At 50.3% G+C, this 139,097-nt stretch overlaps 8 protein-coding genes across 17 annotated transcripts in view; 4 read left to right on the top strand and 4 right to left on the bottom strand.

Moving 5' to 3' along the window:
* Window positions 1-1,078: 1,078 nt before the first annotated feature.
* SLC6A16 (solute carrier family 6 member 16) lies at window positions 1,079-32,605 on the bottom strand. Its single transcript, XM_003940468.3, has 12 exons — window positions 32,429-32,605; window positions 20,349-20,844; window positions 19,433-19,590; window positions 19,120-19,246; window positions 18,730-18,905; window positions 18,371-18,481; window positions 17,950-18,191; window positions 4,239-4,425; window positions 3,361-3,562; window positions 2,772-2,931; window positions 1,646-1,808; window positions 1,079-1,432 (listed from the first exon to the last, which is right to left on the bottom strand). The coding sequence occupies exons 1-12, from the start codon at window positions 32,603-32,605 to the stop codon at window positions 1,163-1,165; spliced, it is 2,469 nt and encodes an 822-aa protein (XP_003940517.1). The 3' UTR covers window positions 1,079-1,162.
* Window positions 32,606-43,742: 11,137 nt separating this feature from the next.
* Window positions 43,743-49,139, top strand: CD37 (CD37 molecule). 2 transcript variants are annotated; one of them, XM_003940351.3, is made up of 8 exons: window positions 43,747-43,957; window positions 44,063-44,135; window positions 45,589-45,713; window positions 45,825-45,899; window positions 46,689-46,793; window positions 47,446-47,682; window positions 48,036-48,119; window positions 48,964-49,139. In XM_003940351.3, exons 1-8 carry the CDS (start codon window positions 43,889-43,891, stop codon window positions 49,039-49,041), a joined length of 846 nt encoding a protein of 281 aa, XP_003940400.1. In that variant the 5' UTR covers window positions 43,747-43,888; the 3' UTR covers window positions 49,042-49,139. The 2 variants fall into 2 exon arrangements, with proteins under 2 accessions (XP_010349371.1, XP_003940400.1); XM_010351069.2 differs by lacking the exon at window positions 48,964-49,139 and having other exon boundaries at window positions 43,743-43,957; window positions 48,036-48,955.
* A 163-nt stretch (window positions 49,140-49,302) lies between these two features.
* TEAD2 (TEA domain transcription factor 2) lies at window positions 49,303-71,676 on the bottom strand. 8 transcript variants are annotated; one of them, XM_010351062.2, is made up of 13 exons: window positions 71,618-71,676; window positions 69,240-69,477; window positions 68,791-68,855; window positions 66,836-66,898; window positions 65,095-65,106; window positions 64,453-64,569; window positions 64,298-64,356; window positions 60,322-60,386; window positions 57,783-57,925; window positions 56,256-56,429; window positions 52,359-52,487; window positions 51,187-51,339; window positions 49,303-50,159 (listed from the first exon to the last, which is right to left on the bottom strand). In XM_010351062.2, the coding sequence occupies exons 2-13, from the start codon at window positions 69,469-69,471 to the stop codon at window positions 50,046-50,048; spliced, it is 1,326 nt and encodes a 441-aa protein (XP_010349364.1). In that variant the 5' UTR covers window positions 69,472-69,477; window positions 71,618-71,676; the 3' UTR covers window positions 49,303-50,045. The 8 variants fall into 8 exon arrangements, with proteins under 8 accessions (XP_010349364.1, XP_010349366.1, XP_010349359.1 ...); XM_010351057.2 differs by having other exon boundaries at window positions 49,563-50,159; window positions 52,320-52,487; XM_010351059.2 differs by having other exon boundaries at window positions 49,563-50,159; window positions 52,320-52,487; window positions 64,462-64,569.
* DKKL1 (dickkopf like acrosomal protein 1) lies at window positions 70,900-79,898 on the top strand. Of its 2 annotated transcripts, none has more exons than XM_010351054.3 (5): window positions 70,900-71,147; window positions 73,779-73,951; window positions 75,032-75,178; window positions 75,322-75,414; window positions 79,514-79,898. In XM_010351054.3, exons 1-5 carry the CDS (start codon window positions 71,117-71,119, stop codon window positions 79,823-79,825), a joined length of 756 nt encoding a protein of 251 aa, XP_010349356.1. In that variant the 5' UTR covers window positions 70,900-71,116; the 3' UTR covers window positions 79,826-79,898. The 2 variants fall into 2 exon arrangements, with proteins under 2 accessions (XP_010349356.1, XP_010349357.1); XM_010351055.3 differs by lacking the exon at window positions 70,900-71,147 and adding an exon at window positions 73,025-73,180.
* Window positions 79,899-100,495: 20,597 nt separating this feature from the next.
* KASH5 (KASH domain containing 5) lies at window positions 100,496-125,891 on the top strand. Its single transcript, XM_074385678.1, has 20 exons — window positions 100,496-100,594; window positions 102,397-102,469; window positions 102,931-103,071; window positions 103,537-103,723; window positions 104,201-104,265; window positions 105,927-105,993; window positions 106,250-106,411; window positions 107,903-108,020; window positions 108,332-108,382; window positions 115,025-115,102; window positions 115,378-115,434; window positions 115,761-115,820; window positions 116,469-116,533; window positions 116,700-116,787; window positions 117,237-117,359; window positions 121,322-121,380; window positions 123,285-123,330; window positions 125,344-125,408; window positions 125,488-125,595; window positions 125,696-125,891. Exons 1-20 carry the CDS (start codon window positions 100,496-100,498, stop codon window positions 125,832-125,834), a joined length of 1,851 nt encoding a protein of 616 aa, XP_074241779.1. The 3' UTR covers window positions 125,835-125,891.
* A 4,387-nt stretch (window positions 125,892-130,278) lies between these two features.
* On the bottom strand, window positions 130,279-131,275 carry PTH2 (parathyroid hormone 2). The gene is made up of 2 exons (XM_003940360.2): window positions 131,046-131,275; window positions 130,279-130,502 (listed from the first exon to the last, which is right to left on the bottom strand). The coding sequence occupies exons 1-2, from the start codon at window positions 131,171-131,173 to the stop codon at window positions 130,328-130,330; spliced, it is 303 nt and encodes a 100-aa protein (XP_003940409.1). The 5' UTR covers window positions 131,174-131,275; the 3' UTR covers window positions 130,279-130,327.
* Window positions 131,276-133,180: 1,905 nt separating this feature from the next.
* On the top strand, window positions 133,181-136,611 carry GFY (golgi associated olfactory signaling regulator). Its single transcript, XM_003940359.3, has 4 exons — window positions 133,181-133,282; window positions 134,181-135,375; window positions 135,597-135,770; window positions 136,242-136,611. Exons 2-4 carry the CDS (start codon window positions 134,202-134,204, stop codon window positions 136,439-136,441), a joined length of 1,548 nt encoding a protein of 515 aa, XP_003940408.1. The 5' UTR covers window positions 133,181-133,282; window positions 134,181-134,201; the 3' UTR covers window positions 136,442-136,611.
* A 1,483-nt stretch (window positions 136,612-138,094) lies between these two features.
* The window catches only part of SLC17A7 (solute carrier family 17 member 7), a 13,618-nt gene continuing 12,615 nt past the window's right edge, over window positions 138,095-139,097 (bottom strand). The window contains exon 12 of the mRNA XM_003940344.4: window positions 138,095-139,097. This exon is cut by the window's right edge and continues 429 nt beyond it. The gene's annotated coding sequence lies outside the window, so the exon portion shown is untranslated.

The raw sequence follows: 139,097 nt of genomic DNA, 5'->3' as shown, positions 1-139,097 counted from the left end.
TACCCAAGACCATGGGAACCCAGCTCCTACATCAGCATGACCTGGATGTGAGACCTGTAATCAAAGGATATCCTTTTGGAGCTTTAAAATGTGACTGCCCTGCTAGATTTTGGACTTGCATCATCCCTGTAACCCCTTTGTTTTGGCCAATTTCTCCCATTAGAAATGGCTGTATTTATCCAATAACTGTACCTTCATTGTATCTAGGAAGTAACTACCTTGCTTTTGATTTTACAGGCTCATAGGTGGAAAGGACTTGCCTTGTCTCAGATGAGACTTCAGACTTTTGGGTTAATGCTGAAATAAGACTTTGGGGGACTGTTGGGAAGTCAAAACATGTTTGGTTTTGAAATGTGAAGACACGAGATTTGGAGGGGCCAGGGGAAGAATGATATGGTTTGGCTGTGTCCCCATTCAAATCTCAACTTCAATTATATCTCCCAGAATTCCCACATGTTGTGGGAGGGACCCGTGGGAGGTTAACTGAATCATGGGGGCTGGTCTTTTCCATATTCTCATGATAGTAAGTCTCACAAGATCTGATGGGTTTATCAGAGGTTTCCACTTTTGCTTCATTTTTTTCTCTTGCCACTGCCATATAAGAAGTGCCTTTCACCTCCTGCCATAATTGAGGCCTCCTCAGCCATGTGTAACTTTAAGTTAAATTAAACCCCCTTTGTTCCCACTTTCAGGTAGGTCTTTACCAGCAGTGTGAAAACAAACTAATATAGACTGGAAGCCTTGTGACAGGAAGACCGAACATCTGAGACATCTATAGGAAAAAAAAAAAAAAAAAAATCTCCTTACATCCAGTCCTTGAGTTCTAGTAGAATGATTTATTGGACATTACTCCTTCAGCTCCATTCCAGGAGACAGGAACCCCAGAAACAGCAGGACGGTAGGCATCATCAGCATTGCGTATGAGTTGTGCTTGTGTTGTGTGTTGAGGAAGAGGGTGGGAAAACACAATGGTGGTAACCAGGGAAGATGGGACCCAGGAGAGGACTGTGAGGTCAGACCCCATGAACTCCCCAAAGAATGCCCCTCCTTTTGGAAGTAACAGAAGTTCTGGATCCAGGGACATCAACAGTTGCAAGCTGATATTAAGAGTTGCCTATGGGATGTTCTGAGGGATATACGATATGAAGCCAAATGAATGAAGTTAGGAAGTCACACTACAGGTTGACGGGTACTTTGTTTCATCACCTTGTAGAATATCTTCCTTTTGAACGTCTTTACTGGATGTTAGCTCATCACTTAGGGGTAGGGATGTGGAGGCTGTTATAGGCCCGTCTCCGCTCTTGGTCCTGAAGGGAATCCCATGTGTGAGGCAGTATACCAAGTATGCAGGGATAGGGAGGATGACAATGGCAAAAACGGTGACCATCAAGAGCAGTATCCATACTGGGTATGGTTGAAGCACCTCTTTTGACTGTGGAGAGATGGAGAAAAAGGTTCAGAATATCCAAGTCCCAAAGAGAAGAGGAAGAGTTGTGGAGGGGAAGGCTGGTTTGGGAACCAAGGCAGAAGACTAATGAGTCTTCAGGCAGGAAGAGAATGAGATGACTGGGTTCTTTCACCAAGAGTGAGTTGAAAGGTCTGGCCCCCACTCCCAAAGGGGTTCTGGGTCCCAGGGGAAGCTCACAGTTCTCGAGTCCCAGGACACATAGGTGATGGGCTGCTTACAGAGATCAACCGTCACAGTCACAAACAGGATTAGCAGCGCAACTGGACACACACAGAGCCACAGCCAACCATAGATGGGAGAGATGGGGTGGCCCAACAGGGTCATCAGGTCTGCGAGGAACCTGAGGAAGGGCCGCCAGATTGTGGGATGCCCAGTCAGGCCTTACCACCTTGAAGGCAGGGCCGGCCCAACCATGGCATCTTTCAAACATTCTATTGTATCTATAATGTCTTGTTTCATCGCAAGTCTCATCCTCTCTCATCTTCTCCCTAGTCAGTCTGTCTTCTATTCCAACCCAAGAAAATTTTTCAAACACCCCTCTCCTGCTCAAGAATCTTCCATGGGTATCCAATGCCCTCAGGAGAAAGGCCAAATCTCTTTCCTTCATCCCATAAATATAAGAATGTCACTGGGTGTGGTGGCTCACGCCTGTAATCCCAGGCCGAGGTGGGTGGATCACCTGAAATCGGGAGTTGAAGACCACCCTGACCCACATGGACAAATCGTCCATGGTCTGGCCCCCATTACTTTTCTAGCCTCACCTCCTAATTATCTTCTATTCCAGCCACTCTGACTTCCTTGTTTCTCAAAAACGCCAGGCATTATGCTTCCTCTGGCCTTGGTAATTTCTGTTTCCCTGCAGGAAGCACTCTGCCTCAAAATCTTGTCATGACTCCCTCCCTCCTGTCATTCAGGAACCTGCTCACATGTCACCTTACTGGAAAGGCCCTCCCTGAAGTTCTGTCTGGATTGGTGCCCACACATACTCCCACTCTGGGCCATCTGGCCTCACTCTTTGATTTTTCCCACCAATTATATTTATTCTCAACGTTTTTATTCTTTATTTGCTAATTTGGTTATTGTCTCTCTAGACCACTAGAATGTAAGCTTTCTGCAAACAGAAATACTTTTTTTATTCAATGTCCCTATCCCTGATGACTAAAACAGTGCCTGACATATATGCAGCCCCCAAGACATACGTGAAGATGGATGAATGATTAAAAAGATTTCCCAGAAGGCCCTGAAATTAAGGGTCCCTATGTCACACTAGTGGGATTTAGTCCCGTGCTTCTAAGGACATCACCTCCTGGCCCCATAGGCCCAGGATACAGCCATGGTTTCCAGTGTGACGATGACAATGATGGGGAAGACTACCCAGCGCTCAGACAGCAGTCTGATGAAGTAGATCCCTGAAGGTCGAATGAAGAAGTGGCCACACATGAACATGAGCGTCGAGAGTCCCACTGGAGAAAACATCAGATCTGGATCAAGGTTAGAAGTCAGGCTGAGTGACGAGGGCTAAGTAGGGGTCACAGCCAGGCACAGTGGCTGACATCTGTAATCCCAGCATTTTGGGAAGCCAAAGTGGGCAGATCACTTAAGCCCAGGAGTCTGAGACCAGCCTGGGCAACATGGCAAAAGCCCATCTCTACAAAAACTACAGAACTTAGCTGGGCGTGGTGCTGCATGCCTATGGTCCCAACTACTCTGGAGGCTGAGGTGGGAGGATCACTTGAACCCAGGAGGCAGACACTGCAGTAAGCCGAGATCATACCACTGCACTCCAGCCTGGGCTACAGAGACCCTGTCTCAAAAAAATAAAGAACAAAAAAGAGTCCCAGTGGTGTCAAAGGTCAGGGTCATGGTGAGGGGCAGGGCCTCAGTGACAGTACCTATGAGCAGCTTTGTATGTTTCCTGTAGAAAGAGAAGTTGTCCTGGAGTGGAGTAACAAGGCCCTGCACGATCCCCATTGCGCTGCTCAGCCCCATGGCCAGCAACGCCAGGAAGAAGATGAAAGACCAGAAGACAGACAGGGGAAGGAAGGACATGGCTTCAACAAAGGACAGGAATACAAACTTTGGGCCCTCCTTAGCCTGCAAGGAGAGAACAAACAGGCATTGAGGTATCATTGAACCAAACAATAAGAAAAAATACAGACGAGTGGACATTCCATCTTCCCTGGAAAACTCCCGAAAATCCCTGGATCACTGAGAAAATCAGGTCTCCACCAGAAGCCTCTGACACAGAAAATCAATCCAGCTTGCGTTATCCATGGAAGGCCATTCCGCAAGCTATAGTACTTCGTGTTACTAGAGCTGCACATTATCCTGGTACTTCCAGAATTTTCTTCTGGCCCTAATAAAAGGCAAAATTGTTGCCGGGCATGGTGGCTCATGACTGTAATCTTAGCACTTTGGGAGGCTGAGGCAGGTAGATCACTTGAGGTCAGGAGATCGAGATCATCCTGGCCAACATGATGAAACCGCCGGCTCTACTAAAAATACAAAAATTAGCTGGGCGTGGTGGTGCGCGCCTGTAATCCCAACTACTTGGGAGGCTAAGGGAGGAGAATTGCTTGAACCTGGGAGGCGGAGGTTGCAGTGAGCCGAGATCGTGCCACTGCACTCCAGCACTCCAGCCTGGGGACAGAGTGAGACTCCATCTCTTTAAAAAAAAAAAAAAAAAAAAAAAAGCTAAACTTTCTGTTGTCCCAAAAGCTTTCAGGAACTCTCTCGCTACCCTGCCCCTAACCCCCACCTATTTTCTGACCTTAAAAAACTGAGTCTCTATGCTGCACTCAGACACCTCGTGGAGAACCATGCTTCTGATGCTCGGGGGAAGGCCATTGAGCCAGGTGTTGTAGACGGAGGTCGGGTTACCATCCAGGCTGGTAGGGGGGGTGGCGGCAGGAGGCAGTTTCCCCAGGGCTATCAAGTTTGAAAGTGTTTCAGCATTCCTGGGGAGAGGCGGTTGAATCAGATGGAACCATTCGGCCCAGTAGAAGATAGTCTCCTGTTCCCTTATCTTCAAGAGGAAAAAGGCTATCACTGGCTTAGCATTACTGATCTGGGCAAGATAGAGCTGGGATGAAACCTAGAAGGCACACACCTTCAGGGCCATGAATGAGCTTGTGTAATCCTGGAGAACCTATGACCATGGGGGATCCTAGGAGAAGTATTTTCTAGTCTTCTTGGGGACTCTGTGGTCTCCGCTCTAGTGATGAGGTCCCTTATTCACGGTCTACATTCCCTCTCCGCCAAGACTAATGGGTAAAAGTCAACTTTCTAAACTTCCTATTGGCCAGGCGCGGTGGTTCACACCTGTAATCCCAGCACTTTGGGAGGCTGAGGTAGGCAGATCACTTGAGGTCAGGAGATCAAGACCAGCCTGACCAACATGGAGAAACCCCGTCCCTACTAAAAATACATTAGCCAGGCGTGGTGGCACATGCCTGTGATCCCAGGTACTCAGGGGGCTGAGGCAGGAGAATCACTTGAACCGGGGAGGCGGAGGTTGCAGTAAGCCGAGATTGCGCCATTGCACTCCGGCCTGGGCAACAAGAGTGCAACTCCGTCTCAAATAAATACATAAATAATAATAAACTTCCTATTACGGCATGTCCGGGAGCACACAGACTATGACTCACATATTGTTCCCACGGAGTTGTGCTGTGAGAGAGCAACTGATGCTTGGACGTTTTGCTGTGAGCCCTGCTGACCATTTTGGCCTCACAGTCCCCTATGGCCCTCTGTACATTCCATGTTCTGGCCAGATTTAACTACTTACAGCTTCAGGGCCCATAACACCCTCTCCTCTCACACACAAGACCAACTCCACCCCTACCACCATTCTTCACTTGGCAAACTCTTACAAATCCTTAAAAATTCTGCTCATTGCACTTTAGAACTGCCATGGATGGCTTGCCAAGATTCACTGATAAAAGCAAAAGGCAAGCAAGCAGAGTTTGATCACATTTTAGAAAATGAAATACTATATGCTATCCCAGTACTAAGCTAGAGATTTGAACCAATTTTCTCACTGGAAATAATTTAAAAGGGTGGAAGATATTTTTAAATCTTCTAATGAAATAAAAACGTTGACAAGATAATAAAGAATTATCAGGCAAAAATCGAAGTACAGGCAAAGCAGTGGACAAAGGGGCCTTCCAAAGACACTTTGTCCCAAAGATGTATGCCAAATACAATAAACTGGACCTGCAGTTTCCAATTTTATGACTTTTCAGATATAAAAGGAGTCCATGGAGGCCAGATATAAAACACCAGAGCCGGCCAGGTGCGGTGGCTCACACCTGTAATCCCAGCACTTTCGGAGGCCGAGGCGGGCTGATCACCTGAGGTCAGTAGTTTGAGACCAGCCTGGCCAACATGGTGAAACCCCATCTCTACTAAAAACACAAAAATTAGCCAGGCGTGGTGGTGCAACCCTGTAACCCCAGCTACTTAGGAGGCTGAGACAGGGGAATCACTTGAACCCAGGAGGCGGAGGTTGTGGTGAGCCGAGATCGCGCCATTGCACTCCAGCCTGCGCAACAAGAGCAAGAATCTGTCTCAAAAAAAAAAAAAAAGAAAGAAAGAAAAAAATAGACATGTTAACTAATGATCCTGAAAAAAGCCCAGAAACACCTTGTGGTCAACTAATTTTCAACAAACATACCAAGGCAGTTTAATAAAAAGAGAATAGTCTTATTAACAAATAGTGCTAGAATAACTGGATATCTAAATAGAAAAAAAAGTAGGCAGGGCACAGTGGCTCATGCCTATAATCCCAGAACTTTGGGAGGCTGAGGCGGGCATATCATAAGGTCAGGAGATCGAGACCATCCTGGCTAACATGGTAAAATGTCATCTCTACTAAAAATACAAAAAATAGCTGAGTGTGGTGGCACGCATCTATAGTCTCAGCTACTTGGGAGGCGGAGGCAGGAGAATTGTTTGAACCTGGGAGGTGGAGGATGCAGTGAGCCGAGATTGTGCCATTGCACTCCAGCCTGGGCAACAGAGTGAGACTCTGTCAAAAAAAGAGAGAGAGAGAGAGAGAGAATAATAGTTATTCTGATTGGTGGGTTTCGCACCACATCAATCAGAATGGCTATTATTAAAAAGAAAAAATAACAGATGTTGGTGAGGTTGCATAGAAAAGGGAACGCTTATACACTCTTGGTGGGAATGTAAATTAGTTTCACCACTGTGGAAAGCAGTTTGGAGATTTCTCAAAGAACTAAAAACAGAACTACCATTAAACCCAGCAGTACCATTACTGGGTATACATACCCAAAGTAAAATAGATCATTCTACCAAAAAGACACATGCACTCATATGTTCATCACAGCACTATTCACAATAGCAAAGACATGAAGTCAACCTAGATGTCCATCAATAGTAGACTGGATAAAGAAAATGTGATACAAACACACCATGGAATACTATGCTGCCATGAAAAAGAACAAAATCAGGTCTTTTGCAGCAACATGGATGCTGCTGGAGGCTACTATCCTAAGTAAATTAAAACAGGAACAGAAAACCAAATGCCACATATTGTCACTTGTAAGTGGGAGCTAAACACTGAGTGCACATGGACATAAAGATGGCAGCAACAGGCACTGAGGACTACCAGAAGGAGGAAGAAGGGAGAGGAAGAGGATTGAAAAACTATCTATCGGGTACTATGCTCACTACCTGGGTGATGGGATCATTTGTAGCCTGAACTTCAGCAACACACAATTTACCCATGTCACCCTCTGAAACTGCCTGTTACCTCAGCATTTGGGAGGATGAGGCAGGCTGATCACTTGAGGTCAGGAATTTGAGACCAGTTTGAGCAACATGGGGAAACCCCGTCTCTACTAAAAACACAAAATTAGCCAGGCATGGTGGCAGAAGAATCGCTTGAACCAGGGAGGCAGAGGTTGCAGTGAGCCAAGAGCCTGGGTGACAGAGGGAGACTCAGTGTCAGGAGGAAAAAAAAAAAAGAAAGAAAGAAAGAGAAAGCTGAAAGATAGTGGACTATCTTCAATGTGGTAGAAGAAAAAAAAGCATTGTCAAGCTAGTAATCTATATCCAGATACAACAGATTTCAAAACACAGTGAAATATATTTTCAAAAGAAAGGTAAGAACTGGCCACTAGCAGACCATCACTAAAGAATAATTCAAGGATATTTAAGTAAAAGGAAATCCCTGATGGAAGGGCCAGGATACAAGACAGAATAAACAACAAAGAAAGCAATAAATAGGAAGTAGTACATCTAATTGAACATTAACTATATAATAAAACGATAATGGGCCGGACACAGAGGCTCACACCTATAATCCCAGCATTTTGGGAGGCTGAGGTGGGTGAATCGCCTGAGGTCAGGGGTTCGAGACTAGCCTGACCAGGAGAATTGCTTGAATCCAGGAGGCGGAGGTTGCAGTGAGCCAAAATTGCACCATTGCACTCCAGCCTGGGCAACAAGAGCGAAACTCCGTCTCAAAAAAACAAACAAATAAACAATAATGTCTGTGCATTTTAGTAAAAGAATATGAAATAAAAGTATATGAGGTACACGCTTGTAATCCCAGCTACCTGGGAGACTGAGACAGGAGAATCACTTGAACCTAGGAGGCAGAAGTTGCAGTGAGCCAAGATCGCACCACTGCTCTCCAGCCTGGGCAACCAAGCAAGACCCCGTCTCAAAACAAAACAAAAACATGATATAACATTCAAATGTAACTTAGGAATGCATGTAAGTGGATATAAAAAGTTTTGGAGCCCTTATCTTGAACAGTGAAGTATGATTACCTTTAGACATCAATAAATTAAGAAAGCATATTGTGAATTCTAGGGAAATCACTCAAGAACAGAAAACAGAGTAGATAACTTCCAAAGTAGCAGAGGAAAAAAATGGAATGATAACTATGAAGTCAATCCAAAAGAAGGCAAGAAAAGAGAAAAAAAGAAATAGAGACCAGGAGAAACAAATTGCAAAGTTAGAAGACAGGGCCAATTATTTCCTACCATGATGGCGGAGGAAGGGAGCCAACCTTCCTTTCTCCATAAAATGCAACAATTTGGCAACTATATATGAACAAAAATTACTCTGGGCTGGGCACGGTGACTCATGCCTGTAATCCCAGCACTTTTGAGAGGCCGAGGCGTAGGATCACTAGAGCTCAGGAGTTCGAGACCAGCCTGGCCAACATGGGGAAACCCTGTCTCTACTAAAAATACAAAAACTAGCTGGGCTTGGTGGCGCGTGCCTGTAATCCCAGCTACTCGGGAGGCAGAGGCAGGAAAATTGCTTGAACCTGGGAGGCTGCAGTGAGCAGAGATGGTGCCACTGCACTCCAGCCTGGGCAACAGAGCCAGATTCAGTCTTAAAAAAAAAATTACTCTGGAAGAGTTGAGAAGTCAGCTTCAGCAACAGTGGGAGAAAGAACCCTAGAAAAACCTGCACAGAAAGGGTGGAAAGAACAGTTCCATTCTGCCCACATCACCCCATCCCCCGAGCCAGCACTGCTCAGCATAGAGAGGGAATTCCCTGGCTCGCATATCCTTCTTTCAGGGAAAATGAGAGCAGGGCGTACGACCAGCTTCCCCAGCGTTCTGGGACACTGCCCAAGCAGTTTCAGTTTCACTCGACTCACATTTCCGCGGGAACTGGCATCGCCGAAACATACGGAGATGATGGGGAACCAAGAAGTGGAACAGGCTGTCGGCATCAGCCGTGCTGGTGGGAGCCAAAGCGACCCCTAGTGGTCGGCTCAACACAGGACTCCAGGAGACTTCCGTGGTGAGGCCCTCAACAGCACTCATGGCCACTGTGCCGCTCCCCACGGTTTTCACCACCAAGGACCCGCTGGTGTTACCAATGGCTGATGCCAGCAGCATTTTCTGCAGAGGAACCAAGCAGCTTTCACAACGGAAGAAACCCCTACCAGCACTGCAGCAGCAAAGCCCTTTAAGTTTTTTTCCACCTTCACAGTCTCCAGGGGCCTGGCCCTCTAATTTCTCCTTCCTCTATCCCTCGAACTGCCTAAGCTGTTCAATACCATGGTCACCCAGACCCGGACACCCACCCCAGTGGCCATCGCATTCTCTTGGGTGCCTAAGCCAACATCCCTCCTCCATAGAATCGCCCCAGCTGCTGCCTCTACAAGTGCTCTGAGCCAAGGACCCAGCACAGCTACCATACACAGCCAGACCTCCCTCATCCCCAGGTTCTAACTCCAGCACCTCAGCTGGCCCCACAACTGCATGTGACACACGCCTCCAGGTTAGCCCTGCAACTGCCCACATACATGCAGATGGCCTGACCTCTGTGGCCAGGCTGCAGCAGGCCCCTGCAATTAGGCACAAGCTGTCAGCCCCCACTGCCACGTGCATGCCCTTAGTCAACCCCAGCCCCTGCCTATGACTCCACCCCTTGCCACTATCAATGAGCCTGTCACTAGTCTCTGCTGCCATGCTGCCCCGTACAGCCAGCCTCTACGGCAGAGTGTGTGCACACCACTGACCTCAGCCTCCACTGCTGCAAGTCCTGGCCCCTAGCTGCTAGGCAAGAGGCACAGCTGAGGTCCCAGAAAACTCTGGGAAGTTCACAGCCACTGTGGACCTCCCATAGATGTTGCCACCAAAGATCACACAGGTGCCAACAATACAGCCCCCAGCTGCCTGGGCTAACAAGGCTCTGTGTCCCTCCAACCTGGACCCACCACAAGCCCCCCCAAAGGATGGAACTCTGTGCCACTGGACCCACTGCCAGAGGCCACCACTCTTCTCCCTCAACTCCCATGCACATGAAGGTCTTTCCTTGCCGGTCCAGTCCATCGAATCTGGAAGAAGGTCATGCTTCTTTAAATGCTTTTCTCCAGACTACAAAAATCATGAAGAATTGGAGAAACATGAAAACACCAAAGGAAAACAATAAACTTCCATTAGCTGACTCCAAAGAACTGCAGATCCACTCACTGCCTGGCAAAGAAATCACAGTAATAGTTCTCAAGAATCTCATTTTCGAACTGAACAATACAGTAAGAAATTCGAAATTCACTTGATGGGCTAAACAGCAGAATGAAGATGACAAGAGGAAAGAGTCAGTGACCCGGAAGATAAATCAACAGAAAGTATCCAATGTGAACAAGTATTTTTTTTTTTTTTTTTTTTTTTTTTTTTGAGATGGGAGTTTCGCTCTTATTACCCAGGCTGGAGTGCAATGGCGCGATCTCGGCTCACTGCAACCTCCGCTTCCTGGGTTCAGGCAATTCTCCTGCCTCGGCCTCCTGAGTAGCTGGGATTACAGGCACGCGCCACCATGCCCAGCTAATTTTTAGTATTTTTAGTAGAGACGGGGTTTCACCATGTTGACCAGGTTGGTCTCGATCTCTTGACCTTGTGATCCACCCGCCTCGGCCTCCCAAAGTGCTGGGATTACAGGCTTGAGCCACTGCGCCCGGCAAGTATTTTTAAAAGAGTGGAAAAAATGAACAGAGACTCGGAAACTTGGGGGACAATAACAAAAAGCCTATTATCTATGTAATCAGAGTCAAAATAATAATAGAAAAAATGTCACGGAGAAAAAGTTTTTTGGTTTTTTCTGAGACACAGTTTCACTCTTGTTGCCCAGGCTGGAGTGCAGTGGTACCATCTTCACTCACTGCAACCTCCACCTCCCAGGTTCAAGTGATTCTCCTGCCTCAGCCCCCTGAGTAGCTGGAATTACAGGCACCTGCCACAACATTCAGCTAATATTTTTAGTAGAGACGGTGTTTCACCATGTTAGCCAGGCTGATCTCCAACTCCTGACCTCAGGTGATCCATTCACCTCAGCCTCCCAAAGTGCTGGGATTACAGGTGTGAGTCACCACCCCTAATCGGAGAAAAATATTAAACAAATATATTTTTTTAAATTTCCCCTATCTGGCAAAGTCATAACACTTTACATTCAAAAATCTCAGCGAATCCTAAACAGGATAAACCCCAAAAGACCACATCCAAATACATCAAAAAAGTCACTGAAACTTAAAAAAATTCTGCCAGGCACAGTGGCTCATGCCTATAATCTCAGCACTTTGAGAGGCCAAGGTAGGAGTATTGCTTGAGTCCAGGAGTTTGAGACCAGCCTGGACAACATACAAAATACAATCAATCTATCAATCAATGCCTGGCTTCAAGAGTTCCTAGGTTTACAGTGAGTGAGTAAAAATTTTCACCACCTGGCAGGCCCAAGAACCTTAAAACTGCAGGTAAAATTTAAAGTCTGCCTTGGTTTTGACTTCCTTGCCTCAAGAAGTTTTTAAATCTGAGGTTTTGGCCAGGTGCAGTGGCTCACATCTGTAATCTCAGTACTTTGGGAGGTCGAGGTGGCTGAATCACTTGAGGTCTGTAGTTCGAGACCAGCCTGGCCAACACAGTGAAGCCCCGTCTCTACTAAAAATACAAAAATTGGCCACGTGTGGTAGCATGTGCTTGTAATCACAGCTACTTGGGATGCTGAGGTAGGAGAATTGCTTAAACCTGGGAGGCGGAGATTCCAATGAGCTGAGATCGAGCCACTGCACCCCAGCCTGGGTGACAGAGTGAGACTCCATCCCAAAGAAAAAAAAAAATCTGAGGTTCCTATACCATCAATGTAGAGAGAAAAAGGTTAATGTTTCTAAAGAAAAACTGTAACACATCTGTTATTAGATTGTGGCTGTGTGTGTTGTTTTCAAGTTCTTGTTATCTGCCTGCAGACTGGACTAGATCCTGAATTCTCCTAATTTCCTCCAATATTTGGCTACTACTCTCCAACTCAAAACAAAAGTTGCTCTGTTCCTAAAGCCCTGTAAGCTGAAACTAGACAAATTCTCAAAACAAGCCTCGTTCCTGATGTATGGACCACACAAAAAGTTCACCAAACTACTATAACCAGAGACATTCAACCTACAAGTCAGGAGGAGAAGGTGATGTTTCCATGCAGTAGAAAGCTTTCCTAAGACATAAGAACAAGGCTCCATATTATAACGAGGTTTTTATCCCCTTAATGCTGTTTTTTTACTTAGCGGGAAAATGGTATCATTAAAATTTCACAATCAATACCTTCTGCTGGTAACAGAACCTAACTTAAGAAATTTTTTTGTACCCATTGGTTAAATAAGAAAATGTCTTTGTGTTTGCTAATACTACATGATATACCAGGATAAATTCCTCTGGGAAAAGTTGAGACCCATATACACAAAATAAGAAAGGCCACACAGTTACAAAAGGTCTCATCTAATTCCCTTCAGTCATTTGATTTATACAAGTGGTAGTCTTTAAACCTAGGTTTGGGGCACAAAACTATTATCATATTCCTATTAATTTTACTTTGTATTTGCCCTTTTTAAAACTTTGTATCTGGCTGGGTGCAGTGGCTCAGGCCTGTAATCCCAGCACTTTAGGAGGCCAAGGTGGGCAAATCATGAGGTCAAGACATCGAGACCATCCTGACCAACACGGTGAAACCCTGTCTCTACTAAATATACAAAAATTAGCCAGGCATGGTGGCACATGCCTGTACTCCCAGCTTCTCGGGAGGCTGAGGCAGGAGAATCACTTGAACTCGGGAAGCGGAGGTTGCAGTAAGCCAAGATCGCACCACTGCACCCCAGCCTGGCAACAGAGTAAGACTCCATCTTAAAAAACAACAACGAAAAAAAACTTTGTATCTGTCATTTGTTAAATTTTTACAGAAGTACAACTCCTAATAAAATAATGCTGGCCCAGCTCAACACTTTGAGATAACAAAAGATGATGGAAAAGACAAAATTGAACTTAATAATGGAACTCAGAGATTTAACCTAAAAGATACTCCCTTCAAATGTCCCTTGTTGCTCAAATGTGGCTAAAAGAGTTTTGACACTGACTCCAAGTCACCCATCCTTCCCCTCAATGTGACATGAGACCAGCAACTGGGACAGGTTCATCCTGACATTGAGGGATATCAAAACACAAATATGGGGGCCGGGCGCAGTGGCTCATGCCTGTAATCCCAGCACTTTGGGGCCGAGGCATGTGGATCATGAGGTCAAGAGAGCGAGACCATCCTGGTCAACATGGTGAAACCCCTTCTCTACTAAAAATACAAAACATTAGCGGAGCATGGTGGCACGTGCCTGTAATCCCAGCTACTCAGGAGGCTGAGGCAGGAGAATTGTTTGAACCCAGGAGGTGGAGGTTGCGTTGAGCCGAGATCGCGCCATTGCACTCCAGCCTGGGTAACAAGGGCGAAACTCCGTCTCAAAAAAAAGCCGGGCGCGGTGGCTCACGCCTGTAATCCCATCACTTAGGGAGGTCGAGGCGGGTGGATCACGAGGTCAAGAGATCAAGACCATCCTGGTCAACATGGTGAAACCCCGTCTCTACTAAAAATACAAAAATTAGCTGGGCGTGGTGGTGCGTACCTGTAATCCCAGCTACTCAGGAGGCTGAGGCAGAAGAATTGCCTGAACCCAGGAGGCGGAGGTAGCAGTGAGCCAAGATCGTGCCATTGCACTCCCGCCTGGGTAACAAGAGCGAAACTCCGTCTCAAAAACACACACACACACACACACACACACACACACACACACACACACACAAATATGAATGTTTGATCAGTGATGATTTTGGAGAAAGATCTTGATCAAAAGGGGAAATGTGAAAGTCGTGAGAATAAAATGGAGTCACTAATGTTAAGAAAGCCCTAGCAAGGCTGGGCTCAGTGGCTCATGCCTGTAATCCCAGCACATTGGGAGGCCAAAGTGGGTGGATCACCTGAGGTCAAGAGTTCGAGACCAGCGTGACCAACATGGTAAAACCCCATCTCTACTAAAAATACAAAAATTAGCTGGATGTAGTAGTGGGCACCTGTAATCCCAGCTACTCATGAGGCTAAGGCAGGAGAGTTGCTTCAACCCGGGAGACAGAGATTGCAGTGAGCTGTCATTGCACCACTGCACTCCAGCCTGGGCAACAAAGCAAGAATTCATCTCAAAAAAAAAGAAAGCCCTAGCCAAGGAAGGTCATGAAGAGAGGGTTCTCACGCTTATATGCCTGATTTAAAAAAAAAAAAAAAACTGCAAAAACTGTAACAGTGCATAAAGGCCATTGCAACCTTACACACACACACAAATACTCCTGCAGAAACATCTGCCCAACAAATGCCTATCCAACCTTGGACTGTTGTCACCCTTGTTATTATCTCCGTAGCGAAGGAAAACTATTTTAAAACAATGATGTTATCCTCTTCATTTTTTCCTTTAAAAACTTTGTTGGCTGGGCATAGTCGTTCACACTTCAGGAGGCTGAGGTGGGTGGATCAACTCAGGTCGGGAGTCAAGACCAGCCTGACCAACATGGTGAAACCCCATCTCTACTAAAAATACAAACAATTAGCTGGGTGTGGTGGTGGATGCCTGTAATCCCGACTACTTGGGAGGCTGAGGCAGGAGAGTCACTTGAATTTGGGAGGTTCAATGTCCTCCACCAGCTGGGAGAAAAGAACTTTAATATATATAACTGGAAAATGACAACATATCCAGAACATATAAAGAATCCCAAAGAAAAAGACAGATCATCCAATATTTTTTTTAAATGGGCAAAAATGAACTTGACCACACATTTTGCTAAAGAGACAATCCAATGGCCAATAAATATATCAAAAGATACATAACCTTATCAATAACCAGAGAAATACAAATTAAAACCATACAATCCTACCAAATTGGCAAAATTTTTAAACTATGACAAGTATTTGCAAGAGTGAGGTAGTGAGAACTTCCATACATACATTTTATATACATACAATTATAGATTGGCGCAAACACTATGGAAAGTAATCTGGCATCATCTGTGAAGTTATAGATAAACATGGCAGAGTGAAGAAATACAGCCACAACATTTTGCAGCTCCTTCAATTAAGAGGTAAAATATATTTTTTACCTTTGGAATCTGGGATGGACTTTTTTTGTTCTTTCTTTTTTTCTTAATTGAGATGGAGTTGGTTTCACCATGTTGGTCAGGCTGGTCTCGAGCTCCTGACTCCAGGATCCACCCACCTTGGACTCCCAAAGTACTGGGATTATAGGCATGAGCCACCATGTCCACCCTGGGGTGGCTTTTTTTTACTTCCGTCAACCAAGAAATGTAGTGGCAATGGAAGCAGTCCTATACTTCCCTTCAAGACAGTTTGCTGAGTCTGCCTTTGTGCTCTGTGAGCTGCCATGTGAGGAAGACCAAACGAGCCCCACGGAGAGGCCTCATGGAAGTGAACAGCCCTTGCTGGCTTATGTATGCATATCTAAGCAATATAGTAACCACTATCCTGACTTTTATGTCTACAACAGGAGTAAACCCAGCCAACACCACTTAAAGAGGAGCAGTGCCGGCCAGGTGCGGTGGCTCACGCCTGTAATCCCAGCACTTTGAGAGGCCGAGGTGGGTGGATCACCTGAGGTCAGGAGTTCACCTGGCCAACATGGTGAAACCCTGACTCTACTAAAAACACAAAAATTAGCTGGGTGTGTTGGCGGACACCTGTAATCCCAGCTACTCAGGAAGCTGAGGCAGGAGAATTGCCTGAACCTGGGAGGTGGAGGTTGCAGTGATCTGAGATCAGACTACTGCACTCCAGCCCGGGTGACAAGAGTGAAACTCTGTCTCAAAAAAAAGAGCGGTGCCATTCCTGCTGGGCTCAGCCCCCAGCCAACCCTCCAGCTGAATGCAGCCATGTTAGTGAACCCACGCAAGCACTGCAGAACTTTCCAGCCAACCCACAGAATCATAAGATAAATCATTGTTGTTTTAATCCATTTACTTCCAGGGCGATTTGTTACCTAAGAATAGATAACTATGCCTCGACAATCTAACTCATCTATCCCAGAAAAATGTGCACATATGTAGTACACAGGAACATGCGTAAGAATGTTTACAGCAACACTGTTTTAATGGCATAAAACTGGAAAGACTCCAAATGTCATCAATAGTAGAATGGATTTTTTTTAACTGTGGTATAGACATCTACTGAAACATTATACAGCATTTTAAAAGCACAGATTAAAGTTATACACACTATGGATAAATATTACAAACATGTTGAATGACAGAAATAAAGCACAAAAGTAAGCAAAGACAATGTACATGTGAGGAAACAAATAACTAAACTATGTTGCTTTACGGGAGGCTGAGGCAGGAAAATTGCTTGAACCTAGGAGGCAGAGGTTGCAGAGAGCCAAGATCATGCTACTGCACTCCAGCCTGGGTGACAGCGAGACTCCATCCAAAAAAAAAAAAAAAAAACTAACAAACAGAAAAACTGTATTTCTTTATATAATTGGACAAATTAAACTGTATTGCTTAGCTCTGCATACATAGATGATAGAATATAAAGAAAAACAAAGAACTAATCGCTACTCTGACTTTTATGATGATTAATTCTTTTTTTCCTGATATTCTAACATCTATGTATGCATATCTAAGCAATATAGTAACCACTATCCTGACTTTTATGATGGTTACCTCTGGGAGGCAGTAAAGAGATTATGATTAGAAAAAGACACATGGAGAACTCCTAGGGTTATTCTAGTTCTTAATACCGGTGATGTTTACTTCATAGTTCTTTATATTATACCTTGTTTTATACGTTTTTTCTTTTTTTGCTCGAGGTGAGGTCTCACCCAGCTGGTTTCAAACTCCTCGATTCAAGCAATCCTCCCATGAAATGGTTTAAGTCCATCTCATGATCAATGGACTTAAGCCCATTGTTCATGAAAGCACCAAGAAGACACCAGCCACCATGCCTGGCCTTGTTTTATGCATTCTTCTATATGTATTTAATAGCTCATAATAAAAGGGTTTTTTTTTGAAAAACACACAAAAAATACCATTACACTGCCACCAGACTGGGAAAAATTTAAAAGTCCAATCAAGTTTAATCAAGTGTTGTGCAAAAAGTAAAACAAATGAAAGTCTCACACATCCCCAATGGGAGGGTAATACACCGTACCACTTTGAAAAGCAGACAATATATGATAAAACTGAAGGCAAGCATATCCTACTCAGCAATTCCATTCCTAACTATATACTGTCAAGAACTCTTGGACATGTACACAGTATATGCTCAGGCATCTTCTAGAAGAAAATGGTGGTTATTTGTGAGGGTTAAAATTCCTAGGAGAGGCTGGGTGTGGTGGCTCGTGCCTGTAATCCCAGCTCTAAGGGAGGAAGAGGCAAGAGGATAGCTTGAGCCCAGGAGTTCAAGACCTGCCTGACCAATACAGCGAGAGACCCCATTCTCAAAAATTTAAAAAAGAATAAAAAAAATAAAGATTACTGGGAGCAATTCAACTCAGGGTTACCTCCTCTGGAAGGCCCCATCTGACTAGTCCAGACAGAATTAATGGCTCTGTCTCCTGTCCTCACCCATCACTTCTGCTGCCAGTTAGCACAAGGTGGGGGGATGCTCAACTAAGGGGCTGAACTTACCTCTCACAGCAGCGATGTGTGATGACTGTCGCCCAGAAGCCCAGGACACAGAAGTTGAAAGATGTGCTAATCACCAAAGTGAGCAGGTTTATCAAGGACACGAGAAAGGCATCAGTGAGACAGTTGTTGGACTGGGGCATGTAGGAGGCTAAGGCGGCAACGGAGCCGAGGCCTATGCCTGTGTTAAACAAAACGTGACTCCCTGCAACAGACCACACACCCACGTTGTACATGTCCGCTATCTAAAAGAGATAAAAGTATAAGGGGGTTGTAAAAGCAGCAGCAGAGGACAACAACAACAGAAACGTTTCGGGGAGGAGAGAGGGAGATACAGAAAGAAAGAATGGGGAAAGCAAGTTCTAAGAAGAGGTAGCTGTGGTGCTACAAGGCCTGATGGGGGAGTGCAGAAGACTGACTTCACCTTGGCAACCACCAACTGTTGAAGGCCAAATTTTGCCCCTTCCAGCAGTAGACTCCGGATGAAGAGCCCAATGATGATGAAACAGGGGAGCAATACCAAGACATATATGACCTGAATAGAAAGTGAGACATATCAGCAACCGTGTACCAGTAGGGGTCAACTAAGAGTCAGGAGGGATCAAAAGTTCTGAGTCAGAAATGAGTAGGAGTTAGAAGAAAGCGTTCGGCAAGGGTCAGGGATCAGGGGCCAGTGGGAGTAAAAGGCCAGAGGAGTAAGAAATTAGGAAGTGAACAAGTAACAAAGTGAGGTAAGGACTAAAGCATCTGAGAATTTCAAGGAGTCCAACACTGGTGGCTCACCTTCCTGGTGGACTTAAGCCCATTGATCATGAAAGCACCAACAAGACACCAGCAAATAAAGAAGGGCAGGACCAGATTGCTGACTGGTGACCCACCATCCTCAATTCTGTCTGAGGCCTTCAAGGTCTCCTGGTACCAGAAGTACATGGAGGGTGTTGTCCGTTCACATGCAGGATCTGGGGGGACCTGGCTTTGGACATGCCTGCTAGACAAGGTAACCCCTCCTCTTTTTTATCCCCTCCCCCACCTCCCTTTCCTCTTTCCCCCTCCCATTTCTTTTTCCTTCTTCTGTCTTCCTCTTCCTTGTCCCTCCCCACTCCTTTCTCCTCTTCCCAATTCCCTTCTACTTCTCCATCTTTCCCATCTCCTCTTCTTTCACCTCTTCCTCACCAAAGCCACTAGAGTTCGCCATTAAGTGACATTTCTCCCATGGAACAGGATACTGGAAGGACTGGCTCAGGTAGAAGACCATCCAGGAATTCATCACATTCAAGTACAAGCCAACGATGAAGCACACCTGGGGGCCAAGGAGGAAGTGGCTGGGGAGGAAGAGCAGGGACCGGAAAGGGGAGGGAACTTGAGAGAGGATTGGGGAACCAAAGGGATTTGACTCATGGAAGTACTCATGGGACACATTTCAGGAAGAGGGTTGGCATGGGGGTGGGGTGTAAAAGTCAGGCCTGGGCAGCCAAGGGCTCCTCACCATGAAGCTGGAATACCCCACACCACCAATCCAGGGAGCAATGATCTTCCATACACCCATGCTACCCTGATGCATGCTCTGACCAGCTGCCATCTCCAGGAAGAGAAGAGGAACCCCGACTAGGAACAGCATGAAGATGTAGACAGCTACGAAACTGCCTGTGAAGAGGATTCAGGAGGGACTCTGAGAACCATTTGGCCTTTCAGTGCTTGGACTGCTTCAGGAGCCCAGGAAAACATTCTCCATACCAATGACCTCCCCCAGGGTGACAGGGCTCACCCATTTCTTTTTTTTTTTTTTTTTTTTTTTTCGTTTTTTTTCTTTTGAGACAGAGTCTTGCTCTGTCATGCAGGCTAGAGTGCAGCGCGATCTCAGCCCACTGCAACCTCTGCCTCCCTGGTTCATGTGATTCTCCTGCCCCAGCCTCCCAAGTACCTGGGACTACAGGTGCATGCCACCATGCCCAACTTATTTTTTTGTATTTTTAGTAAAGACAAGGTTTCGCCACGTTAGCCAGGATGGTCTCCATCTCCTGACCTCATGATCTGCCCACTTCAGCTTCCCAAAGTGCTGGGATTACAGGCATGAGCCACCACGCCTGGCCAGGCTCACCCATTTCTACATCTCTCACAATCCCCAATGTCCAATTCCCTGGCCCCCAATTCCTGGAAGACCCAGGTACCTAGTTTCCAGCCCATCTTGGACCAAGGCCTCCAGCTCAGCCATCCCCATGTTCAGATACCCCGAACCTCTACCCCTCTTGTAATTCTAGGTGTCCAGGGACCTGGCGCCTATGCTGCTCTGAGTACCAGGTCTTCAGCCTCTACATATCTCAGAGACATTTGCGTTTAAAGCCTGGCTAGGACTCTGTCTGCTAGCCCCTTGTGGACCCAGGTTTCCTGATCCCCAGACTTACAGCCTCCACTGTTAAGCCACAGGTAGGTAAAGTGCCAGAGACAATCTGGCCTCACAGAGAAGCCCACCTGGGCGAGAATGTACTCAGCTTTGCTAGACCAGAATGGACGGGCATAGAGGACCTCACTCTCTTCCTTCTCTGTCATCTGCACCTTCTCATCTGTGGGTTTCTGCTTTAGGACTGAGGAAGGTGCCACCTCTGGTACAGAAATTGGCTTGGGCTGACTGGTCCTGGCGTGACCCTCCATAGCATGGATTTTCCAGGCCTGAGCCTTTGCAATCCGGGTCCATGAAAATTGGGCCTCTGAGGTCCAAGATGGTGCATCCCATGTCACCGGACCCTTGTCTTCCCATATTTGACTTCCTAAGCCACTGTCAGAAATCACTGTGGCAGTCGATGAGGTGTTTGCCAGCGAGGATGTTGAAGGCTGGGCCTCTGTCTTCACAAACAGACTCTCTGGGGCAGCTCCAACTTCTGCAAAGGAGGGTTCATCTTCCTGAAAAGACCTTAAGGACACCAAAAACTGTAGATTTTAGATTTAGAGTCAAGTAATTACCGAGTTCCAAAATAATTCTCAACCTCTCCTTAAAGCAAACTTCATTTCTATCCCAACCACTGACATTCAAAGCACAAAAAAATCTCTTGGTTAAGTTTCACTTCTTAGAAATGATTTTGAGCAGTGGCTCACACCTGTAATCCCAGCACTTTGGGAGGCTGAGGTGGGCAGATCACCTGAGGTCAGGAGTTGGAGACCAGCCTGGCTAAAATGGCAAAACCCCGTCTCTACTAAAAATACAAAAATTAGCTGGGTGTGGTGGTGTAAACCCTCAATCCCAGCTACTCAGGAGGCTGAGGTAGGAGAACTGCTTGAATCCAGGAGGCGGAGGTTGCAGTGAGCTGAGATCAGGCCACCGCCTTCCAGCCTGGGAAGCAGAACAAGACTCCGTCTCAAAAAAAAAAAGAAAAGAAATGTTTTCACGCAAGGGATAGGGAGAGAGACAGACCAACCAAGAGTCAGGAATCCCTGAAAACAAACCAAGAATCAGGAATCCCTGAAAACAAAGGATTTTTTTCTTTTATTGTTTTGATATGGAGTCTCACTCTGTCGCCCAGGCCCCAGTGCAGTGGCGCGATCCCGGCTCACTGCAACTTCTGCCTCAGGGTTCAAGCAATTCTCCTGCCTCAGCCTCCAGAGTAGCTGGACTTACGGGCACACACCACCATGCCCAGCTAATTTTTGTATTTTTAGTAGAGACGGGGTTTCACCATGTTGGCCAGGATGGTCTCAAACTCCTAACCTCAAGTGATCCACCAACATCAGTCTCTCAGAGTGCTGGGATGACATATATGAGCCACTGCACCCAGCCTAAAATCAAAAGACTTCTAAGAACACTGAGGTACTATTTGCAGAGGGCTTCCAAATTAAATAAAAATCTAATTTAATACTAAATCTGCCTTGTAACCTTAGAAAAGTTACTGTACCTTCCTGAGCTTTCTAATCTGTACAACATTCAGATAGCTGGGCATAGTGGCTCACGCCTGTAATCCCAACATTTTGGGAGGCCAAGGTGGCAAATCACCTGAGGCTGGGAGTTAGCCTGACTAACATGGAGAAATCCCATCTCTACTAAAAATACAAAATTAGTCAGACGTGGTGGCACATGCCTGTAATCCCAGCTACTCAGGAAGCTGAGGCAGGAGAATCAGCTGAACCTGGGAGGTAGAGGTTGCAGTGAGCTGAGATTGCACCAACAAGAGCAAACCTCCAATGGGGAAAAAAAAAAAAAGACACTCCGATCTCTGCTCAAATACAGCCTCACCAGAGATGCCTTCCCTGTCCTCTTTTTTGTTTTCTGAAACAGAGTTTCGCTCTTGTTACCCAGGCTGGAGTGCAATGGCACGATCTCGGCTCACCGCAACCTCCGCCTCCTGGGTTCAAGCAATTCTCCTGCCTCAGCCTCCTGAGTAGCTGGGACTACAGGCACGTGCCACCATGCCCAGCTGATTTTTAGTATTTTTAGTAGACGGGGTTTCACCCTGTTGACCAGGATGGTCTTGATCTGTTGACCTCGTGATCCACCCGCCTCGGCCTCCCAAAGTGCTGGGATTACAGGCTTGAGCCACCGCGCTCGGCATTTTTTTTTTTTTAGACAGAGTCTTGCTCTGTAGCCCAAGCTAGAGTGCAGTGGCACAATTTCAGCTCAATGCAACCTCCGCCTCCCAGGTCCTGGTTCAAGCAATTCTCCTGCCTCAGCCTCCTGAGTAGCTGGGATTACAGGAATGTGCCACCATACCCAGCTAAGACGGGCTTTCACCATGCTGGCCAGGCTGGTCTTGAACTCCTGACCTCATGATCCATCCGCCTCAGCCTCCCAAAGTGTTGGGATCACAGGCATGAGCCACTGTACACAGCCAGCCCTGTCCCCCTATCTAAAATAGCGCCTGCCTACCCACTACTCTCTTTACTTTCCTTCATGGTATGTCTGGCCTCCTGATTTTATTATCTATTTATTGTTAATTTATTCATTGTCCAGCTCTGCCTACTGCTCTATCTCCAGCAAAATAATGGTGTTCTACCTCATATCTGGGACTATTCTTCTCCCTGCTCTCCAAATTCCCGCCATTCTGAACGTCTGTTGGCTCTTCAAATAGAAGAGAATAGGCAAGGATTATGCTGAAAAAATAAAAAAGTTCAGTGAAGGAGAGGAAGAGAGAGAGAAAACTGGAGTCTACTTTCAGAGGGGGAAAGAACATGCCTTCCAAAAGCAGAGGGAGTAGGTGGGTGCCAAGGTAGCACTGGTATATTTGGGTCCCCTGGATAATTGCTTGTGAGACACAGCTTCCAGAGAGCTCTGTGTTATTCAAGAAAATGCTTAAAATTCAATGACAGGTTAAAAACATAAAACTAAGATACAAATTTCTACCTTTAGTTCTAGAAATTTAAAAATGCAATGAAAGGCTGAAAGGAAATACATCAATATATAGAAGATGATCAGGCCAGGCGCAGTGGCTCACACCTGTAATCCCAGCTACTCAGGAGCTGAGGAGGGAGGATCGCTTGAACACAGGAGGCAGAGGTTGCAATGAGCCAAGATCACACCATTGCATTCCAGCCTGGGCAAACTTGTCTCAGAAAAAAAAAAAAAAAAAGATGACGATGACTGCAAATACGTTTATATCCTTCTCCCTGCTTTTACATTAAAAATTTTTAAATATTGTATTACTTTTTCTTCAGACACAGGGTCTCACTGTCACCCAGGCTGGAACGCAGTGGCATGATCCATATAGTTCAGTGCAGCCTTGAACTCCTGGGTTCAAAGGATGGATCCTCTCACCTTATCCTCCCACATACCTGGGACTATCGGCATGTGGCACCATACTCAGCTAATTCTCAAGTTTTGGCCAGGCAAGGTGGCTCATGCCTGTAATCCCAGAACTTTGGGAAACCGAGGCAGGCAGATTACGAGGTCAGGAGTTTGAGATCAGCCTGGCTAACATATTGAAACCCCATCTCTACTAAAAAATACAAACAATTATCTGGGCATGGTGGCACATGCCTGTAATCTCAGCTACTCAGGAAACTGAGGTGGGAGAATCGCTTGAACCTGGGAGGCAGATGCTGCAGTGAGCTGAGATTGCACCATTGCACTCTGGCCCAGGCAACAGTGCAAGATATTGCCTAAAAAAAGAAAACCTTTTTCGAGATGGGAGTCTCACTATGTTGCTTAGCTGGCCTCGAACTCCTATGCTCAAGTGATTCTCCTGCCTCAGCCTCCAGAGTAGCTGGCATTATAAGCACAAGCTACCATTCCCTGCTTGCTTGTATTACTTTAATAATCAAGAAAAATATGGCCAGGCACAGTGGCTCATGCCTGTAATCTCAGAACTTTGGGAGGCCAAGGCAGGTGGATCGCTTGAGGTCAGGAGTTTGAGACCAGCCTGGTCAACATGGTGAAACCCCATCTCTACTAAAACTACTAATAAAATAAAATAGCCAGGCATGATGGCAGGCACCTGTAATCCCAGCTACTAGGAAGACTGACCCAGGAGAATCACTTGAACTGGGAGACACAGGCTGCAGTGAGCCAAGATCGTGCCACTATACTCCAGCCTTGATGACACAGTGAAAGTCTGTCTCAAAAAATAATAATTATCAAGAAAAATAGGACAGGCGCAGTGGCTCACGCCTATAATCCCAGCAGTTTGGGAGGCTGAGGCGGGTGGATCATGAGGTCAGGAGTTCAAGATCAGCCTGGCCAAGATGGTGAAACCCTGTCTCTACTAAAAATACAAAAATTAGCCGGGTATAGTGTTGGGCGCCTGTAATCCCAACTACTCGGGAGGCTGAGGCAGATAACTGTTTGAACCCAGGAGGCAGAGATTGTAGTGAGCCAAGGTAGTGCCACTGTACTCCAGCCTGGGTGACAGAACAAGACTCTATCTCATAAAAAAAAGAAAAGAAAGAAAAAGAGAGAGAGAGAAAGGAAGGAAGGAGGGAAGGAGGGAAGGAGGGAGGGGGGAGGGAAGGAGGGAAGGAGGGAGGGGGGAGGGAAGGAAGGAAGGAAGGAAGGAAGGAAGGAAGGAAGATAGATAGATACCTGGGCACGGCGGCTCACGCTTGTAATCCCAGCACTTGGGAAGCAGAGGCAAGCAGATCATGAGGTCAGGAGTTGGAGACCAGCCTGGCCAACATGGTGAAACCCTGTCTCTACTAAATATATAAAAATTAGCTGGCATGGTGATGTACACCTGTAATCCCAGCTCCTCAGGAGGCTGAGGCAGGAGAATTGCTTGAACCAAGGAGGCAGAGGTTGCAGTGAGCTGAGATCATGCCACTGCATTCCAGCCTGGGAGACACAGCAAGACTCTGTCTCAAATATATGTGTGTGTATATTTATATATGTATTGATAAGTAAAAATAAAAAGATCATAATAGACACAGAAATCCAATTGAAGGGCTGGGCGCAGTGGCTCACACCTGTAATCTCAGCACTTTGGGAGGCCAAGCCAGGCCGATCACTTGAAGTCAGGAGTTCAAGACCAGCCCGACCAACATGGAGAAATTCCATCTCTACTGAAAATACAAAATTCGCCAGGCATGGTGGTACATGCCTGTAATCCCAGCTCCTCGGGAGGCTGAGGCAGGAGAATCGCTTGAATCCGGGAGGCAGAGGTTGCAGTGAGCCAAGATCACTCCATCATACTCCAACCTGGGCAACAAGAGTGAAAACTGTCTCAAAAAAATGAAATCTTGAAGGAGTTCTCATGAGCCAAATCTGAACACATCAGAACATCAAAATAAATAATAATAGCAACAGATGAGAACCAACAGACTAAACAAGAATCTATGAATCCGCTGAGATACAACTCAGAAAAAAAAAACCTCTTCCTTATAGTAGAATACAAACTAATAAATGTACAAGGAATGATGAATAAGAATGTCATTGCTTATCACATGAATTCAAATATAATTGTATTCTATTTATTAGAATACAAACTAATAAATGTACAAGGAATGATGAATTAAAATGTCATTGCTAATCAAGTTGTACACATTAAATATGTACAGTTTTTTACATGTCAATCACACCTCAGTAAAGATGTCCTTTTAAAAAATCATTGTTTGGAAACTAGCAGAGTATAACTGTCACGAAAGAATCACCAATGGTTGCTAACACAATACGATGAAAATTTGATGGGAACAGGATAATTGCATAGTATGACTATATCTCCCCATAAGGTATTCCCCCAAAAAGCCAGAAAAATAATATCTTTAGTGTGTTACACACTACCTTAACCAAGTAATAAAACTCAACTGATATCATATAACTCCTGATACAAGGCATTAAGAATACAACATCAGGCCAGGTATGGTGGCTCACGCCTGTAATCCCAGCACTTTGGAGGCCAAGGCGGGCAGATCACCTGAGGTTGGGAGTTCAAGACCACCCTGACCAACATGGTGAAACCCCATCTTAAAAAATAATAAATAAATAAATAAAACTAACACAACATCATTTCTGTGGTATTGCTGCCAAAAATGTGTAACTAGGCCGGGCGCGGTGGTTCACGCCTGTAATCCCAGCACTTTGGGAGGCTGAGGCAGGTGGATCACCTGAGGTCAGGAGTTAGAGACCAGTCTGACCAATATGGTGAAACCCTGTCTCTAAAAAAAAGAAAAATATATAAAAAAATAAAATAAAATAAAATCATTTTTAAAAAATGTATAACAAAACTCCAATCATGAGGGAACATCCGAAAACAAATCTAAATTGAAGTACATTCTGTAAAATATCTGGCCTGTGCTCAGTAAAAATGTCAAAATCGTGAAGACAACAAAAGATGGAAGTGTTGGAAGTCTGAAATTATGTCAAAATTTTTTAAATTTTTTTAAACTTCCAAGCTCCTGTCACTCCTCAATTCACCATCAAAACAAAAGGAAATTTCTTCCAAGAAAGACAGCCACATCAACACTGACCTCCAAACTTACCCACAATCTCCCCTCAACAGAAAAACAAATGATTTTAAAATATGACAGATATGGGGATATCTGCATCATTTCTGAAAAATAGGTTCCATCCTTATGTCAAAAACAGAGAAATTTCTGCTACATAAACAAGAAATAGGACCAAACTGTAATCACTGAAGAGTCAGTTCACATCTTTTTTTCCTGGTGAAGTGGTCCATTGTTTCAGGACATAAGTGAATAATTCCCCGGCAACCTGTGGGAAATAAAACCAATCACTTGCCAAAGACCTTCTGCTCCAGTGAACCAATGGCTTCCAGAAGCTGTCTGCCAGAATATGCAACAACATGTAGGCCACTCAAAAGAGAAATGCAATGAGTTGATGAGTGTCTCCCTGAGACAAACTATGCTTCCATAACATTAAGAGAGAAGCTAGAAACCATGCAGGGGAGAAAAGGCTGAAGAAAGAATTAGGTACAAAAATCCAACTAGTGGGCAGGAGAACAACATTGGAATGGAGGTAATATTAGGAAATTGTATCATCATATTAGATGCCTTGGAATAAGTACAAATAATGGCTGATCAGTAGAGAAATCTACATCCTCTTGAGGCCAGGCACAGTGGCTCATTCCTATTATCCCAAACCTTTGGGAGGCCAAGGTGAGTGGATTACCTGAGGTCAGGAGTTAGAGACCAGCCTGGCCAACATGGTGAAACACCATCTCTACTAAAAATACAAAAATTAGCCATGTGTGGTGGTGGGTACCTGTAATCCCAGCTACACAGGAGGCTGAGACAGGAGAATTGCTTGAATCCAGGAGACAGAAGTTGCAGTGAACAGAGACCATGCCACTGCACTCCAGCCTGGGCAACAGGAATGAAACTCCATCTCAAAAAAACCAAAAAACAAAAAACTTGAGTCATACCATGAGGACCAAAAAAAAGTGAATCATAATACATTTTCATTTTAAACTTTTTGTTAAACTTTTGTAATAGTCAGGAAAAAAAGGTCTATGGAAGACAAAAGAAACTCTACATACAGACAAATTTTTATAAAAGACCTTAAAACAACTACAAGAAAAATACAGAATATCTGCAAAAGAAGAGACAGACAGACGACTTCTTAAAATCAAAAATGGAAGCCACAAGACAGTGGTAGTATATGATCAACATGTTGAAAAAAAAAAAAAAAAAGCACTTCCAATCTAGAATTTCAAACCCTCAAAATAATTATCTTTTTAAATGAGGGTAAAATACATATAGATTACAACAGATGAAAAGAATTTTTGAGACAGGGTCTCATTTTGTCACCCAGGCTGGACTATAGTGGTGCCATCACAGCTCACTGCAGCCTCAACCTCCCAGACTCAACTGAATCTCCCACCTCAACATCCTGAGTATCTGAGACCACAGACACAAACCACCAGGCCCAGCTAGGCTTTTTCATCGTTTTGTTTTCTTTTTTCTTTTTTAGAGATGGGATTTTGCCATGTTGCCCTGGCTGGTCTCAAACTCCTGGGCTCAAGCAATCCACTTCCCTCAGCCTTTAAAGGGCTCAGATTACAGGCTGAGCCACAATGCACAGCCAAGATGAAATTTTTTAAAGACAGGTGCCAACAGATTTTCATTAAAGGAAATTCTGAAATAAGCTTTTCAGTGTTCAGAAAAGTAATCCCAGATAGGAGGTTTAAGAAAAAGGAGGGATAGGCCGGGTGCTGTGGCTCACGCCTATAATCCCAGCACTTTGGGAGGCTGAGGCAGGCAGATCATGAGGTCAAGAGATCAAGACCATCCTGGTCAACAGGGTGAAACCCCATCTAAAAATACAAAAAATTAGCTGGGCATGGTGGTGCATGCCTGTAATCCCAGCTACTCAGGAGGCTGAGGCAGGAGAATTACCTGAACCCAGGAGGCGGAGGTTGCGGTGAGCCGAGATCGAGCCATTGCACTCCAGCCTGGGTAACAAAAGCAAAACTCCATCTCAAAAAAAAAAATACAAAAATTAGCCGGGTATGGTGGTAGGTGCTTGAAATCCCAGCTACTTGGAAGACTGAGGCAGAAGAATCACTTGAACCTGCAAGGCAGAGGTTGCAGTGAGCCACGATCATGCCACTGCACTCCAGCCCAGGCAACAGAGCAAGACTCCATATATTAAAAAAAAAAAAGAGGGAGACAGAAACTCTCTGAGACAAACAAAAGTTGAGGGAATGTATTATCACTATTTCTTGTACCTGCCTTACAAGAAATGCCATAGGGGTGTTTCAAGCTGAAGAAAAAGGTTGCTAAGTTGGCAACATGAAAATATACAGCTTACTGGTAAACATAAATATACAGTCAAACTCAGAACACTCATTAATGTTGTTCAGAGTAATGGTGGTATGAAAACCAATTATATTTCCAGTATAAAGTTTAAAAGACAAAACTATTAAAAACAATTATAACTACAATAATTTCTTAAGAGACAAACTATAAAATATACTAAATATGTCATCAAAAATAAATTGTGTGTCTAGGGAGTAAAAGTATAGGGTTTGTGCAAGTGATCCCAGCACTTTGGGAGGCCGAGGTGGGTGGATCATGAGGTCAAGAGATCGAGACCATCCTGGTCAACATGGTGAAACCCCGTCTCTACTAAAAATACAAAAAAATTAGCTGGGCATGGTGGCACACGCCTGTAGTCCCAGCTACTCGGGAGGTTGAGGCAGGAGAATTGCTTGAACCCAGGAGGAAGAGGTTGCGGTGAGCTGAGATCATGCCATTGCACTCCAGCCTGGGTGACAAGAGTGAAACTCCATCTCAAAAGAAAAAAAAAAAAAAGAAAAACAAAGTTAAGTAGTAATCAGTTTTAAATAACCTGTTATTAGCAGATGTTTTATGTAATCTTCATGGTAACTACAAAGCAAAAAACTCTTAGTAGAAATGATTCAATGCATACCACCAAAGAAAATCAATATAATTTAGTCATATGGACATTATAATAAAGAAAAATATCATCATCTCAAGAGATACAGAAAAAAATTTCATAAAGTACAACATACAATGATTTAAAGAAGAAAACTTTTAGCAAGCTAGGAATAATTTTCCTAATCTGATAAATGGTGTCTATCAAAAAAAGAACATAATAGTGAACATATGCTTAAACATAATCACATACTTAATAGTGAAATGAAGAAAGCTTTCTTTTTGAAATCAAGAGCAATCAATGAAACCAGCTATTAGCACTTCCTTCCCCTTGCATTAAATAGTTTAGACAGTACAGTAAAGCAAGGGCAACAAAAGACAAAGGTTAGATGGTTAGATAAAACAAAATCCACTATTCACAGATGATATAGTTATGTGAGAGATCCAAAATACTACAGGTAAGTTATTTAAATTAATAAGATAATTTACGAAGATTGTTGGATGAAAACAGCAATAAATGAGAAGTAATTATACGTCTATGTTTGCAACACATACTTAGAAAACACAATTTAAATATACCACTTATAAAATAATTTTGTAATGTAGAGTAAAACCCTGGGGAGGTAATGGCACCATTGTTTTAAAATCTTCCCAAATATCCACATGAAAACAAGTAGTTCTACTAGATTGCAAGCCCAAAATCTATGGATAATGTTTACAATATCAAGATAAATCCCAAAATACAAGTCTGGGAACAAACCACCAAGAGCCACAGACTTGTATAGCATTAGCATCTGTGTGGGAGGAAGTAAAGGAACAAAAGAGCATCTGACAGACCAGAGGGGGGAAAATACTCTCAAAATAATCAACAGGTACTCACCAGAAATCATGGAAAGCCTATTAGAGAACAGCACCTTAAACTAGGAGATGTCTTGCCTAATCCAATAGCGGCTGAGTGCATGGAGTCTACAATAGAAACTGAAGGGACCAGGGCAGTCTAGATTCTATGAACTCTTAAGATTAACCAACTAGGGGTCTTTTCCAACCCAAAGGCCACAATGAGGAGAAATTCCTGTGAGTAAAGCCAAATTGAGCAATACAAGGACAAGAATAATGAAGGATAGGCCAGACATGGCGGCTCATGCCTATAATCCTAGTAATTTGGGACACCAAAGCAGGAGGATCACTTGAGGCCAGGAGTTCAAGATAAGCCTTGACAAGGCAGCATAAACCCATATCTACCAAAAAATAAAATTAAATTAAAATTAGTCAGGCATAGTAGCGCATGCCTGTGGTCCCAGCTACTTGGGAGGCTAAGTGGGGAGGATCACTTGAGCCCAGGAGTTCAAGGTTACAGTGAGCTATGATCACACCACTGCACTCCAGCCTGGGCAACAGAGTGGGACCCTGCCCCTAAAAAAAATAAAATAAAATGGGCTGGGTGCATTGGTTCATGGCTGTAATCCCAGCACTTTGGGAACCCAAGGCAGGAGGATCACTTGAGGCCAACATGGTGAAACCCCATCTCTACCAAAAAACACAAAAATTAGCCAGGCATGGTGGCACACACCTGTAGCCCCAGGTACTCAGAAGGCTGAGGTGAGATAATCACTTGAATCCAGGAGACAGAGGTTGCAGTGAGCCAAGATTGCACCACTGCACTCCAGCTTGGGCAACAGAGTAAGATACCATCTCAAAAATAGTAAGAAAATAAAACTAATCAAAAGATATTTAAAGAAAAAACAGAGATGAAGGGCACACAGGATCCAGATAAAAATGAGGAGAAGGCCAGGTGCGGTGGCTCACGCCTGTTAAGTCCCAGCACTTTGGGAGGTCGTAGTGGGCAGATCAGGAGGTTAGGAGTTCGAGAACAGCCTGACCAACATGGTAAAACCCCTTCTCTACTAAAAATTCAAAAATTAGACAGGTGTGGTGGTGTGCACCTGTAATCCCAGCTACTCAGGAGGATGAGGCAGGAGAATCGCTTAAAACCAGGAGGCCAAGGTTGCAGTGAGCCAAGATCGAGCCACTGTACTCCGGCCTGGGCGACAGAGCGAGACTCCGTCTCAAAGAAAACAGTAATAGGCTGGGCACGGTAGTTCACGCCTGTAATCCCAGCACTTTGGGAGGCGGAGTTGGGTGCATCACCTGAGGTCAGGAATTTGAGACCAGCCTGGCCGACATACCGTAACCCCGTCTATACTAAAAATACAAAGCATTAGTCAGGCGCGGTGGCAGGCGCCTGCCGTCCCAGCTACTTGGGAGGCTGAAGCAGGAGAATCACTTGAACCTGGGAGGCAGCGGTTGCAGCTGCTGCACTCCAGCCTGGGTGACAGAATGAGACTCCATATAAATAAAGAACAAAGTCACCTTTCTGAAACACATTCTAGAATCGTTTTCCTTAAAAACAAGCTTTACAGAAACGAGAGAACGGAGTTTTGGCCAACTGGCCACTTCCAACACCCATAAAGCCCCTTGAGCCCCAGGCGGACTCTTCTCTCCATATGGGTGCAACCCTCGTGGTGCCCCCGTGACGTCATCCCAAGCAGCTCCTCTGCTAGGCTCATGCCCTCCGGGGGGTGCTCAGGATCCCCCAGAAAGGCCCACCTCCCTCACATGACCTCCTTCTCTGGAAGTATGACCTCCAAAAAAGGAAAAGAGGGAGCTGGTGTCCGGTTTCTTCCGAAAGCCGAAAACCACTGCCCTAGCGGACCCGTGACGGGGGACCCGGGCTCCCGCCGCCCAGGCACTTCACCGCCCAGGGCCGAATCCTGCCCTCAGACTCGGACGGGATGAGTGAGGAGAGCCGAAGGCAGGGGTCCCTTTGATCCGTCAGCTCCACAGAGCCCAGGGCAACCAGGAGGCTCCCAGCCAGCGACCTGTCACCCATCAGCCGAGCCCGGCGAGCCCGCACCTCGAAAATGGCGCCCCGCCCCACACCCCAGATCTGAGTACGTTTCAGGGCTCCCTGGGCCAAGTGACCCTCACCCTAGCCTCCAGGCTTCCACCTGGTTCTTTAGTCCGGTCAGTTGGATAAAAATGAGGATGAAGAAGCCTCAGCAGAGAAACCAAGCCACCGCCTAAGGCCCCTTCAGGCCTCGACGGACCGCTGCCTGCGCGCGACCTTTCCCGCCGATTCTCTGCGCATGCGGCGCCGCGCCCCTAGCGTTCTCCCTACTGCTGTAGCAAACGCTTTCCGCCACCCCCTCCTTAACGCCCTGCTCTCTCCCCACCCACGCACATGCGCACATCCTCTGACTGACTGCGCACGCGCAGCTCCCTTCCCTAATACACCCCACCCCACCCCACCCTTGACACCCACTACACCCATGCTTCAGGCGAGGCCTCTGGCGCATATGCTTTGCTTCCACTGCCATTTAAGAGGAAGTGGGGATGAGGTGGGAGGCTTGATCTTCTCATTCATTCCTTTTAGCCTTCAAACTTTAAAAAAAAAAAAAAAAAGATGGGGTTTCACCATATTGATCAGGCTGGTCTCGAAATCCTGACCTCAGGTGATCCGCCCACCACAGCCTCCTAAAGTGCTGGGATTACAGGCGTGAGCCACCGCATCCGGCCTAAACTTTTTTTTTTTGCTCTTATTGCCCAGACTGGAGTACAATGGTGCAATCTCGGCTCACTGCAACCTCCGCCTCCCGGGTTGGAGCAATTCTGCCTCAGCCTCCCGAGTAGCTGGGATTACAGGCATACGCCACCACGCCTGGCTAATTTTGTATTTTTAGTAGAGAAGGGGTTTCTCCACGTTGGTCAGGCTGGTCTTGAACTCCCGACCTCAGATGATCCTCCTGCCTTGGCCTCCCAAAGTGTTGGGATTACAGGCTTGAGCCACCTCACCCAGCCTGCCTTCAAACCTTTCACACTAAGATTGCCTGCCAGAAACGAAACCTTAAATGTGTCCAACAAGGCAGACAGGGACATTGCCTTGAGAGAGCGCAGAAGCCTACTAGGTTTTCAAACAAGAATGAAAAACTCAAAAGATTGACATAGGTCATCCATTCTCATGCTTTTTGGTCTCTTAAGAATTATTAAGGACTCCAATAATTTATGTTACATTAATATGGGTTGTATGTTTATGTGAGTTATATCTATCAATATTAAATTTCTAAAATAGTTAATGTTTAAAATTCATTATGTGTCAAAATAATATTTTTATTTAAAATATAATTTCTACACCAAAAGAAATTTTAGGGAGGAGAATGGCATCGTTTTACATTTTTGCAAATATCTTTAATGGCCGGCTTTATATACGACAGCTGGGTTCTCATACCTGCTTCTGCATTAAGTGTGTCAAAATAGATCGTGTCTTGTAGCTTCTGGCAAACATCACAGTATGCAAAAAGGAAAAAAAGGAAATGACAGTGAAAGGCAAATAACATCCTAGTACTATTACGAAAATAATATTCACCTCACGGACCCCCAAAAGTGTTTCAAGAGCCCCCAGAAGTCCCTGGGGCACACTTGAAGAATCATAGGCTTAAACTGTTATGATTGAACAAAGAGATGAAGAGGAAATTGTGGGGGTGCTTTAAGAATTCATCACAATCTTTGGGACTCATTCAATCCTTCAACATGTATTTACTGAGAGTCTATTAAAGGCTAGCAATTAGAAATACTGTAGAGAACAAAATAGACCCATTCCTGCCCTCAGTGTGCTTCCCACAACAGGAAAACAGATACATGATGACTCACAAATAATTACGTGATTATAAATTGTATTAAGGCTGGGCTAGGTGGCTCATGCCTGTAATCCCAGCACTTTTGGAGGCCGAGGCGGGCAACTCACAAGGTCAAGAGATTGAGACTATCCTGGCCAACACGGTGAAACCCAGTCTCTACTAAAAATACAAAAATTCGCTGGGCATGGTGGCCTGCGCCTGTAGTCCCAGCTACTCAGGAGGCGGAGGCAGGAGAATAGCTTGAACCTGGGAGGCAGAAGTTGCAGTAAGTCGAGATAGCACCACTGCACTCCAGCCTGGCTACAGAGCAAGACTCTGTCTCAAAAAAAAAAAAAAAAAAAAAAAGTTAAAATTTATGAACTTTATGAAATGTATAAATTGAAATCGATAAACTATTAAGAATTTTTGTTTATCTCAAAAATAAATAAATAAATAATGTATTTAGTGCTATGACCGGCTGGGCATGGTGGCTCAAGTCTGTAATCCCAGCACTTTGGGAAGCCAAGGTAGGCAGATCACATGAGCCCAGGAGTTCAAGATCAGCAGCCTGGCCAACATGGTGAAACCCCGTCTCTACTAAAAATACAAAAATTGGCCAGGCGTGGTGGCACATGCCTGTAATCCCAGCTACTCGGGTGGCTTAGTTAACAAGAAGCACTTAAAACCGGGAGGCAGAGTTTGCAATGAGCCAAGATCATGCTATTGCACTGCAGGCTGGGTGACAGAGTGAGACCCTGCCTCAGAAATAAATAAATAAAAGTGCCATGACAGAAAAGGCCCGTAGACCTAATTCATTTTATTTATTTATTTTTTTATTTTTTGAATCGGAGTTTCACTCTTGTTACCCAGGCTGGAGTGCGATGGCGTGATCTCGGCTCACCGCAACCTCCGCCTCCTGGGTTCAGGCAATTCTCCTTCCTCAGCCTCCTGAGTAGCTGGGATTACAGGCACGCGCCACCATGCCCAGCTAATTTTTTGTATTTTTAGTAGAGACGGGGTTTCACCATGTTGACCAGGACGGTCTCCATCTGTTGACCTCGTGATCCACCCGCCTCGGCCTCCCAAAGTGCTGGGATTACAGGCATGAGCCACCACGTCCGGACCTATTTATTTATTTTAAGACTGAGTCTCGCTCTCTCACCCAGGCTGGAGTGCAATGGAGCAATCTCAGCTCACAGCCACCTCTGCCTCCCAGGTTCAAGCAATTCTCCCTACCCCAGCCTCCCAAGTAGCTGAGATTGCAGGTGCCTGCCATTACGCCTGGCTAATTTTTATATTTTCAGTAGAGACAGAGTTTTGCTATGTTGGCCAGGCTGGTCTCAAGCTCCTGATCTCAGGTGATCTGCCCGCCACAGCCTCCCAAAGTGCTGGGATTACAGGCATGAGCCACTGTGCCCTGCCCATAGACCTAATTTAGAAGAAAGAGTTCTCTAAGGAAAAAACACTGGAGCTGAGGCTTGAAGGATGATTTACTAGGTGAAAAACGTGTGTGAACATCTCAAGCCCCCAGTCTGCGCAAAGGCCTTGAGGCAGGGCAAACTGTGAGTTCAAGGCACCAGGGAAAGTCTCAGTCAGTCAATAAATATTTATTGAATGATGTGCCCCACACTGTCCTAGAACCCGAGGATAAAATTATGAAAAAGATTTTACATTCCAGTTGCACAAAGAAAGTGAATACCTAAACAGAAAGAATTTCAGAGAGTGAGTGTGCTGACAGGGAGTTCCTAATTTAGACAAGGTAGCCAAGAGGGACTCGTGGGGAAAGTGGTATTTCCACAGAGACCTGAAGGAGACGAGGAAGGGAGCCCTGTGAAGGTGCCAGGGGAAGAACGTGCCAGGCAAAGAAAATGGCAACAGCGAAGGCCTTGAGGCAGATATACACTTCATAGGTTCTGGAAACTGCAAGAAGTCTGATATGAATGGATCACAGTGACTGAGGAAAAGGTAGCAGCAGATCAGAGCAGTGGCAGGGGTCAGACTGTCAGGTCTCCATATGCAAGCCTGGAGCCTGAAAGTTTGAAGTCCTACCTGTCCCAGCTGATGTCTCCCACTCCGTCTCCATTCCGCATTGTCCCTGATTGCCCAGTGGAGCTTCCCTGGACAAGCCCCTCACCCAACCCTGCCATCTTAACTGTTCTTATGATAATGTAAATACCTCTCACCCAACCCTGCCATTGTAACTGAACTTGTGGCCATGTACACTCCTTGCCCCTGTCCCCAACCACTGTAACTGAACTTACTCTGCAACACCCCCATCTCCCAAAAAAACTACCCCAACTTATAAAGCCAATTCCCACCTTACCTCCTTCACCTGTCCTTGCTTGGATTGGCCCACAAGCGAGAAACAAAACGGCCTTGTTGCTCACATAAAACCTGGTTTCGAAGATCTCTTTATTAAATGCATTGAATATTTGGTACTATTGGATGTGAATAACACAGACTATCATTTGGAGGCCCTTATAGGTCATGGTTGGAATTGGTCTTTTTTTTTTTTTCTGGGTGAGATGAAAGCTATTTGTGGGTTCTGAGTCAAGGAGTGACTTGCATTTTAACAGCAGGATCCCCCTGGCTTCTGGGCAGAGAATAGGATGTATGGGTGTATTCCTGTTTTCACATTGCTATAAAGAACTGCCCGAGACTGGGTAATTTACAAAGGAAAGAGGTTTAATTGACTCACAGTTCAGCATGGCTGGGGAGGCCTCCAGAAACTTACAATCATGGCAGAAGGCAAAGGGGAAGAAAGGCACCTTCTTTATAATGTGGCAGGAAGAAGTGCTGAGCGAAGGGGGAAGAGCCCCTTATAAAAGCGTAAGATTGGCCAGGTGCAGTGGCTCATGCCTGTAATGCCAGCACTTTGGGAGGCCGAAGCGGGTGGATCACCAGGTCAGGAGATCAAGACCATCCTGGCTAATAATGGTGAAACTCATCTCTACTAAAAATGCAAAAAGTTAGCCAGGCATGGTGGCACATGCCTGTAGTCCCAGCTACTCAGGAGGCTGAGGCAGGAGAATCGCTTGAACCCAGGAGGCGGAGGTTGCAGTGAGCTGAGATGGCACCACAGCACTCTAGCCTGGGCAACAGAGGGAGACTCCATCTCCAAAAAAGAACAAAAACAAAAACAAACAAACAAAATCAGATCTAGTGAGAACTCATTCACCATCATAAGAACAGCCTGGGGGAAACCACCCCCATGATTCACTTACCTCTACCTAGTCCATCCTTTGACACATGGGGATTATGGAGATTACAATTCAAGATGAAATTTTGGGTGGGGACACAACCAAACCATATCAATGGGCTAAGGGTGGAAGCAGAGAGCCCAATGAGGAGGAAATCTCCAGTCCAGGCAAGAGATGGTGGTGGTTAGATCTGAGTAATAGTAATGGAGACGGTGAAATGTGGTCAAATGCTGGATCTATTTATTTCAAGAGTAGAACGGGCATGATTTGTTGATGAACTGTGTGGTGGTTTTAAAATACATCTGCAAATTCTTTGACGCTTTGAAAGATAAAGTCTAATTCCCCAATCTTTGAGTGCAGGCTCTCCTTAGCCACTGGCTCCCACTGAACAGAAGTAATGGTGGATAGCTGCTGGGCATGATGGCTCGCGTTTGTAATCCCAGCACTTTGGGAGGCCAAGGCAGGAGGATCACCTGAGGTCGGGAGTTTAAGACCAGCCTGACCAACATGGAGAAACTCCGTCTCTACTAAAAATATAAAATTAGCCAGGCGTGGTGGCACATGCCTGTAATTCCAGCTACTCGGGAGGCTGAGGCAGGAGAATCACTTGAACACAGAAGGCAGAGGTTGCGGTGAGCTGAGATTGCACCACCGCCCTCCAGCCTGGTGACACAGAGCGAGACTCTGTCTCAAAAAAAAAAAAAAAAAAAAAGGCTCCAAAACTTTGAGCCTGAAGAATTGGAAGATGGAGTGACAATTTACTGAAAAGGAAAGTACTGGAGTGAGCAGAAGGTAGGAGGGAATCAGTAGTTTCGTTGTGAGCACATTAAATTTGAGATGTCAATTACACAGCCAAAGGGAGAGGTTGAGTTGGCAAATGGATCTCCCTGAGTCTGCAGTTCCGGGTTAGAGTTTGAGGCTAGGCATATAAACTGATGAGTCAATAGTATTGTAGATTGTGAGAAACACTCTGGGATTGCATGGTATCATCTCGTGAGTGAGTGCACCTAGAAAGGGTTGGGACTCCCCAGATTTTATAAGCTATAAAAAGAAAGATCCATTGGAGATTGAGGAGAATCAGCCAGTGAAGAAGGAAGAAAGAAAAGCAAGAGGGAATTTGCCAATAAAAGAGGGGGGGATCTGGTGAATTAAATGGTTAGAAATGCTGTTCTCAAACATTAATGCACACCAGAGTCACCAGAAAGGCTTGTTAAAAAACAGATTGCCAGGTCAGGTGCAGTGGCTTACGCCTGTAATCCCAGGACTTCGGGAGGCCAAGGCTGGCGGATCACCTGAGGTCAGGAGTTCAAGACCAGCCTGGCCAACATGGCGAAACCCCACCTCTACTAAAACTATAAAAATTAGCTGGGCATGATGGCGGGTGCCTGTAAATCCCGCCTACTCATGAGGCTGAGGTGGGAGAATCGTTTGTTTGAACCCAGGAGGTGAAGGTAGCAGTGAGCCGAGATTGCGCCACTGCACTCCATCCTGGGCAACAGAGACTGTCTCAACAACAACAAAAGAAACAGAAGCTGAGGGACGACGCGGGTGGTGACCCAGTGTTCGGATACAGAACTGTGTGGCTCAGGACAGGGTTTCAAAGGGAGCCCTCTGGGGCTTTGTGGGGGATAGACTGGAAGGGAGAGACTAGAGGTCAGGGAGGCCCTAGAGTCAGGTTCCAGGTAGGAGAGCAGGAGCCCTGAGCCTGGCCTAGCCCTGAGGACAGAGAAGAGGGGCGCAAGGGAGACTCAGGAGGCAGAAGGGACCTGGCTTAGAAACCAATGAGCTGTTGTGGAAGAGGGGACTAGAAGGGGCTTTGGCCCAGTTGTGGGGGGGGAACCCCACAAGTGCCGTGGCAAGGGTCTGAAGCCTCAGCCTGCTCCCATATAAATATTGATTAAGAATTAGAAATATAAGGCCGGGTGCGGTGGCTCAAGCCTGTAATCCCAGCACTTTGGGAGGCCGAGGCGGGTGGATCACAAGGTCGAGAGATCGAGACCAACCTGGTCAACATGGTGAAACCCCGTCTCTACTAAAAATACGAAAAATTAGCTGGGCATGGTGGCGCGTGCCTATAATCCCAGCTACTCAGGAGGCTGAGGCAGGAGAATTGCCTGAACCCAGGAGGCGGAGGTTGCGGTGAGCCGAGATCGCGCCATTGCACTCCAGCCTGGGTAACAAGAGCGAAACTCCATCTCAAAAAAAAAAAAAAAAAAAAAGAATTAGAAATATAAGCACATAGTTATTCCTTTATATAATCGTATGTAATCTTATAGTTACTTATCATAAAGATATATACTTAATATAACCTTTAATTTTACAAATGACTATCAGGTTATGAAGCATGGAACTGAGGTGACATTGTGAACAAAGTGACCCTAAGGCAAGATGCTCTAAGTCCTCTGTCACGCCCACATAAGGGCTGCTGGAGGGCGCCTCGGCTGTGCGGAAGCCCCAGCGCTGGGAAAGTGCTGGCTGTTTAGCCAGTTAGGGAAGGAGACATCCAAAATGGCTGAGACGTCTCCTTCCTGGGGAAGTTAGGAGAAAACTCCACTCCCCCAAGCTCTTGTGGCAAGGCCTGACGCCTGTCAGGGGGCCCTGCCGACATCCGGGGGCTTAACTGTGTCTATGTAACGCTGTGCTTCAGTGGGCACGTTCCACGTCTGCTCTCACGCTCCGCTTCTGCACCTGGTTTCTTTTTCTTAGAAGATAAGAATTAATAATAGTAACATAATCTTAATGTCCTTGATGTATCTGACAAATATGCAAAAAGTGCTGACACATTAGGTTTTCTCCTTGTCTCAGCTACTTAAAAGTCCTGGGCCCCTACCTTCAAGACATGTGATTAATCTGACCCTACCACTGACCACCATGACCTCATCCTACCTTCCCTGCCCCCTGCTTCGTACTCAATAACAGTCAGAGCGTCCAGGCACTCGGGGTCACTACTGGACTTCGTGCTCTGGTTGGCAGTGGATCCCCGGGCCCAAACTCTCTTTTCTCTTTCTTGGTGACTTGTGTCTTTTACGTCCAGTTTCTCGTCTCCACGCCAGCAGGGAGGGACTCACAGGACCCTGCAGGGCTGGACCCTACACCCAGTAACGGGAGAGATGGTGGGGCTGCCTCAGATGATGAAACCAGGTGAGAGAATTTGAGGGGGATCCTGAGCTCTCTGTGGGAGGTGGTAAGGGCGAGGGTCCCAGGGGAACATCCAGGGGACAGCTGGCTGGAGGTCAGGAGACACTTAGAAAAAAGTAGATAAACCAGCCGGGTGCGGTGGCTCAAGCCTATAATCCCAGCACTTTGGGAGGCCGAGGCAGGTGGATCACGAGGTCAAGAGATCGAGAGGAGATCTCTTGACCTCCTCTGGTCAAGCTGGGCATGGTGGCGCGTGCCTGTAATCCCAGCTACTCAGGAGGCTGAGGCAGGAGAATTGCCTGAACCCAGGAGGCGGAGGTTGCGGTGAGCCGAAATTGCTCCATTGCACTCCAGCCTGGGTAACGAGGGCGAAACTCTGCCTCAAAAAAAAGAAAAAGAGCCGGGCGCGGTGGCTCAAGCCTGTAATCCCAGCACTTTGGGAGGCCGAGGCGGGCAGATCACAAGGTCAAGAGATCGAGACCATCCTGGTCAACATGGTGAAACCCCGTCTTTACTAAAAATACAAAAAATTAGCTGGGCATGGTGGTGCGTGCCTGTAATCCCAGCTACTCAGGAGGCTGAGGCAGGAGAATTGCCTGAACCCAGGGGGCGGAGGTTGCGGTGAGCCGAGATCGCGCCATTGCACTCCAGCCTGGGTAACAAGAGCGAAACTCCGTCTCAAAAAAAAAAAAGAAAAAGAAAAGAAAAAGTAGATAAACTGGGCGCGATGGCTCATGCCTGTAATCCCAGCACTTTGGGAAGCCGAGGCAGGTGGATCACGAGGTCAGGAGATTGAGAGCATCCTGGCTAACATGGTGAAATCATGTCTGCACTAAAAATACAAAAAATTAGCCAGGTGTGATGGCACATGCCTATAGTTCCAGCTACTGGGGAGGCTGAGGCAGGAGAATCACTTGAACCTGAGAGGCGGAGGTTGCAGTGAGCCAAGATCGTGTCAGTGCACTCCAGCCTGGGCAACAGAGGGAGACTCCGTCTCAAAAAGATGAAAGAAAAAAGAAAATAAATGAAAAGAAAAAGAAAAAGTAGATCAGAGCTGGGCACCGTGGCTCACGTCTGTAATCCCAGCACTTTGGGAGGCCGAGGTGGGTGGGTCGCTTGAGGTCAGGAGTTCAAGATCAGCCTAGAAACAGTGAAACCCCATCACTACTAAAAATACAAAAAATAGTTGGATGTAGTCTCACATGCCTGTAGTCCCAGCTTTTTGGGAAACTGAGGCAGAAGAATCGCATGAACTCAGGAGGCAGAGGTTGCTGTGAGCCGAGATTGCGCCACTGCACTCAGCCCGAGAGACAGAACAAGACTCCAGCTCAAAAAATCATAAAAGAAAAAGTAGATGAGATCTCTTAGAAGAGAGACGCAGCCGAGTCCCCAGAGAGGCAGATTTCCTAGAGTCTGGGTGGATGAATGGGTAGTGGGAAAACCCCCAAAGTTGGAAATCTGTGAGGGATTTGGGATTTGACAAGAGCGGGGAGCCCATGGGAATGCCAGGGGCAGCTGCAGGGGCCACTGGCTGTGCACCCGCAACCAGGCACTGCAAACCCACATCTGTCAGGGTCCCAGTCTCAGCACCTGCCCCTCTGGGGCCACCGCCCCTTTGGGCCCCACTGCAGAGGCAGGAAGTACTGCCTGATGCTCAGCTTCCGCTGGGGGTGCTGGCACGGCCCAGTGCCCTCCCCACTCCCAGGGACCTTCCCACCTCAAGCCTGTAGCACTTTCACTTCCCCAGGTACTCAGCCCCTGCCCCCAGCAGGTAGGTACTCCCTGGTCTAGAACAGGCTGCAGAATCTGAGAGGCGCAAAGAGAAGTGGGGAAGGGGAGGCAGAGAAAGGAAGATAGGCCAGGCACAGTGGCTCACGCCCATAATCCCAGCATCCTAGGAGGCCACGGCAGGAGGATCGCTTGAGCCCAGAAATTTGAGACCAGCCTGGGCAATACAGTGAGATTCCCTTGTCTACCAAAAACAAAATGAACCAGGCATGGTGGTAGGTAGCTGTAGTCCCAGCTACTGGAGAGTCTGAGACGCAAGGATCGCTTGAGCCTGGGAAGATCGGGACTCCAGAGAGCTATGATCATACCACTGGATTCCAGCCTGGGCAACCCTGTCTCAAAAACAAAAAGAGAAAGAGAGGAAGGGAGAAAGGAGGAAGGGACCCAAAGGAGCCAGAAACACAGAGTGGGGCCAGGCACAGTGGCTCAGCCTGTAATCCCAGCACTTTGGGAGACCAAGGCAGGAGGATCGCTTGAGTCCAGGTGTTCCAGACCAGCCTGGTCAACCTAGTGAGACCCTGTCTCTATTTTTTTAAATTAAATATTAAAAATGAAATAAACACACTCCATGGCAAAACTCCATTTCTACCAAAAAAAATAATAATAATAAAAATTAGCCAGGCATGGTAGTGTGCACCTGTCATCTCAGCTACTCGGAGGCTGAGGTGGGAGGATCACTTGAGCCCAGGCTACCATGAGCTGTTCGCCCAACTGTACTCCAGCCTGGGTGAAAGTGAGACCCTGTCTCAACAAAAAACAAATATATAAATAAAGAAACACAGAGAGAGGGAGGAGAGAGACCCAGAGGAGGGAGAGACTGCTGAGAAAAGGGGACAGAGAAGGGGAGTGGCAGGAGGGTGGGGACAAAGACGCAGAGAGGAGGAACAAGAGACCCAGGGCGGGGAGGGGAGGCACAGCTGCACGCAGAGATGGCAGAGCGTAGCAGGCCATGAGGTCAGAGTGTCTGTGAGGTCGGCTGCAGTCCAGGGTCAGCCCTGGGGTCCCCATGCCCAGAGGAGGATGCCAGTAAATCAGGGATCCCTTTAGACACACCCCACCCCCGGCTGAGCCATGGAGACCTGGGAGGGACTGCCCCGTGAGTCCTTGGTGCCCACAAACTCCAAGCCCCCTCAGGTACCAGGGTGTGTGTCCCAGTGGGGCAGGTGAGGGAGACAGGGACAGAGTCAGAGAAGAGAGCCATCTCCAGTGAAGCGGAGGGGGTGGAGCCCCACCCTGGAACTTCCTCTTTCGGGGTTCTTCCTTTCTCTCAGCTCTCCCTCTCTCTCTCTCTCAGCCTCTGTCTTTCTGCCCATCTCCCCCACTGTCAACACCTCTTCTGTGTGGTGAGCAGACTGCTCACCCCTCCAGGTGAAGATGTCGGCCCAGGAGAGCTGCCTCAGCCTCATCAAGTACTTCCTCTTCGTTTTCAACCTCTTCTTCTTCGTGAGTTGCCTCATGGCCACCCAGCCCGGGCCCAGCCACTGCCGATCACCCGGCCCTCACCTCCCCGCTGGGGCCCACCCCCACAGCCGCATCTCCTCTCCCCAGGTGCTGGGCAGCCTGATCTTCTGCTTCGGCATCTGGATCCTCATCGACAAGAGCAGCTTCGTGTCCTTTGTGGGTGAGGGGGGCTGGGGCAGGCGGGAGGGCCTCCGCCCAACTAAGCAACTTCCTGGGGTGTCCCTGGTCTCAGGGAGACCCATGGTGCCAGACTGCAGGGAGGCCACAGGCTCCCATCCACTGCTCACTGTTGCTTCGCCTCTCGAAGCCTGCGTCTTCTTCTGGCAAATGGGGTTGTGCATACAAACTGATGATCATGAGAGCCATTTCTCAAGCGCTTCCTATCCGTAGGACCCGGGTCGGGTGGCTGGTCAGATGCCCCCACAAACCTTCCCCTCTCTTGAGGTTCAGAGAGGGGAAGTCCCTTGCTGAATGTCACACAGCAAGGAAGTAAAAGAGCAGAAATAACATTAATAACAATAATAGGAAAATAATAATGGAGTAACCGGTCCGGGCGCGGTGGTTCACGCCTGTGATCCCAGCACTGTGGGAGGCTGAGGCAGGCAGATCATGAGGTCAGGAGATCGAGACCATCCTGGCTAACACAGTGAAACCCCATCTCTACTAAAAATACAAAATATTAGCCAGGCACGGTGGTACGTGCCTATAGTCTCAGCTACTCAGGAGGCTGAGGCAGGAGAATCACTTGAACCTGGGAGGCGGAGGTTGCAGTGAGCAGAAATCGCGCCACTGTACTCCAGCCTGAGTATCAGAGTGAGACTCCGTCTCAAAAATAAAATAAAACAAAATGATGGAGTAACCACCTAAACACTAAACGCTCATATTTAAGAAGTTTTTGCCCTGTGTTGAAGAGTGGCTTGAACACATGTTCCCATGTGTCTGTCAAAATGACCCTAGGGACCAGGTGCAGTGGCTAATTTCTGTAATTCCAGCACTTTGGGGGGACTGAGGTAAGTGGATCACTTGAGGTTGGGAGTTTGAGACCAGCCTGGCCACCATAGTGAAACCCCGTCTCTACTAAAATAGCTGGGTGTGGTGGTGAGTGCCTGTTATCCCAGCTACTCGGGAGGCTGAGGCAGGAGAATCACTTGAACCTGGGAGGCAGAGGTTGCAGTGAGCCGAGATCAAGTCACTGCACTCCAGTGAAGGCAACAGAGTGAGACTTCGTCTCAAAAAAAAAAAAAAACAAAAAAAAAAAACAAAAAAAAAAAAACCCTGGGAAATCGATACCATTCCCTAGGCCTCAGGGAAGTGTAAGGAACCAAGCCAGTGCCACAGAACAAGGGATAGGGCTGAAACTACTGGAGATGAGGAGGAGCTAAAGGAGGAAGGAGAGGGTGAGAGGAAAAGAGAAAGACAGAGATCCAGAGATGGGAACAGAGGCCCAGAAAGAAGAGAAAGTTTCAGAAGGAGACAGGGACTCAGGGTTGGGCAGTGTCCCAGAGAGAAGGGCACCAGGAAACTGCTCCCCACTTGGGTGGCTGCCTAGGCAGGGGATGGGGCTGCCTGGAGCTGTGCCACCCGGCTCATCATCACCCCCTCGCCTCTCCCAGGCTTGGCCTTCGTGCCCCTGCAGATCTGGTCCAAAGTCCTGGCCATCTCGGGAATCTTCACCATGGGCCTCGCCCTCCTGGGTTGTGTGGGGGCCCTCAAGGAGCTCCGCTGCCTCCTGGGCCTGGTGAGTGCCCCATCCCTCTCCATCCCTAGGACCACCCCATCCCCACCCCCAAAAATTGCCTGGGCCGAGGGGGTGGAGCGGTCAACCTGACCTCTCCCTTCTGTTCCCCAGTATTTCGGGATGCTGCTGCTCCTGTTCGCCACACAGATCACCCTGGGAATCCTCATCTCCACTCAGCGAGCCCAGGTGAGCTTCCTGCAGCCACCACCATCCACCTCCAGTGGGGAGGAGGGGGAAGGGAGTGGTGGGAGGGGGCGGAGAGAGACGGAAACAAAGGTAGACAGTGGCTGACCTAGATAAAAAGAAATAAAAGGCTGGGCCTGGTGCCTCACATTTTTAATCCCAGCACTTTGGGAGGCCAAGGCAGGTGGATCATTTGAGTCCAGGAGTTTGAGACCAGCCTGGGGAAGACAGTGAGACCCTATCTACTAAAAAAAAAATTATCGGAGTGTGGTGGTGCACGCCTGTGGTCCCAGCTACACTTGGGAGGTTGAGGTGGAAGGATCGCTTGAGCCGGGGAGTTCAAGGCTGTGGTGAGCCATGCACTCATCCTGGGTGACAGTGTAAGAACCCTGTCCCAAAAAATAAATTAATAAGAAGAAATCATGAATGAGAGAGAGAGGCAGAGGACAGAGAGACACAAATATAGAGCCTGACAGAGAGGGAGAGACAGAGTCAATGACAAGGCCAGAGAAAGACACACCGACCTGGACCGAGGGAGAGAGGGATAAACAGCTCCAAAGGGAAACACGCAGGAAAAAGAGACAGAACAAGAGAAATAGACGCCCTGAAAGAAGAGCCAGAGACTTAATGAACCGTAGAAATAGTGGGAGAAACAGATCTGAAGTACAGAGCTAGCCATTCCGTGAGGATCTGAGGCCAACCCAGAGATGCACAGGGAGCCCCTGGGGCTGGCACAGCCTGGGAGGGGAGGGGCGGGGCAGAGGGGGTCCAGCCTCACTGGTGGCCTCTCAGCTGGAGCGAAGCGTGCAGGACATCGTAGAGAAAACCATCCAAAACTACCGCACCAACCCCAAGGAGACAGCGGCCGAAGAGAGCTGGGACTACGTGCAGTTCCAGGTGCGCCCCCCTCCTCCAGCTCCCTCCAGGACTAACCCGGCTCAGCCCTGTGCTACCCAGGGACTCCACCCCCACGTGGCCCCGGCCCCCAGCTCTAGGACCCTAACGTACCCCAACCCCTCCTAGGCCCGACATCCCCCACTCCCCAGATGACATAACTGGCCCTGGCGTGGCTCAGTTTCCCAGTACCAAGACCCTGGCGGGGCTTCGCCTTCTACCTCTAAAACTCCGTCCCTGCCCCCGCCCCGACGTAGTTCGGTCCCTAGTCCCGAGACCCGGTTTCCCACTCCACAGACTCTTGGCTTCCACCGGGCCCCGCCCCCGATGAGACTCACATGCCTCGCACTCCCATTCACCTGTGCGGTATCAGAGGCTCAATTACACTGCCCACCCAATCTCTAGTCCACAGCGCGACTCTGCAGCTCCTCCCCCAGCCCCAGGTCACCCTGTGACTCGTGTCTCTCCCAGCCCCATGTTCCCGTAATGTCCCCGGGCCCATCGCGACTCCAGCCCACTGTCCCCTACCGATACCACACTCACCACTTAATACCCTGCTTCCTGACCTGACCTCATACCCATCACCCTGTCCCCTGATCCCCAGCATCCTATGTCTCCAGTCCCGAGGTCCCTCTGACCCGTATCCCTCTCCCAGCTGCGCTGCTGCGGCTGGCACTCCCCGCAGGACTGGTTCCGGGTCCGCACCCTCAGAGGCAACGGGTCGGAGGTGCACCGCGTGCCCTGCTCCTGCTACAACTTGTCGGCGACCAACGACTCTACAATCCTGGATAGTGTGATCTTGCCCCAGCTCAGCATGCTCGGACCGCTGGCGTGGTCCAGACACAGCACAGACATCTGCGCGGTCCCTGCAAACAGCCACATCTACCGCGAGGTGGGTAGGGGTTCCGAGCAGAAACCTGTAGAACGGGGCGGGACCTGCGGGAGGAGAGGGCTGCCGGCGAGGGGCGGGGCCTCAGGAGAGGCGGGGCCACAAGAAAAGGAAAGGTATTGTGGGAGGGGCGGGGCCTGTGCGAAGGGCGGAGCCTAAAGAAAAGGCTGGGCTGGATCTGGAATACAGACGTCCAGGGAGGGGCCTGGCTTGGAAGAGGTGAAGTGAAGGTGCACTAGTAAGGAGACCAGAGAGCCCTGATGCCTGAAGGCGGTGAGGGTTGGGCTGAAAAGAACACTGGGCCTGGGCTTAAACGTCCCAGAAAAAATCCCTTTAACATTTCCCTACACCCCCAGGGCTGCGCGCAGAGCCTACGGAAGTGGCTGCACAACAACCTGATTTCCGTAGTGGGCATCTGCCTGGGCGTCGGCCTACTCGAGGTGATCTGGCCCCGCCCCCACTCGCAATTGGCCCTAAATCCCCAGATGGCTCCTCCCTTTATTTCGCGTCCTCCGGTTGCCTGGGAAAGACGCGCTCGGGGCGGAGCGCAGCCTACCCGGGCCCTCCAGCCGCCCCACCCAGCACGAGAGGTGGAGGAGGCCTAGCTTCAGGGAGCCCTGATTGGCCGTAGGCAGGGAAAACCTCCTGCTATTGGCTGCGATCTCCCACCCCTTTCCTCGCAGATGACTGTCATGGTGCTGAGCTTACAGCTACAGCGCAGGGCACTCCACCGGAAACGCGAGCCGCACGTGCCAGGAGCCCGGGGTTCGAGCCCCGGGCCCAGCCTGATCGCTGACAGCGGCGGCGGCGGGCGCTGTGGCGTGCTCAGCAGCAGCGGGCGCAACGTCAGTCTGTGGAGTGGCTGGGGCATAGCGGGTGCCTGCCCCAACTGGGGGGTCAAGGCCCCACAGGGCAAGCTGCCCATGGCCCTGGGGCCCTGGCCGCTGTGGGTTCAAGACGAGGACCAGCCTGATACCGGGATTGCGGGCGCAGAATTAGAGGCCGAGGCAGAGGGGGAGACAGATGAGCCTCCAGAATAAAGGACCCTGTGCTTGCTTCTGACCTTACTCCTTCCAGCCTCTACCCCCAACCCCGCCTTCCCACCTATTGTAGCGGCGCTTCCCCAACCCCGACTTGTGGCAGCTGTTCCCGCCTCATCAGCCAGCCCTGAAGCAGTTCCCCTCGAGCCCCGCCCATTTATACCTAGCCTCTTCTCCAGCCCCATCCACCCCCGTCTCACCAGCACCCCTTCGACTACTCTGACCCCATCTCCTTTCTCTATAGCTCGGATTCATGACGCTCTCGATATTCCTGTGCAGAAACCTGGACCATGTCTACAACCGGCTCGCCCGATACCGCTAGGCCCGCCCTCCCCAAAGTCCTGCCCCACCCCTGTCACGTGCGCTGGGCCCGTCCCCCGCTGCCTGTAAATATTTGTTTAACCCCCAGTTGGCCTACAGACTCCCCCCACCCCGGCCTTCACATTCCCCTGGGGACCCAGGTGGCCGCCTGACCACGCTGCTGTCACCTCTCCCATGAGACCTGGGGCTTTCATCCACCAGCTTCCTGCCCCCATCTGTCGGCTTACCACCTCCCACAAGATTATTTTTCGCCCAAACCTCGAATAAATCCCCTGCGTTTTTGGTAAAATAGCTTTATCCTCTGTCGGAACACAAACCAAACTTTGAGAGGGGAGGGAGGAAAGAGTAGCTTGTGGCTCACTTAGAAGGAGGGGGGAATGAGATTAGAAAGCTTCACCCCACTGCTTGTGCAGCTGAGATAAAGTCAAGTCCCTAGCACCCCCTTATAAATATCTTGCTATATTAAAAAAAAATACTTTCAGGGCCCACCTGGCTCTGCTCCTGCACAAAAGGGTTAATCTTCACTTTGTGATCTCACAGGTCATGGAGTGGGAGTGGCAGGGAGAGGCAGAAATTTCAGGGGGAGGGGTGGCTGGGAAAAAGTAAAGGGGACAAGCAAATGTGTAACTAGGGCCCTCTAAGACATGCAGAGGAGTGGGGGGGGGGCCCTGCCAGGGGCTGAGAAGCCAGTGCTGTACCTGGGGGTTGTCTCACTCCTGTCCCCAGAATCCCTGATACTCTGGAGTGATCTGTCCTATCAGACACCCACTGTGAGGTCCCAATATCGGGGTTTATCCTTTCCTCAGTCCCAGCCAGTGCAACTCTCCAAGTTTTGGGGACCCCTCTAACAAATAGGGGGCCCTATTAAGGAAGGACCACCCCAGTTGCTTAGGCCTCTGAGGTCAGCCCCTTCACGTCCCAGCCCCCTCCCCAAATAAGAAGCACGAGGTGAGCTGGAGGACATTCCCTGGTAGGAAGGTGTTCTGGGGGTGAGCCAGTTCTGGGTCAGTCCCTGACCAGGCGGTAAATGTGGTGCTGGGCCCCACGCTCACTGGTGGAGACCTCGAAGACATAGGCGGTGCACAGCAGCAGTTCCTGGGTGTCTCTGTTTGTCACCACCTGCCAGGGAGGCCAGGACAAGGGACTTAGGCTTAGAAGAGAGGGGTAGGGACCACTGTGCCCTCCCCCAAGCTATCACGAGACACCAGCAGGCCTCTTTTCCATCTCCAGGAAGCAGGCCCCCGCCATGTTATGTTCCCCAAGAGAAAGGGATGCCCCAACAAGTCAGGTGCCCTAGGCAATGGGGGTTACCCTCAGCTGAGGGTTGGCAGTGATGATGTATCACATCTCAGGGTTAATCGGGTTCCCATCACATCACACTCGCCAGGTAAAAGGGGTCCCCATCATGTCACAGGTAAAGAGACAACCCTCCTTTCAGGTTCTGCAGTCAAGGGGTCTCTGCCTCAGCACAGTCCCCGACATTAAAGGGGCTCCCACCATATCATGTTCTCAGAGAAGCTGAGGCTCTGCCTTAAAGTGTCCTCCAGTCAGCTTCCCCAAGGAAGGAGGGGCTGCCTGACATGTGAGTGCTGCGGGGCTGGGTGCGGTGGCTCACCCCTGTAATCCCAGCACTTTGGGAGGCCAAGGCAGGCAGATCACTTAAGGTCAGGAGTTCGAGACTAGCCTGGCCAACGTGGTAAAACCCCATATCTACTAAAAATACAAAAATTAGCCAGACATGGTGGGGCGTGCCTGTAATCCCAGCTATTCAGGAGACTGAGGCAGAAGAATTGCTTGAACTGGGGAGCTGGAGGTTGCAGTGAGCCGAGATCATGCCATTGTACTCCAGCCTGGGTGACAAGGCGAGACTCCATCTCAAAAAAAAAAATAAAAAAATAAAAAAAGAGAGTGCCGTGACATTCCTACTATGTCAGTTCCCTAGGTGAAGGTGTCGCCTAAACCAAGGGTCAATTGTGGGGTCTCCACTGTATCAGTTTCCTGGTTAGAAGAGCCTCAGGCTGAAGGTTCACTTCAGAGTCCTTGCTGTGTCCGTTCCTAGGTGAGGAGTTCCCCTAGACTGAGGGTCTGTTACAGGTACTGTCCCTTGACATCCGGGGACCCCCTCCAGCTCAGCCACGGGCATTACCTGCAGGATGGTGAAGTTCTCCAGGACGCTGTTCATCATGTATCGCTCAGGCAGCTGCCGCAACTTGTGCAAGAAATTCACCAGGTACTCGCACATGGGCGAACGTAGCAGGCGGTACACAAATCTCCCGTCCTCCAGCTGGGCCCGTTCCGTCTGAACCAAGGGGCAGGGAGTGGGAAGAATGCTGGCTGAGAGAGACACGGGTCACCCCACGAACTGAGCTCCACCCTGTGCCTCCTAGATGCCACCACACTGACTCCCACTGCTCCCCCCTCACATCACCCCACCCACAGTGACAGGAGACTGGACCGGAACCCTTGGGTATCCAGCTCAGGATCTCCGTGCCTGCAAATCACAAGCCCCTCAAAGTTATGCTCTGAACCCTCAAAGACCTCTGAACTCCTCTAACCTCCCAGCCCCCAGATACCCTCCAAAGATCCCTCCATGACATCTGCAAACTCTGTCCGATCTCTAAACTTACTTCCCCAAGTCTCCAGCAACCCTTAAGTGTGACTTCTGTTTTGTTTTTTGTTTGTTTGTTTTTTGAGACAGAGTCTTGCTCTGTCACCCAGGCTGGAATGCAGTGGTGCAATCTCGGCTCACTGTGACCTCCACCTCCTGGGTTCAAGTGATTCTCCCGCCTCAGCCTCCTGAGTAGCTGGGATTACAGGTGCCTGCCACCACGCCCGGCTAATTTTTGTATTTTTAGTAGAGACGGAGTTTCACCATGTTGGTCAGGCTGGTCTCAAACTCCTGACCTTGTGATCTGCCCGCCTCGGCCTCCCAAAGTGCTGGGATTATAGGTGTGAGCCACCTCACCAGGCCTTAAGTGTTACTTCTCAACCTTCTTGCCTTAGGAATGTCTCCATATCCATAAGACGCTTCTCAATCTCTGTGACTAAATCTCTATGCCACACATTCCCTGTTAGCCCTCAGAATGATTCCTACCTGTGACTTCTGAACTATACAACTTTTCCCAACTCATGCATTAAACCCTCAAAGAGGCTGGGAGCCACTCCCTCCATGCACACCCCCAAATGCCTGAGCCATCATGGCTTCTGATCCATTCTGCACCCCCGAGTGGTGGGTGGCTGGGCGCTCACCTGCCCAGAGCTCCACCCCTCCAGCCTCACCTCCACCTTCTCCACCACCTGCTTGCCAAAGGAGCAGACCTTGGAGGAACAGGTGAGGGTCATGTGTTCCAGGCTCTCATACTGGCTGCTCACTCCATAGAAGCCACCACTGCTGCTACTGCCACCGGCCCCCGCCTCCTCGCCACTTGGGCCCCAGTTCAGGTCCGCCTGGGAGATGGGAAGGCACAGATGAGTCAGAGGGGACGTCCCTTATAAACAGTGGGGACTGCCAGGAGCGGTGGCTCATGCCTGTAATCCCAGCACTTGGGGAGGCCGAGGCTGGCAGATCACCTGAGGCTGGGAGTTCAATAACCAGCCTGACCAACATGGAGAAACCCCATCTCTACTAAAAATACAAAATTAGCCAGGCGTGGTGGTGCACGCCTGTAATCCCAGCTACTCAGGAGGCTGAGGCAGGAGAATCGCTTGAAACTGGGAGGTGGAGGTTGCAGTGAGCCAAGATTGCACCATTGCACTCCAGTCTGGGCAACAAGAGCAAAACTCTGTGTCAAAAAACAACAACAACAACAACAACAGTGGGGACCCCATTACCCCTGCAGTTCTCAGGTCAATTCCTCAGCATTTTGTTTTGTTTTGTTTTGTTTTTGGAGACAGGATCTTGCTCTGTCACCCAGGCTGGAATGCAGTGTTGCAATCACAGTTTACTGCAGCCTTGACCTCCTGAGCTCGTGATCCTCCCACCTCAGCCTCCTGAGTAGCTAGGACCACAGGTGCATGCCACCACATCCAGCTAATTGTAAAAACGGGTTTTTACCATGTTGCCCAGGCTGGTCTCAAACTCCTGGGCCCAAGTGATCCTCCCACCTCCCAAAGTGCTGGGATTAAAGGCATGAGCCACCACCGCACCTGGCTTTCAAAGTTCTCCAACGGCTGGTTTCTGGAGGAGATCCACTGCCCATAAGTGTTGGAGAAGTCTGGGTCCCTAAAATGTCTTGGCCCTCTCTCCCCAGTAACCAAAGGAGCCCTGGAATTCAACCTTTTTCTCTTGAAGCCCGCAACTCAAGAGTTCAGCCCCTTCCAAGGGCCTGGTTACTAAGGAGGCAGTTACTCCTTAGCAACCTGTTGAAGACGGATCCCTCCCTCTGAACCCCTCTCATCCTGGTTGCTAAGGCAAGTGGCTACTCCCTAGCAACGGAACCTCATGCAGCCGGAGGAGGCCTGACTCCTCTTCAGAGCACCTCCCCCCAGCCGAATCAGAGAGGCTAGACGCCCTCCGTGATGCCACTAGTCAAGTGCATAGAGAGCTGGCCAAGTGTCACTAGGCCAAGTGGGGCCTAAGGAAGCCTAAGACCTCATCACATCTTTGTTCTGAGTCACCTCTTTGAGAGGCATGCCTCTTCCTAACTTTTTTTTTTTTTTTGAGATGGGGTCTTGCTCTGTCACCCAGGCTGGAGTGCAATGGCACGATCTCTACTCACTGCAACCTCTGCTTCCTGGGTTCAAGCGATTCTCCTGCCTCAGCCTCTCAAGTAGCTGGGATTACTGGTGCGAACCACCACGCCTGGCTAATTTTTTGTATTTTTAGTAGAGACAGGGTTTCACCATGTTGGCCAGGCTGGTCTCAAACGCCTGACCTTGTGATCCACCAGCCTCGGCTTCCCAAAGTGCTGGGATTACAGACGTGAGCCACTGCGCCTGGCCACTCTTCCTAACTTTAGTTGCTAACACTTCACCAGGTCAGTCTTCTCAGGGGCCCAACTCCATCCCTCACTATGGCAAAACCAAAGGCCTTACCAGCTGCTCTTCTGAACCCCTTCAGCAGCTGGGCTTCCTAAGGGGGTGGCTGTCCAGACCTGGGACCTGATGAGGCCTGTCTTCAGCTCCAACAATGCCTAAGCCCTCAGCTGCATTTCCCTAGAGCAGTCTCAGGCCGCCACATCACACGGAGGAAAGCTTGGGAACCGTGACAGTGACATTCTCAGCAAGAGCAGTTCAGCCCCTCAGCAAGCTTTCTTTCTTTTTTTGAGACAGAGTCTCATTCTGTCACCCAGGCTAGAGGGCAGTGGCACAATCTTGGCTCACAGCACCCTCCACCTCCCAGGCTTAAGTGATCCTCCCACCTCAGCCTCTGGGGAAGCTGGGACCACAAGTGTGCACCGCCATGCGCAGCTAATTTTTTCATTTTTTTGTAGAGTTGAGGTCTCATTGTGTTGCCCAGGCTGGTCTCAAACTAGCCTCTCACCTTAGCCTCCCAGAGTGCTGGGAAGTTAGGAGTGAACCACTGCATCTAGCCAGCCTTTCTTCTCAGAGACTACATCTCTCTACCACGCTTGTTACTATGAGAGCTAGCACCCTCAACACCCAGGCAACATTTATTGAGCCCAGGCCAGGTGCTGTGGCTCACACCTGGAAGCCTAGCACTTTGGGAGGCCAAGATGGATGGATCACTTGAGGTCAGGAGTTCGAGACCAGCTTGGCCAACGTGGTAAAACCCCATCTCTACTAAAAATACAAAAATTAGCCTGGGAACAGTGACTCACACCTGTAATCCTGGCACATTGGGAGGCCAAGGTGGGCAGATCACTTGAGGTCAGGGGTTTGAGACCAGCCTGGCCAACATGGTGAAACCCCTTCTCTACTAAAAATTTAAAAATTAGCTGGGCATGGAGGCAGATGCCTGTAATCCCAACTACTTGGGAAGCTGAGGCAGGAGAATCACTTGAACCCAGGAGGCTGAGGTTGAAGTGAGCCGCCATCGCACCATTGCACTCCAGCCTCGGCCACAAGAACGCAACTCCATCTCAAAAAATTTAATTAATTAAATTAAATTAAACACATTGGTTGAGCCCTGCAGTGTCAGTTCTCATAGTGGACACTAAACCATGTAGACCTAAGAAACACCCAAGATGGGCCCTCTTAGTCACAATTATATAAATAGCACCTGACATCAGGCCTGTATATAGAAAGTGCTTAGGCCGGGCATGGTGGCTCACGCCTGTAATCCATGCATTTTGGAGGCCAAGGCGGGTGGATCACCTGAGGTTGGGAGTTCAAGACCAGCCTGACCAACATAGTGAAACGCTGTCTTTAAAAAAAAAAAAAAAAAAAAAAGTGCTTTATAAATGATTGCTACATAAATAAAGGACTTGGCCGGGCATGGTGGCTCATGCCTGTAATCCCAGCACTTTGGGAGGCCAAGGGGGGAGGATCATTTAAGGCCAGGAGTTTGAGACCAGCCTGGCCAACATGGTAAAATCCTGTCTCTACTAAATATACAAAAATTAACCAGATGTGGTGGCAGGCTCCTGTAGTCCCAGCTACTCAGGAGGCTGAGGCAGGAGAATCACTTGAACCTGGGAAGCAGAGGTTGCAGTGAGACGAGATCCACCCACTGCACTCCAGTCTGGGTGACAGTAAGACTCTGTCTCACAAATAAATGAATGAATAAATAAATAAATACGGGAATTGAAAAAGCCACTCCGTGGCTCCTTCAATCACTTCTCAAAGCCATTCTCTAGCAACAAGGTCTGGTGGAACTGACGCAAAGCATCAGTCCCCTCTTTATAGACCAGAGCCTCCACAAGTCCACTGGCTAAGGCGAGGGAAATGTTTCTTAGCAGCAAGGCTTCGTGCAGTCAGATGGGGCACAGAGAAGCCTGAAATGAGGCAAACCAATGCCCAGGACCATATGAGTTACACAGCCAGGTAACTAAGCATATCAGTTACATGTGGCAATGTCTAGTGGGATCCAGGGAGGCCCCAGCACCTCCAACCCACCCTGGGGGCCACCCTCCTCGGTGTTCCTTGTGGCAAAGCGGGCTGACACTCCAAGCCAGGAGGACTGACCGGTACATCCCAGACTGACCTGGTAGGGCTCGCGACTGTCTGTCTTAGGGCCCACTACTGTCTGTCTTAGGGCCAGAGGCCTCTGCTGGGACACCACAGGATTTGTGAGCACTTCGGGTGAAAACTTACCCAGAACTTGACCAGGAAGAATGCATGGGGGGGCCCACGATCATACAGCTCCCGGAGGCCACCCTTTTTCTCGGGGAATTTGTCATAGATCTGCCGGACGTCCACGCTCTCGAGCGGCGGCGCTCCGGGGCTGGGGCAGTGCTGGCTGATGTGCACGAACAGGTGCCTCTGGTACTGAGGAGGGTTGGCCGTGGGTGAGAAGCTGGAGGTGGGCTGGACCTCCAGCCCATGCTGCCTGAGCCTACCTCATGCCGTCACCACCCCCACAGCTCTCCACTGTTCCACACTGTCCACCCAGCGCTAGGCCAGACCTCCATCCACTGTCCCCACTCCTGCTCCTGCACTCACAGTCCCCTGCAGCCCCGGCAGTCCCATAGTCCCCAGCTCCCTGCCGCACCCCCTCAACTCCATCCTCACTGCCTCAGCCTCAGCTCAGGCCTCCCACCCTCACCCCAGCCTCCAACCTGGCCTCCCCAGTTCATCCCTCACATGGTTCCAGAGCTGACCCTGGCCCTCCCCTGGTCATAGCCCTCTCATAACCCCCCAGCACCCTCAGGACAAAGCTCACACTCCCTAGGCCTGGTTTTATATAGAACAAGTGCTCATAAATGTTCAGTGGATGGATGAGTGTGAATGAATGGGAATCCACAGAGGTCTTATGATTAATGTTTTGACCGATGTTTATATGGTGTGGCAGAGACTGCTATGTGTTCACAAATCCTGGGTCCTTGACACAGTGAGAAACTACATTTCCCAGGCTGCTTTGCAGTTAGCTGTGACCACATGACTAAGTTCTGGTCAATGGGATGTGACCAGGTCTGACAGTTGACACATCCAAGCCAGACTCCTAAAACCTCCTGCATAATCTTAACTCTCTCCCTTCCTCCATCTGCTGCGCAGATGCAGAGGCTCCATCAGCACATTCTGAAGACTTAGAAAACGGCAGAACTACAAAATGGAAGGAGCCTATATCCCCAAATCACTTGATCACCAGGCTCCTGCTGAACTTACATTGAAATGTTACAAGAAACTTATCTGGCGTTCAGTCCCTAAGAGTTAGGAGCTGTTTCTCCTAACAGCCCACTCCATCCTAGCCCAGGAGAAGCTCAAGCACAGAAATAACACCTTTTCCAAGTTACTAGGATACATCACAAAACCTAACGAACAGTAGAAACTCAAACATGTTTGATGAATGAATAAATTATGTCCTGAGGAGTTTTTCTGACCTTCCCAACTTGTCACCCCATGACCTAACAGTTCTTTATGCTACTAGTTCTCAAAGTACGGTCCCCGGACCAGCTGCCACAACTCACCTGGTAGCTTATTAGAAACACAAATTCTCGAGCCCCACATCACATCTAGCAAATCAGAAATTCTGGGGATGGGGCCCGGCAATCTCTGTTTTAAGAAGCCCTCCAGATGATTCTGATACATGCTAAAGTTTGAGAACGGTGACTTTATACCTTCCCTCCCTGTCATCCTCTATATTCCAAAATCCCTCATTGACTATACCTAAATTTCACTCACAGAATCAACTGCATCCGGCGGTTCCACAAAGGCTGAGAACTCTACCAGCTGCAACCGGGCAGTGCCCAGGGCCCGAGCCTGCCAGGCTGGGGGCGATGGGGCAGGTGGAGGCAGGGGTGAGAGGGCTTGGGGGGGCTCGTACCCTAGAGAGAGAGAAGAAAGAACAATACAAATTGCTGACATTTATTGAATCTATCAGGTACTGTTGTCTCTTGCCTGCCTCCACTTAGAAGCTGAAAAAGCTAAATACTCACTTTCCCAGCCTCCCTTGCAGTTAGAGGTGGCCATGTGACACAGTCCTAGCCAATGAGACGTTAGGGAAAATCTGCTGGGGGGCTTCTGGGAAGGAGTTTCTTCCTGAATGAAAAAGACAGAACTTTGGGAGGAGAAAGCTTTTGGCCCTGGCCAAGTCCTGCTTGGGACGCTGACATGGTTTGGATATTTGTCCCCTCCAAATCTCATGTTGAATTGGGATCCCTGGCTGTGGCTCATGCCTGTAATCCCAGAACTTTGGGAAGCTTAAGGCAGGTGGATCATCCTGGCTAACAAGGTGAAACCCTGTCTCCACTAAAAATACAAAAAATTAGCCGGGCAGGTGCCTGTCATCCCAGCTACTTGGGAGGCTGAGGCAGGAGAATTGCTTGAACCTGGGAGGTGGAGGATGCAGTGAGCCAAAATCATGCCACTGCACTCCAACCTGGGGGACAGAGCAAGGCTGCAACTCAAAAAAGAAAGAAAGAAAGAAAGAAATGCGATCCCCAAGGTGGGAGATGGGGCCTGATGGGAAGCGTATGGGTCATGGGGGCGGATCCCTCATGAATGTCTTGGTACCCTCCCTAAATAGTAATGAGTGAGTTCTCACTCTTCGAGTTGATGTGAGCTGGTTGTTTAAAGGAGCCTGGCTTCACTGTCTTGCTCCCTCTCGCCATGTGACGTGGTGGCTCTCCTTCCCCTTCCACCATGATCCTAAGCTTCCTGAGGCCCTTACCAGAAGCAGAGGCTGGCAACATGCTTTCTGTACAGCCTGCAGAACTGTGAACCAAAAAAAAAACCTCTTTTCCGTATAAGTCACCCAGTCTCAGGCATTCCTTTATAGCAATGCTAATGGACCAACACAGATACAGTGCCTGAAGTTGCAACAGCCATCTTGGGACAATCAGACAGACATCAGGGGAACTGCAGAGATGCCAGTCCTGATATTGCTAAGCCCACACGGGAACAGCCCACCTCCAGACTTTTTATTGTGTGGACTCATGACATGAATGCTTTTACTATGTAAGGCATTGTCAGTTTGGGTCTTCTGTTACTTGCAGCCAAAAGTATTCTTAATTGATAAATCTATGGAAACTAAGGGAACTAGAGACTCCTTCTTTCACTGATCTGAGTTCTCACAGCCATGTCAGCATGGACTTCCAGAAGCCATCTTTGCTGTCAAGTAGCTGAGTCTGCCTGGAAATGAGGCCACCACAGTGGAAAGCAGATCAAAGTAATTCCTGATGCTATCACTTGAGCCGCTGGATCCAGCTATGCCTGAAGCCACAATTCTGAATTATCAGTTACTGGAACCAATAAATCAATAAATTTTTCTTTCTTTTTTTTTTTTTCTTTTTTGGAGAAGGAATCTCACTCCGTCACCCAGGCTGGAGTGCAATGGCGCAATCTCAGCTCACTGCAACTTCTGCCTTCCAAGTTCAAGCAATTCTCCTGCCTCAGCCTCCTGAGAAGCCTCCTGAGGCGCATGCCACCACACCTGGCTAATCTTTGTATTTTCAGTAGAGGCGGGGTTTCACCATGTTGGCCAGGATGGTCTTGAACTCCTGACCTCAGGTGATCCACCCAACTTGGCCTCCCACAGTGCTAGGATTACAGGCATGAGCCCCGACACTGGGCCTCTTCTTTTCTGAAATGTTACTTCACCTGGCTTGATTTGGATTTCTATCACTTGCGGGTGAAAGCATCTTGACTAACACACCTCCCCAATGTCTCATAAGCTAGCAAGTGGCAGAACACAAACCCAGTGTGCATGGCTACAAAGATCACGCTCTTAACCATCACACATTCCACCACTCAGCTCTCCAGCACCACCCTGCTCCCCTGCCCACAACACACACACCCTGCCTCAAAGCTGGGCTTCAGTAAGAATGTATACCCCAATTGGCCAGGTACGGTGGCTCATACCTGTAAATCACCCAGTCTTTGGGAGGCCACGGCGTGCAGATCACAAGGTCAAGAGATGGAGACCATCCTGACCAACATGGTAAAATCCCATCTCTATAAAATCACAAAAATGAGCTGGGCATGGTCACGCGCACCTGCAGTCCCAGCTACTGGGGAGGCTGAGGCAGGAGAATCGCTTGAACCCAGGTGGTAGAGGTCGCAGCGAGCTGAGATCGCACCACTGTACTCCAGCCTGGCAAAAGAGCAAGACTCCGTCTCCAAAAAAAAGAATGTATCCCCAGTTGATGGACGGTTGAAGGAAAGGCAGTAGGGGTCGAAGAGAGAGAGGGAAGACAAGGGAGGGTGGACCGAAAGATCTCACCTGGGAGGTCAGTAGATGGGGGAGTCAGTGACAAGGAGAACGGTGTCTGTGAGAATGGCTTCACACTGAGGGAGAAAGGAAGCCAGGGGTTAGCCAGGTAGAAAGATGCTAATGTCACCAGCAAATGTATACTGAGAGGCCACCATCCAGACCCTGTGCTAATACATTTTGTGCACAATCTCACTGAAGCCTCACAGCCCACAAGGTAGGTAGAATTACTGCTCTTCTCATTGTACAAATGAGGAAACTGAGGTATAGAGGGTCAAGTGACCTGCCCAAAGTCACACAGCTGAGATGCAGCAGAGCAGGGACTTGAACCCAGGTCAGTCTCAGCCGGTATCTCAGGCTCTTGATGATGACATTTTGGTATCTCTTACAAAATGTCGGAAAGAGAAACCAGCTGGGTGTGGTGGCTCAGACCTGTAATCCCAGCACTTTGGGAGGCCGAGGTGGGTGGATCACTTGAGGTCAGGAGTTCGAGACCAGCCTGGCCAACATGCCGAAACCCCATCTCTTCTAAAAATACAAAAATTAGCTGGGTATGGTGGCAGGCACCTGTAATCCCAGTGACAGGGGGCTGAGGCAGATTTGCTAGAACCTGGGAGGCAGAGGGTGCAGTGAGCCGAGATCATGCCATTACACCCCTGGGCGACAGAGCAAGACTCCATCTTAAGCCGGGCGTGGTGGCTCACGCCTATAATCCCAGCACTTTGGGAGGCCGAGGCAGGTGGATCACGAGGTCAAGAGATCAAGACCATCCTGGTCAACATCGTGAAACCCCGTCTCTACTAAAAATACAAAAAATTAGCTGGGCACGGTGGTGAGTGCCTGTAATCCCAGCTGCTCAGGAGGCTGAGGCAGGAGAATTGCCTGAACCCAGGAGGCAGAGGTTGCGGTGAGCCGAGATTGCACCATTGCACTCCACTCCAGCCTGGGTAGCAAGAGCGAAACTCCATCTCAAAAAAAAAAAAAAAAAAAGAGAAGAGAAAAAAAGAAACCAGTGCTAGGATTACAGGTGTGAGAGCCACCACACGCGGCCTCCTTTTCTTATTAATTCTTCGTTTCTATGTTTATTGTCTGTCTCATCCCGGCCCCAAACATATGAAGCTCCATGAAGGCAGGGATTCCACCTGTCTTACTCACTGCTGTGACCCCCAAACCAAGCACAGAATCAGGCCCTTAGCAGGCACTCAGCAAATACTGGCCTGGCCTCCTCTAGCTTCTTGGAACCCAGCAAGATCTCCTATCTCAGGACCTTGTCACATGCCATTCTCTCTGCCTAATATATTCCCACTCCCATTCTTTTTTTTCCTTTGAGACAGAAGTTTCACACTAGTGATGGGGTTTCACCATGTTAGCCAGGCTGGTCTCAAACTCCTGACCTCAGGTGATCCATCCACCTCGACCTCCCAAACTACCGGGATCATAGGCCTGAGCCACTGCACCCAGACTCCCACTCCCACTCTTCACCTGGCTAAGTCCTACCCAGACTTCAATGTTACCTTCTCAGAGACACCCCTAGAACTTTCTCCTCCACCCCAGAACCCACTGTGGTTCTTCACAGCACCTCACACACTCTTCAGTTTTGTTTATGCAGGTGATGATTTGATTAACACTCATTTACCCCATTTGACTAACAGCTCCATCAAAGCGGAAACCCGAGGCTCAGGGCAGTGCCTGCCCAACCCCGAACCTTCCAGCTCAGCACCCTCCCCTGCAAACCCTCACCCCCAAGGGACTTGATCTGATGCTTCCCATGTCCGCATTCAGCAGCAGCTCCCCAGTGACCTTCCTTCTCTCCCAGTCTGGATCCCACAGCCTGTCACTGCACTCTTTCTTTTGTTTTTGAGACGGAGTCTCGCTCTATCGCCCGGGCTGGAGTACAGTGTCGAGGTCTCGGCTCACTGCAACCTCCACCTCCTGGGTTCAAGTGATTCTCCTGTCTCAGCTTCCTGAATAGCTGGGACTACAGGCGCATGCCCCATGCCTGGCTAAATTTTTTGTGTGTGTTTTTAGTAGAGACCAGGTTTCACCATGATGGCTAGGATGGTCTTGATCTCCTAACCACGTTTTGCCCCCACCTCAGCCTCCCAAAGTGCTGGGATTACAGGCATGAGCCACCATGCCTGGCCCTCACTGCACTCTTCCTCTGGCACTCTGGCAATACTGTCAACACTCCTGTCTCACCGTCTGGCAGCCACACTACCCAACCAATGCATAGCCTGGATCCATCAACTCCTCTCTGGGCTGAAAAATACACCCCAGCCCGGCATGGTGGCTCATGCCTGAAATGCCAGCACTTTTGGAGGTCAAGGCAGGGGAATCACTTGAGCCCAGGAGTTTGAGACCAGCCTGGTCAACATAGCAAGACTCCATCTCTACACAAAAAAATCAAAAAATTAGGGGAGAGACAGCATGGGGAGAAATGCCAGATATAGGTGAAGGGGAGGAAAGCAGCAAATCACACTGCCATGTGTGTACCTATGCAACAGTCTTGCATGTTCTTCACAAGTACCCCAAAACCTAAAATGCAATAAAAAAAAAAAAATCAAAAAATTAGCCAGGCATGGTGGCACATGCCTGTAGTCTCAGCTACTCAGGATACTGAGGCAGGAGGATTGCTTGAGCCCAGGAGGCTGACGCTGCAGTGAGCCATGATCATGCCACTGCACTCTAGCCTAGGCAATAGCGCAAGATCCTTTTTTTTAAAAAAAAAAAAGAAAGAAGAAAAAAAAAAAGGACTTCCCATGATCTTCTGGGGCCCATTTCTATCTTTGCAGGCTAGAAGCACATCCTGTCACCTCAAGGCTCTCTCAGAACTGAAAAGGACACTCCCACTTACCTATGGACCCGTTTTCTTCCTTCTGAATCTAAGAGAAGATTATAACCTCTGTTCTATCCTCAGGTCCAAGGACCACCTAATGGAGGCTGGGTGCGGTGGCTCATGCCTGTAATCCTAACACTTTGGGAGGCCAAGGCAGGTGAATCACAAGGTCAGGAGTTCAAGGCAGCCTGGCCAAGATGGTGAAACCCCACCTCTACTAAAAAAACAAAAAATTAGCTAGGTATAGTGGCAGGCGCCTGTAGTCCCAGCTACTCAGGAGGCTGAGGCAGGAGAATTGCTTGAACCCAGGAGGTGGAGATTGCAGTGAGCCGAGATCACGCCACCGTACCCCAGTCTAGGTGACAGAGTTGAGGCTCCATCTCAAAAAAAAAAAACAAAAAACAGGTGGGCAGATCACCTGAGGTCAGGAGTTCAAGACCAACCTGGCCAACACGGTGAAACCCTGTCTTTATTCAAAAAAACGAAACAAAACAAAACCCTCTTTTATTCCAACACCAACACAGTGGTGGAGCTGCTACTACTACTATTACTATTATTATTATTATTATCTTTTTTTTGCTCACCTTCAACTGTCTTGATCGAGTTATAGGGAGCTACTATTATTATTCCCATTTTAGAGATGAGGAAATTGAGGCTTTGAGCATTGAATTCACCTACCCAAAAGCCTATAACCAAGAAAGCGCGGAGCTAGGATTCAAATCCAGTAACCTGGCTCCACACTCTGTGTTCAAAAGGGAGATGGGCCAGGCGCAGTGGCTCACGCCTGTAATCCCAGCATTTGGGAGGCCAAAGTAAGCGAATCAACGGAGACCAGGAGTTCGAGACCAGCCTGGCCAACATGGCAAAACCCCATCTCTACTGAAAATACAAAAATTAGTTGGGCATGGCGGTGGGCACCTGTAATTCCAGCTACTTGGGAGGCTGAGACAGGAGAATCACTTGAACCCAGGAGGTGAAGTTGCAGTGAGCTGAGATGGTGCCACTGCCCCCCAGCCTGGGCAACAGAGCAAGACTGCATCTCAATAAATAAATAAAAGCGGGGAGATGGGAGCTAGAAGGTGGAGTGAGAGTGGTGTCTGTCAGGCTGTGAGGGTGGGGAGCAGGTGCAGAACCAGGACACATGGTACTCACTCTGGAACATTCCAGGGGGGCCCAGAGCCCCCAGACCAAAACTGGAAAAGCTCAGAGGCCTGGAGAGGACACAAAGAAAAATGGTTAGTCAGTCCCCTGTGGACAGCTGCAGCCCCATCCACCCCCCTTTGCCCCCAAGTCCCACAGTCCCCAACCTGGACCACCTGAGGCCCGGTGGGACCCAGTTTGGCCTGCAGGGAAGGTGCAGAGATGAGCTGGGCAGAGGACATGGTCGCCATTGTCTGGAAAGCCTTGTCCTTGGAAACCTGGTCCTGGAGGAAGAGGTGGAATTTCCCGTGAGTGGGGCATGCCAGTCACTATGGCAAGAGGGGGACGATGCTGGGGTGGGGTGAGAGTGGGAGGTGCAGAGGGTGGGAGTCAAGGCAAAGGGTTGGTGCCCAGGCATGGGGGCTCACGCCTGTAATCCCAGCACTTTGGGAGGCTGAGGTGGGCAGATCACTTGAGGTCAGGAGTTCAAGATCAGTCTGGCCGACATGGTGAAACCCCATCTCTACTAAAAATACAAAAATTAGCCAGGTGTGATGGTGCACGCCCATAATCCCCGCTACTAGGGAGGCTGAGGCACGAGAATCGCTGGAACCCAGGAGGCAGAGGTTGCCGTGACTGGAGATCATGCCTCTGCATTCCAGCTTGGGCGACAGAGCCAGACCCTGTCTCCAAAAAAAGGGAAAGGGTTGGGGGAGGGTTGAGCCTCTCACCACAGCCCCCTGCCCCTCCTCAGGACGGGGTACTAGTCTGGAGTGAACGTGGATGGTAGGATGGGCAGGGGGACTTACCACATTCAGTGCCTGCCCGTGGGGGTGGGGGAGGGTGCCAAAGGAGGAAAGAAAACATGACTTAGGAAGTGTGGCCCGGACTCCCCTACCTCCCTGCCCTACCCGCCCGCACAGCCCCGCCACCCTGAGCTGAGCAATGCCAGGGCATGGATGCGGAACAGGAAGTGGAGGTGGCCAGCCCTGGAGGGGAAAAGAGGCTCCCTGCCCAGAAAGACAGCGATGAGGGTTTCCAGAACAAGGAAAGCCAGAAGGTTCCCAGATGTCCCGGCGACAGGAAATGAGAATTTCAGAGCCAGTGGGAAGACGAGGTGAATGTTTCCTAACCCAGACAGAACTGATAGGTAACAGAGAAGGTTGAGAACAGAACGGAAAGAAAGGGTTTCAGATCTAGAGAGAAAGGGAAAGCTTCTGGATATTTAAAACATACACCCACACCCACACACCACACAAACACACACACACACACACACTCAATAACAGGAAGCTGGCTGGGCGTGGTGGCTCACGCCTGTAATCCCAACACTCTGGGAGGCCAACGCAGGCAGATCACGAGGTCAAGAGATACAGACCATCCTGGCCAACGTGGTGAAATGCCATCTCTATTAAAAATACAAAAAATTAGCTGGATGCGGTGGAGTGCGCCTGTAATCCCTGCTACTCGGGAGGCTGCGGCAGGAGCATCACTTGAACCCAGGTGGCAGAGGTTGCAGTGAGCCGAGACTGCGCCACTGCACTCCAGCCTGGCAACAGAAGGAGACTCCATCTCAAAACACAAACACACACACACACACACACACACACACACACACCAGAAAATGACTGTCCCCAAGTCCAGAAAGAGACAGAAAAACCCTGCACACCCAGAAGGGAACGAAAATGAGGGCCTCAGGCCAGGAGGAGCCAGGAAATCCCAAGGACGAGGAAAAGAAAACGGACAGGCAATCTCCACCAGGAAATGAAGATTTGTGGTCATGGAAAGAGGCAGGCCACACGAAGCCCAGGAAACAGGGAAAGAAACCAGGGGAGACAAAGAGGCCTTCACAGCATGAGACGGGGAAGAAGGAGACCGAGAGGAAAAGAGAAAGGAGGGACAGGAGCTGAGGGAAGGGAAGGGACGGGAACAGTAGCCAAGGGAGAGGACTGAAGGCTCATGCCACTGCTCCCTGCCCAGGGTCTCAGCGACTACATCACCATCCCTATCTAGCTCCCTTTGTGGCCACTGACTCCCCACCCAAGATGTCTACACACCCTGCCCCGTCCAGAGGTCCCTCACCTGAGGTCTCTGTCCCCCTCTCTCTAGATCTCTGTCCCCCTCTCTCTCTGGGTCTCTGTCCCTCTCTCTCTGGGTCTCTGTCCCCCTGTCTCTGGGTCTCTGTCCCCCTCTCTCTCTGGGTCTCTGTCCCTCTCTCTCTGGGTCTCTGTCCCCCTCTCTCTCTGGGTCTCTGTCCCTCTCTCTCTGGGTCTCTGTCCCCCTCTCTCTCTGGGTCTCTTTCTGTCTCTCTCTGGGTCTCTGTCCCCGTCTCTGGGTCTCTGTCCCTCTCTCTCTGGGCCTCTGTCCCCCTCTCTCTCGGTCTCTGTCCCTTTCTCTGGGTCTCTGTCTGTCTCTCGCTGGGTCTCTGTCCCCCTCTGTCTCTGGGTCTCTGTCCCCCTCTGTCTCTAGGTCTCTGTCCCTCTCTCTGTGGGTCTCAGTCCTCCCGACAAGTCTCTGTCCCCCTCTCAGGATGTCTCCGTTGGTCCCTACCTTCAACTTGGACTGTATTTCCCTCGATTTCCTTCGGGCCAAAACTTGGATGTGACTAGAAACCTGGAAGGATCAACAGAGAAGCAGATTCAGGCCGCGGGCTCCTGCCCTGTGCTCACTCCCCCTTCTCTCCCCGCAGGGGCCTCACGGAGCTGCTGCAATACGAAAGGTGACAAACACACTGAAGACAAGGCCAGATGTAGTGGCCTGTAACCCAGCATTTTGGGAGGCTGAGGTGGGTGGATCACAAGGTCAGGAGTTCGAGACCAGCCTGGCCAACATGGTGAAACCCCATCTCTACTAAAAATACAAAAATTAGCCAGGCGTGCTGGTGGCGCATGCCTGTGATCCCAGCTACTCGGGAGGCTGAGGCAGGAGAATTGCTTGAACCCGGGGGCAGGGGTTGCAGTGAGTCGAGATCCCACCATGGCACTCTAGCCTGGGCGACAAGAGCGAGATTTTGTCTCAGACCAAAAAAAACCACACTGAAGATGAGCACCAACTCGGGAGCATGCGAATACAGATGGCCATAAAGGAGCTGACGAACACCACGGATCCTCCCCGGGCCCATCCCACCCAGGCTTCCTTCCCCTCCACCATGCTCTCTGTGGCTCCTCTGGCTCTAACACAACTGCTAGAAGAACGATCAGTCCCCAAATAGGCACAGTGAGAGCACGCTAACAGATGTGCTGATACAGTTCAGACGTTTGTCCTCTCCAAATCTCATGCTGAAATGCGATCTCCAATGCTGGAGGTAAGGCCTGGTGGGATCGGATCATGGAGGCAAACCCCTCATGAATGGCTTAGCACCATCTCCTTGATGATGAGTGACTTCTCTCTCAGTTCACTCAATATCTGGTTGGTTAGGCCGGGCACAGTGGCTCGTGCCTGTAATCCCAGCACTTTGGGAGGCCGAGGCAGGTGGATCACTGAGGTTGGGAGTTTATCGGCCTGAGACAAACATGGAGAAAGTCCGTCTCTATTAAAAATACAAAATTAGCTAGGCATAGTGGTGCATGCCTGTAATCCCTGCTACTCAGGAGGCTAAGACAGAATTGCTTGAACGCGGGAGGTAGAGGTTGCAGTGAGCCAAGATCACTCCACTGCACTCTAGCCTAGGTGACAGAGCTAGACTCCATTTCAAAAAATAAATAAACAAATATATAAATAACCCAGCCTCGGGTAATTCTTCATAGCAACACTAATGGACTAATGCACACACCGAGAAGACAGATGAAAGCACAGGAACTAGCTTCTTTTCTTTTCTTTTCTTTTCTTTTTCGACAGAGTTTTTGCTCCTGTCGCCCAGGCTGGAGTGCAGTGGCGCTATCTGGCTCACGGCAACCTCCGCCTCCCGGGTTCAAGCAATTCTCCTGCCTCAGCCTTCCGAGTAGCTGGGATTACAGGTATGTGCCACCCCGGCTAATTTTATATTTTTAGTAAAGAAAGGGTTTCTCCATGTTGGTCAGGCAGTTCTCAAACTCCCCACCTCAGGCGATCCGCCCACTTCGGCCTCCAAAAGTGCTGGGATTATAGGTGTGAGCAACTGCGCCCAGCCCCCCCCACTTTTTTTTAAAGACTCAGTCTCACTTTTGTCCGTCACCCTGCAGTGCAATGATATGATCTCGGCTCGCTGCCACCTCTGCCTCCCAGGTTCAAGCGATTCTCCTGCCTCAGCCTCCTGAGTAGCTGGGATTACAGGTCCCTGCCATTACACCTGGCTAACTTTTGTATTTTTAGTAGAGATGGGGTTTCACTATGTTGGCCAGGCTGGTCTTGAACTCCTGACCTCAGGTGATCCGCCCACCTCAGCCTAGCAAAGTGCTGGGATTACAGGCGTGAGCCACCGTGCCAGGCCAGGAACCAGTTTCTTCCTTGAACCTGAACCTGCCCATGGGAGGATGACCCTAAAACCGGCCCATCGGAGACAGAAGCCCACAAGTCAGTTCTGAGACCTGTTTTCGAGTTCGGGTCTTCCCCGTTCTCAGCTTGATGTAGCGGGCAATCAGTTCATTCCGACCTGAGGATTCAAAGAAGGAAAAGAGTTAGACCTTCAGCAGAACTTCCCCACAGCAAGGACACCAGAGAAGAAGAGAGTAGCAAGGGTCCCCAAAGGTCTACAGTAACTGGCTGTGGGTCCCCTCAGCTACATGGAAACTGTAATGCTTGGGTTCAAATCCCAGCTCCATTACGCACTAGCTCTGTGTGACCATAAGCAAATCACTTAACCTATCTGCGCCTCAGTTTCCTCATCTGTGCAATGGTGATGCTAGCTCCTACTTCAGAGTCATTGTGAGGCTGTAATAAATGTTCCCATGAGCAGCTGTTAAAGCTCCATAAGCACTGGTTACTGTCATTATTCATGGGGGGTGGGGGGCGAGGCAAAAGACAGGAGCAGACTCACCATACATCTTGCCTTCATCGGACAAAATAATTTTCCGGCGGCCGCAGGGTGGGTAGATGGCCAGGGCTTCCTGGAAGCTCTGCTCAATGTCTGGACTCCACACCCCCTCTGCATCCGGGCCCCCATCACCCCCGGCCCCCTCACTGCCGCCGGTACCCTCCTCACTGCCTTCCTCACTGCCCGTCCAGCCGCTGCCATCATCCAGGGGGGCCCCAGCCCGGGGTTCCCCCATCTGGGCCTAGAGAACACAGAACTCAGCAAGCTTCCCCCAAACACCACCCTCCAGGGACTTGAAGCTGAGAGGGCTGGGCCTCTAGACCGCTGGGTCTGCAGGAGGAGGGAGCTGGGGGTCAGGACTCCTGGGTCTGAGGGAGGAGGGACTGGGGGCCTGGACTCCTGGGTCTGAGGGAGGAGGGGCTGGGGGCCTGGACTCCTGGGTCTGAGGGAGGAGGGGCTGGGGGCCTGGACTCCTGGGTCTGAGGGAGGAGGGGCTGGGGACTTGGACCCCTGGGTCTGAGGGAGGAGGGGCTGGGGCCTGGACTCCTGGGTCTGAGGGAGGAGGGGCTGGGGGCCTGGACACCTGAATCTGAGGGAGAAGGAGCTGGATTTCTAGGAAAGCCGAGAATGGGAGTGTTTTCTGAGTTTGCAGAGGAACTTCAATTGTGATGAAGTCAACCACGTTGATTACACTAGAGTGATTACCCCAGAGGAATGCCAAGGGCCATGAGGGCTAAAGGTTAGGGTATGAATTACGGTTTTAAAAAAGACAGGAGGCAAGAGCTAGTGGCAGGGAAGGAGGGTGTGGTGAAACTTTCCCAGTCCCACCCTGAGAACAGGTGCAAGGATGTGAGCAGCAGCTGCAAGAAGAGGGGCCAAGTAAGGTTGAAAGGAGGCCTAGAGAAAGGGGGGGACAGACCCAGAGAGAGGGGGACAGAGACCCAGAGGGAGACCCAGAGAGAGGGGGACAGAAACCCAGAGAGAGGGGGACAGAGACCCAGAGGGAGAGGGAGACCCAGAGAGAGGGGGACAGAGACCCAGAGAGAGGGGGACAGAGACCCAGAGGGAGAGGGAGACCCAGAGAGAGGGGAACAGGGACCCAGAGAGAGGCGGACAGAGACCCAGAGAGAGGGGGGCAGAGACCCAGAGAGAGAGGTGTACAGAGACCCAGAGAGAAAAGGGGACAGAGACCCAGAGAGAGAGGGGGACAGAGACCAGAGTGGGGGAGAGAGAGACCCAGAGAGGGGGACAGAGACCCAGAGAGAAGGGGACAGAGACCCAGAGAGGAGATGGTGGGGGGAGAAGGGGAGAAGTGGGGGACAGAGACCCAGAGAGAGAAAGAGAAAGAGATCCAGAGAGAGGGCGACAAGAGACCCAGAGAGAGGGACGGAGACCTAGAGAGGGCAGGGACAGAGACTCAGGGCAGCAGCTGAGGCCGAGACCAGGAGAGACCCACAGAACCACAGACTGAGGGACAGGGGCGCCCTGCCATCAGGAGAGCCAGAACAAAGGGCCCAGGCGTCCCCTCCCCCAGCTTCCCACAACCCCCATCAGGGGAGGGGCCGGCCGGCCAGGGCGACTCCCCTCCGGCCCCGGGCCCCGCCCCTCTCCTCCCCTCCCCCGTGCGCCGTGGGCTCAGATACAACCCAAGTTCCCAGCGACTTTCCGGAGGCCGGGAACAGGGAAAACTTTTTCCAATACAGTCAGATCCTGCCTCCCCGGAGGCTCCATGTCCTCCACAGCTTTCCCAGGACCCCAGAGTCCAGGCCCCCATTCCTCTCCTCTCGCGGACCCTAGCAGACAAAGACCCCAGGCCAAGCCCACTGACGCTGCGGCGTTCAGGACCTCCGTAGGCCAAAATCCCAGCCCAGCCCTCCCCCATGTGGCCAGACAAAGGGACGGTGGAGCCGGGTAAGAAAGGTCCCCCTAATTTCCCGCCCCAGACCCTAAACCTCCAAAGAGGCAAGACTTAAGATCCAAAAAGCCCCGTCACCTCCCCTCCGCCACCCCAGAGGCCCTCCCTTCTCCGTAAGAAGGACCAGATGCCCCCAGGATTACACACTGGGTCCTTCTCACTCCAAAGTGACACCGCGCAGACACTCGCACGCCCCGCACCCCGCCAGCGCCCTCGGCCCACACCCGCTCCTGTGCGCACGCCCAAACTCAGATCCAGCCGCAAGCACCCTAACTCCGACCAGAGTTCCCAATCCTCACTAAGGCTCGGTCTGGGGCGCAAACTCGGGACCCCGGGCAAAAAGAGGGCTGCAAGCCGTTCGTAGAGGGTCCCGCAAACGCACGGCTCACCTCCTAACCAGCCACTCCCCACCCCCAACTCACACACCCCAAAGCAGGATCCCCGACTCCCGCCGGCGCCTTCCTACCTCCCGGCCAGGGGCTGGGGAGCCGCGGGCGGGCGGGGCGCTGTGAGGGAGAAAGTTGCCGGGAGCTTTGTTTGGGAAAAGTGGGAGGGACCGGAGGGGGGGCGGGCCCGGGCGGCGGACAGCGGGAAGGGGTATCCGACGGTGACAGTTTGGGGGAGGATTTTTGCTTTGGGAGAGAGAAGTCTGTCTTGGGGCTGGTAGGAATTCAGGATTTGGATGCTTGGGAAAGGAGCGGGGTTGGGGCTTCGGATTCCAGGTCGGAGAGAAGAGGCTGATGGGAGCCAGGAACCCCTGGTCTGAGGGAGGAGAGGCTAGGGGCTGGGACTCCTGGGTCTGGGGGAGTATGGGGCTGGAGATACGGACTCCTGAGTCTGAGAAGGGACGGGGTTGGGGTTTCTGGAATTCCGGCTACCCTCTAGTGTTTGTGTATTGGGGGGTGTGGAAGTGATACGAATATAATGAATCTTTACTGTTCAGCCCTTTTTTTTGGGGGGGGGGTCTCGGAATGGGTTTCCTATGACAACACAGTGTAATCTCAACATAGTTAAGAGTCGTGGACAAAACCAACGGGAGTTTATTGGAGGCCTACGTAGGTGCAGATTCCTCATCCACAGGCGTTAGTGGACTAGAGGTGGCTGGAGGCTGTCCCAGAACCGGGAAGAGAGCCCTGATGCCTTGAGGGAAGACGGCTTAGGGCCCGGACCCTTACGGGTAAAGGGCTGGGTATTCAAAATTATGGGACTAGAGGGGGCTAGGGTCCGGACCTGCAGTCCTCAGGGAAAAGGGAACTCGGATTTCGGGTTCCCTGGAAGATGAAATAGACGACTGGATTTAGGGTTTCCGGAGAGAACGGGACTTTTTATTGGAACCGGAACGGGACTACCAGAAGGGACACGGAGAATAGGCTCCCGAGACAGATACAAAATTATAGTGAGAACTAAAAGGGCTGCTCGTCAGAGCATATAGAGCCTTTAAAAAAATAATAAATAAATAAATAAATAAAAGGGCTTCTCGGATTCCGGCGTCTCCAGCAGGAGCCTAGGACTGGAACTCCGGGTGCTTAAGGGAAAGATCTGGAGAGCAGGGGCGTGGCCCACGTGCAGGGGCGTGGCGTTAAGCCAAGGGGCGTGGCCATCTGCGATTGGGCGGGACTCCGAGAAGAGGGCCGCAATCAGAAATCGCAGACAGGACTGGGCTCCCAGGGCTCAGGTCAACCGACAGGGGCGTGGTCTCATTGTGTGGGCGTTGCCAGGGACTGAACTCGCTGCTCTGGCTTAAGGGGTGTGGTGAACGAAGAATGGGGCGTGGCCCTGTTACCAAGGGCGAGGTCGTGATGAGGCCGAGGCTCCAGGGTGAGACCAGCAAGGTTGAGGCGTGGTCAAACAATAGGGGCGTGGCTAGGGCTTATAGAGCGCAACCAACGCTCGAGACCAGACCTGGGCTCGAGACCAGAACTGTTTGGCTTTAACAGTCCGTGGGCGGCCGGAGTCTGGGAGTCCAGTGAACGGGCTGTGGTCTAGCGCAAAGGCGGAACCCAGAAGAAGGGGCGGGGAGTGGTAGAAGGTGAGGATTGAGATCTGGTCGTGAATGTGGGCAAAAGTGAGGCAACAGACCATTGGATCTGCCAGAGCGCTGTAGCTGGGATTACGCCTGTAATCCCAGCACTCTGGGAGGCCCAGGTGGGCAGATCGCCTAAAATCAGGAGTTCGAGACCAGCCTAGGCAATGTGTTGAAACCCCGTCTTTACAAAAAATACAAAAATTACCCAGACATGATGGTGCAAGCCTGTGGTCCCAGCTACTTCGGGGGGCTGAGGTGGGAGAATCACCTGAACCCAGGGAGGTCGAGGCTGCAGTGAGTCGTGATTGTGCCACTGTACTCCAGCCTGGGCGGCAGAGTCTGGATCTTAAAAAATAAAAAAATAAAAAAGAACCCAGAAGAACCGGACCTAGGAGAATAGGGGGCCTGGCAGGGTGGAGGGTGTGGGAGTAGAAGAAAGGAGCAGTGAGGGAAATAAGTGCAGTGTGGGTGGGAGCTGCCTGGACTGGGGAGGCAGCTTGGGCAAGGAGCTGGAGAGGGGCGTCTTGGGTGGGGCCATGGTCACTGTGGGGGTGGTGGGAACCGTGAGGAGGTGGGGCTCTGACCTGGACCCTTGCCACAGCCTCCCCACCTCCCCCTGCAATGCGGCACCCACTGGTCCTGCTGCTGCTCCTCTCTACCCTGGTGACCCCCTCCACTGCAGCACCTATCCACGATGCTGATGCCCAAGACAGCTCCTTTGGTCTTTCAGGCCTCCAAAGCCTGCTCCAAGGTTTTATCCGACTTTTCCTGAAAGTAAGCAATGGCGGTAGGGCGGGGGAGAAGGAGTACTAAGAAGAGGTTCAGGCACACAGACTAAGAGATGGTTCAGGGGGACAGACAGGACAAGAGTCAATGGGACAGAGAGACAGGGCAACAGGTAGACCAAGGGATGGCAAGAGGGAAGGGGCCGAGTACGGTGGCAAATTTTTGTAATCACAGCACTTGAGGAGGCCAAGGCAGGAGGATCACTTGAGCCCAGTAGTTGGAGACCAGCCTGGGCAACATAGTGAGACCCTCACCTGTACAAAAAAAAAAAAATAGTCACACATAGTAGCATGCGCCTGTAACCACAGCTACTTGGGAGGCTGAGGTGGAAGTGTCGTTTGAGCCCAGGAGGTCGAGACTACAGTGAGCCATGATTAGGCCACTGCACTCCAGTCTGGGTGACAGACCAAGGAGACCTTGTCCCTAAATAAATAAATATATACATGCATAAATAAGAGAGAGAAGGTAACAGGCAAGGAGAGAGGGAGATGGGAAAGAGACAAGAGACTGGGGAATGGCCAGGTACGGTGGCTCACGCCTGTAATCCCAGCACTTTGGGAGGCTGAGGTGGGCAGATCACAAGATCAGGAGTTCAAGACCAGCCTGGCCAACATGATAAAACCCCATCTCTAAAAAAAAAAATAAGAATTTAAAAAATTAGCTGAGTGCAGTGGTGTGCACCTGTAATCCCAGCTGCTTGGTAGGCAAAGGCAGGAGAATCGCTTAAACCCGGGAAGCAGAGGTTGCAGTAAGCCGAGATCATACCACTGCACTCCAGCCTGGGTGACAGAGTAAGACTTTGTCTCAAAAAAAAAAAAAAAGAGAGACTGGGGAAAGAGACAGGAGGAGAGGGGGTTGGGGACAGAAAAGGGGCAGGGATAGTAAGGCAAAGGGATTGAGAATAGAGACAGAATACATGGGGGATGGAGGCCAGAGGTTAGGCCCTTAGTGTCGGAATGCAGAAAGTAAAAGGGATAGGAGGGACAAGGGGCAAGGCCTGGGGGACATCCTAGAAAGGGCTGTACTGGGGAGATGTGAGGTCCAGCAGCTCACCAGTCCCTCCTCCAGCCACAGGATGACCTGCTTCGGAGTATGGACAGCTTCTTCTCTGCCCCCATGGACTTCTGGGGCTTCCCTAAGAACTACCACCAAGAGGAGAACCAGGAGCACCAGCTGGGAAACAACACCATCTCCAGCCACCTCCAGATCGACAAGGTGCCTGCGCAGGGAGGCCCTTCCTGGAGTTCCCTTGGGATCCTTCCATCCCTCCATCCCTTGTGCTGCACTATCAGTTGGGAGGGAAGCAGGGCAGAGGAGGAAAGCAGGTTTGCTCTCACTCTCTCATCTGGTCCTCACAGGTGACAGACAACAAGACAGGAGAGGTGCTGATCTCTGAGAAGGTGGTGGCATCCATCCAGCCGGCAGAGGGGAGCCTCAAGGGTGACTGGAAGGTTAGGACATGCCCCGCCCTCAGAGTGTCCAGGCCTCAACATTTTCTTTTTTTCTTTTCTTTTTTAAAGCAGAGTCGCAGCCAGGCATGGTGGCTCACACCTGTAATCCCAGCACTTTGGGAGGCCAAGGTGGGTGGATCATGAGGTCAGGAGTTTGAGACCAGCCTGCCCAGCATGGTGAAACCCTGTTTCTACTAAAAATACAAAACGATTGGCCACGTGTGGTGGCGAGCACCTGTAGTTCCAGCTACTCGGGAGGCTGAGGCAGGAAAACTGCTTCAACCCAGGAGGTGGTTGTGGTGAGCCAAGATCGCCCCACTGCACTCTAGCCTTGGGGACAGAGTGAGACTCCGTCTTGAAAAAAATATATATCAAAAAAGTAGTCAGGTGTGGTGGCACATGCTGTGGTTCCAGCTACTCAGAAGGCTGAGGTGGGAGGATTGCTTGAGCCAAGGTGGTTGAGGCTACAGTGGGCCCAGATCATGTCCACTGCACTCTAGCCTGGGCAATAGAGAGAGATACTCTGTCTCAAAAAAAATTTCAAACCTACAGAAAATGTGTTTTGTTTTTGTTTTTGTTTTGTTTTGAGGATATACCAAGTAAAACATGTTCTTTTTATTATTATTAATTTTTTTTTTGAGCCTCACTGTGTTGCCCAGGCTGGAGTGTAGTGGCACCATCTTTGCTCACCGCAATCTCCACCTTCCAGGTTCAAGCAATTCTGCCTTAGCCTCCTGAGTAGCTGGAACTACAGGCACCTACCACCATGCCCGGCTAATTTTTGTATTTTTGGTAGAAACCGGGTTTCACCATATTGACCAGGATGGTCTCGATCTCCTGACCTTGCGATCCACCCGCCTCAGCCTCCCAAAGTGCTGGGATTACAGGCAAGAAAAGTTTTTTTTTAAATAATACAATAAATATACCTATAGTCTCTTTTCCATAAACCAATATTTCTCGAGGTTGGCATAATTGGCACATGAGGTTGGAGAATCTGTTGTGGAGCTGCCCTGTGCACTGTAGGATATTTGGTAACATCCCTGGGCTTTACCCACGAGACAGAAGCAGCCTCCTGCCAGGCGCAATGGCTCACGCCTGTAATCCCAGCACTTTGGGAGGCTGAAGCAGGCGGATCATGAGGTCAGGAGTTTGAGACCAGCCTGGGCAACATAGTGAAACCTGTCTCTACTAAAAATACAAAAATATTAGCCGGGCATGGTGGCGCATGCCTGTAATCCCAGCTACTGGGGAGGCTGAGGCAGGAGAATTGCTTGAACCTGGGAGGCAGAGGTTGCAGTGAGCCGAGATCGTGCCATTACACTCCAGTCCAGGCAACGTACGAGACACTGTCTCAAAAAAAAAAAAAAAGAGAGAGAGAGGTAGCCTCCTCACTCCTCACTCACACTGGTTCACTGGTTGTAACACCCAAAAATCTCTCCAAACTTCAATTGAGAACCCCGGCCTAGACTGAGGCTTGTTCACATTTTATCTGTTTTTATTTTTTTATTTCTGAACCATATGACAGTAAATGGCTGACATCATGACACTTCACCCATAAATACTTCAGCAGACTGTCCAGAGACTAATATATTTTCCCACAAGACCATAGTACCATTTAATTTTCTCTTTTTTTTTTTTTTTTGAAACCAAGTCTCATGCAGGCTGGAGTGCAGTGCCCTAATCTCAGTTTACTGCAACCTCCGCCTCCCAGATTCAAGCAATTCTCCCACCTCAGCCTCCGGAGTAGCTGGGATTAAAGGTGCATACCACTGCACCCAGCTAATTTTTGTATTTTTAGTAGAGACAGGGTTTCACCATGTTGGCCAGGCTGGTCTTGAGCTCCTGACCTCAGATGATCCACCCATCTCAGCCTCCCAAAGTGCTGGGATTATAGGCATAAACCACTGCACCTGGCCTACAGTACCATTTCACACCCAATAAAATGTGGCTATCAAACTGTTTGGGGTTTTTTTGTTTTTTGAAGGCAAGTCTCACTCTGTCACCCAGACTGGAGTGCAGTGGTGTGATCTCAGCTCACTGCAACCTCCTCCTCCCAAATTCAAAAGATTCTCTGGCCTCTGCCTCCAAATACCTGGGACTACAGGCACACACCACCAAACCCAGCTAATTTTTGTATTTTTAGTAGAGTCAGGGTTTCACCATGTTGGCCAGGCTGGTCTCGAACTCCTGACCTCAAATGATCCACTGCCTCAGCCTCCCAAAGTGCTGGGATGACAGGCATGAGCCACCGCACCTGGCCTATCTAGCTGTTAGTACAGTATTACTTCACTAGGGCTGCCATAATAAAGTACCACAAAGCCGGGCGCAGTGGCTCACGCCTGTAATCCTAACACTTTGGGAGGCCGAGGTGGGTGGATCACCTGAGGTCAGGAGTTCAAGACCAGGCTGGCCATCATGGTGAAACCCCATCTTTAAAAAAAAAAAAAAAAAAAACAAAGTACCACAAACTGGGTGGCTCAAACAAAAATTGATGGTCTCACAATTCTGGAAGCTGAACATGGAAGTTCAAGGTGTCAGCAGGGGTGGTTCCTTCTGAGGCTGTGAGAGACAATCTGGTGCTTTGCTGGCCACCTGTGGTGTTCTTTGGTTATGAAAGCATCATCCTGATCTCTGCCTTTGTCTCCATCTGCTGTACTTCCATGTGCATTTGTGTCCGAATTTTCCCTTTGCATAAGAACACTAGTCAAAGGCTGGGTGCGATGGCTCACACCTGTAATCCCAGCACTTTGGAAGGCTGGGGTGGGCAGATCACCTGAGGTTAGGAGCTTAAGACCAGTCTGGCCAATGTGGTGAAACCCCATCTCTACTAAAAATGGAAAAAGTAGCTGGCATGGTGGTGTGCCCCTGTAATCCCAGCTACTCTGGAGGCTGTGGTAGGAGAATTGTCTGAACCCGGGAGGCAGAGGCTGCAGCAAACCGAGGTCGTGCCACTGCACTCCAGCCTTGGCGACAGAGCCAGACCCCATCTCAAAAAAAAAAAAATAAATCAATAACACCAGTTATGTTGGATTAGGGCCAAATCTAATGACCTCATCTTCACTTACTATCTGCAATGACCCTAGTTCCAAATAAGGCCACATTCTGAGGTCTTAGAGGTTAAGATTTCAAAATACTAATTTGGGGAGGAAACAATGTTTTTGTTTTTTGTTTTTTGTTTTTTGACTTGGTATCGCTCTGTCACCTAGGTTGGAGGGCAGTGGCATGATCTCAGCTCACTGCAGCCTCTGCCTCCGGTTTCAAGCGATTCTCCCACCTCAGCCTCCCAAGTAGCTAGTATTACAGGCATGTGCCATCATGCCTGGCTATTTTTTGTATTTTTAGTAGAGATGGGATTTTGTCATGTTGGCCAGGATGGTCTCAAACTCCTGACCTTGTGATCTGCCCACCCTAGTCTCCCAAAGTGCTGGGATTACAGGGGTAAGCCACCGAGCCTGGTCAGAAGGAAACAATTTAACCGATAACAGTCTTCTACAGGGCTTCTCAGACCTCATCATACTAAAAGGCAGACTCTGATTCAGCAGGTCTGGGTGGGGTGGGACACATTAATTTGTATACGTCACAACAGCAGCCCACCCTTTGAACTGCAAGGACCAAGCAGACACTCTGTATCAAACTCTGTATTAAACTTCCTCCCTTGACTCAAAGCTGTCCTTGAAAGCTTTTGATCCAGGATCAATGAAGGATCACACATTGCATTTGTGGTCCTGAGTCTTCAGTAAACCCAAGAGCTTTTAGTCCCAAAGTGCTTTGTACATTTTAAACTGCTACCCTCTAAACCTCACAGAGGATTTAACCTTAAAGTGCTCTGTAATCCCAACAGGCATTATCATCCCTGAAGTGCTCTATTACCTCCCTTCTGAAAGCCCCCAAATGAATTTCCATCCCAAAGCATTCTATAAACCTCAGAGTATTTTTAATCCTTAAGTGTAAACCCAAGTGCTTTGTAAACCTCAAACAGGGCTTTTGAAACCGAAAAGCACCCTGTCATCTGCAAAGTGGGCTGAATGGGTCAGTGGGGACTGGCCATCCTGGGGTGCTGTTTGGAGTATGAAAGGGTCTCCTCGTTCTTCCTCCTCAGGTACCCAGGATGGAGGAGAAGGAGGCCCTGGCGCCCATCCGGAAGGCCATGAACAGCTTCCACACAGAACTCCATCCCCGGGTGACCTTCTGGATCATGAAGCTGCCACAGCGGCGGTCCCACCAGGATGTCCCGGAGGGTGACCACTGGCTCAGCGAGAAGCGACACCGCCTGCAGGCCATCCGCGATGGACTCCGTGAGGGGACCCGTGAGGACGTCTTAAAAGAGGGGACCCAGGGCTTCTCCCACTCCAAGCTGTTCCCCCGAAAGACCCACTTACTGTACATCTTTAGGCCCTACCGACAGCTGTAGGGGAGCACCTCCCTGTAGCCCTCATCAGACCTCACCCCAAGCACCATATGGAAATAAAAGTTCTTACGTCTAACCACACCATCTCCTTTCAGGATTTGTCCCCAACCCCCTGCCAACCAGGCCACGGCAAAGCCCCCCAGTCCCAGCTCTGGGCATGACAGGTGGCTGTGCTAGCTCTTGCCTAAGTCTCCCAGGCTTGGTTTTCTCATTCAGACATCTGTCCTCTAACCCCATCTATCCACTCAGCACCCAACCCTGTCACCTCCAGCCCTGTCCGCACTCTCAACTCTCAGCCTTTTTTTTTTTTTTTTTTTTGAGACAGGGTCTTACTCTGTCACCCAGTCTGGAGTGTAGTGGCACAATCACAGTTCACTGCAGCATCAACCTCCCAGGCTCAGGCGATCCTCCCACCTCAGCCTCCTGAATAGCTGGGGCCACAGGTGTGCACCGCCATGCCCAGCTAAATTTTATATTATTTGAAGAGATGGGGTCTCCTTATGTTGCTCAGGCTGGTCTCAAACTCCTAGGCTCAAGCAAACCTCCCACCTTGGCCTCTCAAAGTGCTGGGATTATAGGCTTCAGCCACTGTGCCTGACCCCCAACTCTTTCACTCAGGTCCTGTCTGTCCAGTTGGCCCCTGTACTGTTACTGCCATAACAAATGGGCACAAACTTGGCCACCTAAAACAACACAATGCAAACAAACAAACAACAACAACAAAAAACACAAATGCATTATTTCCCAGATCATCCTGGTCAGAAATCCAGGATGGCTCCACCAGCCCCCACCCAAACTCTCATTGGAAGGCTCTGGGAGGAAGCTGCTTTCAAGCTCATTCACATTTTCGGCAGAATCGAGTTCCTGGGCTTGTGGGACTGAGGTCCCCGTTTTCTCAGTGACTATCTGTGGGTAACCCCCCATATAGGCACAGAGGAATAAGAGCTAAGCAGAACCCTGGCACAGTTAGGGCTTGAAGAATATCTCACTTTACAGTGTTACTACTCAGCTATTTCCTTTTATATGATCCTTTATATAATCATCTATTAGTTTATAGAAATAGGGCTTGAAGAATTCCTTTAAATAATCCTCTATATATAATCATATAATAGTTGATAGTATGAGTGCCTAAAGAATATTCCCTACATATATACCTATAATTATATCTTAGTTCATAATTGGAGGAAAGCCTAGAGTGGACACAGTACAGAGCATGAATTAAGGAACAAGAAGCTTATAATTGGAGGAATGCCTAGAGCAGACACAGTGCAGAGCATGATTTAAGGGAAAAACAGTTATACCAGGACAAGAATCCATGGCCCAGGCGGCAGCGTTCAGTATCATAAAGACACCTGCCGTATGTCAGGCTTGGGGTGAGAGCCACTCCTCCTGATAAAGGAGTTGTAGGACCTTGCTCCAGTTCTTGTGGAAGGCTGCCCTCAGACGGGCAATCCACCTTGGTGACTGTGAACTTTATCAGCTCTTGCTACTGTGCTGCTCTACTGTGCTGGGACTACAAGCACGCACCACCATGCCCAGCTAATTTTTTATTTTAGTAGAGATGGTGTTTCACCATGTTAGCCAGGATAGTCTTGATCTGCAGACCTTGCGATCCACCCACCTCAGCCTCCCAAAGTGCTGGGATTACAGGCATGAGCCACCGCACTGACGCTGTTTTTTGTTTTGTTTTGTTTTGTTTTTAAAGACGGGGTTTCACCACGTTGGTCAGGCTGGTTTTGAACTCCTGACCTCAGGTGATCCGCCTGCCTTGGCCTCCACAGTGCTTGGATTACAGGTGTGAGCCACCACGCCCGGCCTGTTTTTGTTTTTTTGAGACAGAGTCTCACTCTGTTACGCAGGCTGGAGTGCAGTGGTGCCATCTTGGCTCACTGCAGCCTCCGTCTCCGAAGTTCAAACAATTCTCTTGTCTCAGTCTCCCTAGTAGCTGGGATTACAGGCGTGTGCCACCACACCTGGCTAATTTTTGTTTCCTTTGTTTGTTTTTTGAGATGGAGTCTCGCACTGTTACTAGGCTGGAGTGTAGTGGTGCAACGTCAACTCACTGCAACCTCTGCCTCCTGGGTTCAAGTGATTCTTATGTCTCAGCTCCCAAGTAGCTGGGACTATAGGCACAAGCCACCATGCCCAGTTAATCTTTTGTATTTTTAATAGAGATGGGGTTTCACCATGTGGGGCAGGCTGGACTTGAGCTCCTGACCTTAAGTGATCCACTGGCCTCAGCCTCCCAAAGTGCTGGGATTACAGGTGTGAGCCACTGTGCCTGGCCTCCATGCTCTTTTAAACAACCAGATCTGCATGAACTCAGAGCAAGAACTTGTTCATCACCAAGGGGATGGTGCTAGGCTGCTCATGAGGGAGCTACCCCATGATCCAAATTATCTCCCATCCAACTGGGGATTACTTTTTTTTTTGAGATGGAGTTTCACTCTTGTTGCCCAGGTTGGAGTACAGTAGCACAATCTCAGCTCACTGCAACCTCTACTACTTGGGTTCAAGTGATTCTCCTACCTCAGGATCCCAGCTGCCACACCCACCTAATTTTTGTATTTTTACAATAGATAGGGTTTCACTGTGTTGGCCAAGATGATCTCAAACTCCTGTCCTCCAGTGATCTGCCTGCCTCGGCCTCCCAAAGTGCTGGAATTACAAGTGTGAGCCACTGTGCCTGGCCAGAGATTACACTTCAACAGGATATTTGGAGGGGACAAACATTCAAATTATTTCAATTGGTCATTTCAAAGTTACTTTACTTATGGTCAGGTGTGGTGGCTCACACCTGTACCCCAGCATTTTGGGAGGCCAAGGTGGGTGAATCACCGGAGGTCAGGAGTTTGAGACTAGCCTGACCAACACGGCAAAACCGCGTCTCTACTAACAAATAAAAAAAAAATTAGCCAGGCATGGCAGCAGCCACCTGTAATCGCAGCTACTGGGAAGGCTGAGGAAGAAGAATCGTTTGAACCTGGGAGGCAGAGGTTGCAGTGAGCCAAGATCATGCCACTGCACTCCAGCGTGGGTGACAGAGTGAGACTGTCTCAAAACAAACAGTTACTTTATTTGTAAAGGTTCAAACAGAGGGGACTTCTTTATCATGCTCGCTAGGAGATGTGGTTATTATCTCTCTCCTCTCTCCCCTAATTTCTCAGAGGTCAGGTAACTTAGTTTCAGCTTGCTGACATGGAACTGCAGCATGAGTGACTCCACTGGTCTCTCAGGCCTAGTGTATAAGCTCAGTCCAAACCAACGGCTTCCTATAATTTTTTTTTTTTTTTTGAGACGGAGTCTTGCTCTGTTGCCCAGGCTGGAGTCCAGTAGCGTGATCTCTGCTCGCCACAACCTCTACCTCCTGAGTTCAAGAGATTCTCCTGCCTCAGCTTCCAAAGTAGCTGGGATTACAGGCGCCTGCCACCACGCTTGACTAATTTTTGTATTTTTAGTAGAGACAGGGTTTCACCATGCTGGCCAGGCTTGAACCCGGGAGAATCGCTTGAACCTGGGAGGCACAGGGTGTAATGAGCTGAAATTGTGCCACTGCACTCCAGCCTAGACAACAAGAGTGAAATCCATCTCAAAAAAAAAAAAAAAACCATAAGGAAGAGAAATTGCATTTACAGTACTGTACTATACTTAGGGTAACCCTAAGCTTATGTCTTCTGTTGATAAGATGAATTGTGTGTCTGAAATGGTGGGCAAGTACAGTTGCAGACTATAATCCACACTTCAAGCAAGTCAGCTTTTTCTGGTATGTCATAACTTTTCTTTGCTTCCTGGGAGCACTTCCGGCATCATTAATAGTACTTCATATGGGTTCTACAGTGTTCCTCAAGGTTTACCACATTGCACTAAACACAATGAAAAATACATGATAACCTCAACAGATCACTTTACTGCAATATATGATTTAGGAAAGAGACAAACTGCTCAGTGGAAGATGAATAGCATCACACAGCATTTTGAGCAGATATCCACAGCATTTGGGCTCACTGCGACAGCAACAGAAGGTGGCTGCAAAAGCACTGCAACAGTACAGTCACTGCAGTGAACTTGATGCAGGTGTGATTTAACACTGCATCTTTATGCCTGTTTACATTTCTGTCAGCTTCTAAAGGTGCCAGGTATAGTCTGTGTGTATGTGCATAGTTTTGAGAAATATGCTTTTGATAAATAAAAAACAGGCCAGGCACAGTGCCTTGCTTGAGACGGAGCCTCACTCTCTTGCCCAGGCTGGAGTGCAATGGCGCAATCTCAGCTCACTGCAATATCTGCCTCCTAGGTTCAAGCAATTCTCCTGCCTCAGCCTCCTGAGTAGCTGGGATTATAGGCACCCACCACGATGCCCGGCTTATTATTCTATTTTTAGTAGAGACCGGGTTTCACCATGTTGGCCAGGCTGGTCTCAAACTACTGACTTCAGGTGATCCTCCCACCTTGGCCTCCCAAAGTGCTGGGATTACAGGTGTGAGCCACTGCACCCAGCCAGATAAATTAACTTTCTATAATAGATTTGTGTATGTTTTATGATAGAAATGATAAAATAGACTACTATCTACATAGATTTTATACACTCATGACATGCCGTGTTTTTTGTTTTTTGTTTTTTGTTTTTGAGATGGAGTTTTGCTCTTGTTACCCAGGCTGGAGTGCAATGGCGTGATCTCGGCTCACCGCAACCTCCACCTCCTGGGTTCAAGCAATTCTCCTGCCTCAGCCTCCCGAGTAGCTGGGACTGCAGGCGTGTGCCACCATGCCCAGCTAATTTTTTTTTTTGTATTTTTAGTAGAGACGGGGTTTCACCATGTTGACCAGAATGGTCTCAATCTCTTGACCTCATGATCCACCCGCCTCGGCCTCCCAAAGTGCTGGGATTACAGGCGTGAGCCACCGCGCCTGGCAACATGCCATTTTGATTTTTATTTTTTAATATTTCTGGGCTATGCAGTTCAACTATGAGGTTTTTTTTTTCAAATGGTTGGAAATCTCAAAAAAATGTTTCAATATTTATTTATTTATTTATTTATTTATTTATTTATTTATTTAAGACAAGGTCTCATTCTGCTGCCCAGGCAGGAGTGCAGTGGCGTGATAAGGGCTCATTGCAATCTTGACCTCCTGGGCTTGAGCAATCGTCCCACCTCAGCTTTTCGAGTAGCTGGGACCACAAGCAAACACCACCACACCTTGCTAATTGTTTCATTCATTCATTCATTCAGAGTCTCACTCTGTCACCCAGGATAGAGTGCAGTGGCATGACCTCAGCTCACTGTAACCTCCATCTCCTGAGTTCCCAAGTGATCCTCCTGCTTCAGCCTCACCAGTAGCTGGGACTACAGGTGCTCACCACCATGCTGGTCTGGAATTCCTGACCTCATGATCCACCCCAATCAGCCTCCCAAAGTGCTGGGATTACAGGTGGAGATCAGCTGATAGTAAAGCACTAAACGCAAAAGTAAAACAATAAAGTTAATAAAAGAAAATGTAGCAAAGTATTAAGGACTTCTTTTAGGGATTGTGCCACTATAAGGGCTAAGCGTGGGCCACCACGCTAGGCCTTTATTTTACTTTTTATTATTTTTGAGACAGAGTCTCGCTCTGTTGCCCAGGCTGGAGTGTAGTGGCACAATCTCAGCTCACTACAACCTCCACGTCCTGGGTGCAAGCAATTCTCCTGCCTCAACATCCTAAGTAGCTGGGATTATAGGCATGCGCCACCACATGGGACTAATTTTTCTATTTTCAGTACAAACATACAAAATCTGTTGGCCAGGCTGGTCTCAAACTCCTGACCTCAGGTGATCTGCCCACCTTGGCCTTCCAAAGTGCTGGGGTTCCAGACATGAGCCACAGCACCCAGGCTCTTGTCAATTTTAGACATTGCAACTATCTTCCCCTGGTCCATCATTTCATCTCATGATCTTGGCCCTTGGGACTCTTGATGAATAGAAACCCTTAATACTGATGTAATCAAATTAATGTTTTTGATTTATGATTCATCCTTTTGGGATCTCTAAAAGAAGTCCTTAATACTTTCCTATGTTTTCTTTTATTAACTTTATGGTTTTACCTTTTGCATTTCCTGCTTTAGTAGCAGCTGATCTTCACCTTACACTACTATGTTATAGAGGAGGAGGAGGCCTGAAAGCCTCTCAGTGCTTAAGATCTTTGAAGATGTAACTGGGCGTTAGCTCAATTAGAGAGGAAGAAAGCAATAAAGGATGGGGATGAACCACTCTCTCCTGGGCCTCACTTCCTCCAAGAAAAACCCATGGACCCACCCACAACCACTACATCTTAGACTATTTCAGCATCTTCCTCCCAGAGGCTTCGCATACCTGGGTGAGACCCCCAACATCTATTCAGTTGCCAGGTCTGGTATTCCATGAAATTATCCAGATTTTTTGACTTAAGAAAAAGTGTGAATTCATAAGACTTTGTTTTTTGGGGCATGGGGGACACGGAGTCTCACTTTGTCACCCAGGCTGGAGTGCAGTGGTGCAATCTTGGCTCACTGCAACCTCCACCTCCCAGGTTCAAGTGATTCTCCTGCCTCAGCGTCCCAAGTAGCTGGGACTAAAGACATGCACCACCACGTCTGGCTAATTTTTGTATTTTTGGTAGAGATAGGGTTTCGCCATGTTGGCCAGGCTGGTCCTGAAGTCCTGACCTCAGGTGATCCACCCACCTCAGCCTCCCAAAGTGCTGGGATTATAGGTGTGAGCCACCATGCCCAGCCAATTCATAACCTATTTATTAATTCGACAAAATTTACTGAACACCTAACACTGTTTTTTTGTTGTTGTTGTTGATGTCAGTTTGTTTTCGTTTTCTTTTTGAGACAGAGTTTCACTCTTGCTGCCCAGGCTGGAGTGCAGTGGCCGGATCTTGGCTCACTGCAACCTCCACCTCCCAGGTTCAAGTGATTCTCCTGCTGCAGCGCCCAAGTAGCTGGAATCACAGGTGCTCACCATCACACCTGGCCAATTTTTGTATTTTTGGTAGAGACTGGGTTTCGCCATGTTGGCCAGGCTGGTTTTGAACTCCTGATCTCAGGTGATCCACCCACCTCAGCCTCCCAAAGCGTGAACCACCATGCCTCACCAATTTGTAACACATTTATTAATTCAACAAATATTTACTGAACTCCTGACACTGTTTTGTTTGTTTTGTTTTTGTTTTGAGATGGAGTTTCATTCTTGTTGCCCAGGCTGGAGTACAACGGTGCAACCTTGGCTCACCATAACCTCTGCCTCCTGGGTTCAAGCAATTCTCCTGCCTCAGCCTCCCGAGTAGCTGGGATTACAAGCATGTGCCACCACACCCAGATAATTTTGTATTTTTAGTAGAGACAGGGTTTCTCCATGTTGATCAGGCTGGGCTCAAACTCATGACCTCAGGTGAATCCACCCACCTCAGCCTCCCAAAGTGCTGAGATTACAGGCATGAGCCACCACACCCAACCTGTTTTTTTGGTTTCTTTAAGACAGGGTCTTGCTCTGTTGCCCAGGGTAGATTGCAGTGGCATGATCTCGGCTCACTGCAATCTCTGCCTTCTGGACTCAGGTGATCCGCCCACCTCAGCCTCTTGAGTAGCTGGGACCACAGGCATATGCCACCATGCCTGACTAATTTTTTTAATTTTTTTCTTTGCCATGTTGCCCAGGCTGGTCTCGAACTCCTGTGCTCAAGCGATCTGGCCACCTCAGCTTCCCAAAGTCCTGGGATTACTACAGCCGTGGACCACCACACCTGGACCCCCGACAATATTCTAAGCAGGGCGGATTAAGCAGTGAATACCCCAATGCCCCAGCCTCATGGGATTTGGTGGGGGAGACAAACAATAAATATATATCAAGCCATGGCAAATGCTGTAAGGAATAAAGGAATATGAGGCAGACAGGAAACTCTGAGGGGAGCGAGATCATCATAGACAGGGTAGTCACTCTGACATATACAGAGAAGGAGGCCATGCTGATATATACACAGAGACCGAACTGGGGTGATGGAGCAAATCCTGCCCAGGGTGAATCTGGAGAAAGAGGCTTTCAGGCTGAGGGAATACAAGTGCAAAGCTCCTGCGGTTGGAAATTGTTTGGCTTAATCAAAAGCAAGGAGGCCAAGATGGACAGATCAGTTATTGGTGGAGACAAATAGGAGATAAGATCATAAAAGTAGAGGTAGGGTACAAGAGAGACCATGCAGGGTCTTTGGGGCATAGTGAGGAGTTATTATATTTACAATCAGAAGTGAGCTAAGTGTTACAATTAAGGAAGTAACATCGATGTATTTACTCACCAAAAAGAATATCCAGACTATGATGGAGTAGCTGGTAGGTGACTAACCCTCCCCTCAAATACTATAAAAGATGAATACAAGCTGGGCACAGCAGTTCACACCCAGCACTTTGGGAAGCTGAGGCGGGAGGATCACCTGAGGTCAGGAGTTTAAGACCAGTCTGACCAAAATGGTCATGGTGAAACCCTGTCTCTACTAAAAACACAAAAATTAGTTGGACATGGTGGCCAGCACCTGTAATTCCAGCTACTAGGGCAACAAGAGGAAGACTCTGCTTTTTTTTTTCTTTTCTTTTTTTGCATTTGAGACAGAGTCTGGCTCTATCACCAGGCAGGAGTGCAGTGGTGGGATCTTGGCTCATTGCAACCATTGCTTCCTGGGTTCAAGCAATTCTCCTGCCTCAGCCTCCCAAGTAGCTGGGACTAAAGGCACGCACCATCACGCCCAGCTAATTTTTGTATTTTTAGTAGAAACGGGGTTTCACTATATTGACCAAGATGGTCTCAATCTCTTGAATTCATGATCCGCCCACCTCAGCCTCCCAAAGTACTGGGATTACAGGTGTGAGCTGCCACGCTGGCCGACTACCTGTTTCAAAAAAAAAAGCTGACTATGATTAAATAAAAACAAACATTTGGAAGCATCAAGGGCAACCAATGCAGTCAGAAATTGGAATTATGATTCCAGAGAGAAGGGAAGCATAACGAAGAGAGCCTGACATTCTCCGTGCAATTCCCCCTCAGGGCATTCGCCATTTCCTAAATAGCGTGCTTTTACTGAAAGAACACTAAGAAAGCAAAAAACAGGCTGGACTCGGTGGCTCACGCCTGTAATCCCAGCACCTTGGGAGGCCAAGGTGGGCGGATCACGAGGTCAGGAGGATGAGACCATCTTGGCCAATATGGTGAAACCCCATCAGTACTAAAAAAAATTAGCTGGTTGTGGTGGCACGTGCCTGTAATCCCAGCTACTCAGGAGGCTGAAGCAGGAGAATCGCTTGAACCCCGGAGGCGGAGGTTGCAGTGAGCCGAACCAAGATTGCACCACTGTACTCGAGCCTAGCAACAGAGTAAGACGCAGTCCCCCAACAAAAAAAAAAAAAAGAAAGAAAAGAAAAAGAAAGCAAAAAACAAGAAATCAAGCAGAATGCTGCTGCAAAAAGGGTAAAGACTAAACATAGAGTTTGGTAGTGTTATAGCACTAGGGAAACAAGAATTGGAATCCAGAGTCTGCCAAGGAGAAGAGAGCTGGTAAACACCTCAAGCTTTTAGAGGTGGGAAAAGCTATACCCAAACCATAAACAAAACAGCCTCAATTGGATCAAGGGGATCTGTCCAAACACATGGACAGATATAGCACCATGACAGAAAACAATTAAATTCTTTCCAAAGGAAGATAATACCATCCAGAGAGCACAATTTTTATATTTTAATTTAAAAATTACCAGTCTTGCCAGGAAACAAGACCAAATGACAGAAAACCCAGAAAAAAAAAAAAAAAAAAAAAAAAAACATATATTAGAGCTCTCAGATACAGGCTTTCAAATAACTATGATTAAAATGCTCCCCCCAAATAGATTAAAAGATGGATAATTTCATCAGAGAACTGGAATCTAAGGAGGGAGAAGAATCCAATATAAATTCTAGAAGTTATTGCCAATGAAGGTTATTGCTATTTTATATTTTTCTTTTTTTTTTATTTTTTTTTGTTTTATTTATTTATTTTATTTCTTTTGGGTTACTGCCATTTTAAGGCAAAAAAAAATTATAGAACTTAAAAATAAATTAATTAAAATAAAAATTCAGGGGCCAGGTGTGGTGGCTCACACCCATAATCCTAGCACTTTGGAAGGCTGAGGCGAGCAGATCACAAAGATAGGAGATCCAGACCATCCTGGCCAGCATGGTGAAACCCTGTCTCTACTAAAAACACAAAAATTTGCTGGATATGGTGGCTCGCATCTGTAATCCCAGCTACTCCATCTAAAATAAATAAATAAATAAAATAAAAATTTAGTAGATTTGTCCCACAGCAGATTAGACACAGTGGAAAACAGATCAACAGAAAATATCTAGATTAATTTACAGAGAAATAGGGGAAAAAATACATTAAAAACATATGACACACACAGGTCCTGGTTAAAAAGTCTAAGAAACACATACCAGGGGCCGGGCGCAGTGGCTCAAGCCTGTAATCCCAGCACTTTGGGAGGCCGAGGCGGGTGGATCACGAGGTCAAGAGATCGAGACCATCCTGGTCAACATAGTGAAACTCCGTCTCTACTAAAAATACAAAAAACTAGCTGGGTGTGGTGGCGTGTGCCTGTAATCCCAGCTACTCAGGAGGCTGAGGCAGGAGAATTGCCTGAGCCCAGGAGGCGGAGGTTGCGGTGAGCCGAGATCGCGCCATTGCACTCCAGCCTGGGTAACAAGAGCGAAACTCCGTCTCAAAAAAAAAAAAAAAAACAAAAACAAAAACAAAAAAAAAACACATACCAGAGTCCTAGAAGAGAGGAAAAAGACAATGAGGAGTAAGCAATACTAAAGAACTACTGGCCAAGAATTTTACAAAACTGATGAAAGACATCAACTCACAGATCCAAGGTGGGAGGATCTCTTGAGCCTGGGAGGTGGAAGTCGCAATGAGTCAAGAATGTGCCACACTGTACTCCAGCCTGAGCAACAGAGAGAGATCCTGTTAAAAAAAAAAAAAAAAAAAAAAAAAAAAAAAAAAAAAAAAAAAAAAAAAAGGTAGAACATTAATTATTGAGAAAGCTACACGTTAGGTATATGGGGGTTAACTTTGTTTACTTTATAAATGTTTAAGTTTTTTTAATACTGCATAAAGATATTTTTAAGTGACTGACACTAAATACTCCAAATAAAAGGCACAGGTTTTCTGATCTACAACTACATGCAATAATATGGTTGAATCTTGTAAGACATTGAGCAAAAAAAAAAACTAGAAGCAAAGGAGTTTCTGTATAGTTTTATTTTTTCTGAGTATGAAAAAAAAAATAAAGCTTATTTATGCCATTAGAAATTATGGTAAAAGTTACCCTTGGGAGAGTAGGGACTGGAAGGAGCCGTGAGGAAGAGTTTTGGAGGCAGGAAGTATGTTGCATCCTTTTTTTTTTTTTTTTTTTTTGAGATGGAGTCTTGCTCTGTCACCCAGGCTGGAGTGCAATGGCACAATCTTGGCTCATTGCAACCTCCAACTCTCAGGTTCAAGCAATTCTCCTGCCTCAGCCTCCTGAGTAGGTGGGATTACAGGCATGAACCACCATGCCCAGCTAATTTTTGTATTTTTAGTAGAGACAGGGTTTCTCCATGTTGGCCAGGCTGGTCTTGAACTCCTGGCCTCACGATCTGCCTGCCCTGGCCTCCCAAAGTGCTGGGATTACAGGCATGAGCTACCATGCCCCACCAGTATGTTGCATCTTGATCTGGGTTTAGATAACAAAGATGTGTTCAATCTCTGAAAATTCATAAAGCTTATCATTTATGACCTATGGACTGTTCTATGCAGATATCACACTTCACTGAGAGTTTTGGTAAAGACAAAAATCAGCAGTCAGCATAAAAACTACCCAATTATATGCTGTTACAAGAGACGTGCCTTAAATATAAGCACACAAAAAGATGGAAAGTTACAGGATGAAAAAGATATAACATGTAAACACTAACCAAAGAAAGCTAAAGTAATCTGTATATCAAAGTAGCCTTTAAGGCAAAAAGCACTGCTAGAAGTAAAAAATGACATTTCCAGGTGATAAAGGGGTCAAGTCACCAGGAAAATGTAACCATTCTAAATCTGAATATATTTAATAATATAGTTTCAACATACACAAAGCAAAAATGACAGAACTGAAAGGAGAAACGGAAAAATCTACATTCAGTACAAGTATCGATCAGTAATTAAAGATTTGAACAGCATGATTAACAAACTTGACCTGACATAGTTGACCTGCAGGATATGCACTCTTTTCTTTTTTTTTAGATGGAGTCTCGCTCTGTCTTGCCCAGGCTGGAGTGCAGTGGCGAGATCTAAGCTCACTGCAGCCTCTGCTTCCCAGGTTCAAGCAATTCTCCTGCCTCAGCCTCCTGAGTAGCTGGGATTACAGATGCCTACCACAGATCCTACAGATATTAAAAAGATTGGCTGGGCATGGTGGCTTATGCCAGTAACCCCAGCACTTTGGGAGGACAAGGTAGGAGGATCATTTGAGGCCAGGAGTTCAAGACCAGCCTAACATAGTAAGACCCCGTTTCTCCCCCTCCAAAAAAAGGTAAGACGATATTATGAACTTCATGTAATTATTTGAAATTTTAGATAAAATGGAAAAATTCCTTGAAAACAACTTACCAAAAATAAAACAGAACATCTGAATAGTTGTATTTTTATAAAAGAAACAGAATTTGTAATTTAAAGTCTTTCCACAAAGAAAACTCTAGGTCCAGATGGCTGGTGAATTTTTCCAAACACATAAAAAATAAATAACATCAATCCTACACTAGCACTTCCAAAGAATAGAAAAATAGAAAACAGGCCAGGCGCAGTGGCTCGCGCCTGTAATTCCAGCACTTTGGGAGGCCAACGCAGGCAGATGACCTGAGGTCAGGAGTTTGAGACCAGCCTGGCCAACATGGAGAAACCTCGACACTACTAAAAATACAAAATTAGCTAGGCATGCCTGTTATCCCAGCTACTCAGGAGGCTGAAGCAGGAGAATCACCTGAACCTGGGAGGTGGAGGTTGTAGTGAGCAGAGATTGCACCATTGCATTCCAGTCTGGGCAACAAGAGCAAAACTCACACTCACACACACTCCCCCCACAACTGAAAGTGGTTACCTTTGGAGGCATTGCATTCCAGCCTGGGCAACAAGAGCAAAACTCCGTCACACACACACATACACACACACACACACACACACACACACACACACACACTCCCCCCACAACTGAAAGTGATTACCTTTGGAGGGTAATGATTAGGGGGAAGAGTGAAGAAGACTCCTGGCCTGTGAGTAATACTCTTTTTTTCATATATTGGTGGTTTCATTAATACATTACTCTAGAAATATTTCATTGAGCTATGACAAAATTTGGTACTTTATGGGTGTTGAACCTATACAAAATTTTGTTTAGGTTTTATAATATTATCCAGACCTCAAGAAAGAAAGGACCAAGAAATGCTGAAGGAATAAACTAAAAGAATGACAGAATGAAAGAACTTAATAATTTAATAAGTCTAAAGAAGTCGACTGGGCATGGTGGCTCATGCCTGTAATCTCAGCATTTGGGAGACTGAGGCAGGCTGGTCATGAGGTCAGGAGTGTGAGACCAGCCTGGCCAATATAGTGAAAAAATACAAAAATTAGCCGGGCGTGGTGGTGTGCACCTATAGTCCTGGCTACTTGAGAGGCTAAGGCAGAATAGCTTGAACCCAGGAGGCAGAGGTTGCAGCGAGCCAAGACTGCATCATTGCACTCCACCCTGGGTGACAGAATGAGACTCTGCCTCAAAAAAAAAAAAAAGGCGGGGCCCGGCGCGGTGGCTCAAGCCTGTAATCCCAGCACTTTGGGAGGCCGAGGCGGGTGGATCACAAGATCAAGAGATCGAGACCATCCTGGTCAACATGGTGAAACCCCGTCTCTACTAAAAATACAAAACATTAGCTGGGCATGGTGGCGCGTGCCTGTAATCCCAGCTACTCAGGAGGCTGAGGCAGAAGAATTGCCTGAACCCAGGAGGCGGAGGTTGCGGTGAGCCGAGATCGCGCCATCGCACTCCAGCCTGGGTAACAAGAGTGAAACTCCGTCTCAAAAAAAAAAAAAAAAAAAAAAAAGCCTACCACTTGCCAGCCTGAGCTAAGCAAACACTTGGTGTACTTTGTTTTCTTTCTTTCTTTTTTTTGAGGAAGAGTCTCCCTGTCACCAAGGCCGGAGTGCAATACAATGATCTTGGTTCACTGCAGTCTCCACCTCCTGGTGATTCTTATACCTCCCAAGTAGCTGGGATTATAGGAGTGTGCCACCACACCCAGCTAATGTTTCGTATTTTTAGTAGAGATGGGGTTTCACCATATTGCCCAGGCTGGTCTCAAACTCCTGGCATCAAGTGATATGCCCGCCTTAGCCTCCCAAACTGTTGGGATTAGAGGGGCGAGCCACTGTGCCTGGTCACCATATATTCTTATTAAACTCTCGTAAGACCCCAAGAAGTGGCTATTATTTGTCCCCATTTTAGAGAAGTTGAGGTCCAAAGAGTTGAAGTCACTTGCCAAGGTCACACAGCAATGCCACTAGGTGTGCCTGATTCCTTTTAACTACTTGCCACACCACGTGGCAAACAGGTTTCTTCCTAAACCTTACAAGTCATCATCTAATACTCAAAATAAAGTATTATATAGCAATTAACAAGGACCTTCTATAAACTGTGGATTATCACCTTAAGTCCCCAAGGTAACGTAAGAAGCCGTTATTATCTCCATTCCTGGGAGGAAAATTGAGGCTCCAAAAGGGTAAATCACTGTGGCAAGGTCACAGCCAGGAAGTGTTGGAGCCAAAATTCAAACCCAAGAATTTCTAACTCCAGATCCACGGCCTTATCATCATCACTCTGCACTGCTCACTAGTTAAGAGGCATGAATTTCATTCATTCATTCGTTTATTCATACCTTCAACAACAAAAAATTATTTTTGAGTGCCCACCTTAGGCCAGGCATGTTCTAGTCCCAAAATAATCTTGCACTGCATAGAGCTCATATTCCCGTGGGGGATGTCAGACAGTACACAAATACACGCCGGGCTCGGTGGCTCACACCTGTAATCCCAGCACTTTGAGAGGACCAGCTGGGTGGATCACCTGAGGTCAGGAGTTCGAGACCAGCCTGGCTAACATGATGAAACCCCGTCTCTACTAAAAACACAAAAATTAGCCGGATATGGTGGCGGGTGCCTCGGTAGTCCCAGCCACTCAGAAGGCTGAGGCAGGAGAGTCGCCTGAACCTGGGATGCGGAGATGGCAGTGAGCCGAGACCGCGCCACTGCGCTTCAGCCTGGGCGACAGAGCAACACTCTGTCTCAAAAAAAAAGGAAAGAAAAAAAAATGGGAGGTGGACAAGGAGTCTCTCAGTTCAATTTACCCCTTACTCGGCCCCATTTCACCGATGCCGGAAGCCGAAGAAAAGACCCCCGAGCCCCAATACAGCAGGGGCACCGGTCCCCGTCGTCCGCCACCAGTCACTCAGAAACCTAGAAGCCGCCGCCGGCTCTGCCAGTGCGCATGCGTCCGCCCCACCGCTTTGGGCGCACCGCCCAAGCAGCCCTACGCATGCGCATCCGCACCGTTACGGATACCCCACGGGAGCGCCAGGCATCGGCCGCCGGTGTGCGCCTGCGTCTTAGGAGGAGCCTGGGAGGGGACTGGCGGGGCTCAGACGCCGCGCACGCGCACTCGGGACACTTTGCTTTCTTTGCTTTTTCTGGCGGGAAAAGCTCAGGCTCACCTCCCTCAACTCAACTGCCGTTCGTCGCTGGTGGCTGTCCGCGGTGTCCGAGAATAGGACGTGGCTCCAGGTGCGCCCTGCCCCGCGGCGAGGTTCCCCAGAATGGCCCGGGAGCAGCGCCTCCCGAAATCCTAGCGAAGCCCCCCCATATTGTAGGAGAGATGCCCCAGCGTCAGAACCCCCGAAATCCTGTTGAAATCCTGACCACATCCCCTCAGAAATACTGAAAGGAGCCCTCCAGGAAATCTTATAGGTGACCCTCGAAATCCTGTCAGAATCTTCTAGAAATTCTGTCGTCAGGCTTCTCCTTCAGAGCCTGCCAAAGACTTTCCCGAAAATCCTGTTACTCTCCGCAAAGCAGCAGATGCCTGAACTGCCGTCAGAGACCCCCAGATATCCTGACAGGTCCCCTCCCAAACCTAGTCAGACCTCAGATTCTGTCAGAGAGCTCAGAAGCCCATCAGAGACCCCCCCCAAGAAATGGAGACCATTGAAATCCAGTGAAGACCCCCAGAAATCGAGACCCCCGAAATGCAGCCAGGACCCCCAGAAATCCAGAGACCCCTGCAGAAATCAAAAGCCCCAAAATCCAGAGACATTCACAGACAACAAGACCCCCCAAAATCAAGCCAGAGACCCCCCCAGAAATCCAGAGACCTCTGCAGAAATCAAGACCCCTGAAATCCAGATACCCCAGAAATCAAGACACCTGAAATTCAGCCAGAGATCCCCTAAACCCAGTCAGAGACCCCTGCAGAAACTGAGACCCCCAAAATCCAGAAACTCCCCAGAAATCCAGCCAGAGACCCCTGAAAATCCTGTCAGAGCCCTTGAAAGTCTGCCAAGGCCCACCCTACCCAGAGCTCTTGCCAGGGCTCCGTTCTGTCTCAGTGTCCGCATCCCAGTAAGATGAGACCCCCAAGATCAGCCAACACCCCTGGGGTTCCTCAGGACTTTGTCTCGAACCCGGCCCATGTGCCAGGGCCTGGCCAAGGCCATTGCCCCCTTTTCACCCTGCAGGGTGGTCCAGACCCTGGAAGGGCCCCTCTTCAAAGGGCCCCATGTTTCCAGAGTGTTCCAGAAGCATGTGGCGGCAGGCCCGCATGGCTCAGGAGAGCAGGTGCTGGGAGACCTGGGTGAGGACAGGCGGGCCCAGGCTTAGCCGGTGGCCCCGAGGGGCGCCCTTGCCCACTGTGATGTTAGCAGTGCCCAGGTCTCTCCTGTAGCACCCTGAGTGCAGTCACTAAGGCATTCAGTCAGCGTGGGTGAAATGGAGGCAGGACATGGACCCCTGAAATCCTGTCATTGCCACAGGGACTGCCCAGAGCAGCTGCAAGTGGGGCCAGCAGGAATGAGGAGGAGGTGGCCTGGGTATGGGGGACTTTGTGCATCCTGATTTGGAACCCAGGGGAGTAGCAGGTTTGGGGCTATGATGAGGAGAGACCTAGGGGTCGCTTGATGGAGACAAAAGGGACAGAAAGAGGCAGGAGCTTCAGGCACCACTGGATGCCCCCTCTAGCCTGAGGGACTGAGACTTAGTCCAGGGGCACTAGGGAGCCATGGGAGGGTTGGGAGCAGAGGTGAGGCAGAATCAAACTCCAGTGAGAGGCCAGCTGGCCAAATCCAGGCTGATGTGGCAAGAACAGCAGCTGTCCAGGGCCATGTGGGTGCCAGACACAGCCCCCCGCTTCCCAGAAGAGGCCACGCAGAGCCGAGGCAGGATGAAGGATCCAAGGAGGGCATCTTAGGCAGAGACCTGGGCATGGGAGCGGACCACAGCTCAGAGTGGCTGGAGCATCACATGCAATTTGGGGTGCTGAGGTGGGTGGTCAGCACTTTGGCATCAGGGCCATGGTCTAGCCCATCCCCAGGGTGCTGGGAGCCACGGAAGGGCACTGAGCAGGGGAGGAGCAGGTTGGCTCTGGGGCCCTGTGGGGACAGGCTGGAGGGCAAGCCTGGAGATAGGAGGCTGGGACAAAGGCCAGGGAAGAGGACCAGGAAGCCTGGGCTGGCAAGAAGCCATGTGGAGGAAGGGAGGCCGTGACCCCACCACCTACTAGCCCCTTTGATGTCAGCCACCCCGTTCCCCAGCCTACACCCCCAATCCATAAAACAGGTCAGAGCGGAGCTGCTCGGGTTCCAGTAGGAGTGGCAAACAGGTTGTAAGGACCCAGAAGTCCTGGGGCACAGGTGGGGCAGGGCAGGCCCCAACCCTTGGTGGCTGCTCTAAGGACACCATTCCCTGCTTCTCCTTCCAGGAGTGCTCAGGCAGCTGGTCCTTTACCCATCCCTCCCCCTGAAGGAGGGAGGCTGGTAGCTTTCTCAGCAGCTGCGCAGCAGTGAGGGTGGCTCATGGACCTGCCCGAGAGCCCGGTGGGCAGCCCTACTGCAGAAAGTAAGTGGCTGGGACCCTGTTTGCCCTGGGGAGGGTGAGGAGAGAGCCGTGGGTGAATGGGCACCAGGCTGTGACTCGGAGACTTGGGAGAGGTGGCTTGGGGTGGCTGAGCCTTGGCATGGGTGCAGGGTGGAAGGGAGGAAAGGGACTCTGGTGGATTAAGTGCATACTGTATGCCCGCCCACCTGTCCATACCCCTTATTTCCTGTGGGGAGGCTGGACTGCGTGAGAGCACAAGCGAGTGCACCCCTTACTCCATTCACATCGCTGCCCTGATGGCACTTCTTACTTTATGTAAAGCAGCTGTCCTGAGACAGTCTCTCCCCCACCCTGCTTCACTTCTCTTCATAGTGCTGACATCAGTGCGTCATCCGTTTTGTCTCTGTCTCCCCCACTAGTGCATGAGCTCCACAAGGCAGCATCTGTTTTATTCACTCTGGTATTCCCAGTCCCTAGAGCAGCGCTGTCCTGTGGAAGCATAATATGAGCCACATATGTAATTTTTTTTTTTTTTTTTTTTGAGACAGAATTTCGCCCTGTGGCCCAGGCTGGAATGCAGTGGCACAGTCTTGGCTCACTGCAACCTCTACCTCGCGGGTTCGAACCATCCTCCTGCCTCAGCCTCCCAAGTATCTGGGATTACAGGCATTCACCAGTGTGCCCAGCTAAGTTTTTTTTATATTTTTAGTAGAGATGGAGGTTTGCCATGTTGGCTTGGCTGGTCTTGAACTCCTGACCTCAGGTGATCCACCTGCCTGTCTCAGCCTCCCAAAGTGCTTGGATTCCAGGCGTGAGCCACCACACCCAGCCGATTTATTTACTTATTTATTTACTTAGAGACAGAGTCTCTATTGCCAGGCTGGAGTGCAAGTGGCACCATCTTGGCTCACTGCAACCTCCACCTCCCAGGTTCAAGTGATTCTCCTGCCTCAGCCTCCTGAGAAGCTGGGACTAAAGTCATGCTCCACCATGCCCAGCTAATTTTTGTATTTTTAGTAGAGACAGAGTTGCACCGTGTTGGCCAGGCTGGTCTTAATCTCTTGATATCTCTAATATCCTGTCAATATATAGCCAATATAAAAAATGTATTGAGATATTCTCTTTTTTGTATTTTTTTTTTTTTTTAGTAGAGACGGGGTTTCACCATGTTGACCAGGATGGTCTCTATCTCCTGACCTCGTGATCTGCCTGCCTCGGCCTCCCAAAGTGCTGGGATTACCACACCCAGCCAATTGATTATTTTTTAAAAGAAAAAAGAATAGGTGAAATGAATAGTAATAATAGATCTTCCTTATATATTCAGACTAATATCCTGTCAATATATAGCCAATATAAAAAATGTATTGAGATATTCTCTTTTTTGAATACTAAGTCCTCAAGAGCTAGCGTGTACCTTTACACTAATAGAGCATTTCAATCCACATTCACCTCAGTTCAGGTGCTCCAGAAAGAGTGACTACCCAGCCAGGCGCGGTGGCTCAAGCCTGTAATCCCAGCACTTTGGGAGGCCGAGGCGGGTGGATCACGAGGTCGAGAGATCGAGACCATCCTGGTGAACATGGTGAAACCCCGTCTCTACTAAAAATACAAAAAATTAGCTGGGCATGGTGGCGCGTGCCTGTAATCCCAGCTACTCAGGAGGCTGAGGCAGGAGAATTGCCTGAACCCAGGAGGCGGAGGTTGCGGTGAGCCGAGACAGCGCCATTGCACTCCAGCCTGGGTAACAAGAGCGAAACTCCGTCTCATTAAAAAAAAAAAAAAAAAAAAAAGAGTGACTACCCTATTGGTTGGGACCACAGAGCAACTCCTGACTCACAGTAGGAGCTCAGTTACTGTTGAATGAATGGATGGATGCAGACTGAATGGGTGTGAAAGCTGGCTTCAGGGGTAGGGAGGATGCACAGGGTTGCCTCTCTGAAACTCACCTATCAAGTGAGAGAGCCCAGTCTGATGGAGATGGCAGGGCCCCTTTTTCCTTTTTCTTTTTCTTTTTTTTTTTCTTTTTTTTTTTTTTTTTGAGCTCAAGTCTCACTCTGTCACCCAGGCTGGAGTGCAGTGGTGTGATCTCGGCTCACTGCAACCTCTGCCTCCTAGGTCCAAGCAATTCTGCCTCAGCCTCCTAAGTAGCTGGGACTACAGGTGCCTGCCACCACACATGGCTAATTTTTATTTTATTTTATTTTTTGTATTTTTAGGAAAGACAGGTTTCACCATGTTAGCCAGGATAGTCTTGACCTCCTGACCTGGTGATCCACCCGCCTCGGCCTCCCAAAGTGTTGGGATAACAGGCGTGAGCCACTGCACCCAGCCTAGGGCCCCTTTCTTAGAGGCTTCCAGGGATCCATGGCACAGTCTGTGCCTTTTTGTCCAAAGCCCCAGGCCTCAGGAGGCTTTCCAGATAGGAGGATCAGAGGCAGACACCAGGGTGTGGGAACCAGGGGGACAGGCTGTCTAGTGATGGCCATCTACACTTCACCTGCACCAGCAGAGGGCGTGCAGCGACCGGGATCCAGGTGGCAAGAGCTGAGCCAACTTCGAGAGGCTCCGGAAGGAAAGGTAGGAACACACTCAGAAGGAGAGATGGAGACAGAGGAAGGCAGAAGGAAAAAGAGAGAAATAGCAGAGAAAGGAAAGAGAAGGCTTAGGGAATGGAGACTTGCTGAGATACGGGAAGGAAAGCACAAAGACGGAGAGATGGGAAAAAAACGGGCAAGGGCCGTGGAGGTAGAGAGATAGGACATGACGAAGAGAGATTGGGATAAAGATGGAGAAAAAACGCCAAAGAAAAATGTAAAGAAGAGGCAGGGACAGAGACATACAGTAGAGAGATAGGGACACTGAGGAAGGAGATCTTTATCAGGAACAGGAATGACATCTCCCTGGGGGAATCAAACACATGCTGATCCTCAGAGCCCGCATGACCTGGTGCCAGTCCTGGGTTCTGTTCCCAGCTTAGTTCTCCCTGGCAAGCAGCCGTGGGTGAAGGATCTCACTGGGCCTAAGGGTCCTCATCCATGTAACATGAGAAAGACAGTGAGAGGGTTTAGTGCAGTGGCTCATGCCTCTAACCCCAGCACTTAGAGAGGCCAAAGTGGGCGGATCACTTGAGGTCAGGAGTTTGAGACCAGCCTTGCCAACAAGGTAAAATCCCATCTCTACTAAAAATACAAAAATTAGCTGGGTCTAGTGGCAGGCGCATGTAATCCCAGCTGTTCAGGAGGCTGAGGCAGGAGAATCACTTGAACCCTGGAGGCAGAGGTTGCAGTGAGTCAAAATCACACCGCTGCACTCCAGCGTGTGCAACAGAGCAAGACCCATCTCAAAAAAAAAAAAAAAAAAAAAAACAACCAGAGAGGAGAAAACCAGACTGGGGCTAAAGCCCTGGTCTCCCCTGTCTGTGAGTTCACACGCCCCTTCCCAAGGGCCAAACGTAGGAGCATGGGTTCAAGCCAAAGGGAATGCAAATTTCACTCACTACTTCCTAACCTGGAAGAGTTAGGGGGATGAGAAAGGTGACTCGTATGTTAAACAGCGTGACCTTTGGCAATTTCCTGGTCTCTCTATACCTTAGTCCCCTCATTTGTAAAGGAGGGATAATAATAGCATCAATTATTACTTTGCTACTAGACGGTTCATGTAAAATGCTCAGAAGAGGCCTTCTGAGGGCACCTACTAAAGGCTCAGTAAGTGTTCAGTTGTATTCTTGAGTCCCCACCACGTGCCAGGCCCTCTGCCAAAGCCTTTCTAGGTTTTATCTCATTTTCTCTCTAGGAAAAAGGTAACACCAACTCCATTTTCCAGAGGAAGAAACTGAGGCTCAAGAGAGATTAAGTTAGTTGCCCCAGGTGCTGGCACTTGTCTGAGGCCAAGCCTCGGTTGCCCACTGGATCTACCCAGTCCTGCAGCCTATGCTCAGTGTGCTGCTGCACCCAGCTGTTCAAGGCCAGGCCAGGAAGCCTAGAAGCTCACTTCCAGCCCTGGAGAGAGGCTGGGCCAACCCAGTGGCTCCTGCAGTAGAGGCTCTCTTATATGGAGCATTTGTTGAACACCTACTATGTACAGGTGTTATGGCTACAGCCTAACAAATAGACCCCAGGACACGTGCATGAGTGTGAGAGTGTGTGTGTGTATATACATACACATGTGCTTCACATACACAGTTAACTCAGCCCTGGTGAGGAGGATCACTACCCACCCCCTATTTTACCAGTAGGGAAACTGAGACTCTGAGAGAAGAGACTTGTCCACAGATGAGCAGCTGGACTCTGCACCCGGGTTGATCTGACACACTAATCCAGCTCATAACCACTCCCTCACTGCCCATCCTTCCTGGTTTACCCCATCCTTTCATGTCTCAGCCCCTGGCCATGGGCTTCGACGATGCCAGCCTTGCCTTAAGGATGCAGGGAGGAGAGAGCCCTGGTCCCCAGGGTGGGCTGGGAGACCGGAGATGCCACAGGCGGGATCGATCTGGGCTGCCCACGCATTATTGGATTGTTCCTGGCTCCTGAGCCCCCTTCACTCTCAGCTCCTCCCAGAATTCTCTCTTCTTTGCCCTCCCCTGCCGTCCCTCTCTGAGCCCAGCCTAGGAGGCTGGAGAGGTGAGGAGGAGAGGATGATCTCAGAGCCTCCTTATCTGGGCTCCTAAGCCAATCGGACACAAAAAGATAGCAGAGGGGACTTCCTGGTCTGAAAGATGGGGGAAGTGACTCAGAGACCCTCACATTGTTGCCCCCTCCTGAAGCTTCCTGCTGTTCCGCACCAGCCCTAACTCTAGGTGCTCTGAGTAAATTTTCTCCCCTCTACAGAGCCCAGGAGGCTGAGGACCTGGGGTCACCCCTTTTCCTTCCTCATTCTTCTCACTGGGGAGCTGGGCCCTCTTGTCTCCCCAGTGTACCTCTGGGAGCAGCCTGAGGAGGCAAGTCTGGGAACGCCGCTCAGCTTGGAGGAGCAAGTACTCAACTCCACATTCGAAGCCTGTGATCCCCACAGGACAGGTGGTGGGGGCAGGGAAGGTGCTGGGGACCAGTGCGGTCAGGATAGGGATGGAGGCTGGGAACTGGGGAGCCTGAGAGAAGACTGGTCTAGGGCCCCCTCTTGGGGGTACTGTAAGAACAAAGTACATGACTGTGGGCAACCTCAGGAAGAAGAAAGTAAGGGGGTGGATGGATGCCTTTTAGAATGAGGAAAACTTGGGGGCTATTGATGAAGGAGGGTAGAGTTTTGGGGTCTTGGGATGAGGAAGGGAGGCAGCCACCATGGTGGGTTGGGACATGGGGTGCTGTCCCCATATCCATCCCCTTTGGTTCACCCTGTGATGGACAGGTGAAAAAGTTGACTCAGAGGAGGCGAAAGGACTTGCCCAATGTGTCTTCACTGGGCCATGGAGCAGGAGTGCCACCAGCCTAGCCAGTGACATCCTGCTGCCAAACTGTTGCCTTTCCATACCCACCACTCCCCACCTGCCCCAGACCCCCTCACTTCATGCTCTGTCCCAGGCACTGTGGCTGTGGCCCAGGTACTGGCCTACCTGGAGGCCGTGACAGGCCAGGGACCCCAGGATGCACGCCTCCAAACATTGGCTAACAGCCTGGACCCCAATGGGGAGGGCCCTAAGGCCACCGTGGACTTGGACACTTTTCTGGTTGTCATGCGTGACTGGATTGCTGCCTGTCAGCTGCATGGGTGAGTCCCCACACCTTCATCCTCTTCTGGGAAGTCCTTCCTAAGATCTAACCTCATACCCACTTACTGCAGCTAGCATTCTTTAGGCCCGAGGACCTACTGTGTTTGGAATGAGACTGTGGAGAGAAAAATGAAGAGATGGGATTCAGAGGGGGTAGATAGGGAGTCAGTCTGAGGACAAAATAATTTGGATGAGGAGACAGAGGGGGCCTGGGAGTCAAAACAGGGTTGGAGAAGGGAGGAGCTTGGGGGCTGACAGAGAGGTCCCTCCGCATCCCTTCACCAAACCCAGCCCTTGCCCCTCCTGCTTTTCCATCTGGCTGCAGGCACTTGCCATCTGGCCCCATCATCCTCCCCTGTGGTGCCAGCTCTCACCTGACCTGTTCCCCTCCTCCCACCTGCAATCCCCCTGCCTGTGGCTGGTGAGGATTGAGGGGTGGCTATAGGGAGGCTGTAAGCCTCATCCCTTCGATACAGGGGATTAGAGCTAGAAGAGGAGACCGCCTTCGAGGGAGCCCTGACCTCCCAGCAACTGCCATCTGGTGAGATTTCTATATATAGAATGAAGCAGGCAGGCCCTGGGTCAGACAGTGTGGGGACTTACCACCCAGGGCAGAGCAAGGGATAGGGTGGGAACCAGGGACCTAGTTGGGTAAGTGTGGCTTTCTGGGTCCTCCGTCCCTTCCTTCCCTGAGCTTTTGGGGTTTTTTTCTTCAGAGGGTGGTTTCCAACTCCTCCTCCTCACACCAGCCCTATTAGAGAGGCGTACAAGGCCCCACCTACCTCTGCTCCATCATCATTAACCTCTCCTCCTACTCACTCTAATCCAGGCACTCAGGCACACTGGCTCTGCTGCCCTACCTTGAATGTGCCTTACTTCTGCCCAGCACAGGCCCTTGCTCAGGCTGTCCCCTCCACTCCTCAATCCCCATCCCACCCCATCTGACTTTCCACACCTTCCTTCATCCATCACACCTCTGGCAAAGGGGAAGCCCTGGGATGCCCCTGGCTAGAGTTCCTTGCTCCCTGCTCACTCATAGACTTGCAGACCTTTCCGCTGGAACACGTACCTGCAGAGGAAATCTGATTATTTAGTTACCCACTGTCCCCTGGGTTCAGTTGGCTGGTTTGCTCACCATTATAACCCCAGAAGTGCTCCGTAAAAAAGTGGTCATGATCACATGCTCATGCAGGGAGCCTTGGTCTTCCAAAATGTTGGGATTATGCCAGCATTTTCGGAGGCCAAGGTGGGAGGAATGTTTGAGCACAGTAGTTTGAGACCAGACTGGGCAACATAGTGAGACCCCATCTCTGCTAAAAATTAAAAATTAGCCGGGCATGGTGGCTCAAGCCTGTAATCCCAGCACTTTGGGAGGCCGAGGCGGGTGGATCACGAGGTCAAGAGATCGAGACCATCCTGGTCAACATAGTGAAACCCCATCTCTACTAAAAATACAAAAAATTAGCTGGGCGTGGTGGCGCGTGCCCGTAATCCCAGCTACTCAGGAGGCTGAGGCAGGAGAATTGCCTGAACCCAGGAAGCGAAGGTTGCGGTGAGCCGAGATTGTGCCATTGCACTCCAGCCTGGGTAACAAGAGCGAAACTCCGACTCAGAAAAAAAAAAGGTGGTCATGTTCCATTTCTCCAGCCATACATAGAAAAAAGAAAGTGGGGGTGGAAGTTCTCTTCAACCTCCTTCGTTAGACTTGGGGGCCCAGGGAGGGCTGTGAGCAGAGGAGGGACTAGAGGCCAAGAGGCCAGAGAAGAGGCTGTGGTGAGGGTCCAGGAGGAGAAGGCAAGGGCTGGGGGTGTGGAGACAGAGAGGAGGGGTGGAGCAAAGAGAGTCGGGGGCAGGAGGGAGAGGTCTGGGCTCTGCTAGACTGTGGGGGTGACAGGGAGTGAGGGAGCCAGGTCAGCCCAGTGGCTGGGTGGCCACTGGGGGATCTGGGAAGGGGAAGTGCTGCCTAATGTTGGGTATAAAGAATGTGGGGGACTGGGGTTATCTGGAAGATCCAGCCTGAACTCAAGGTAGAAGACAAGCCAGAGGGCTTTATAGTGGGTCTAATTGCAGCCTGAGAGCCTGTGAGATCCTCCAGAGCACAGGTGAGGGTGGAGTCAGATGGAGACTAAGCTCATAGCCCTGGGGCACCTTACATTTAAGGGTACTGCAGATGCCAGCACCCTCTTGTCTGTCTCTCTCCAGGATGCCCAGAAGCTGAGGAGCCAGCCAACTTGGAGAGCTTTGGAGGCGAAGACCCCAGACCTGAGCTGTACCTATCCTCACATCCCTCCCTGACCCTCCTGCCCCAGCGCTGTGCCCTCCACCCTGCCAGGCCTGGGTAGGGCTTGGGATCCTTCAGGGAAAGGAGTGAGGGACAGGGGCTTTGCCAACAGTTCAGGGAGAGCAGAGGAGTCTCCTGTTTCTCTTTCCCCAAAAGAGCCACATCTCCCCACCACCTCAACCTTAACCTGGGGAAATAAAGCAGGGGCTGTGGCCTGTGACCTCAGCCCCTTCCCTGCCCCTAGGCCAGCCACCGCTGACCTGCTGAGCAGCCTGGAGGACCTGGAGCTCAGCAACCGCCGTCTGGCTGGGGAGAATGCCAAACTCCAGCGGAGCGTGGAGACGGCTGAGGAGGGGTCAGCACACCTTGGGGAGGAGATCTTGGCCCTGCGCAAGAAGCTTCGCAGGTGGGCTGCACTCCACACCCACCCGCCCCAGCACCGCTGCCTCCATCCTCCTTGCATCGCCAGCCTCTACCGCCTATGCTTGCTGTAGGCATCCTGCTCTGTCTTTGACTCTGTATCTGTCCTTTCTTTTCCCTTCTCTGTATTTTATCTTTTGTGTCACTCTCTCTGGTTCTTATCTCCCACCCTCTGTTTTGGTCTTTTTATCTTCTAGAGGGTTTAGACTTCTTTCTCTATTTTTTTTTTTTTGAAAAGGAGTCTTGCTTTGTCACGCAGGCTGGAGTGCAGTGTTGTGACCTCGGCTCACTGCAACCTCTGCCTCCCGGATTCAAGTGACTCTCCTGCCTCAGCCTCCCAAGTAGCTGGGGCTATAGGCACCCACCACCACACTCAGCTAATGTTTGTGTTTTTAGTAGAGACAGGGTTTCACCATGTTGGCCAGGCTGGTCTCGAACTTCTGACCTCAAGTGATCCACACGCCTCAGCCTCCCAATGTGTTGGGATTACAGGCATGAGCCACCACACCTGGCCCTTTTTTTTTTTTTTTCTTTTTTCTTTTTTCTTTTTTCTGAGACAGGGTCTTACTCTGTCACCCAAGCCACAGTGCAGGGGGCATGGTCACAGCTCACTGCAACCTGCACTGCAGTCTACTACTCTAGGCTCAAGTGATCCTGCCACTTGAGCCTCCCAAGTAGCTGGGACCACAGGTGCACCACCATGCCTGGCTAATTTTGTTTTATTTTTTGTAGAAATGAGGTTTCGCTGTGTGAAACCTGGTCTCAAACTCCTGGGCTCAAGCCATCCTCCCACTTCATCCTCCCAAAATGCTGGAAGTACAAACCTAAGCCACTGCACCCAGCTTAGACTTCTCTCTTTGTTGTTCTCCCCTCTCTGATTCTCCTAATGATCTGCCCTTTCATCCTCTGTGCTTTGTCATTCTTTATGTTTTTCTTGGTTTCCCCGTTTTAGTCTCCTACTCTCTAGGTCTCTTTCCCACCTCCTCAGTCTTTTAGGTTAAAACTGGGTCTCTGTGTGGGCTGGGCATGGTGGCTCACGCCTGTAATCCCAGCACTTTGGGAGGCTGAGGCGGGTGGATCATGAGGTCAAGAGATCGAGACCATCCTGGTCAACATGGTGAAACCCCGTCTCTACTAAAAATACAAAAAAAATAGCTGGGCATGGTGGCGCGTGCCTGTAATCCCAGCTACTCAGGAGGCTGAGGCAGGAGAATTGCCTGAACCCAGGAGGCGGAGGTTGCGGTGAGCCGCGATCGCGCTATTGCACTCCAGCCTGGGTAACAACAAGAGCAAAAACTCCGTCTCAAAAAAAACAAACTGGGTCTCTGTGCCCACACTAGGTCTCTTCTTTTCTCTCTCGGTCTCTCTTCCCACCCTCCACCTGGATCTCTCTGTTGCCGCTGTCTCTCAGAATGGATCTGTCTCTGTGCTTCTCTGCCTTCCTCGAATGTGGCTCATCGCCTCCACCCCCATTCAGCACCCAGCAAGCCCTGCAGTTTGCCAAGGCCATGGATGAGGAGCTGGAGGACCTGAAGACTCTGGCCAAGAGCCTGGAGGAGCAGAATCGCAGCCTTCTGGCCCAAACCCGGCAGGCGGTGGGTCTGGCCCAGGGGAAGGAAGGTGCCCTCTCTCTTCCTTGTTTGCTGGAGTCAGAGGAGCCAAGTGTGACTATGTAGTAGGAAGGGGCAGAGGTCACCCGGCTTTCTCCCTCTCTCCAGGCCCTGCTCACCCTAGACTTTAACCCACCTGCCATCCTTCTCATGACAAAGGGCTCCCCAGACCCATTCCCCCAACCCCGTCCTTCAATGACCCAGGCCCTGGTTGTGTTCTCAGGGGTGGGAAAAGGACAACATGGGGGCAAGGAGGCTGGAAATGAAGCATTTGTCCTCTCTCTGGGGTTGGTTAGGAAAAAGAGCAGCAGCATCTGGTGGCTGAGATGGAGACTCTACAGGAGGAGGTAAGCTGAGACCCAGCACCCACCCCTACCCCTACTCCAGTCCTTAGGGTCTTCTTGACACTACTCCCTTCTGCCCCCAACACCCCAGCAGCCTGCCACCAAACAACCTTCAGCCTGCTTGCGGAGACCTCAGAATGTTAGTAGTGTGGGAATGTCCCTGAGGTCATACCACACCATGGAACTGCCATGGTTGACAAGAGTATGAGACATGGGGTCAGCTTACATGGGTTCAGGCTGAGGCCACCTACATAAACATGGACCAGTCCCTCCCTTCCCTGTGCCTCAGTTGCCTCACCTATAAAGATAAACAAAACAATGGCATCTGCCTCACTGGATTATGTGAGGATTCAACCAGAGGATACTTGTGGAGTCTTGGGCACGAGGTAGGACACATAGAATGTGTTCACTAAAAGTTAGCTAACATTGTTTATATGTTAGTATTTTTTTACAGTGAATAAAAAAGCCAGGCACACTAGCTCATGCCTGGAATACCAGCATTTGGAATGCCAGTACTAGGTTGGTGGACCCATTTAGCCTAGGAGTTTGAGACCATCCCGGGCAACATGGAAAAAACTTTATCTCTACAAAAAATACAAAAATAAGCCAGGCATGGTAGTGGCATCTGTACTCCATCTACTCAGGAGGCTGAGGTGGAAAGACTGCATGAGCCCAGGAGACAGAGGTTGCAGTGAGCCAAGATTGCATCATGGCATTCCAGCCTGGGTAACAGAGCAAGAGCCTCTCAAAAACAAAAAAAGATGATTTGAAGTCAACGTTGAGTTCAAATCCCATCTCTGCCACTTATACAACAGGCAGCCTTTAAGCGTGTGACTTCTCTTTCCCTCCTTCCCAAGCCTTTACTTTTACTTTCTTTACTTTCTTCTTTTTTTTTTTTTTTTTTTGAGAAGGAGTTTCTCTCTTGTTGCCCAGGCTGGAGTGCCATGGTGCAGTCTCAGCTCACTGCAACCTCCACCTCTCTGGAGGCAGCTTTCCTGCCTCAGCTTCCCAAGTAGCTGGGATTATAGGCCTGTGCCACCACATCCAGCTAATTTTTTTTTTTTTTTTTTAAAGTAGAGATGGGGTTTCTCTGTGTTGGTCAGACTGGTCTTGAACTCCTGACCTCAGGTGATCCGCCTGCCTTGGTCTCCCAAAGTACTGGGATTACAGGCCTTTTGCGCCCAACCTACTTTTACTTTCTAAGAACTGGGAAGACGAGGGTCTGTTCAGTAGGCTTGTTTCGGGGATTGACAGCATTCCACTAAGGGACTAGCAAACAATGAAGAAACCCAGTTCAGCTTCACATTTAATTCAAGCCCCATTCCATCTGAGACAGAAAAACGTCATCTTAGTTCATTTTGGGCCCACTTAGTTTTTTTTAGATTGAAAAAAACTCATCAATTGATGATGAAACCTGTCATCACCCCCCACCTCAAGGTGGTATCTAAGTTGCAGGAGACTGTCGCAGGAGCCTAGTGCTCTAGGAGGCCACTGGTCCTCACTCAGTGTTTGTCCTCTCTGCTGTTCATGAGACTGATGGTTTTTGTCCGAGCCTTTGTCACCGCTGTATGCTGGCATCCACTGTGAGGCCCTCATTGCCTTTGGATCTCTGGACATGCCATCCTCTTCAGCTTCTGGAGCTGATCCCTTATCTGGGCTGGAATTCTCACTCCACCACTTCCACACCCTTTCAGGGCCATGGAGGTGGTTTAGCTGCTTTTCTGTGAAAGGGAACAGGTTGGGGTCACTGCCCAAAGCCCCTGCCTCATTTCTCCAGGTCGGGGTGGGTGCTCACAGTGGGGAGATGTGGCTCCTCTGGGGAACGAGAAGCAGGAGAGAGACTACTCTGCTCTCTCTGAGCTGTTAGGAAAGTCCCTGTTCCTCACTCATTTTCCTGACGGGTCCCAAAGCCCACCCAGGCCTTGACAGACCAGAGGGTACAAGGCTGGGGTGACAGAGATCTGGAGAGGACCCACCAGTGAGGACTCTTTGCTTTCACAAGAAAATAGCATCTCTACTATTCTCATACTGTGGTGATTCTGAGAGTGCACTGGGAAGGACATGCAAAGCCTCCCAGATTCCAAGATTTCCCAGTGCTCTGTGGTTTTCCATCCATTCCCTCCACCCCTCACAGCTAACCCTGGGTTAGGGGAAACTCTGGGCTCATTTTCAGCCTGTTCTCTTCTCTGACTGTCCTACATTCCTCCCCCAGCTATAAGGATCTCTGCCTAGTCCAGGCAGATCATGTATTCCACCCAAAAATCTTTGTCCTATATGTGTAGTGTGTTTTTTACACTGAAATCCAAAGTTTTTCTGTTTTCTGGCTCTTCCATGAAAAATCACCCCCTTGGGGCAATGGGAATCTCGCAGCAGGATTGTTGTGCACTGTGAGGCATGGAGTGCAGACAGGATGCGACAGTTTCTTTCAGAACATCTTTTTTTTTTTTTTTCTTTTCCCAGAACATCTCTTTTTAAGAATGAAAAACTTAGGCCGGGTGCGGTGGCTCAAGCCTGTAATCCCAGCACTTTGGGAGGCCGAGGCGGGTGGATCACGAGGTGGAGAGATCGAGACCATCCTGGTCAACATGGTGAAACCCTGTCTCTACTAAAAATACAAAAAAAAAAAAAAATTACCTGGGCATGGTGGCGCGTGCCTGTAATCCCAGCTACTCAGGAGGCTGAGGCAGGAGAATTGCCTGAACCCAGGAGGCGGAGGTTGCGGTGAGCTGAGATCGCACCATTGCACTCCAGCCTGTGTAACAAGAGGGAAACTCCGCCTCAAAAAAAAAAAAAAAAAAAAAAAAAAGAATGAAAAACTTGTGGCTGGACATGGTGGCTCACAACTGTAACCCCAACACTTCGGTAAGCCAAAGCAAGATTGCCTAGGCTAGGAGTTTGAGACCAACCTAGGCAACATAGTGAGAGCCTGTCTCTACAAAATAAAAAAAAAATAGTAAAAGAATGAAAGAGTAGGCGCAGTGGCTCACGCCTATAATCCCAGTACTTTGGGAGGCTGCAATGGGTGGATCTTTTGAGGTCAGGAGTTCAAGACTAGCTTGACCAACATGATAAAACCCCACCTTTACTAAAAATATAAAAATTAGCTGGGCACGGTGGTAAGCATCTGTACTCCCAGCTACTCAGCAGGCTGAGGCAGGAGAATTCCTTGAACGTGGGAGGTGGAGGTTGCAGTGAGTTGAGATTGCGCCACTGCACTCTAACCTAGGCGACAGATCGAGACTGTCTCAAAAAAAAAAAAAAAAGAAAGAAAAGAAAAAACCTTCCCTGAGGCCCCTTGGCAGAACTTCCTGCCTTACAGTTCATTGGCATTCAACCATTATAACCAGACTACATGGGTAATATGGCCACTGACAGGTCCAGAACACTTTCAGCTCCAGGGAAGAGAACACCAAAGAAATGATGGCTTCATATTGTAGGACATTCACTTCCTTAACTAGAAGTTTAGAAGCAGATGGTTTCTGGGAAGAAGGTAGTCTCTGGGTGGTTTGGTGGCTCCCTGGCTGCCTGTGGTCTCATGATTGCAGATGACTGCAACAGCTCCCAACCTCACATTTTCACTCAAAGTAGGAAAACTTGGCACAGAGGGGAGCTGGGAAATGCCCCTATGGGCTCTCTCTTCATCAGAAGCCTCTCACCCCACCCCCAGCAGCTCTCATACATCTCACTGGCCAGATTGGATCACATAACACCCCCAGCTGCAAGGGAGGCCAGGAGAGTATCTGACCTTTTTCAGCCTCTAGAATGAGAGGTGAACAAGTGAGAAGGGGTGAGAATGGCTGCTGGGTTAGCGAATCAGCTCAGCTTCCTGTATCTGCCAAGATTTCCACCTTGACTCACTCCCAGGGCTGAGGCTGGGGCCCATCTGCCCTCAGACAGAGAGAGTAGATCCCTGTACAAAAGCAGAAGGAATAAGCAGAGTAAATAGCAACCAGCAGTCTCATCTATGCCTCCTCTCCGCCAGGAATGCCTGCTGCCAGGTCGAGTGCCTTGAGCAGCACTTGGGACACCCTCGGCCCTCAATAAACTGGAGCTATTCTTGGTTCCCTCCCCTCTGCCTTTCCCCTCCACACAACTGCCTACAGAGCATCTATAGATTGAGTTCTCAAGTTACAGTAGAATAATGCTGGAGTAACAAGACACTCAGACAGTAACAATCCAGGCAGCCTTCCTATCGAGAACCTACAGAGCTGGCTCAGGTTACTGCAGAAGGAGGCAGGAGCAGCTGAGTAACCAGGTTCCCTGCCGAGTGGCCCGGGATCTGGCCTGCAAATCCCTACCAGGTGGACAGATGTTGACACAGCACTCCTTTCCTGTCCTTCCTCTGCCCTTCACCTGGCAGCCCAGGCCTGCTGAGACTGCGAGGGAGATCAGCTGATGGAGGACTTGGAGCTGGCTGGAAAGAGGGAGAGGCTGGCCTTGGTATATCCCCTGGAGTGCCAAGAGGAGGGATGTAGTGAAGGAACTCTGGACTGCCTCCATGCCCCAAAGTGCATTTCCCCAGTGACCATCTCGCCTTGAAACTGCAACTTGACAGGTTTTTGGTGCCCCTAAACTGGAATCTGGGCCATTTTATGCACAGGTCCCATTTCATGGCTGGCAAAGGCTGCCCTCTCCAGCCCATTGTTTTCCCAGCTAACAGTTCTCAGCCTTGAAGACTCAGCATTGCCTCCTCAGGAAGCCTGTTTGTTAGTGCTCCCGTGGTGCCCAAGCCCTAGGCCTCATCAGAGCCCGCCTCGTGCATTGACACCCACTTCCGCCTCCATTTCCACCTCTAGTCTATGAGCTCCATATGGCCAAGAAAGAAGCTAGTTCCCTTTGTATCCCTATTCTCACCCAGGGCTGTGTCTGGCTCAGGTGAAAGTCTGAGGATTATAAACACAGGATTTGGAATCACACAGATTAAAGTTTGAGTCCCTTTACCATGTGACCTTGTCTCAGCCTCTACTCCTCTGTAAAACTGGAAATTATTATACTGTTGATAGAGCAACCAGACATGGCATTACTCCTGAATGTGACAATTTTATATGTACAGCACCACCCAATCTTCTTGCCAAAAAACTGAACAAGAGTCTGGAAAAGGCCCTGGATCTGCCGACCAGTTTGTAAGAAATAAATGTAGAGGAAAGTGGTGAACATAACCACGGGAAATGATCGCAGTCTAACCTGTATGCACCAGCCCTACAGGACAAGTGACCTGGTTTCTTCCACAGAATGAGGGCCTGAAGAGTACCAGGGCCGGGTGGAGAGGGGAGAAATTACTGTCAGATTAAAAGAAATGAGATACTTCAACCAAAAGCAATGATGGACCTTGTTTGGACCCTCAGTTAAAGTAAATGTAAAGAAATCTCGGTGAGACAACTGAAATGAAAAAAGAGCAAAAGCCAGGCACGGTGGCTCACACCTGCAATCCCAGCACTTTGGAAGGCCAAGAAGGGCAAATTACCTGAGATCAGAAGTTTGAAACCAGCCTGGCCAACGTGGTGAAACCCCATCTCTACTAAAAATCAAAAATTAGCTGAGCATGGTGGTGCATGCTTGTAATCCCAGCTACTTGGGAAGCTGAGGTGGGAGAATCGCTTGAACCCAGGAGGCAGAGGTTGCAGTAAGCCGAGATTGCCTCATTGCACTCTAGCCTGGGCGACAAGAGTGAAACTCCATCTCAAAAAAAAAAAAAGAAAAAGGAGCACAAACTTTCTAGTATGAGGTGACACGAAGGAATTACTGTTAATTTTGTTACGTATGATAGCAGTGTTGTAGTTTTGCTAAAGGAAATAAGTCTTCAAGTAGGAGATGAATGCTGGAGTAGCTACAGGCGAACTAATGGGATGCCTTCGATTTGCTTTTTTTTTTTTTTTTTAATCCCTTCCCACCCCCTGCAATTTCCTTTAAAGTAATCTACTTAAAACATCTGGAGGAGAAACATCTCAGTTTAAACAAAACTGAGAAAATCCATATTATTATTGAAGCTAGGTGATAGATAATGTGGATAACAGGCTTCTTACATTGTTCTTTTGACTTTAAATGGGGGGGTAAGAAATGAGTCAACATATACAAAGTGCTCAGTAAGTGTTAGCAGTTATTAGCCTATCAAATCCTCACAGCAATCACATCAAGTAGGTCCTTTGTTAGCTCCTGTTCTTTTTTCCCCTGAGACAGAGTCTCGCTCTGTTGCACAGACTGGAGTGCAGTGGCTCAGTCTCGGCTCACTGCAAGCCGTCCAGGTTCAAGCGATTCTCCTGCCTCAGCCTCCTGAGTAGCTGGGATTACAGGCGTGTGCCACCACACTCGGCTAATTTTAGTATTTTTGGAGATGGGGGTTTCTCCATGTTAGCTAGGCTGGTCTTGAACTCCTGACCTCATGATCTGCCTACTTTGGCCTCCCCAAGTGCTGAGATTATAGGCATGAGCCACTGCGCCCATCATTTTCATAGATGGGGGAGCCACCCTCAGAAAAATTAAAGCTGAGGTCCCACCAGAATGGTTGGAGGAATTAAATGGGTTAAAACATAGGAAGTGCTTAGCATGAGGTCTGGTGCATATCAAGTGTTTAGCAAATGTCTGCTGTAATTAATTTTAACATCACCATTTGCTGAAGTGAATATGACCAGCCCTTCCTTCTTGTAGAACAGGAAGCTGCTTGCCGAGCGAGATGGAGTGAAGAGGAGAAGTCAGGAGCTGGCCGTGGAGAAGGACACTTTGAAGGTGCCACTCCTTCCTAGTGCCTGACAATTTTCCACCACCCCAGGGCCATTTTTCCCATTTCTGGTCTTAGTGACTGCAGTCTGATGAGAGCAGTGTCTTCCATCAAGCTGTCAGGCTCCCAGGACCACCCAGGCATCCCTGAAACCCCTGAAGTCCTGGGTTATCTCAGGAGGGTGCATAGATGGGGTGCAGGAGAGCAGATTGGGCCAGAGGGAGGGCAAGACCAAGGAGAGTCCTGGGAGGCTGGACAGACGGACAGGCTCCTCTCTTGGCAGCGGCAGCTCTATGAAAGTGAACACCTCATTTGCCAACGAGACACCATCCTCTCTGAGGTGAGGGGCCTGGGGAGGGAAAGAGATTTGCCTTCCATGTGCACCTGCCACTTCTAGACCTGCCCCTGGTCTAAAAAGGGAAGTCCTGCTTGGGTCTGATCACTGGATGTGCAGCCCTGAGAGACTGGAGGGCTGCCCCAGGTCCCAAGTGTGACGCCTCAGGGATTTAGAAGCCCTTCTGCCCGGTGCTCTCCCTCAGGCTCTAGCTCTTCCCTCAAGCTCACCCTGTCCCTTAAACCCCAGCCAGCCCCCCACCAACCACCACCACCAGCCCTAGTGTCTTTGGGGAACTGGGCCCAGTCTCGTTTGGCTTTCGGCTTTCCCAGCGTACGCGCCATGTGGAGAGCCTGGCCCAGACCTTGGAAGAATACAGAGTGACAACACAGGTAACCTAGCTGCCCTCGACACTTCTCTTTTGACAGCTCTGGGACTTGCCGCCTCTCCTCCTTGTGCCTTTCTCTCGGTGGCCACATCTTCCTCCATCCTTACTATATGACTGTATGGCTTACTGTATGTCTCCACCTCTGTTTCTGTATCTTTTCATGTTTTCTCTGTTCCTTCCATTGACTTTCATTCTCAGTGGGTGTCTTCTCACTGCGTCTTCCCTCCTTATCTGTACATGTCTCTGCCAGGCTCGTGCGGGTTCCCGCCTCTGCCTCCGGGTATAGGCTGTCTGTTTCCCTGGGCAACTCTTCTCTGTTTGGCTCTGGTCTTTACAAGTGTCTTGGACTCGTGTTTCTCTTGCCTTTCTGTGAGTCTGTTTCCTTCTATGTCTCTCATGTTTTCATGCATCTCTGCCTCTGCCTGCCTTCTCTCAATTTTCTTGGCTGTGCTTCTGGGTTCCTGTTGCTCTCTGTCTCTCTTTAGCTTCCTAATGTTCTGTCATTGCTTTCTTCCCCTTGTCCCTAGGCAGTATGTGTCTGGGGAGCCCAAAGTAGGCAGGAAAGTGGAAAGAAGCCTGGAAGAGAAGCCCAGGTTGGGTGGGAGGATGGGAAAAACGGAGAGCCAGGTGTGCCCCACTTCCTCCTTTTCAGGAACTGAGGCTGGAGATCTCACGCCTGGAGGAGCAACTGAGTCAGACCCACGAGGGGCCAGATGAGTGAGTGGAACTTCAGAGGGTGGGAAGAGGCAGGAGGGGAGCCTAAGGCAGGGACGCCCTGGCCTCCAGCCCCAAGGTGGGCAGGGAAGGGAGCCCAGCATACACTGACTGATGAGTGGCAAGCAGGCACAGAGGCAGCCTTCCTCCCTTCTGACTGTATGGCCAGGCTACCTGAAGGGGCCCAGGTGACAACAATGGGCTGGACCAAGCTGCTGCCCCCATCGCTGGGCTTGGAGATCGAGGCCGTTCAGCAGGTGGGCCAAACACCCCTGAAATATGCTGCAGGCCACCAAGGCAGAAACTCCAAACATCTCCCCACCCTGATCCTCACACCAACCCAGCCCTAACCCACATTGCTGCCCAAGGCTCCCGTGGCAACCTTAGTTTTTCTGACTCTCTCAGATCCCAACCCCAAACCCACTGCCAGCCCCAGGCCTGTGCCAGACCCCAGTCTGATCCAGCTGTGACTCATCTCCCTCCATGACCATCTCACTCCTTAACTTCATCTCTAACCCAGTCCTTTGTCCTGGCACCAAACCCTCCCCTGTCCCTGCTTCTGCCCATTCCCACCCCAAGCCCCACACCAGCCCGTTTCCACCTCTCATCCTATATTCAGCCACACACCTAAACCCGTTTCTGTCTCTGACCTTGTCTTCTACCTTCATGTGGCTCTCCCTGAACTCAGAAACAACTTCCATCCCAGAAACAGGACGTGGCAACTGCTGATCTCTCCAGCCCTCTGTGTGGAGTGTGGCAATGGGAAGAAGTCATCAATGAAACCAGTGAGGAAGCTGAGTTTCTATCTGAAGCCCCAGCTGGGGGACAGGTGAGCACAGGAAAAGCTCTCAAGTCCAGGAGCTGGAAACAGGCCCGGAACTCCAGGTGCCAGGAACTCCAGGTGCCTGGCCAGCCCATTCACTCACACCTTTGCTAGTTCCCCATTTAATGAGAAAATGTTAATTAAGGGCCCACTGTGTGCTAGACAGTGAGCCACAAGCCAGACCACACACCACCCCTGCCCCAGGGACTGACCTGCCAGCGTTGTAGACAAAGGTGAGCAAAGCAAACACACAAATCGCACTGTGGCTTTTGCTCTTGTTTTGTTTTTTAGAAAACACCCTCAGGAATTACGTTATTTAAAATTGTACTACTGTAGTAAAGGCATAAGTAAGTTGTTTATTCTAATATTTTAAGGATATATTAAGCATATATGTTTCAAATACAGGCACCTTTAAGAAAAGCCAGCAAGCTCACTATGACAATAGTCACTATGACTATTCCTTTTAAGTCAGCAATAACCATTGTGTGTGGTTTTTGTTTGTGTGTTTGTTTGTTTAAGAGACGGGATCTTGTCTTATTCTGTTGCCCAGGCTGGAGTGAACTTGACTAACTGCAGCCTCAACCTCCTGGACTCAAGCAATCCTCCCATCTCAGCCTCCCAAGTAGCTGGGACTACAGGCACACACCACCATGCCTGGCTAATTTTTTAATTGTATTTGTTTGTTTATTTTATTTTGAGACAGAGTCTTGCTCTGGAGCGCAGTGGCACGATCTCCGTTCACTGCAACCTCCACCTCCTAGATTCAAGCAATTCTCCCTGCCTCAGCCTCCCAAGTAGCTAGGATTACAGGCACCTGCCACCACACCCAGCTAATTTTTTTATTTTTACTAGAGATGGGGTTTTGTCATGTTGGCCAGGCTGGTCTTGAACTCTTGATCTCAGGTGATCTGCCCACCTCAGCCTCCCAAAGTGCTGCGATTACAGGTGTGAGCCACCTTGGCTGGCCTTTAAAAAAAAATTTTTTTTTTTTTTTGAGACGGAATTTCACTCTTGTTACCCAGGCTGGAGTGCAATGGCACGATCTCGGCTCACCGCAACCTCTGCTTCCTGGGTTCAAGCAATTCTCCTGCCTCAGCCTCCTGAGTAGCTGGGATTACAGGCACGTGCCACCATGCCCAGCTAATTTTTTGTATTTTTAGTAGAGACGGGGTTTCACCATGTTGACCAGGATGGTCTTGATCTCTTGACCTCGTGATCCACCCGCCTCGGCCTCCCAAAGTGCTGGGATTACAGGCTTGAGCCACCACGCCCGGCCTTAAAAAATTTTTTTATAGAGATGGGGTCTCACTGTGTTGCCCAGACTGGTCTCAAAATCCTGGGTGCAAACTGTCCTCCCACCTCAGCCTCCCAAAGTGCTGGGATTACAGGCATGAGACACTGCACCTGGCTTTTTTTTGAGACAGAGTCTCACTCTCTTCTCTGTTGTCCAGGCTGGGGTGCAGTGGCATTATTGCAGCTCACTGCAGCCTCAATCTCCCTGGGCTCAGGTGATCCTTCCACCTCAGCCTCCCAAGCAGCTGGAACCACAGGCACATGCCACCATGCCTAGCTAATTTTTCTCTCCCTATGTTGCCCAGGCTGGTTGAACTCCTGGGCTCAAGTGATCCACCTACCTCAGCCTCCAGGAGTACTGGGATAACAGGCATGAGCCACTGCTCTGGGCTCTCTCTCTTTTTTTTTCTTTTAAAGAAAATATTGCAAACAGCTCCATAAGCAACGCTGTATTGTCTTGAGAACCGTACCACTTCAGAGCTCTTTGCCATCCTTAAGGAGAGTCTCATTTCTCTGATCACTTTTTCCCTGGTTTGAGAAAAACTTCTGTGTTTCTCTTTGATACCAGCACTTATTTAGTTTCTCATTTAACTCTCCCAGTATCTCTGTAAGGCATGCATCCTCATCTTGTTACTCATGGGAAACTGAGGCTCAGGGAGAAATCACATGTCCATAGTCACACAGCTTGTTGGGGACAGAGCCTTATCCCTCAAAAGTGTAAATTAGGCCGGGTGCGGTGGCTCAAGCCTGTAATCCCAGCACTTTGGGAGGCCGAGACAGGTGGATCACGAGGTCAAGAGATCGAGACCATCCTGGTCAACATGGTGAAACCCCGTCTCTACTAAAAATACAAAAAAATTGGCTGGGCATGGTGGCACATGCCTGTAATCCCAGCTACTCAGGAGGCTGAGGCAGGAGAATCGCCTGAACCCAGGAGGCGGAGGTTGCGGTGAGCCGAGATCGCGCCATTGCACTCCAGCCTGGGTAACAAGAGCGAAACTCCGTCTCAAAAAAAAAAAGTGTAAGTTAGTTTGGGCTTCTGCTTTGAGCTGTCAGATGCCCCAAATGACAGGCCTGTCGAGGGGAAGACTGAGCCAGGCCTCAGGGTGCAATCGGCGATGGGCCCAGGGATACAGAGGTGAGTCCCTTGGGGCCGGGCCTGTCAGTGCTCAAGGCCTGATAGGAGAGACCCTGCAAATGGGTTGCCCCAGTGCAGAATGATCATTGTGCTAGAGTTGGGGCATGGGCCTGTGGGAGCCCCAAGAAGGATTATCTGTGTCAGGTCAGAGACTTGGGGAGATATTGAAGGGAAACTAACAGTTGAGTTTATTTGAAAAAAAAGAAGGAAAGGGAGAGGGATATTAAGTGGTTGGAGGAAAGAGAGGCCTTTGAGGCACTGGCACAGCCTTTGTAGGGCCTTGGCATAAAATCTTGGTATGCTTGGGAGTACAGGGTGGCTGGGGGTGACTATCGAGAGATGAGGCCAGGGCCAGATCGTGAAAGGAAATCTCTGACAAGCTAACAGATTGTACTTTTCTTTGTAAAGCCACAGGAAGGCTGGTGTCAGTTCTGGGCATAAAAATGTCCCCCTGGGACCATGTGAGGGACCTACTGGAGGCAGGGAGGAGGCTGGAGCAATGGTGATGAAGCCTGAGCCAGGCCAGAGCCCTAGGCATGGAGGAAAAGGGACAGACAGACATAACTGGGGTGGAGGGACAGAGCTGGGCACAGATGGGATGTGGGTGATGGGGAGGGAGGAGAAGAGGAAAGACTTGCAACTTGTAACCTTGTGAGGTGAAATCTTGAGGGATGTCTGGGGGCTACCTGGAAGCAGTTGGGTGCACCAGCCTGGACCTCAAGGACTGCATTTAGAAAACAATGTCGGCTGGGCATGGTGGCTCACACCTGTAATCCCAGCACTTTGGGAGACCGAGGCAGGTGGATCACCTGAAGTCAGGGGTTGGAGACCAGGCTGACCAACATGGTGAAACTCTGTCTCTACTAAAAATGCAAAAATCAGCTGGGCATGGTGGCGCACACCTGTAATCCCAGCTACTCGGGAGGCTGAGCCAGGAGAATCACCTGACCCTGGGAGACGGAGGTTACAGTGAGCTGAGATCACACCATTGCACTCCAGCCTGGGCAACAAAAGTGAATCTCTGTCTTGAGAAAAAAAAAGAAAAGAGGAAAACAATGTCAAGTTGGTTGTTGAGGTCAAGGGCAATGCTGACATTTCTCTGAAGAAAACAAGAGGTTCTTGGGTCCTGAGTGAGAGCAGATGGACCCAGCCCAAGTCTGGGATGCTGGGAGGAAAAGGCGGTTGGGCAGGGAAATGCTGACATCCTTTGGGGCCCAGGTAAGTGTACGAGATCTGTGGAACATCCAGAAGGTTTAGGTGACCAGGACTCCTGGGTCCTGCAGGAGAAGGGGGCTTGGTGACATCAAGAACAATGCTTTGGTTTCTGGCTTCTGCTGTTAGGGAGATAATAGGGTCATCCTCACGTAGGGGAGCGTGAGAGCAGGGCAGGTTGTAGAAGGTGGTGAATTTGTGGACAGGTTGCTGCCCAGAAGACCTTTTGCTTATGGGGTCTGGGACCAGGAGACAGTGAGCATTGTTAGGGTTAGGACCTTGAGTGAGAAGAATCAGAGAAGAACTAACCTTTTTGTTTCCACAGAGAAACTTCCAGGGAGAGCCAGCACACCCTGGAGAAGGAAGGAAGGAGCCGTCCATGTGGTAAGGAGCTGAGCCATCCATCTGCCTCAGGATGTTTAGAGTAGGAGGACGAGATGAGCCCTGAGAGGGTCTGCATGCCACCACTCACTCATTATTCACATCTTCCAGGAGCAGACCCTGGGCTGGTAGGCTAGGAGATGAGACCTGGCCCTTCCCTCAGCGAGTCCTGGGACTAGGAGGAGATCTGGCTCCTGACCCTGCCTCAGGGGAGGTCTCCTAGGGAGGCCACCATGCCTGAATGGAGCCCTGTGGGAGTGGCGTTAGTACAGGAGACTCTTAGACAAGAAGACACAATTGTCAGGCAGAAGGGACAGCTCAGTCACGCAATCATTCTGTCACTGAACACACCTCTCCCGATGCTCCAGGGAACCTCCTTAGAGAGCTCCCAGTCACCTGGGATATCTTGAGGGTGAGGAGGGTCTCTGGAATCAGTGTGGATTCAAATCCCAGCTCAGGTACTTCAAAGTGCGACAGATGTGAGCATTAGGTCATATGTTGTGAGCTCCCAGCCCTGTGATTGGGATATGATTGTTAGGAGGCTGTGTCCAGGCCTGTGACGATGGAGAAAGCACTAGATATCTGGGCCCACCCTCCTCCAGAACCCTGGCCTTGGGGCCTCTGGTTTCCTGTGGTGCTTCCTTCTCCCCTCCCCTCTTTCAGGCTCCCAGCTGCAGCTCCTAATGAGGCTGCCTGCCAAGGCCTCTAATTGGACTTGTCTGGGAGGAGCTGAGATTGGGCGGGATGGGAGCTCTGGAGCTATGACCTCCCTTTGCGTCACCAGAGAAAGGAGGGGGAAAGGGGCTGAGCAGTAGTGGAACGGGGGTGGGAGGGGGGAGGCAGGTACCATGGAGTTTCCGGAGGGCAGGGGCAGTTTGATCCACAGATTGGAAAGCTGGGAGTGAGGAAGGTGCTGAATACAATGCCCCCTAAAGGCAGCCAGCAGTGAGAACTTGGACCTTGAGAGGGGCTGGATCCCAAGTAGAAGTTTCAGGGGATCAGATAGTGTTTGTCTGACTGGGGCAGAGGCCCGGGGGCCTAAGTGCACTAGATCCCTTATTGCATGGTAGCACAGCTGTGTTCCTGAGGGCATCTCTGAGGGTTTTGGGGCTGAAGCTGATAGTGGTGGCAACTATAGGGCTGGATCCCTGGACCCCAATGAAGGCAGTGGCTGGTGGTGTGGATGGCAGGGACTCAGACGGCTGTGATCCTAGGAGGGGCCTCCCTAGGAGTCTTCCCTGGAGGCAAGGTCAGGAGCCAGATCTCCTCCTAGACCGGAGACTCGGAGGGCAGAGCCAGGTGTGACTCATCTCCTGGCTTACAGGCCCAGGTTCTACTGGAAGATGTGATTTAATGAATGAATGAGTGGCATGCTGCCCCCTCATGGTTCTTCCTGTCCTTCTGGAAGAGGGGTTACACACCTCAGAGGATCTGGGTTGCGGAAGAGCTCCAACAGTTGGATTCTGTGCGTGGGAAGGTCTGAGTTGGAGTCCTAGTCCTCCGAGAACACCCAGTGAGAGTCATGGAAAAATGGCTCAACCCACTAGATAGGAAGGGGGTTTCTACACATGCTCTGGGGTCTCAGAGAGGCCTGAATCTCTGGTATTTTGGAGAGTAAGAGAGCCGGAAGCCTCAGTTCCGAGCTGGGGGATCAGCTGGGGAAGTAGTAGCTGAGAAAGCAAATCTGAGATGAAGAGGCCCCCTTACTCTTCTGGCATTTAAAGACCCTTTCAATAATTTGGTGAAAATTCCCCTGAAAAATACATATGCAGGACACCCCTGAGGCCCTTCCATGCTGCCTGGCCTGTGCTAAGACCCCTGCTCCAAGGCTTCCCTCCCAGCCTGTAGCAGGCAAAGAGAACTAGGGAGAAGAGGACGATGCCAGCAGTGACTTTGTTGGTCCACAGGTTAACCAGAAGAGAGGAAGAGGAGGCTGCAGAGAGCCAGGTCACGGTAGGCAGTCCCCAGGACCCCTCCCCCGTCCCCACCCACTCCAAGCCCGCAGAGGCTCAATTGTTTCAACTCTTCCCCAAGCCCCAGCCTCAGACCCCCAACTCCTCAGGAGCAGAGAGAAAAATCATTTGGCCAAGAGATAACAAGGACCTTGCTGTAGCTAATGAGAGAGTGACGGGGAGGTTGGGGGAGGCTTGGAGGCTAGTGGGCGGCCAGGCTGCTCCCAGGGGACTTCCCCAGCCACACACAGGGCTGCAGTCACCACACGGCAGACCTCATAGACGTGGCTACACCCACGGATTGCATAGATGCACACGCACATTCGCCCACACTCGGAGGAGGTTGGGTTGGCCCTCCCCAGCCAGCCTCAGAATTCCCTGGAGGCACAATGCTCCCCTGCCTGCAGCCACACAGGCTGGCTCCTCTGCTCCTCAGAGCGGCTGTGCTCGGTGGAGGTTAGGATTTCGATTCTCAGGCAAGGAACGGGAAACAAATTTGGTAAGGAGAGGTGAGGAGTCCTCAGTTCTGAGCTGAGGAATGCAAGAGCTGGGCTGGAGTCTGCCTGTTGTAGGTCAGGCACTGTCAGGGTCCTTGGGGCTCTTCAGGGTCCAAATCGGCTAAGATGGCTGCCTCCAGGATGCTCAGCCCCCAGCAGCCTGGCCCCAAAGTCCACCTCCTCTCGACATACCACACTCCCTTGCCCCAGAGACTGGGGCTCCACCTCAATTTCCTCATAGCTCACATGGGGATAATCTCTTCCTAGCTCCCAGGGTTGGGATGAAGGTTAAGGACCACATCATAAAGGGCTTGCGTGCCTGCCTAGCACAACAGGTGTTGGAGGTGAAGATACTGATCATGATTGGTGTTCTGTTTTTTACTGACATCATCATCTTCATCTGTGTCAGAAAGGCATCGGGGTGGGAAGGCCAAAGACCTATAAGGGGAGGCCCTTCCAGGGAAACAGGAGGGATGAGGCAGTACAGTGGGTAGGGCCTGACCTCTGGAGAAACAGCTGGGGCTTTAATCGTTGAATCTTCAGAGAAAGTATTGGAATTAATCAGTGAATTCAGCATGGTTGCTGGGTTAAAAGTCAAAAAATCAATCATATTTCAGTGTAGCAACAATGAGCAATGAGAAAAATTAATTTATATCATTTATAATAGCATGGGGTTTTTTTTTGTTTGTTTTTTTGAGACAGAATCTCGCTCTGTTGCCAAGCTGGAGTGTAGCAGCACCATCTTGGCTCACTGCAACCTCTGCCTCCCTGGTTCAAGTGATTCTCCCACCCTCGGCCTCCTGAGTAGCCAGGATTACAGGCACACTCCACCACACCCAGCTAATTTTTGTATTTTTGGTAGAGAAAGGGTTTCACCATGTTGGCCAGGATGGTCTCAATCTCATGCCCTTGTGATCTGCCTGCCTCGGCCTCCCAAAGTGCTGGGATTACAGGTGTGAGCCACCACGCCCAGCCTATGATGGCCTGTTTTTAGTTAGTAAAGCACCTGCTGATTCTGGCATAGGCAGGAAAACAGGATTCTGCATGAGGGCCAGCATGGGGGTGCGCACCTGTAGAAGATGTGGTCTCTGCCCTCAGAGAGCGTAGATACTTCCAGAATCTGATGGAAAATGGAGGTGATGATATTGAATAGCTCACGCAGACATCGAACACTCACTATGTACCAGGCACTGTCCAAAGTCACTGCCTGCCTTTTTTTTTTTTTTTTCTATATTCCTTCATTTAGTCATTTAGTCTCCTTGTTAATCCTATGAGGTGGAGACATCCCTGGCTAGCAGATGGGGAAAGAGAGGCACAGAGAGGTGTGGTAACATGTCAAGGACCCTCAGCCCAGAAGCTGGCAGAACTGGGAACCCAACCTGGCAGCGTGTCTCAGAGAAGCTCACTCAACTCCTGAGTTCCACCACCTTCTGTGTGGTCACTGTGTCCAGCGGGCTGACCTGAGGGCCTCTCAGTCCCGAACTCAGTGCCTCAAATGCATCTCTTTGTCCTTCCAGGCTGATCTCCCCATCCTGCTAAGAGACTCTCACTCTGGAGACATCGCAGAAAGCCCTCCAAGGAGGTAATAGGACCCACCGGATCCAGGAGGGAAACTGGGGACAAGGAAAAACCAGTGTTGATTCCCTCCTTTCCCCCAGCAGCCCTGCCCAGCAGGATCTCCGGCAAGCCCTGGTCCCTGTGATGAAGGAGCTGGTCCCAGTCAGGAGGAGACCCTGGGGCCAGCTCTTCCTGCCCCCACAGCAACTCAGGTGTGCCCCCAGGCACCTCCAGAAGGAAGGAGGTGTTCTGACTTTGGGAAGACCAGGGTCTGCCCGACTCTGCCCTAAGCACTCTCCCACCGCCCACCAGGGTCACTCGGTATCCGCTGATCCCAGCTCCAGTCCTGGGCCTGCTGCTGCTGCTGCTCTCTGTCCTGCTGCTGGGCCAGTCCCAACCTCCCACCTTGCCCCACCTCCAGCTCTGCTACCTCCAGCCCCCTCCAGTGTGAGAGGCTCTGCTTGCCCCTCGGAACAGTGTCTAGTTCAATAAATCCCCTGGCACTCTCTCCACTCGGATCCCCTTTGTTAGGCCAGTGTTGCATGGGCTTACCCCAGATACTGTACAGGGAGATCCACATCCCTGCATTGGGTTTATGTGAAGTCTCCTAGTTTTTTAATGTTGACATTTCTTAACAAAAGCAAAACTTCCCCAGTAACGGATTAAGCACTAAGGATTATTCCCTCACAAAACAAGCCTGGCGAGGGCAGCTTTGGACACACAGCGAAGTCTCAGCTGCCTCGGGGTCAGGGCCTCATTGATTCTCCTGTCCCTCTCTCACGCTCAGGAATTGGCAGTTGTAGCTTCCCACATCACATCTGCAGGGAGACGGAAACTCATCCCTTCCTTTTTATAAAGAGAGGCAGTAGCCTTAGTGTGCAGCGGGTAGATTCAAATCATAATCATAATGAGAGAGAAGCAGTCGCCTGCCCACAGCCACCAGCAGACTTGTGTCTGTCTCGCCGGTCAGACTGTTTGGTGTGACCACCCTCAACTGTAAGGGAGGCTGGGAGACCTGGGAGGCCAAGACCGGCTGTCTTGCAGCCACTCAGAACCTGTGTGCTAGTAACGACGCATGTGGGGAAGGCAGATAAAGTGCCTTGCCACGCTCCTCATTCACACAGAAAGACACTGCAGGCCAGCTGGGCACCATGGCTCACGCCTGTAATCCCAGCACTTTGGGAGGCTGAGGTGGGTAAATCACGAGGTCAAGAGATTGAAACTTCACATCCTGGCCAGCATGGTAAAACCCCATCCGTACTAAAAATACAAAAATTAGCCAGACGTGGTGGTGTGCGCCTGTTATCCCAGCTACTTGTGAGGCTGAGGCAGGAGAATCACTTGAACCGGGGAGGCAGAGGTTGCAGTGAGCCAAGATCGCGCCACTGCACTCCAACCTGGCAACAGAGCAAGACTCAAAACACTGCAGGCCATGGACCTAACAAAACACTTTGGGAGCCACCTACACACCACCAGTGTGCAGCTGCTGAGTGGCACATCACCAGGCTACTTTGAAGGGGCTTTAGGATACCTCTTCTCCCTGATCTTTCTGCTTCCTACCTTCTCTACACCTCTGCCTCGCCCTCCCCCAGCAGGATCCTGACTGTGTCCTGCCACCACCTCATGGGTCGGAGCCTAGGCTGACCCAGTCCTAACTGCATCCTAAGTCAGTAAAGAACAATCTTCCGGGGCCAGGCGTGGTGGCTCACGCCTGTAATCCAAGCACTTTGGAGGTCAAGGCGGGCGGATCACCTGAGGTCGGGAGTTCAAGACCAGCCTGACCAACCTGGTGAAACCCCGTCTTAAAAAAAATTTTTTTAATTAAAAAAAAAAAAAAGAATCTTCCAGGACCAGGCGTGGTGGCTCACGCCTTTAATCCCAGCACTTTGAGAGGCCAAGGCAGGTGGATCATCTGAGGTCAGGAGTTCCAGACCAGTCTGGCTAACTTGATGAAACCCTGTCTGTACTAAAAATACAAAAAATTAGGTGTGTGGTGGCAGGCACCTGTAATCCCAGCTACTCTAGAGGCTGAGGCAGGAGAATCGCTTGAACCGGGGAGGCACAGGTTGCAGTGAGCCAAGATTGCACCATTGCACTCCACGTTGGGCAACAAATGGTAAATTTCATCTCAAAAAGAGGCTAGGTGCAGTGGCTCACGCCTGTAATCCCAGCACTTTGGGAGGCTGAGGCGGGTGGATCACAAGGTCAACAGATCGAGACCATCCTGGTCAACATGGTGAAACCCCGTCTTTACTAAAAATACAAAAATTAGCTGGGTGTGGTGGCACACGCCTGTAGTCCCAGCTACTCGGGAGGCTGAGGCAGGAGAATTGCTTGAACTGGGAGGCGGAGGTTTCAGTGAGATCGCACCATTGCACTCCAGCCTGGGCAACAGGAATGAAACTGATCTTAAAAAAAGAAAGATGGGTAAGGTTTGCGTTTTAGTCAGCAGGGGCCCAGGGAGGTGTCACAGAGGTGGAAAAGAGACCAATGTGTGGAAAGCCATGGCCAGCATCCTGTTGCTGGTTTAAAAATTAAAAAGATTTGGAGCCAGGGAAGGATTGGAGGCTACAGAGTGGTGGGAAATAAGAGGTAGGGAAGAGCCCATGAAGGGGTTTGAACACCGGCTTGAATTTTATTCCCCAGTGCCCACGAAAGGGCTGTGAGCAGGGGAAGGCAGAGCTCTGGCTGGGAAGAAGAGCATTCAGGGCCTGTAGAGGAGATGAATGAAGGGAATGAAAATGGAGCCCAGCAGGCGGAGAGGAGTCTGGGGCTGTGGTCCAGGTGGGAGAGAAGGAGAAGGCCTGAGGTAGGGCATGCGGGTGGAGAGGAGAGAAGAGCAGGGGCAGGACTGAGAGGAATTGACCTGGCTGCAGACTGACCAGCTGTAAAGGATGACGAACGGGGCAGGGCAAGGACAGCCCCTGGGACGTGGACCAGTGACTAATAGACAGTGGAACCCTTCCCAAGATAGGAAACCCATGATAAGGAGTGGGTTCAGTGAAAGACTCGGTTCATTTAGAGGCTGGAGTCCTCAGCCCTGAGCTCCCAGGCTGGAGAAGTGGGTCTGGGTGTCGTCACCTGTGGGCGGTGGCAGAAAGTGTGGGGACTGCTGAATTTGCAGAGGGAGGAGGTCCCAGACACCATTTTGGGCAAAAACCTCAAGTGTTCGGAAAGGGATGGGGAGAAAATAGAGTATGGGAAGAGACCAGGCCAGTACGCAGCTACCAGGCCTTCGGGGAAACAGGAGGAGGCTCTTCATAGGGTTGTTGTGAGGTTAAAAAAGCTAATACAAATACTGCGCTTAGAAGAGCGCCTGGTATATAGCAACTGCTCATTAACGTTTTAATTCCATTTATCCATGAGAGTGGCGGAAAAGTCTAGACTTTTGAAATTGCACATATCTGGGTTCCATGTATCCTTTTGTCTCTCGGTAGCTGTAAACAACTTAGGAAAATTCCTCCTGACTCTCGGTCTTATTTGTAAAATTAGGCCAACTCCACAGGGTTTTGGGGAATGCAGTTTTTCATTTGTTATTCGGTATCTGAACGACAGAGGGAAACAGTCCCGCCCCCACAGCCCAAGGACCAATTAGGGCTCGGTCCGCCTTCCGAAAATGCCAGTTCTGGGAGACCTTGCCAACCACACGCGGCGGCCCAGCTTCCCGCGCCGCAGACGTCCCCAAGCTCCACCTTCTTTAGACCAATCAGAGCGCGGTCCGCACGAGCGGCGCCCCAGGCACGGTCCTCTAGCCCTCTGCGGACCACCGGGTTGCCATGGTTACCATTGAGGGGCGGAGCTGTAGGGCAAGCTGAACCTCCGGGGAGAGATGCAGATTTTGATTGGCTGTTTTCTCGCCTCACCTACGGCCCAGGTATCTATCTCCCCGCCCTTTCTCTGTCCGTTTTGGAGCCTGACGTCCGCTCCTCTCTCCTCTCCTCCTGCCCCAGCCTGGCGCCCCAGCGGTCTCCCGAGAAAGACGCCTGAAGTCGGAAAACCCTGAGAAAATTGCTGGAGGCTCCTGTGAGAGGAGGAAACCCTTTTCAAATAAAAGCGTTTCGCTATGTGAAGGGCGCTGTTCTCATTAAGTATATCTTATTGGATCCTCGTAACAGATGAAGAGCAGGAGGCACAGAGACTGACGTCAAGAAGACGTTCTCAATACGAGCCCGCAGCTAGATTTGGAGGACCCTGGGTTTGCATGTCAGGGCTACCTCACACCAGAGCCCCGCAATCTTTTTTCCACTGTGCCTGGGGAGAAGTGTGGAAGTGATGGGAGGCAGGAACCGCGAAATTCAAAGATGAGAGCCGGTGGAGAGACAGAAAACCAACGGAGGGGAAAAAAAAAAAAAAGATATGAAGGAGTCGAGCAGAGGAAAAAGGAGAAAAGAAAGTAATGGAGAAGGGAAGGAAGAGTTTCAGAGGCAGAAAGAGAATAGAGAGAGGAGGCAGAAGACTAGGAAGCCAAGAGGGCGATAAGGGAGATTCCTACAAGGACTCAAAGAGGGGAGGACACACATCCAGAGAGGAAAGAGACCCAGATAAGGGGACAGAGTCAGAGGGGGTCAGAGACCTTGGAGATTACAGAGAACCAGAGAAAAGGGGGCAGAGATTGGGGTAGGGAGGGACCGGGGCCCAGAGTGAAAGGAGACAACAGAGCTGGGGGCAGGGGGCGGTAGGGAAGCAAATATCCAGAAATAGGAAAGAAGCCAGCTGCTTGGACAAAGAAAGCCCGAAGCAAAGAAACTGAATTGAACAAAGATTATAATAGAGTGGGGACTGAAGGGAGAGATGCCTGAGTGGCCGACACAGAGTCCTGTCTCTTTTCTATCCCGCCCTTTCCCGCCCCGCCCCCAACCCAACACACATGCAGGTCGCACAGGAACGAGTCGAAGTCCGGAGGGCACGGCAGGGTCTTTATTAAGGTGGGGACGGGCGGCGCGCTCAGGGCGCGTCCAGCACCAGCAGCTTGTGCATGTACGAGTTCAGCCAGTGGCGGCGCTCGAGGGCGGCCAGCAACCGCGCGCGCTCCCGGAAGGCCGCATCGTCCGCCAGCGCCAAGCTCCTCTGCAGTCGGGGGGTGGTGGGATCCACCCAGGCCCGTCCTGGGGTGCGGAGGCTGTGGAGAGACGCGACGACCGCGCATCCAGACGCGCGCTCGCTGCCGCCTGTCCTCCCCGCGGTCTAACTCAAAGCCCTGTCCGTGGAGTGGCTCTGCCTGGCTCCCCCTGTCTCTCTCGTTCTCTGTGTGGGTCTCTGTCCCTCTACTCACCAGGTTCGAAACTCCCTAGGTACTGAGAGCCAGTCTGATGCACCTGTCCGCGCATGGCGACGAGCGCACCAAGAACCCAATAAAGGTTGCTCAAAGGATGAATCCCTTTCTGTATCTACTCCTTTCTAGCATCTCCACGCCATTCTCAGGATCTGTCTTTCTCTGTCTCTTTCTCTGGCTGATTCTCTGTCCATTTCCCGCACCATTACCACCACCAAACCCCGCTCCCGTGTTCCCCCACTCCTAGTCTCTTTTTCTCGCTGGGTCTTGGTCGCCCTCTTTTTGGGTTTCTGTCCCCCTTTCTGGGTCTTCCTCTGCCTTCCTCTTTGGTTCTCTTCCAACTTCTCCAAGTCCCCACCCTTCCCTGGGAGTCCTGGGCCTGGCACCTACCTGAGGACCCTGGCGGGGGGCAGGGCGACTCCCGAGACAGTGCGGACGCCCCAGGGCACTAGCAGCAGCAGCAGGAGCAGCAGCAGCCGCCGAACCCGAGGGCTCGTGGACACCTGGCGGGCCTCCATCACCTGTGGAGAACCAGAAAGGGGCTCAGTGGGGCGGCATCCCGGCCCAGAACCCCGGACCCCACCATGCACCCACCCTCAGCTTCCCGCACGGCCCCCTACCGCTCAGTGGGCTCGGGCAGCGGCGCTGGCAGCCCCCTTATATCGCCTCCGCAACCCCCGCGCCGAGCAGTGACGCAGGCCGAGGGGCCGGGGGCGCGGGGTCACCCCTCCCCAGGCTCATTAGGAGCCGCCAGCAGTAATGAGGAGCCGGGGGTGGGGGACCTGCCGCTGCCTTGGCCGCCACCAACTAATTGGGACCAGAAGCTGGACCTGAGACGAGGGAGGGGAAGAGACAGACAGACAGAGAGGTGGACACAGGGGGTGTGTCAGAGGGATAAAAATAGAGACTGGCGGAAGGACCGTCAGAGAAACAGACACAAAGAGAAGGACAAAGACACAGTGGCCAAGGAGGAAATAGAGAGTAAGAAAGGGAATGACACAAAAAGAAATAAAAAGGAAAAAAGCAAGAACAGAGAGGGAAAGAGACGGAGACGAACAGTCAGATGGAGATGGAGGAATGAAAGAAAAGGCTCTCAGAAAGACAGACGGTGTAATCCCAGCACTTTGGGAGGCTGAGGCGGGCGGATCACGAGGTCAAGAGATCGAGACCATCCTGGTCAACACGGTGAAACCCCGTCTCTACTAAAAATACAAAAAATTAGCTGGGCATGGTGGTGCGTGCCTGTAATCCGAGCTACTCAGGAGGCTGAGGCAGGAGAACTGCCTGAACCCAGGAGGCGGAGGTGGCGGTGAGCCGAGATCGCGCCATTGCACTCCAGCCTGGGTAACAAGAGCGAAACTCCGTCTCAAAAGAAAAAAAAGAAAGAAAGACAGACGGAAACGGAAGGACATCCTAGGCTGGACAGAGCTGCCCAGAGATAAATACAGCAGGGAGAGAACCAGAAAGATTGAGGGCGAGACAGTGAGGAGGAAAAGGCAAGAGATGGCAAAGGGTATGTGTGGCAGGGGTGCAAGAACAGGAAAAGTGACAGGCAAACATCAGAAAAGGCCCAGACAGTGTGAAGAGGGGAAGAGACGGGGCTCCCAAGCTGCCCTAAGGATGCATCTAAGCCCTTATTTGGGAGGAGTTTGGGGTGCTGTAAATATTAAAGCCCAGTCCTCCTCACACTGACTCTTAAGAGGGGCCTCAGTCAGGCGCGGTGGCTCAAGCCTGTAATCCCAGCATTTTTGGAAGACCGAGGTGGGCAGATGACTTGAGATCAGGAGTTCGAGACCAGCCTGGCCAACATGGCGAAACCCCATCTCTACAAAAATACAAAAATTATGCTAGATGCAGTACTGGGCACCTGTAATTCCAGCTACTCGGGAGGTTGAGGCATTAGAATCCCTTGAACCCAGGAGGCAGAAGTTGCAGTGAGCTGAGGTGGCATCACTACATTCCAACCTGGGAGACAGAGCAAGATTCCATTACAAAAGAGAGAGAGAAAGAGAGAGAGAGAAGAGGGGCCTCTATACACAGTGAGGAGGAGATGGGCAAAACTTGGAAGTCCTGCAGAGCAACAGTTATTGGGGATGTGGGAAGTTGGGCTCTTAATTTTCTAGGAGGGTGGTGGCAGATGCTTGGACTCCTGAAACTAAGAGTGGATGGGACAGCGACCCAGAGTCCCAGGTTCTGGGGGAGAAGAAAGCTGGGGACTTGGATTCCTGGATCTGAGGAAGGAAGGAGCTAGAGGCCTGGGCTTCTGGGTCTGGGAGGAGGGAGCTGCGGGTCGAAACTTGGGGGGACTTGAAATAGGAGGGTACCAGGGAATGAGACCACTGGGTTTCCAGGTAGGAGAGGGCAGAGGGCCGGGACCGCATCTCCACGACAGCGTCGCAGTTGCTAACTCCCTTCCCCACCCCAGAGACAATGTCCTTCACTTCTGTCTCTTTAAGAGTCTAAGTCTGTTGCTAGGCTCCCAGGATCCCCTGGGAGGGGCTCCGGTGCATCACCTGTGTGCCCCTGAGACCCTGCCTCCCACCGCCCCACCCAGAGCCATTCTGCAACATTCACGGTTCTCTGCATCCAGCTCTGCTCATCTGCTGTGACTTGGGACACCAGAGCAGGTAAGAGACCCCAGGACCTCCAGTAAGCCTGTCCCATCGAGGTGTCTGCCGCCTCCACCTCCACGTGAACACAGACCTAGGCGTCTCTGCCCAGACTGGCCCCGGAGACGCTGAAATCCTAGCTCCATCCTCAACAACAGACTTGAGAGTCCTGCCCGTGGCTCTCTTCTTCAACTCTGCAGAGCCCAGACCCGCAGACCCTATTTCTAAAGGACTCAGAGCTCCCAATTTCTTTCTAACTCAGGAACCAAGAGTCCAAGGCCTGTTATCTCCTTTCACCCCTGTAATCCAGCCCCCAAACCTTGCTCCCTCAAAATTCTAGGCATCTGAACGTCCAGCCGGCTCCTCCCTAAAGAACCAGGAGCCAGGAACCTCAGCCCCCTCACCCTGCGAGACCCAGGAGTCTGAACCCCCAGCAACTTTCTTGCCGGGGGCCCAAACGTCTCCCTCCTCCCTCGAATCCATGAATCCAGCGCCCGGCCGTTAGGAGCCTCTGGTAGTGTAAACAACTGTTGAGTCAAGGTGTCCCGGGGGCCCTCAGGAAGATGATTCCATGTCCCCTCCAAGGCCTGTCACCCTCCAAAGTCGAAGTGGAGGAGACCTGGAGGCCTGGAGAGGTGTCGTTCTTTCCCAGTTTTTTCTAGGACCCCTCGGTGAAACAAATAAGGACATTAACTACGACCCAAGAAGCCCCAAGCCTCAGTCTCCCTTGGCCCCTGCGGCCACCGCCCCACTGCCTCCAGGGACTTGCCATTAGGTTCTTCTCACGTCCCTGGCGCCCAGCTGGGCCCCGGACCAACGCGGTGCACCTGGGGGGCTTTGGGCGTGGCCTCTGGGAGGGGGCGGGGCTCCGGGAGCCGGCGGCCTTAACCCCTTCCTTCCCGCTTCGCCTCCGCAGCTATAGGTATCTCCCAGAGCTATGGGATCATTCAGCCGGATCCTCTTCCTCATCTTCCTCCTCGCCAGGCTGAGGTGCAAGGCCGCTCCCTCAGCCCCTCCTTTGGGCTCTGGGTTTCCGGACGTGGCCCACCCCTCTGAGACTTTCCCTCGCGCTTCTGAAAATTCCGCCCGAGATCGCCTTCACCCAGAATTCCCTGGGACTGCTTACTCTGAGCCTTCCAAACCGCCTCCTATAGTTTCCCTTGAAACCTCCCCACTTGACTTCACCGACACCCCCAGCCCTGACCTCCAAGAAACCCCACACCCAGAGTCTCCTGAGACCCCCAAAGCTGACTCACTCGCAACCTCAATAACAGAATCTCTGGACATCCCAAAAACTAACCTCTCCAAAATGATACACCCAGAGTCTTCTGAGACCCCTACACCCGACCCAACTCAAATTCCACACCTAGAATCCCTTGAGACCCGGAAACCTACCTCCCCCAAAACTTCAGGCCCAGAATTTCCCGAGACCCCGAACACTGACATTATGCAAACTATACACCAAGAATCCCCAGGGAGTCCCCAACTTAATGCCACCGAAAGCTCATATGCAGAAATCCCTGAGACCCCAAACACCGACCCTACCAAGACCCCTGACCCCAAATCCCCAGGAAACCATGATCTCAACTCCACTGAGACCCCAAACTCTGAATTTCTCCAGGCCCTCCATCCTGACCCTTCTAAAACCCTCCCCCCAGAATCCCCTGTGACCCACAATCCCAGCCCCACTGAAATTTCCCAAAGAGAATTCCCCATAACCTACCATCAAAATGCAACAGATGTCCCCAGGACCTCCGACCCTCAAATCTCCACTAGTCTTTACCCAGAAACTCCTGCACCTTTCAAGGATGAAGCCACTGCCCTAAATGAGCTGTCCCTGAATCCCAAACCAGAAACCGCTGCAGCTATCCAGCCCGACCCCGGGAAACTGCCAACTTCAGATTCTCTAGGATCGGTTGAGCGGAAGGCTCCCCAGAACTCTGGCCCTAAGTGGTCCAGCGCCCCTCCTCCCTCAGCCCGGATTGCAGGTCCCCCTGCTCTTCCAGGGCCCCCAAATCAGTTGGCCCCTGCCACTCTGCGGGCACCCCAGAGGCACAGCCGAGGTGAGGGAGTCAACACGATCATCCTGGTGGAGCGAGTAAAGGAGACCGGTGAGGGGCGGGAGAACTCCTGAGTCTGAAGGAGGAGGGGCTGGGGGCCTAGACTTCTGGGTCCGAGGGAGGAGGGGCTGGGGGCCTGGACTCTGGGTCTGAGGGAGAAAGGTTTGGGAACAGGGATTCCTGGGTCTGAGGGAGGAGGTACTAGAAGCCTGGACCCCTAGGTCTAAAAGAGGAGGGGGCTAGGAGCTTAGATTGCTGGTTTCCCCCTTCAGGCGTGACTCTGGTGGGGCGACCACGTGGCGCAGCAGGCGGGGCCCTCTGCCTGTTCTTCGCGGGGACCGCGCTGCTGATCGGCATCTTTGTGCTGCTCTGGTGTCTCTACCGCCGGGCAGCTCGACACCGGCCCTTCGCACACCACCGGCTTCCGGACGACAGAGATGAACCGGGTGAGCGCCCTGTCCCTGGAATGCCTGCACTTTTCCAAAACGCGGTCTCTTCCGGCACTTTAGGGCGCCCAGCCAAAAAGCGCAGGTCCCCCACCCAAGGTCAGTGAAAACCCTGACTTCTCCATGGCCACGTCCAGCCCCGTCTGCAATTTCACACACATGTCCAGTGCCCCTCCCAATGCGGTTGGAGACGGCTTCAAGCCCACCGTCCCCGCAGGTGCGCGGCCCGGAGCCCTGCACTCCCCGCCTTCCACTGCAGGCCCCGCCCTACAGCTCGGACGCCACGCCGGTGGTTTCTGCAGCGACCCCGACCCTTTGGATTGAAAAACTCAGTTCAAATGCAGAATCGGAATCCTCTCTCCGGCTTCCCGATTGGTCAGCCGCACAAAAGGGGACAGGCCCCCTGGAGATGACCTGAAGGGGGCCTGGAGGGTCAGCCTGGAGATGACCTCGCCCCTTTTGCTCCCACAGTTCTGCATTTGGACGCCCCGAAAGACCCCTACGACCTCTACTTTTATGCGCCGGATGCCTGGGTCCCTTCGCACATTGCCACCAAGCAGTCCCCACCCACACCTCCGCTGCCACCCAAGCTGCCCCCGCCGCCCCGCGGGGGCCGCCCGCAGCGTCTGGAGGCCCTTTCCCCTGCCACGCTCCCCAACAACTTCGTGTGAGCCCCACCGAGTCCTGCCGGCCTGCACATCCCCACAGTGAGGGAAAACCCTAAGCTCCTGGCATGCCTAGCTACCGAGTAGTCCTCCCGGATAGAGGGTCTAAGATACAAAGATGCTTGCGTTGTGATCAGAGAACAAGGTCTGAGACCGAATAAATACCATATTCCCATAGATAGACCCCTCTGCTGGGCTGAGCCTTGGGGCTTGAGGTGGCTGGAGTCTGAGAATACTGAAATTTAGGGAGGAGGGGCTGGGGCCTGGACTCCTGGATCTGAGGGAGGAGGGGCTGAGGGCCTGGACTCCCGGGTCTGAGGGAGGAGGGGCTGGGATTCTGGATTCCCGGGTCTGAGGGAGGAGGGGCTGAGGGCCTGGACTCCCGGGTCTGAGGGAGGAGGGGCTGGGGGCCTGGACTCCCGGGTCTGAGGGAGGAGGGGCTGGGGGTCTGGACTCCCGGGTCTGAGGGAGGAGGGGCTGGGGTCTGGACTCCCGGGTCTGAGGGAGGAAGGGCTGGGGGCCTGGACTCCCGGGTCTGAGGGAGGAGGGGCTGGGGGCGTGGACTCCCGGGTCTGAGGGAGGAGGGGCTGAGGGCCTGGACTCCTGGATCTGAGGGAGGAGGGGCTGGGGGCGTGGACTCCCGGGTCTGAGGGAGGAGGGGCTGAGGGCCTGGACTCCCGGGTCTGAGGGAGGAGGGGCTGGGATTCTGGATTCCCGGGTCTGAGGGAGGAGGGGCTGAGGGCCTGGACTCCCGGGTCTGAGGGAGGAAGGGCTGGGGGCCTGGACTCCCGGGTCTGAGGGAGGAGGGGCTGGGGGCCTGGACTCCCGGGTCTGAGGGAGGAGGGGCTGGGGTCTGGACTCCCGGGTCTGAGGGAGGAGGGGCTGGGGTCTGGACTCCCGGGTCTGAGGGAGGAGGGGCTGGGGTCTGGACTCCCGGGTCTGAGGGAGGAGGGGCTGGGGTCTGGACTCCCGGGTCTGAGGGAGGAAGGGCTGGGGGCCTGGACTCCCGGGTCTGAGGGAGGAGGGGCTGGGGGCCTGGACTCCCGGATCTGAGGGAGGAGGGGCTGGGGTCTGGACTCCCGGGTCTGAGGGAGGAGGGGCTGGGGTCTGGACTCCCGGGTCTGAGGGAGGAAGGGCTGGGGGCCTGGACTCCCGGGTCTGAGGGAGGAGGGGCTGGGGGCGTGGACTCCCGGGTCTGAGGGAGGAGGGGCTGGGGGCGTGGACTCCCGGGTCTGAGGGAGGAGGGGCTGGGGGCCTGGACTCCCGGGTCTGAGGGAGGAGGGGCTGGGGGCCTGGACTCCCGGGTCTGAGGGAGGAGGGGCTGGGGGCCTGGACTCCCGGGTCTGAGGGAGGAGGGGCTGGGGCCTGGACTCCCGGGTCTGAGGGAGGAGGGGCTGGGGGCGTGGACTCCCGGGTCTGAGGGAGGAGGGGCTGGGGGCGTGGACTCCCGGGTCTGAGGGAGGAGGGGCTGGGGGCCTGGACTCCTGGGTCTGAGGGACGAGGGGATAGGGTCTGAACCCCTGAATCTGAGGGAGTGGAGACTGGAGTCTGAACCCCTGGAACTGAAGGAGTGGAGCTGGAGGCTCCAACTCCTCAGTCTGAGGGAGGACGGCTGGGTACCAGGATGCCTGTGACCCCCCACAGCCAAGAACACCTGAGTCTGTACACCAAAGCTTTTATTGTGAGTGGGGCAGGGCAGGATTTACAGTCACAGAGACGGAGACACAAAGACACAACCCTGCACCGGGAAAAACACCCCTCTCCCCTGCCCCTGCCCCGTTCCCTTTCATGGGATTCTGTGACTTCTATATACGTTCCCCAAATTCTAAGCTGAAAGAGGGGTGTCTGAGAGGGGAAGGATCCCAGATTTTGAGTCATTAAGCCCCTGAGGGACACAACAAATGGCCACTGAGAAACTGAGGGTGGTTTGAAACCACCCAGGAGAATAAAGTGCGAGGAATCGGGGGAGGGTCGTCATGAAACCACCGTGGGGACGTTCAGTGGTGGTGGCTTCAAACCATCACGTTCATGGCCGTGAGCAGCCACTATTTAGACCTGAAAACCACGTCAGAAAAAGTGCATGGGGGGTGGAGAGAGGCATATTGTTAAAACTGCCATTTTGGTTGTTTTCCCAGACGTTATGCTAAGCTAGGGAGAAGAGGGTCTTGGGAAATTTGGTGCTTTCGCAGAATCTGCTGGTAGGGACAAGTGGGAGAGGAAGAGGGGGACTTGAAACCGCCATTTTCCCTCAGAAACGCTGGTGAGAATCAATCCCTGGAATGGCGGGGACGGGTGATTGATTAAAGCAACCAGAAAGATGCAGAACAGAGTTGGGAGAGATTTGAAACTTCTAGAGGAGAACCTGGAATTTTTCTGAAAGGAGAGGGGAGCTGCGTGATCTCAAGGGTTAGTCTGAGAGCCCCTGGAGATAAAGGAAAGGCAGGGAGATGTGTGCCTCAAAAGGTGTGTGCCTCAAAACCACAAGAGAGAGTAAGAGGTTGAACTGTCCATTCAAATAAAGCCCTGAAAGGAGAGATTTGAAACCACTGAGGCAGAACGGGTGGAGAGGGAACCTTTAGGGGAATCTGGGTATCCTTGAAACTGCCAGTCTTCAGTTTCACTACCCCTGAGAGGCAATCGGGAAAGAAAGAGGATTTGACAG

Source organism: Saimiri boliviensis, chromosome 14, assembly GCF_048565385.1.
Source record: "Saimiri boliviensis isolate mSaiBol1 chromosome 14, mSaiBol1.pri, whole genome shotgun sequence".
Taxonomy (NCBI): domain Eukaryota; kingdom Metazoa; phylum Chordata; class Mammalia; order Primates; family Cebidae; genus Saimiri; species Saimiri boliviensis.
The sequence above is the reverse complement of the archived record's forward strand: the minus strand, read 5'-3'. Positions and strand labels throughout refer to the sequence as shown.

Bases quoted from the DNA above. Each gene is read 5' to 3' on its own strand.
- SLC6A16 (XM_003940468.3), bottom strand. From the start codon at position 32,605: ATGGGTGACAGGTCGCTGGCTGGGAGCCTCCTGGTTGCCCTGGGCTCT. The intron at 3,563-4,238 runs GTCAGAAAATAG...CTCTCCTTGCAG, and splicing joins TAGAGACTCAGTTTTTTAAG to GCTAAGGAGGGCCCAAAGTT. The intron at 1,809-2,771 runs GTGATGTCCTTA...GCCCTTCCTCAG, and splicing joins TGGGCCTATGGGGCCAGGAG to GTTCCTCGCAGACCTGATGA.
- CD37 (XM_010351069.2), top strand. From the start codon at position 43,889: ATGTCGGCCCAGGAGAGCTGCCTCAGCCTCATCAAGTACTTCCTCTTC. The intron at 43,958-44,062 runs GTGAGTTGCCTC...TCCTCTCCCCAG, and splicing joins TTTTCAACCTCTTCTTCTTC to GTGCTGGGCAGCCTGATCTT. The intron at 46,794-47,445 runs GTGCGCCCCCCT...TCCCTCTCCCAG, and splicing joins GGGACTACGTGCAGTTCCAG to CTGCGCTGCTGCGGCTGGCA.
- TEAD2 (XM_010351057.2), bottom strand. From the start codon at position 69,471: ATGGGGGAACCCCGGGCTGGGGCCCCCCTGGATGATGGCAGCGGCTGG. The intron at 66,899-68,790 runs GTCTCAGAACTG...TGATCCTTCCAG, and splicing joins AGACCCGAACTCGAAAACAG to GTTTCTAGTCACATCCAAGT. The intron at 64,357-64,452 runs GTTGGGGACTGT...TGTCCTCTCCAG, and splicing joins CCGGGCCTCAGGTGGTCCAG to GCCTCTGAGCTTTTCCAGTT.
- DKKL1 (XM_010351054.3), top strand. From the start codon at position 71,117: ATGTGGCCAGACAAAGGGACGGTGGAGCCGG. The intron at 73,952-75,031 runs GTAAGCAATGGC...TCCCTCCTCCAG, and splicing joins TTATCCGACTTTTCCTGAAA to CCACAGGATGACCTGCTTCG. The intron at 75,179-75,321 runs GTGCCTGCGCAG...TGGTCCTCACAG, and splicing joins GCCACCTCCAGATCGACAAG to GTGACAGACAACAAGACAGG.
- KASH5 (XM_074385678.1), top strand. From the start codon at position 100,496: ATGGCCATCTACACTTCACCTGCACCAGCAGAGGGCGTGCAGCGACCG. The intron at 103,072-103,536 runs GTCAGGATAGGG...GCTCTGTCCCAG, and splicing joins AGGTGCTGGGGACCAGTGCG to GCACTGTGGCTGTGGCCCAG. The intron at 106,412-107,902 runs GTGGGCTGCACT...ACCCCCATTCAG, and splicing joins CTGCGCAAGAAGCTTCGCAG to CACCCAGCAAGCCCTGCAGT.
- PTH2 (XM_003940360.2), bottom strand. From the start codon at position 131,173: ATGGAGGCCCGCCAGGTGTCCACGAGCCCTCGGGTTCGGCGGCTGCTG. The intron at 130,503-131,045 runs GTAGGTGCCAGG...GTCTCTCCACAG, and splicing joins CCCCCCGCCAGGGTCCTCAG to CCTCCGCACCCCAGGACGGG.
- GFY (XM_003940359.3), top strand. From the start codon at position 134,202: ATGGGATCATTCAGCCGGATCCTCTTCCTCATCTTCCTCCTCGCCAGG. The intron at 135,376-135,596 runs GTGAGGGGCGGG...TTCCCCCTTCAG, and splicing joins GGAGCGAGTAAAGGAGACCG to GCGTGACTCTGGTGGGGCGA. The intron at 135,771-136,241 runs GTGAGCGCCCTG...TTGCTCCCACAG, and splicing joins GGACGACAGAGATGAACCGG to TTCTGCATTTGGACGCCCCG.